This window comes from Oncorhynchus masou, chromosome 12 (assembly GCF_036934945.1).
Source record: "Oncorhynchus masou masou isolate Uvic2021 chromosome 12, UVic_Omas_1.1, whole genome shotgun sequence".
NCBI classification, from domain to species: Eukaryota; Metazoa; Chordata; class Actinopteri; order Salmoniformes; family Salmonidae; genus Oncorhynchus; species Oncorhynchus masou.
In genome coordinates, this window is record NC_088223.1 from 18,109,061 (window position 1) to 18,237,276 (window position 128,216).

At 43.1% G+C, this 128,216-nt stretch overlaps 8 protein-coding genes, 1 long non-coding RNA gene and 2 pseudogenes across 12 annotated transcripts; 4 read left to right on the forward strand and 7 right to left on the reverse strand.

The window, feature by feature from the left end:
- Positions 1–7,529: 7,529 nt before the first annotated feature.
- LOC135549634 (RNA-binding protein 24-like) lies at positions 7,530–17,132 on the reverse strand. Its single transcript, XM_064979784.1, has 4 exons — positions 16,657–17,132; positions 15,677–15,800; positions 15,165–15,219; positions 7,530–8,834 (listed from the first exon to the last, which is right to left on the reverse strand). The coding sequence occupies exons 1-4, from the start codon at positions 16,822–16,824 to the stop codon at positions 8,483–8,485; spliced, it is 699 nt and encodes a 232-aa protein (XP_064835856.1). The 5' UTR covers positions 16,825–17,132; the 3' UTR covers positions 7,530–8,482.
- A 4,597-nt stretch (positions 17,133–21,729) lies between these two features.
- On the reverse strand, positions 21,730–23,997 carry stmnd1 (stathmin domain containing 1). Its single transcript, XM_064979290.1, has 5 exons — positions 23,788–23,997; positions 23,317–23,455; positions 23,089–23,219; positions 22,593–22,724; positions 21,730–22,059 (listed from the first exon to the last, which is right to left on the reverse strand). The coding sequence occupies exons 1-5, from the start codon at positions 23,854–23,856 to the stop codon at positions 21,730–21,732; spliced, it is 801 nt and encodes a 266-aa protein (XP_064835362.1). The 5' UTR covers positions 23,857–23,997.
- Positions 23,998–32,845: 8,848 nt separating this feature from the next.
- Positions 32,846–55,608, reverse strand: LOC135549635 (nuclear pore complex protein Nup153-like). 4 transcript variants are annotated; one of them, XM_064979788.1, is made up of 21 exons: positions 55,485–55,608; positions 46,462–46,675; positions 45,985–46,257; positions 45,609–45,748; positions 43,252–43,380; positions 43,007–43,123; positions 42,667–42,711; positions 42,529–42,582; positions 41,539–41,667; positions 41,006–41,188; positions 40,648–40,803; positions 40,247–40,351; positions 39,982–40,066; positions 39,773–39,874; positions 39,031–39,609; positions 38,652–38,843; positions 37,618–38,478; positions 35,486–35,779; positions 35,021–35,275; positions 34,683–34,866; positions 32,846–34,444 (listed from the first exon to the last, which is right to left on the reverse strand). In XM_064979788.1, the coding sequence occupies exons 1-21, from the start codon at positions 55,560–55,562 to the stop codon at positions 34,354–34,356; spliced, it is 4,266 nt and encodes a 1,421-aa protein (XP_064835860.1). In that variant the 5' UTR covers positions 55,563–55,608; the 3' UTR covers positions 32,846–34,353. The 4 variants fall into 4 exon arrangements, with proteins under 4 accessions (XP_064835860.1, XP_064835858.1, XP_064835859.1 ...); XM_064979786.1 differs by having other exon boundaries at positions 45,576–45,748; XM_064979787.1 differs by having other exon boundaries at positions 46,462–46,678.
- A 459-nt stretch (positions 55,609–56,067) lies between these two features.
- LOC135549638 (phosphatidylserine synthase 1-like) lies at positions 56,068–70,713 on the reverse strand (annotated as a pseudogene).
- Positions 70,714–71,034: 321 nt separating this feature from the next.
- On the forward strand, positions 71,035–79,464 carry mterf3 (mitochondrial transcription termination factor 3). The gene is made up of 8 exons (XM_064979789.1): positions 71,035–71,123; positions 75,962–76,336; positions 76,438–76,590; positions 76,844–77,033; positions 77,836–77,983; positions 78,152–78,223; positions 78,326–78,487; positions 79,209–79,464. The coding sequence occupies exons 2-8, from the start codon at positions 75,970–75,972 to the stop codon at positions 79,401–79,403; spliced, it is 1,287 nt and encodes a 428-aa protein (XP_064835861.1). The 5' UTR covers positions 71,035–71,123; positions 75,962–75,969; the 3' UTR covers positions 79,404–79,464.
- Positions 79,465–79,700: 236 nt separating this feature from the next.
- LOC135549637 (cytochrome b-c1 complex subunit 7-like) lies at positions 79,701–83,393 on the forward strand. Its single transcript, XM_064979790.1, has 4 exons — positions 79,701–79,790; positions 80,497–80,565; positions 80,700–80,866; positions 83,194–83,393. The coding sequence occupies exons 1-4, from the start codon at positions 79,772–79,774 to the stop codon at positions 83,269–83,271; spliced, it is 333 nt and encodes a 110-aa protein (XP_064835862.1). The 5' UTR covers positions 79,701–79,771; the 3' UTR covers positions 83,272–83,393.
- A 377-nt stretch (positions 83,394–83,770) lies between these two features.
- LOC135549269 (leucine-rich repeat-containing protein 14B-like) lies at positions 83,771–85,540 on the reverse strand (annotated as a pseudogene).
- A 5,574-nt stretch (positions 85,541–91,114) lies between these two features.
- Positions 91,115–102,795, reverse strand: LOC135549639 (protein naked cuticle homolog 2-like). Its single transcript, XM_064979792.1, has 8 exons — positions 102,552–102,795; positions 102,412–102,438; positions 102,228–102,313; positions 94,881–94,941; positions 92,996–93,090; positions 92,638–92,733; positions 92,253–92,520; positions 91,115–92,105 (listed from the first exon to the last, which is right to left on the reverse strand). The coding sequence occupies exons 1-8, from the start codon at positions 102,574–102,576 to the stop codon at positions 91,636–91,638; spliced, it is 1,128 nt and encodes a 375-aa protein (XP_064835864.1). The 5' UTR covers positions 102,577–102,795; the 3' UTR covers positions 91,115–91,635.
- A 666-nt stretch (positions 102,796–103,461) lies between these two features.
- Positions 103,462–105,429, forward strand: LOC135549641 (uncharacterized). The gene is made up of 3 exons (XR_010456995.1): positions 103,462–103,661; positions 103,950–104,086; positions 104,206–105,429. It is a non-coding gene; the product is annotated as an uncharacterized LOC135549641 (long non-coding RNA).
- An 88-nt stretch (positions 105,430–105,517) lies between these two features.
- Positions 105,518–107,863, reverse strand: LOC135549640 (GATA zinc finger domain-containing protein 1-like). Its single transcript, XM_064979793.1, has 5 exons — positions 107,424–107,863; positions 107,137–107,259; positions 106,974–107,033; positions 106,693–106,876; positions 105,518–106,140 (listed from the first exon to the last, which is right to left on the reverse strand). Exons 1-5 carry the CDS (start codon positions 107,601–107,603, stop codon positions 105,950–105,952), a joined length of 738 nt encoding a protein of 245 aa, XP_064835865.1. The 5' UTR covers positions 107,604–107,863; the 3' UTR covers positions 105,518–105,949.
- Positions 107,864–119,734: 11,871 nt separating this feature from the next.
- Positions 119,735–124,676, forward strand: LOC135549642 (chromatin accessibility complex protein 1-like). Its single transcript, XM_064979794.1, has 3 exons — positions 119,735–119,972; positions 122,688–122,811; positions 123,138–124,676. The coding sequence occupies exons 1-3, from the start codon at positions 119,820–119,822 to the stop codon at positions 123,215–123,217; spliced, it is 357 nt and encodes a 118-aa protein (XP_064835866.1). The 5' UTR covers positions 119,735–119,819; the 3' UTR covers positions 123,218–124,676.
- Positions 124,677–128,216: the final 3,540 nt, after the last annotated feature.

Here is a 128,216-nt window from a genome sequence, read left to right on the forward strand (position 1 = left end):
GGGTGGGGATCATTATGTGCTGATATAATCACTGGTTATAGCTAGCTCACGTCAACTCAAATAAAACTGGGAGCAAGTTTTAACAGGGCCATTCACTGTGCCCCTGATTATGATATCGGCACCTACTACTTACTGTCTGTCACGTCCCAATTCACAACCTGCCTCTGAATTCCGTCATGACGGACATCAGATGCCATGGAAGCCTTAGTGATGTCATGTGAAGGGCCTCTATCTCTGCTGTGTCATGGCAGCTGCCTGAGTTACACTGTAGGCTGAAATAGACCAACTGTGTCCGAAATGGCACCCTGTTCTCTATGCAGTGCACTACTTTGACCAGAAAAGGGGACCATGCTGCCTCCGTGCCAGATTAGGGAGGAGAGAGTAGGGATCTTTTATTGATTAGAAAAGCCTCTGAATCATTGATAGGCTTCCCCAGAGGACTCCATTCCCAAACTCTCTGCTGCCAGACGTGTTTGTTTGAGTGTGAGGTGAATGCTTGTCCCACGTCATTGAATGTTCAGCTAAAATGGTGGAGGGGCCTTGGGTGACAGTGTTACAAAATGAAAAGCAGGAGCATGGTCACCAGCATACAGCCAGCAGACATTTTGTATGTAGTCCCATAAGGCTTCTGGCTGCTCTGTGGTAATTTACACGCAAGCACGTGTAAAGCACATCATGCTGTTTGCTTAGCTTGTACCACTTCCTCCCGATTCAGCCCATTGTCACAACCTGACCTTGGAGGGCCGTTTTATTTCTCTATTTGGTTAGGTCAGGGTGTGATGTGGGGTGGGCATTCTATGTTTTGTTTTCTATGTTTCTTTATTTCTATGTTTTGGCCGGGTATGGTTCTCAATCAGGAACAGCTGTCTATCGTTGTCTCTGATTGGGAATCATACTTCGGTAGCCCTTTTTCCTTCCTTTCAGTGTGGGTAGTTATCTTTTTTAGTGGCACTTTAGCCCTGTAAGCTTAACGGTTGTTGCGGTGTTGTTTTGTTGGTGATTTTTGCAATAATAAAAGAAAATGTACACTCACCACGCTGCACCTTCCAACAGCGGCCGTGACACCCATAGCTTACGCGAACTCGGGACCTCAGTCTTGCTAGTACACGTGACCTCCCTCCTGAAGTGTCTTACCAGTCCGCACCATGAAAAAAACTAGCTATTTGCTGGTTCAAGTGGGGACAGTTCAGGCTGAGGAGTCTCACACATCCCCATGTGCTACATACACCCCTCAAACTTCCCCAACAGCAACCCAAGTTTTGAGCTGAGCGCAACTGTAGATCTGGATCACGGCACCACTGTGAAGGACATCACATTGGTCGAGTACCACTTCCTCCCGATTCGACCTCTGCCTTGTCAGGAAGACAAAGGATCTGATCGTGGACTACAGGAAACGGAGGGTCGGGAACACCCCCATTCACATCGACGGGGCTGTAGTGGAGCGGGTTAAGAGCTTCATGATCCTCGGTGTCCACATCACTAAGGATCTACCATGGTTCTTAACACACCAACACAGTCATGAAGAGGGCACCATTTTTTAATTTTTTTTTATTTTACCTTTATTTAACTAGGCAAGTCAGTTAAGAACAAATTCTTATTTTCAATGACAGCCTAGGAACAGTGGGTTAACTGCCTGTTCAGGGGCAGAACGACAGATTTGTACCTTGTCAGCTCTGGGATTTGAACTTGCAACCTTCCGGTTACTAGTCCAACGCTCTAACCAATAGGCTTCCTGCCCCCGACAATGCCTCTTCCTCTCAGAAGGCTGAAAAGATTTGGCATGGGCCCTCAGATCCTCAAAACGTTCTACAGCTGCACCATCGTGAGCATCTTGACTGGCTGCAACACAGCTTGGAATAGCAACTGCTTGGCATCTGACCTCAAGGTGCTACAGAGGGTAGTGTGTACTGCCCAGTACATCACTGGGGCCGAGCTCCCTGCCCCCAAAAATGGTCAAAGACTCCATCCACCCAAGCCACAGACTGTTCTCTCTGCTACCGCACGGCAAGTGGTACCAATTTTATTTATTTATTTTTATTTCACCTTTATTTAACCAGGTAGGCTAGTTGAGAACAAGTTCTCATTTGCAACTGCGACCTGGCCAAGATAAAGCATAGCAGTGTGAACAGACAACACAGAGTTACACATTGAGTAAACAATAAACAAGTCAATAACACAGTAGAAAAAAAGGGTATATATACATTGTGTGCAAAAGGCATGAGGAGGTAGGCAAATAATTACAATTTTGCAGATTAACACTGGAGTGATAAATGATCAGATGGTCATGTACAGGTAGAGATACTGATGTGCAAAAGAGCAGAAAAGTAAATAAATAAAAACAGTATGGAGATGAGGTAGGTATAATTGGGTGGGCTATTTACCAATAAGACTATGTACAGCTGCAGCGATCGGTTAGCTGCTCAGATAGCAGATGTTTGAAGTTGGTGAGGGAGATAAAAGTCTCCAACTTCAGCGATTTCTGCAATTCGTTCCAGTCACAGGCAGCAGAAAACTGGAACGAAAGGCGGCCAAATGAGGTGTTGGCTTTAGGGATGATCAGTGAGATACACCTGCTGGAGCGCGTGCTACGGGTGGGTGTTGCCACCGTGACCAGTGAACTGAGATAAGGCGGAGCTTTACCTAGCATGGACTTGTAGATGACCTGGAACCAGTGGGTCTGGCGACGAATATGGAGCAAGGGCCAGCCGACTAGAGCATCAAGTCGCAGTGGTGGGTGGTATAAGGTGCTTTAGTGACAAAACGGATGGCACTGTGATAAATTGCATCCAGTTTGCTGAGTAGAGTGTCGGAAGCTATTTTGTAGATGACGTCGCCGAAGTCGAGGATCGGTAGGATAGTCAGTTTTACTAGGGTAAGTTTGGCGGCATGAGTGAAGGAGGTTTTGTTGCGGAATAGAAAGCCGATTCTGGATTTGATTTTCGATTGGAGATGTTTGATATGAGTCTGGAAGGAGAGTTTACAGTCAAGCCAGACACCTAGGTACTTATAGATGTCCACATATTCAAGGTCGGAACCATCCAGGGTGGTGATACTAGTCAGGCGTGCAGGTGCAGGCAGCGAACGGTTGAAAAGCATACATTTGGTTTTACTAGTGTTTAAGAGCAGTTGGAGGCCACGGAAGGAGTGTTGTATGGCATTGAAGCTTGTTTGGAGGTTAGATAGCACAGTGTCCAAGGACGGGCCGGAAGTATATAGAATGGTGTCGTCTGCGTAGAGGTGGATCAGGGAATCGCCTGCAGCAAGAGCAACATCATTGATATATACATTGAAAAGAGTCTGCCCGAGAATTGAACCATGTGGCACCCCCATAGAGACTGCCAGAGGACCGGACAGCATGCCCTCCGATTTGACACACTGCACTCTGTCTGCAAAGTAGTTGGTGAACCAGGCAAGGCAGTCATTAGAGAAACCAAGGCTACTGAGTGTGCTGATAAGAATACGGTGATTGACAGAGTCGAAAGCCTTGGCAAGGTCGATGAAGACGGCTGTTATCGATGGCCGTTATGATATCGTTTAGTACCTTGAGCGTGGCTGAGGTGCACCCGTGACCGGCTCGGAAACCCGATTGCACAGCGGAGAAGGTACGGTGTGATTCGAGATGGTCAGTGACCTGTTTGTTGACTTGGCTTTCGAAGACCTTAGATAGGCAGGGCAGGATGGATATAGGTCTGTAACAGTTTGGGTCCAGGGTGTCTCCCCCTTTGAAGAGGGGGATGACTGCGGCAGCTTTCCAATCCTTGGGGATCTCAGACGATATGAAAGAGAGGTTGAACAGGCTGGTAATAGGGGTTGCGACAATGGCGGCGGATAGTTTCAGAAATAGAGGGTCCAGATTGTCAAGCCCAGCTGATTTGTACGGGTCCAGGTTTTGCAGCTCTTTCAGAACATCTGCTATCTGGATTTGGGTAAAGGAGAACCTGGAGAGGCTTGGGCGAGGAGCTGCGGGGGTGGCGGATCTGTTGGCCGAGGTTGGAGTAGGCGGAAGGCATGGCCAGCCGTTGAGAAATGCTTGTTGAAGTTTTCGATAATCATGGATTTATCGGTGGTGACCATGTTACCTAGCCTCAGTGCAGTGGGCAGCTGAGAGGAGGTGCTCTTGTTCTCCATGTACTTCACAGTGTCCCAGAACTTTTTGGAGTTGGAGCTACAGGATGCAAATTTCTGCCTGAAGAAACTGGCCTTAGCTTTCCTGACTGACTGAGTGTATTGGTTCCTGACTTCCCTGAACAGTTGCATATCACGGGGACTATTCGATGCTATTGCAGTCCGCCACAGGATGTTTTTGTGCTGGTCGAGGGCAGTCAGGTCTGGAGTGAACCAAGGGCTGTATCTGTTCTTAGTTCTGCATTTTTTTGAACGGAGCATGCTTATCTAAAATGGTGAGGAAGTTACTTTTAAAGAATAACCAGGCATCCTCAACTGACGGGATGAGGTCAATGTCCTTCCAGGATACCCGGGCCAGGTCGATAAGAAAGGCCTGCTCACAGAAGTGTTTTAGGGAGCGTTTGACAGTGGCTCCGTAGCGGATACAGGCAATGAGGCAGTGATCGCTGAGATCCTGGTTGAAGACGGCGAAGGTGTATTTGGAGGGCCAGTTGGTCAGGATGACGTCTATGAGGGTGCCCTTGTTTAGAGATTTAGGGTTGTATCTGGTGGGTTCCTTGATGATTTGTGTGAGATTGATGGCATCTAGCTTAGATTGTAGGACTGCCGGGGTGTTAAACATATCCCAGTTTAGGTCACCTAACAGAACAAACTCTGAAGCTAGATGGGGGGCGATCAGTTCACAAATGGTGTCCAGGGCACAGCTGGGAGCTGAGGGAGGTCGGTAGCAGGCGGAAAACAGAATGTTTGGTGGCCTTCCTGAGCCAGGATTCAGACACGGCAAGGACATCAGGGTTAGCAGAGTGTGCTAAAGCAGTGAGTAAAACAAACTTATGCACCAAGTCTGGAACCAACATGACCCTGAACAGCTTCTACTCCCAAGCCACAAGACTCCTAAACAAGATAGCTACATAGCTCATCAAATATCTACCTGGACTACCTGCATTGACCCTTTTTATAATATGCACACACATGGATACTGACACCACACACATACTCACCACATACTCTGCTGCTAGTCACTTTACCCCTACCTGTATGTACAGTACATAGCTACCTTAATTACCTCCTAGCCCTGCACATCGACTTGGTACTAGTACTCCCTGTATATAGCCATGTTATTTTCTACTCCCTATACAATTAGTTTACAAAGTATTAGGAATACCATCCTAATATTGTGTTGCACCCCCCAATCCCCCTTTTTGCCCTCAGAATAGCCTCAATTCATCAGGGCATGGACACTACAAGGTGTTGAAAGCGTTCCACAGGGATGCTGCCCCATGTTGACTCCAATGCTTTGTGTCAAGTTTGTGGATGTCCTTTGGGTGGTCGACCATTCTTGATAAACACAGGAAAATGTTTAGCATGCAGTTCTTGATACACTGAAACAGGTCCGCCTGGCACCTACGACCATACGCCGTTCAAAGGCACTTAAATCTTTTGTCTTGCCCATTCACCCTCTGAATGGCACACATAAAAATCATTCTTTAACCGGTCTCCTCCCCTTCATCTAAATGGATTGAAATGGATTTAACAAGTGACATCAATAAGGGATCATAGCTTTCACCTAGTCAGTCTTTCATGGATAGTCATGTTATTTTCACAGTTTATTTAATCTTTAACTCTTTATTGTTGGAAAATGACCCGTAAGCAAGCGTTTCACTGTTAGGCTACAAAGCACACACACACACACACACACACACACAGAGGAAAGTAAGCAGCTACTTAACCCAACTAAACTAAGAACACTGTTTTTAAACACCAGGGGTTTGGGAATTGAGGACGTATGCAAATAGACAGTGAGTCTGTTTATAGGCGTTTAATACACTTAGATGGAACAGTCCTTACATAATACAACACAAGAACAAGAGTTCTGGAGCTAGAAATAAGTAGTGGCATCCCAAATGGCACTCACCCAATTCTCAATATAGTGCACTACTTTTGACCAGGAGTCCTGGTCAAAAGTAGTGCACTACAAAGGGAATAGGGTGCCATTTGAACTACAGATCTATGTGTGTTTGAGAGAGAAGCTTTTGCCTAGTGAAGAGGTGACTCAGCCATTCTCGTGTCGTAGGGTCAAAATCTGGGACGTGTATCCATAGAACCTGCTGAACATCAACAACTTCACCTTTCAGACCTAATTTGCTCTGGAGACTATTAATGGTCTCAGGCCTCCACAACAAGGCCCAAAGTCACCCATCCTGAAAACAACACAATTGATCATCTCAACATCATATATCCATTTTAAATAAAAATAAAAAACATTGTTTAAATATGGAACCTTTTATTTCAATTTAGAGTAAATAGTGTTGAAATTCTGAAATAAGGTTTTAACACTGTACATGCCTTAATCCAGTGACAATGAAAAGCTTCCTTAAAAAGTATTTTTTTTTGTCATTTATTTTTCATATTTTCCCTTGTAAGAAATAGTTCAAGTATAAAAATTCCCAAGTGTAAAATAGCCCATCTGATGTATATTAAAAGCAATAGAAGCACAGCTATCCAAACCATGACAATGACTGTACATTCTAATGTATAAAGCAAGCATTTTGCTAATTTGCCAGGATTCTTTTGACTTTTCCAACGGTTCTAAACACAGAGGCAGAATAACAGTCTGCACGCAAGTATGCCTGCATTTAAATAAAGTTTCATACAAAAGGCATTAATCTAGCCAATATTTAATGTCATGTTCTAAGATTTCAAAAAGGCAAAAAGTATAATTGTACAGTGCACATACAGAATTGTATCTTAAATAAATCAACATTTTTGGTAGAGTATGTTAATAATAATACAACTAAATCTACTCAATAACTTATATGCCTTGAGATGAATACATAACAATAGTAATTCAGTACCGCCACTAAGCGCATAGAACATAGTCAACTCTGAAAATAAATATCTTAAATAGATCTCATTTTTCTTACTCTCTTAAATAGCAACACAAATGTGAGGCACACAAAGAACCCCCAGATTCATGTCAAGTGCCTGCAGACCCGCCACCCCCTTTCTACATTCCCCACTGCCACCACTTTCCAGACCCACAGAAAGGAGCCCTGGAGTTGGGGTGTGTAGTCTGGGTGGAGGAGGAGTTGGTGAGGCTGTGAGGAGTGGGTACAGGACAAGGCCTAGGGGGGGTTGGTTAGGGTTAGGATAGGAGGGCAGTGTATGTACCTGACACCAGCCCAGCCAGCCAGCTCTAGGACAGAGGTGGAAATGCTGACAGGGCCAGGCAGACAGACAGGCAGGCAGGCCAGAGGGGCCAGTTCCCAAATGGGCCCAGGGATTAAAATGTGACAGCTCAACAAATAAGCACAAGTGATGCGTTCTTTCCAGAGTGATCCATCTGTGTGGCGCTGGGCTAACTGTCCCACCCCCTCCCCACCCGCAGCTGCTCCCCCCCCTCTTTCACTCTGACTAGATCCCATTGCACAGAGCCAGAGGGGAACACGACTGAGCCCTTTGTCCTTTACCACTATGTACACAACTGTGTGTGTGCGTAATGTATGTGTTTGAGAGTAACTGATTTGGTGCTTCTCATTGTCTGAAAACCTTCCTTTCGGAGTTGCCGTCATATTGTTTGTGATGCCCTTTGAAGAGTTGATGAGTAGATGGCATTTTTGGTTATTCCTGCAGCTTTTTTGTCTCCTGGTGAACTGTTTGCTTTGCATAGGTCAAGATACAGAGTCAAAAAAGGGACAATCAGCATCAGGAAGATATGTTCTTAACGCGTGACAAGACTTTCACCTTTTCTCCACAGTTATTTCAGCTCCTCCCTGACACACAGAGGTTGTCTTTACTAACACACTGGAAACTGGTCCATTTCCCTGATTATCACAACATTTACTTCAATGCACTTGAAAAAGACAGAACGACAAGAGTCCTCGAAATGTGATAATAAATATATGTTATAAGGGCTTCAGAACACAAAACACTTTGGGACATGCCTAAGTGTCCCGTAAAGAGAACGCTCTCTCTCTTCTATGTTAATGACAGCAATGGAACCTACGGTCATGTTTTACACCAAGCTTAGTCGTTGCATTTATCTTCTATAAATAAATACTCTACTACAATTATAATAGTAATAATTATATTAATAACAACAATAATAATCATAAGGATATATCCACCTTACTTTGTTCTGTGAATTGGTAACGTTTACTCATTTTTTTTGCGTGTGGGGGGTTAAGTACAGCAAGTTGGAAAGCTACTGTATGGAGCTCCCACCTCACCACCACCATCTTAACGACTCCGTCACTTAACAACACGGCCCCTCTCTCTTCCTCCTCCTCCTTTCCTCTGCACAGCCAATCAGCCGTGGGCCTCCCATCCTCCTCGTGTCCAATGGCTGCAGTGGCTGCTATTGCATGCGATCAGCTTGCAGTTGCTGAGGCTGGTACTGACCGAAAGCTGCGGCTGCAGCGACGGCTGATCCCGGTGCGGCCGTAGGCAGGGGCTGCTGAACGTAGCCGTAACCGGCCGCAGTTATGTATCCGGCCGCTACAGGGGAGGCAGCGTAGGGATACTGCTCGTAGGCGGCAGCAGCGCTAGCCGCCACGGCGGCGGAATACTGTGCGTAGGCGGCTCCAGTGTAGTCGATGTATGGTGAGGAACCGGTGGAGGCAGAGGCTGCACTGGGCTGCATGGCATGGGGAATGACCATGGTGCTTGGCTGCATGAAGGCCTGAGGGTACACATAGTGAGCAGGGATCCTACAGGACAGAGACAGACAGGGAGTTAGAAATAACAGACCTGGCCTTACAAAGCCACTGACAGACAGCAGCAAACCCAAAGTTTGACAGCAGAACCAAACGCAACCAACCCAACCACACTGCGGCCAAGCGCCCCCCAACACATCAACACACCAGTCAATAACACCACGGAGATGCCTGCAAGTAGCTATTAGAGATATAGGGTTGCTAAAATAGAGATCTCTCTGTGGGATAAAAAAAATGGGTTGGTGAGAGGTGTTCAAAGCTCAGAGGGGTTTTGTCCTCTGATAAGGGATAGGAAGACATTTTGGGTTTTCAGTGACCCATTGATGCCGTCATGGAGAGACAATCCAGAGATGGCGAGAAGAGAGAACTTGGTTTGTGTGTGCTTGGTCACATGTGGATTTGGCCATGGTGCCAGTCCTAGTTGGGATGGGATAGGGAACCGCAGAGGGGAGGGAGGCTCACAGGCAGCGCTGGGAGGAAGGGAGGGGGAGAGGACATGAGATGAGGGGGGCATTGTGAAAATGTCACTGCCACTTTGACAGCTGGACAGTTTTCAAAAAGGACACTGCTGGCTGTTTCCCCCTCTGTGCTTAGACAAAGAGCCCCGGGCCGGGCGCTAGGCTAGCTGCACTCAGAGGGACGTTTTCATTAAATAAGCAATCAGGAACAATGAGCACATTCAGCCCTTCGTGACATATCCCGGCCGTGAGGCTCGGCTCGCTAGGCTCTCTAGCGCTATCTGCGAGCATGATGATGGTCGTTTGGGAAAGTTACACTATTGTTTTGGTGGAGGAAACCTTGATGGGGAAATCACAAATGACATTCCTCAAAAATACTAAACTAGTGTTAATTGGAGTCAAGTTTATGATTCAGTAAGAGAAGACTGAGTAACCTAATCAGTGTTATGACAATGATTTGACAATCACTTTTATATTGACTTACCACCATTTGTCAGTGTTGGGTTTCAATGAGTTGTGGTCTGGTGTGGATTTGTAATGGTCTGGAATGATGCGCATGGTGTGATGTTATCAACAGGTCATTCAAATCTCTTCAGAAACAACCTAACAATTGATCGGACCAAATAAATACTGACATCAATCAAGCCAATAAGAAACGAGATGGAGAGCGGAATCTTTTGTAGAGTCAAACAGTTTGGAATCTGGATTGGAGAAACCAAAGACAAGATCTATCGTGGCAACCCTATTGTCAGCACTCCACTATCCAACCAATCACATCTCAAAACACTGGCCCCAATGAGGAAACAGGAAAAAAACAACAGCAATTCTACAAGAAAAAGACGTCAAAGACAAAAAATTCAAAACAGTCCACATGGATAACCAACACAGCACAAACACTCACTGAAAGAAACAAAAAGAAAAGAATAAATACATTAAAAGAAAGAAAAATAAAAGATCAAGTACAGCTCTATCATTCAGGGGTCAGGGGCGCTCCTATGACATCACGTTCTTGGCAGATGCCTCAGCCTGGCCTGCTGGCACGCTGCTGTCTCAGCACAGTGTTACAGTCACAATACAAGGTGGACACACACACACTGGACAATGCACAACAAAACAAAACGTAACACACACACACAGGATGTACACGGACATAACAAACGTGTACACACACATGGGCCACTACAAAGAAAAACTCTCTCAAACACTCAAACACACGCGCAAAGGATGGTTTCACAACAAAACGACAAAATGCAGTGTCCACCGAAAAGCACATGTCAAAGCTGACCATTGTTGTGCCTCCCCATTACTAGCTATAACAAGATATGGGATGCATCCCCACAGGGTCAAAAGCAGTGCACTATACAGGTAATAAGGTACCATTCAGGATGGAAGCATGATGTCAAAAGTTGGATCAAACAGGTATTTTGAAATGCTGTTCATCTCTTTTCAGAAAAATGATTATTTCTCACAGTATGGTGGGAAAACGATTATTTCTCACAGTATGGGGGGAAAACGCTTATTTCTCACAGTATGGTGGGAAAACGATTATTTCTCACAGTATGGTGGGAAAACGATTATTTCTTACAGTATGGGGGGAAAACGATTATTTCTTACAGTATGGGGGAAAACGATTATTTCTTACAGTATGGGGGAAAACGATTATTTCTTACAGTATGGGGGAAAACGATTATTTCTCACAGTATGGGGGAAAAACGATTATTTCTCACAGTATGGGGGAAAACGATTATTTCTCACAGTATGGGGGAAAAACGATTATTTCTCACAGTATGGGGGAAAACGATTATTTCTCACAGTATGGGGGAAAACGATTATTTCTCACAGTATGGGGGGAAAACAATTATTTCTTACAGTATGGGGGAAAACGATTATTTCTTACAGTATGGGGGGAAAACGATTATTTCTTACAGTATGGGGGAAAACGATTATTTCTTACAGTATGGGGGAAAACGATTATTTCTCACAGTATGGGGGAAAACGATTATTTCTTACAGTATGGGGGAAAACGATTATTTCTTACAGTATGGGGGAAAACGATTATTTCTTACAGTATGGGGGAAAACGATTATTTCTCACAGTATGGGGGAAAACGATTATTTCTCACAGTATGGGGGAAAACGATTATTTCTCACAGTATGGGGGAAAACGATTATTTCTTACAGTATGGGGGAAAACGATTATTTCTTACAGTATGGGGAAAAATGGCACAAAAAGAAGCTCTTTCATACCACATAAAATATGTTATGCAGTGTTACAACACACAAGAAAGGTGCTTCTGTTTAATAGCACTATATTTGCAATTGTAGAGAATGAAATGACAGCATTGAACTGGTATGTTTAAATGATGGTGAATTTTATTTTATTTAACTAGGCAAGTCAATTAAGAACAAATTCTTATTTACAATGACGGCCTATCCCGGCCAAACCCTAACCCGGACGACACTGGGCCAATTGTGCGTCACCTGTGGGACTCACAAATACGGCCGGTTGTGATAGATCCTGGAATCGAACCATGGTCTTCAGTGAAGCCTCGAGCACTGAGATGCAGTGCCTTAGACCGATGCACCAGTCAGGAGCCCAAGAAACATGATGTTGTTGGAAATAAAGGTTGCATTCTAAATGGCACGCTATTATTCCCTTTCCACCAGCCCATAGGGATCTGGTCAACAGTAGTGCACTATACAGGGGATTGGGTATCACTTGGGATGCATCCAAAGTATGAAGAAGACAGAGATGTTAAAATGGCCCATGATTGTTGGCCTGCATTAGACTGTTTGAAGCAATCACTGCCCAAGAGTTTCATCCCAATGTTATTTTTCCATAAATATATAGCAAAGTGCCAATAAGTTCTACACAAGTACGGTTTCCATAAGTAGTCATGACGACATTCCTGTAATGTGGATCTGGTCTCAGACATGCTCTTTGTTGCCTGGCCTCATGTATGATTGACAGGAGAGGCTGAAGGCTGGGCCCCAGCTATTTTCTGCTTGCCTGTCATCTTACTGTGGTATGTTCCCACCCCTAGAACTCATCTGGGCTCATATCCCACCCTACCTTTATTTGCTTCCTCTATCTTGTCCTTCTCCCTCTCCCTTTCGTAATCTCATTCAACATTAGACTACTACAACCTGTTTCTCAATCTCCAACAGCATAAACCTCTTATATGTTGGTAAATGCTGTGTCACCTAACAAACAAAACACACACACATCTGCCTGGATTCACTTCCGTAACGGTGTTGCTCATGGGAAGCACTGGCTACCCTCTGACTCCCATCTAAGTGCCCTCGTTTCCCTAGAGATACAAGCAAGGTTAAAAATACTAGGGTTTCTGTGTGTCTCAATGCTCTGTGTAAATATATTATCTTTCTGTCTGGAACGTTGCGGTCGGTAAAGTTCAAGGCTAAATAAAGGTCTGTTTCAATCACATGTCAGATGGGTGACATCTTCGACCAGAGGGGGAAGAGTGGAGGGGTGGCGGGGCGTTTAGCAGTACACACCTGTTGCTCTCCGACACATTAGAACCATTGGGATTCTGTTGCATCAGGAGCTGAGGAACAGCCAGTCATGCTACAGATACATGTGAGAAGCGTAGAGGGGCGACATGGTGCTATAATAATAACAATGGATCTGGTTGCTACAGCCTCAAACAGTAGCCTGATCCCAGACCTGTACGTACTGCCGTTTACCTAGTACCCATCAGAGGAGGCTGGTGGAAGGAGCTATAGGAGGATAGGCTCATTGTAATGGCTTGGTTTGAGACTTATACCTAGTGGTGTGATAGCCATGGAGCTGGTTGCTACCCTCCCACAGCTGTGCCCATCGATGTCTGCGTCCCAATGGCACCCTTTTCCCTATATAGATTGCCTTTTCATCAGGGCCCTAGTAGTGATCTATACAGGGAATAGTGTGCCATTTGGGACAAATCCTTTGTCTGCAGCCTTGGGCCTTCTACATGTGTTGGAAAGCACAGGTGGCACATAGGTGGCACTGTCTGGATGTGTCTGTGGCCCTTTAAACCCCCCTGGGGCCTCCAGCCTCCATGTGTCCGGGCCTGCTGTTTTTAAAGAGTGTCCCATCCCATCATGACGGAGCGAGCCCCAGACCCCCTGCCCAGCCCCCGCCCCGCTACCAGTGCAGGCTTCATGCGACTGCAGCGTCAGCACTCCAGCCTTTGTGAGGCACAATGGAGAAGCTTGTTTTCCTTAACGCCGCAGGCCCATGTGATGAAAGCTTGTTCAGAGGCTGTGGCATCCAGACATTTGTTTGTGTCACAGTAGAGACTCTGGTGCACTGCTCTACCACTGGACTGGACTACACACGAAAGGACACACACAAGAGAACATGTGTGCGCACACATACAATAGTTTCGTCAGACAAATACAAACAAACACACATTAATAGGTGTTCTGCTTCAACTAAACTACTAGCCTTGGATGACTTTCCCTCCTCTGTCACCAGTGTCCTGTAAGGGATAAGGTTAGTGACTACTGTCAATTTAGTCTAGTCATGGACCTCTCACTGTTCTCTTCTTTGTCTTCTCTGAATGAGAAACAGCAGCTCTCCTGAGAGTCGGCCCTGAAGTATACCATATACGGATAGATAGATGAGAGGGAGAGAAAATAAGAGAGAATGAGAGTAAGAAGAGACAAATACCATGTGGCACATGCCCTTGGTGGATTGAGAAAGAGGGAGAGAGAGAATAAGCAAATCCTGGGAAATACTCCATTCTGGGTGAGTTTGAGAGGTTAGGTGTTAATGCAAGAGAATGAATAACACCAAGGTCCTAGAAATGTCTTGCTGTGAGCTGTTGGTGGTTTTGGTAGGTTTGGGTTGGAGTAGGGGTGACAGGGGAATAATGAAAAAGCACACAGAAAACCATCCCTCACTCCAACACATAGAACATAATGTTACCAAAGAAAAACTAAACCACAAGCTACAACACGAAAGCATCAAATCAAATAAAGACATTTTAAAAAGACTTTGCTCCCCCTGGCAAAGTCAACACTCTTCCATAAAATCGGGAAAGAACATCCCAAATATCATCAAACTAACTTTTTTTGGTCATTAAATAGACAGCACGCGGTTTAGCTATGAACACCACTTCATAACAGTAAAAATAAAGTAAAAAGCACACAAAGCTCTAATTGCTATTCAAAATAAGTTAAAACTCAAAACCAAAATTAAAAACCAACATACATGCATCTATAATCACCATTTGAGCTTGTTTGTGTGCATTTGAAATGACAGGTAATTCCCTGGTCTGATCTGTGACATGCCCACAGAACTAATCCTGAAAACACCAGTTATCTTAACCTGTATCGAGCCTGTCGGACCAGAGAGAGATAGATAACATTGAGTCATTGAGGCTCTAACTTTCCATTAGTTGTACTCAACACACACACACACACACACACATGCATGCACATGCATGCACACACGCTCATACTATGAACACACTTTCTCTTTCACTCACACAAACCTTACATTGATATGGTGGTCAACTTTGTAGTCAGTGATAAAAAGAAAGAGGACTTGTGAAACTGTTTTTTTTCTCAACATAATTATCATGCACTGTAATCATGTAAGTATGGAGAAAAACAGGACGAAGCACAAAACAATTCCATAAACAGATTATATAAACATACATGTCATTGTATGAACATGTCTAACAATGCCAGACTTTCACCAAATGAGGGACATCACTGTTAATATATTATAAATAACAGATTCAGTGAGGTAACTCGAGTGAGGTTTCATATAGCTTTTCACTGATAAGGTAATTTGTTAATGTATACTCATCAACACCCAACCATCCCCTCAACACACACAAAGAAGCATCAGTACTTACCCATAAGGCCTTTGGATAAAGGCAGGATGGATTTGTGGAACACCAAAAGTGAAACCTGGATGGAGATGAGGTATGGTCAAATTAATTAATGATCTTATTCATGTCATTGTGAGTGCCAAATGGCACCCTATTGCCTTTTTAGTGCCCTACTTTTGACCAGGACCCATAGTAGTGCATTATATAGGGAATAGGGTGCCATTTGGGATGCAAGTCATTCAGTTCATTCTAGACACATCGGGACATCCTGAATCATGTATTGAACACATTAAATTTGACATATTTAAGATTAATAAGCCTTGGAATCATCATGGAAGATTTCTGCACCAGGCATGATTTACGAGGAAAAAATGTGTACGATATGGAAATAAAAATAAGATGAGACCTAGGGCATGTTCTATAGAACAAACAGCCTCAATGTGTTCAGAACATTACCATACAGAACCGGTACTGTTGCTTCCTACTGAGTTAAGTATACTTCCCCTATAGGTATCTCTCTATGTGACTGTGTTTACCTGGCTGCATCACCCGTGGCTTGGCCCCCAGGTACGCCAGGTTGACGTTGGCCTTCCTGCCGTCGATGATGGGGTTTGGATCTTTACAGGCCCTGTCCGCAGCCGAACGGTCCTCCATCGTCACCTGCAGGGACACACAGAGAGGGGTGAGAGAGCACAGGTAAGAAGTGGTGAAGAAGAAGTGTGAGGGGTTGGTAAACATGTACGATAAAGACTCACCAATGTTAATATTCATTAGCTAAAGGGAGGCAAATATTAGAGAAAATATGGATATCACACACAACCCGACTGTCAGTCAATATTTTGAAAATAAAGACTTATAGTAAGTTGAGATCTTTGGTCTTGGGTAGGCTCTAAGCGCCTGATGAGTTATTTCCTTGTTTTCCAGAGTAGAAGCCAGATATAACGCCATCTCTGACCATAGATACTCATCCATTCAAAGTAATTGGACAAGTTTACCTGTGACTATAAGTATGTTGAGAGTAATGACTATGTAAGAGTTTTTGGTGCTGTAATATGGTATTTTTCAAATAACCAGAGGAAAACCTCTCAACTCATCAAATACTACAGGCTAATATTTCACATAAATGTGCTTAAAACTAAATGGCTGCAAGGAGGGAGGTACCATGACAGTAAACCCGTTTTATAGTAGCCCATCTGTCTCGTATTAATGCTCATAGACATTGACATGAGGTTCTGCTCATCCTCTTCCCAAAACTCATCTTTTGAACATGTTAGCGCGGAACAGTGCGCGTGTGCGCCCATCGGTTGTTTTCAATGATAGAACGCTTCAAGCTGAAAACACAAGCCTACTTATGAAAAACTTAAAATATTATGAAATAGGCCAACAGTAGCCTAACCAACACCCACTTTAACGATCACGTGTGATTTATTGCCATTTGAAATAATGCAGGCCTTAGACAGACACTTGCACTTTGTGTAGGAAAGTTATGAAGAATAAATACTATATTGATACTTACGAATCCATACCCCCTGGACTTGCCGGTCTGTCGGTCGGTAATCACGACTGCTTCTTCAATTTCTCCAAACACTTCAAAATATTTCCTGAGACTGGAATCCGTGGTGTGGTATGGAAGACCCCCTACAAAAACCTTCGTGTATGTCGTGTCCTTCTGCGTGGTGTGCATCTTCACCAATATTTCAGTGCAAAATAGTGTAAACAGAAACAATCAAAAATATAGTGCAATGTTTCCTTATCAGCTCGTTACGTTATTTATTAGTATTGCTATAAAAACGAACAATAAGACATTTACCACTGGAGAGGCTTCAGGGAAATATCACAAACTCGACAAAAATCAAGATTCGAGGTAGATTATGTTTCGACACTTAAAAGAGATATGGAGCGGATTGTCCAAGCAATCGTCAGGTGTTTGCAACTCTTCTTCGTAACTGTCGTGACAAACTAAATATGTTTCGGACCCATTCCTAAAAGTGCTTCCCATAACTCCACCCAGTTCCAAGCCTGAGGGCGGTACTGTGCGTGCATTGCTGCCCGCCCACATGCTCCCCTACACGCTCCAGCAAACAGCTGGGAAGCGGGCACAATTAAAGATCCATGCCTGCTTAGTGGTGATGAAGAATAGACCATATTACCTACCACATGTTAAACCACCAGGAAAGTTATGGTCATTCGGTTTTTCATACCCCTAAAATTATATTTTCTTACAACAGTTGTATAGACTAGTGCTCACGGCAAGGTTTCGGCTACTTAATAACCCACAGTGTCACACACAAGACCCCATTATACTCCATGAAGATATAACTTAAAAAATGAAGGTCTTGGTTCTCTTCCTGTCCCAGGGGATACCTGGCAGCAGGTGGTCGGGTCAGAGAAGGCCCATTACGCATAGAGAGGAGACAGACAGTGGTCAGCCCAGGGACGCCTGTGTTTTAGTGGCAGCAGCAGTTCAGCATGACCAATGCAGACAGGTGTAATCTCTGGGCCTCAAATTTCCTTGTAGAATAATGCAGTAGAGTGTTAGATTATATTTTGGACTATGATACACGCGATGCTGCTAAAATGATTATGCACAATGGGTAGGGACATAAATGTTTAGTTTTCTGGGCCCCTAATGTCTCATAGGAGGCCACTGATGACTGGACTGTTTTAAAACGTGTTTAGGAGTGACTTCAGCCGGGTGATGATGGAATTTATAATAACTTTTTTAGGTGGACTTGAAGGGAAGAGCGGTATGTGCGTAAATACGCGGCCAGGGCAATTGGGCACGCGCCCCGTGCAGGATCTGTCTATGAAAGATCATATCTTCAGATTATTTTTCAAATAGGCTACTTATGCTTGTGATTATATACATCATACAAATATTAAGTTAAATTGTATATTTTAGTACAGCAGTGCCTTGAGGTCAGATGAATGTCAACTTGTGTGTCTTGTAGTGCCTGTGATAACTAAAATAGGCCTAATAACAACTATAATACTTTGTAAACTTTGTAAAACTGTTGACTTTTGTCTTTCATGATTGAATGTGGAAAATTGTGATTCTCCCTCCTGTTTTCCACGACAACTGTTCTGTAACGTTATACTGAGAAATCTGATACGGAACTATTGTCTAAATCCTTCATATGGTTCCACCTCTGTGGACTAAGACAGCCATGGAGACACGCAGCCTACATAGGCCCTAATACTGGTATGTGCCTGGTTGCTTGTAGCCTACAGTAATATTTTGAGTTGCAAATTTGATGTGGCTGGCTAGCTGTCATAATTGTCATCTCCTCCATCACCGGAATGCAGTAGCGTGAATTGCCACTGGACTCTTCTGTACCAAAAAAATGTCATCGCCCTCTGCTTGGTCACTATTCCCTGCCGCAACCTGATAGAGCGACATTTCTGTATCTCGGTGGATCAGATACTATTTTATTCATGCGTGCTCACGCGCCCTGAGCAGAGCCGCCGCATAGTGGTCCGTTTCAGGTTTCAGCGGCCACACAATGAAGATACCATCGAGTTGCGTCCCCTTGTTGTCTCCGTTCGCGTGCAACATGCCGACTAATCAGAATCCCCTTACATGTTGGCTAACAAAACGTAGCTACAGGGTCTCTGGTAAATCCTCATCAATGGTTATCCCTAAATCCCTTATGTGCATATCTTTGATGTGTATAGGCCTATAGCATACATTTATAGGCTATAACATTGGGAGTGTGCCAAATGAGCCCTGTTAAATTAAATACATAGCCTATATACTGTAGTATAGAGATATCCTTTAACGCAATGAATGCTATGTGAGTATGTAACTAACTAAATAAAAAATTGTGGAATTCCATTACAAATTCCATTCAGCATTCCACTTCAAGTTCACCATCCTTGACTATCAGGATGGGCTTCCAACTTCATTAAACAAGGGAGTGTTAGGAGGATGGTCATGTTTAGAAAATGTAAAAGTCATATGTAACCTGACATGTGATCAGACCTTGTAATTTTGGGAACTGAGATTAGATTTTTCACCAGTTGAAAAACACAGCAAACCTGTCAACCATATAACACCCAAAAGGCAATGATGGGTCATTTGGGAACAGTCCAACTAAGGTCGCAAGGGCTTAGTTTGCAGAAGATCTAGGTGCTGCTGTAGGCCCTCCTTGGTTGGGGACAGAAGCACCAGATCATCAGCAAACAGTAGACATTTGACTTCAGATTTTAGTAGGGTGAGGCCGGGGGCTGCAAACTGTTCTAGTGCCCTCGCCAATTCATTGACATATTTGTTGAAGAGGGTGGGGCTTAAACTGCATCCCTGCCTCACCCCCTCGGCCCTGTGGAAAGAAATGTGTTTTTTGCCCATTTTAACCACACACTTGTTTGTGTACATGGATTTTATAATGTTGTATGTTTTTCCCCCCAACACCACTTTCCATCAATTTGTAGAGCATACCCGTATGCGAAATTGAGTCAAAAGCTTTTTTGAAACCAACAAAGCATGAGAAACTTTGCCTTTGTTTTGGTTTATTTGTTTGTCAGTTAGTGTTCTGTATATTTTACAATACCATCAACCCCACAGGCCTTTTTGTGTTGGAGGGTTTGTATTTTGTCCTGTAGTTCATTCAATGTAATTTAAGAATCCAGTGGGTTCTGGTAGTCTTTAATAGTTGATTCCAAGATTTGTATTTGATCATGTATATTTGTTATAAAGCCAAAAAGATTGGATAAGTGGTTTATCCATACATCTCCATTTTGGATAGATAACTGTTTGTGTTGTTTGTTTAGAGTTTTCCAATTTTCCCAGAAGTTGTTTGATTCTATGGATTCTTAAAGTACATTGAGCTGATTTCTGATGTGCTGTTCCTTCTTTTTCTATGTTGTATATCTGTATTGTTTTAGTGATTCACCATAGTGAAGGCGTAGGCTCAGGTTTTCTGGGTCTCTGTTTTTGATTGGACAGGTTTCTCAATTTCTTTCTTTGGTTTATGCATTCTTAATCAAACCATTTGTCATTGTTGTTAATTTTCTTAGGTTATGTGCTTGAAATGTTTTAATTTGATAGGAAAGCTGAGAGGTCAAATATACTGTTTAGGTTTTCTACTGCCAAGTTTACACCTTCACTATTACAGTGAAACCTGTTGTCCAGGAAATTGTCTGGAAGGGATTGACTTTGTTGCCTAATTGTTTTTTGGTAGATTTCCACACTATTTTCCTTTCTTCCCCCAAAAAATGTTTACCCCTTTTTCTACCCAATTGGTAGTTACAGTCTTGTCTCATCGCTACAACTCCAGTACGGACTCGGTAGAGGCGAAGGTTGAGAGCCGTGCATCCTTCGAGACACAACCCAACAAAGCCGCACTGCTTCTTTGACACAATGTCCACTTAACCCTCAAGCCAGCCACACCAATGTGTCAGAGGAGACACCGTACACCATGTCAGCGTGCACTGCCAAATGAGTCTCCCGGTCGCGGTCGGCTGCAACAGAGCCTGGACTCGAACCCAAAATCTCTAGTGGCACAGCTAGTACTGTGATGTAGTGTCTTAGACCACTGCGCCACTCGGAAGGCCATCTATAGCATTTCTTAATATTATTCAGTTCCTTTGGCTTTGATGCCTAATGATTGAGCAGTTCAAGTAGTGTGATTTTGCTGTGATCTGATAGGGGTGTCAGAGGACAGACTGTGGGTTGAGGTCAGTGATAAAGTAGTCTACAGTACTACTGCCAAGAGTGAGCTATAGGTGTACCTACCTTAGGAGTCCCCTCAAAGCCTAACATTGACTATGTACATATCCAGCATCCGACAGAGCTGCAGGAGTCGTGATCCATTTTTGTTGGTTATGTTGTCATAGTTGTATCTAAGGGGGCATATGGGGTAGGGAATGCTGTCACCTCCAGGTAGGTGTTTGCCCCCCTGTGTGCTGAGGGTGTCGGGTTCTTGACTCTCTCATTTCAATTGCTTATTTACATTAGGGACAGATACAATGAATGTCCGACCATCCTATGCATTACACCACCACACAGAAGCTTACAATAATTCCCAGTGCTTGTCCCCAAATTAACATTAAAGTAATAAAACCTACTTTTTAGACAGTATAGTGAAAACACCAAGATACTCTAACATATGATAATGACACCAAAGACTTTCTGCAAGTGAACTATAATGAACAGTGCTGAAGAAGTAATTTAATTCCATGGAAACACCGCCATCTTGTGTCTAAAACAGCTTTCAACTCAACGTTCACCATTAGGGGGGGGCTTTTTTAAATTAATGGAAAATAAATATCTTCATGATTTCAATTTCAAATAATAATATTGCCCACCTTTATACAGTATGATTTTGCATCGTAAAATAAACCCTCAGAGATCTCTTCTCTTTATACCACATACTTCAAACAAGTCTTAGAAACAGACTGTATGCACATACACTTGGCTCTTTTGTATACAAAAACACAAATAGACATCACTGATCTCTCTCTCCCTCACCTCACCTGCCCACTCTTCCTCTAATTCCCCCTGCACCATCTCTCTATGCTCTCCCTCCCTCTCCCTCCTTCTCAGATACACTGGGCTCCAATAGACAGATAAGGTGCTCCCAGCCAAGTGCTAGAATTGCTCCTCAGCTTGTTCAGTCTGTTGAAATGTGGAGTCATTCTCCATCTCAAGAGAGGCTGAGAGAAGCTGCCCACTGAGCCCACTTATGACTCCCTCTCCCCCGTCCTCCCTGACCCCTCCACTCCCTCCTCCTTGAGTCTGAGTTGGATCTGGATCCAGTGGCTCCTGCTGGATCCCTCTTGGGCTGGGTGGGGTCTCAGGGGCATCAGGGGCGTGGAGGACCTCCACAGGGCTGACTACGTCCCCCTCTCCGGTTATTAATGCAGCTTCTGGGTCATGGACACCAGCTGATTTAGGCATCAGGTTCACGTTCAGCTCCTCCTTGTTGAGATGAGAGAGAGAAAAAAAAAATATTCAAGATACACACACACACACAGGTCATATTCAAGGTACACAGGTCATATTCAAGATACACACACAGGTCATATTCAAGATATACACACAGGTCGTATTCAAGATACACACACAGGTCATATTCAAGATATACACACAGGTCATATTCAAGGTACACAGGTCATATTCAAGATACACACACACACACACAGGTCATATTCAAGGTACACAGGTCATATTCAAGATACACACACAGGTCATATTCAAGGTACAGAGGTCATATTCAAGGTACACAGGTCAAATCCAAGATACACACACAGGTCATATTCAAGATAAACACTCAGGTCATATTCAAGATACACTCACAGGTCATATTCAAGATACTCACACAGGTCATATTCAAGATACACAAGTCATATTCAAGGCAGATATAGTTCAAGTTGGTCCCCATTTAACCTCCTAAACTCAGTTTTCCCTTATTCCCCTCACATTCATATTTTTCATAATTTCATAATTCTCACCTTCCGTTCCTCCTCCGTCTGTCTCATCCTCTCCTCCATGTCCACTTGGATGGTGACAGACTGGTCCCTCTTGCCCTTCAGAGACTCCAGGTGAGGGGTAGGCCGACGTTTGGGTGTCTCTCTGTCATCAATCTGACCGTACACACACAGCAATTAAACCATGAGTTACACACTCCAACAACACATATTAGGTAAACACTCATATACTGTAGTTAATTTGTAAATAACTCATAAAATATAATCTCTTCAATAGAGAGTGACTGTCATTGGTATATTGACATAGTCAATCAGTTCTGCACTCACTTCCATAAGATGACAGCAGTTTTATAAATAACCAGGAAACTAATCAAGAGACTATCCAACCAGGCCGCAGTCTTATGATGACAAGAGATTATGGAACTCCTCCTCTCACCTGATTCTGACGCCACCATAGAGGGTGAGACAACATGAAGCTACACATTGCTCTGCCCCACCATTAGACCTGACCGGTACCCACCATGATGTTGTATGCCTCGCCGCTGGCCCTCTCCCTGGGCTGGGCGATGATGCCTTGGCTCAGAAGCTGTTCCAGGATCTCACTGGACCTGGGTCTCTCACCACTCTCCTGGGCCAGGCCAGGAATGTGGGCTGAGTGGGAGACACACACAAATAGGTCTCTGACGAGTACAAGATACACAGACTCTCTCACACACACCACCACCACACACACACACCGACCTCTTACCTGCCAGTGGTGATAGTTTCCTGGGTACAGCCCCCAGTAAGGTGGGAACCTCACCAGTGTCCAGGACCACTCCACTGTCTGTGGTTAACTTTGACACTGCAGAGTCGCCCCTACAGCCTTGTTTACTCACTGTGTCATCCTGTTGGGAGAATTACATTTCAAACTCAAATGCATAGTGTCTTAGGTGTTTTGACAGGTGCAATAATACAAAGTGTATCATATTTATTTCTAGATCAAGTCACCAAATAGTTTGACTAAAAAGAAAGACTGCCACTAGGCTATCAGTAGGCCCCCCGCAAATCAAATAAGGGAATCAATTGAGAGGAAAAGTGCTCTGACGCGCATCAACGCCGGATGTGTGCCATTCCATTCCAAAAGTCTTCCACTTTGCCTTCTGTATTACACATGTTCATAACATTGTTATTACAGTTTTTAAATAGGAATCGAAATTAGGAACTGCAGGCAGCGTACCTCTCCTCCGTCCAACTCGCTTGATCTCATGGGCTCGACCACCGTGAACCTGGAGGTGCCGCATCCCATATTTACTTTCAAGAGAACAGTGTTCGGCTAGAAGTTTTCTTTTTGATATACCATTAATAGAGCATTTCGCGGGATATTAACGCAAAGGGAACCTCTCAATCAGTCGCATTCCTTCACACTTTCCAAGATAGCGCGACCCATGTCGCCATGGACTCTGCGTTACCATGGGCCGTTGCTACAATAAATCTGACCTGGTTAAAGAGGTGACACCCCCTGGACAGTCAGTAGGTGTCCGGGTACACTCAATCAATTGTCCACCAAGTAAGTCCAATTCCAAATGGTTTTTGGCTTGTAGTGGCCCCTGTGCAAGCAGGTTTTGGCACCAACCCAATCTATTGACTTGAAATTGAAAACATAAACACAAGAAAAAATACTTCACAAAATAAAAATGTGTAATATATGCTCTGTTATTGGTGTAATACACAACATAGATATAATATAGCTTGCATCAGCGACTTCACCCATGCCCAGAGAGACAGGTGGCAACATTCTAATTCCCAAAGGAGCTGAGAGGAGAGAGCAGGGCCAGGGGCTCCTGTGCTGAAGTGTTGGCAGTGAATATGCGGAGCTCTTAGCCTCCAGGCTGTCCCCCAGGGTGAACAGGTTCATATGCACGGTCTCCAGGGTCTTCCTGTATATTCGGTTACAGATAGACAATACCCAGTTATCAAGCATTTAAATATGTTATGTTGTTGATATAGTCAAGATAACTTTTTTCCAAGACAAAAAGGATCATGTCTTTCATACCCATAACAACAAGGAGGCAATATTGAGGTGTGTGTGGTGTTGCTGTCATAGAAAAGTTAGGTGTCATATGTTCACACTGTTAGATCCAGAGAAGGTATGTTTTCACAGATTCATTTGTCATCTTCACTACTGTGAGAGATAACTCACTGAGAGAGGAGGAGTTTCTTCTGCAGGCCAAAAGTGTTCTTCCTCAGGTTCTTGGTCTCCTGCAGAAGAGCAATGTGGGGATGGAGGGGAAGCACTGGGTTAGGGCAGTCACACATACATACTGACAACAAACAATTAACATTGTATTGTTAACATGAAACTGTTATAGGATGAGAGAAAGCAGGTGACAGACAGACGCATAGATAGACAGACAGACAGACAGACAGACAGACAGACAGACAGACCTGGTCCATGCAGAGCTCGTAGTTGGCCCTCTGGGCCAGGACGTCCAGCCGGGTGTGGGCCAGCTGCTGCTCAGAGCCAGAGCTCATGATCTGTCTCTCCACCTTCTGCATATCCTTGACCAGGACCACCACTGTCTCCTTCACCTGGGGACAGGTTAAAAGGTCAGTTACAGGTCAGTCAATTTATCTCATTAGTATCACTATTCACCAAGCACAATGGCAATTGTGAATTGTTTACATTGATAAACTATGACTATCATTTTCTACAGTGTGTTTTGCATAAATCTTATGTAGAACTCTTTAGGTCTCTGTAAGGCTTACACAACAGTGTGAATATTGTCAGAAATGCCAAGAGATCACTAGGCAGGTCGCACCTGGATGGCAGATGAGTGAGCAACATGGCTCGGACCAGGACAGCTGAACACTAACCTTCTGTTTCTCCCACTCTCGGGCATCCCTGGTGGCGCTCAGCTCATTCAGCCTCTTCCTCAGGCCGAAGACAATGGCACAGCGCTGGGTCTCCAGAACCTTCATCAGCTACACCAACAGTGATACACACAGCGAGTCATACAGCGAGACATACAGGAATGACACAGACATGTTTGCCAAACATAACATACATAGTCTGTACCAGTTTTTCTGTCAATCTCTTACCAAATAAGACACTGATATAGCGTTGAATGCAGTTCATGTACATACAGTCAACAAAAGGAGGAGCATACAAAACTATGTTCCAGCCTGTACTATACCTTGGAGATTCCCACGGAAGGAAGAGCAGTCCAGGACCAGTTTCTGTGCTGTCTGCTTCAGTCTTTTGCAGTAAGCAACCACTGATCATAGGTCAGAGTTCAGGGAAAGAGGATGGAGAGAGGGTTTATCATATAAATCGCTAAAGTAGTGAAACTCTCCGGCTTTTCGTTTCACCTCCAACTAGACTAAAACATTTTGGGTAGGACAATATGAACCGAGGAACAAATGTTCATGCTCATTGTTTGATTGATCTATTGATTGATTAACTCACCCCTTGACGATGTGGCACGGTTGGTACTTGAAGCCCAGGTTGGGCGACTGGAGGTCAAAGGTCAGACAGTGTTCGTTGAGCTTCACAGATTGTCCCTTGTCCATGTGGTGGGACAACATTTGGGTGAGCACGTCCTTCAGAGAGCTACAGGTAGAGTGAGGATATAATGCATTCAAATACAGTCAGATCAGGTGAACAATGTGTAAATGCAGCCAATAATTTGAACAACTATCACAGTTGGGCTGTCTGTGTAAGCACAGCAATAGATAGCAATCTAGATATGCCTATGGAACCGATTTGAAACAGTTGAGATAAAGACTTTACAATCTGCAAATAATTAATTAATGTCATTGGAATACTTGCAAAAAAAACGGGACAAGCATTGGTGCGTTTTACTATCCAAGACTCATCACAACAGCAGCCTATGGGCCCTGGTCAAAAGTAGTGTACTAAATAGGGAATAGGGGGCCAGTCTCTGACCAGAGGTTGTCCAGGACCAGGTGGATCTTCTGCTGAATCAGGTGGATGATCTCCTCAGCCAGCTCCACCTCCAGCTTCAGCTCAGCATCCACTTCATCATCTGTGGACCAGATTCCCTATTCTACATGATCACCAATCACCTGGTTCTACACAACACATTGAAATCTGAACACCGCACACTCCCTCAGCACCTGCCTGTACAGGACCTTCTCCTGCAGACAGCGCTCAGCGATCGCCTTCACCTGGAAACACCCAACAACCATGAAATCAGTTTAAATCGCACACATGACAAGAGAGGGTCATTTACAGTCATGAAGGGTGAGCAGCAACATTTAGAATGTCCCGAGTCATGGGAATGTAGTATCTGTGGACCAGATTCCCTATTCTACATGATCACCAATCACCTGGTTCTACACAACACTTCAAAATCTGAACATCATCAGATGTTGGTTGCATCTCTATGCCTGTGTTTAGACAGGCAGACCAATTCTGCTATTTTTTTCTCTAATTGGTCTTTTGACCAATCAGATCAGCTCTGAAAAAGATCTGATGTGAAATGATCTGATGTTATTGGTCAAAAGACCAATTAGTGGAAAAAAATATCAGAATTGGGCTGCCTGTGTAAACACAGACAGTGTCTCCTCATCTGTTCTAAAGGTATCAAGGGCAGTGAAGTGTGTCTCGTGTGTCCCAACTGTTCTCCCTCGCCCTGCATACACCCTGAATCCACTCTACCTTCACTAAGGCAGCCATCTCCTGGTCTACTCTTGCAATGCTACCAGCTGATTGTCTCTGCCAGGGCCCTAGCTCCTCTACGCGGTAGGTCAGGTGGTTCTTCGTGCTCCAGCGGATCTAAGCCAGGGGAAGGAGTGGACATTGCATTCCTGGATCTGATGTTTTGTCAGCACAACCCTCAGACCTGAGTTTTCACCCCCAGATTGTGAGGTGTGCAAGGATTTATTCCAATACACTGAAAAGAGAGCAGTAGGGTTCCTCTAAAATAGCTGGGGGTCACAACGTGCCACAATGTGTTACCTGAGTGGTAGCATCTCCACGTGCGCAGTGAAGATCCTGGTTGATCTGATAGGTTAAGGCCCTCTGCAGCTCAGACCTATTTGTGACCAGATTGCTGTTGAAGGACCAATCTGGTTGGGTGTACCTGGGTCAAGGCTTCAGAAAACTTGATTTCATGCCTGTAGATGCCTGTAGAAGAATTAATAGAGTATAAAATATCTTTCATTTTTCAAATTCTGACAAATAGATCATTATTGACTTGTAGAAGGTTTCAGTTTTAAGCAGTTTTCTGTATTTTTTGTGTGATTTGGACCTGGCTTCAAAATTTCCACTAAAGTGAAATAATACCTTATTTCCCATCTGAGATTTCACAGTCAGTGCCTAAAATGATAAGTAGCCTTTACGAACAAGTACTACATTATTAATTTAAAATTATGAAAATTATAGAGGTATAAAGCAAAGAGCTTGAAAGTTGAGTAGCTTGTTAGCGAAGACAAAAGTGAAATGTGTCAGACTTCGAAACTCTTCAGAAAGACTTGGAACCCTCAGTCGAAACACTTCCATTTCTGACATCACAGTATACATCTTGTAGAATGTTTAAAACAGAATTCAAAACAACATCAAGAAGACACCCATTGACCTTTAACGTTTAAACCCGTTAACCCTTTCAGGGCCCTATTGAGCACACCGCCATGTAGTTCACATATTTACGTATTTGCAGTTATAATCAGGAATTCTGTCAGCAATGTAGAGTAGAGGCATTTAGCACATAACGTTTATGTTAAAATCTCACAGACTATAACCATGCCCATTATACCTCTCTACCAAGCAAAAAGGCAGTAACTGCTCATAATGTGGAACTGAGAAAAATTGGTTAAACAGTAATCATGTTGCAGTTACTGCTAACATGACCCCCATTTTCTCCAAAACACAATAGAGGCATGATACTTATCCACATGATTAAGCATGTATTTAAATGTAATAAAAATTACATGAACTAATTTTCAACCAAATTAGCAATTACTGCCTTTTTGTTTGGTAGGGCAGTATAGTACTTTGTAAAAGCAACAATTGGGCTAAATATTGGATGAATAAAACTTGAAAACAATGCATTCATGAGACAAAAGGGACCCACTAAATCAGATTGCGTATTTTATATGTGTTAATACCTGTGTTAAAATCTATTTAAGATTTCTCTGTTTTTGGTACGATGTACCCAATGACTACTGAAAACTTGCTATGTCCTCATTGTGATTTTACAGATGTGTTTCATACGTCTTATTTATACACTTTTGTAATATTTATGAAATGCATATTGATATACACTGCTCAAAAAAATAAAGGGAACACTAAAATAACACATCCTAGATCTGAATTAATGAAATATTCTTATTAAATACTTTTTTCTTTACATAGTTGAATGTGCTGACAACAAAATCACACAAAAATTATCAATGGAAATCAAATTTATCAACCCATGGAGGTCTGGATTTGGAGTCACACTCAAAATTAAAGTGGAAAACCACACTACAGGCTGATCCAACTTTGATGTAATGTCCTTAAAACAAGTCAAAATGAGGCTCAGTAGTGAGTGTGGCCTCCACGTGCCTGTATGACCTCCCTACAATGCTTGGGCATGCTCCTGACGAGGTGGCGGATGGTCTCCTGAGGGATCTCCTCCCAGACCTGGACGAAAGCATCCGCCAACTCCTGGACAGTCTGTGGTGCAACATGGCGTTGGTGGATGGAGCGAGACATGATGTCCCAGATGTGCTCAATTGGATTCAGGTCTGGGGAACGGGCGGGCCAGTCCATAGCATCAATGCCTTCCTCTTGCAGGAACTGCTGACACACTCCAGCCACATGAGGTCCAGCATTGTCTTGCATTAGGAGGAACCCAGGGCCAACCGCACCAGCATATGGTCTCACAAGGGGTCTGAGGATCTCATCTCGGTACCTAATGGCAGTCAGGCTACCTCTGGCGAGCACATGGAGGGCTGTGCGGCCCCCCAAAGAAATGCCACCCCACACCATGACTGACCCACCGCCAAACCGGTCATGCTGGAGGATGTTGCAGGCAGCAGAACGTTCTCCACGGCGTCTCCAGACTATCACGTCTGTCACATGTGCTCAGTGTGAACCTGCTTTCATCTGTGAAGAGCACAGGGCGCCAGTAGCGAATTTGCCAATCTTGGTGTTCTCTGGCAAATGCCAAATGTCCTGCACGGTGTTGGGCTGTAAGCACAACCCCCACCTGTGGACGTCGGGCCCTCATACCACCCTCATGAAGTCTGTTTCTGACCGTTTGAGCAGACACATGCACACATGCATATGCACACCTCCATGCTCTGGACACTACGCTGACAGACACAGCAAACCTTCTTGCCACAGCTCGCATTGATGTGCCATCCTGGATGAGCTGCACTACCTGAGCCACTTGTCTCGGTTGTAGACTCCGTCTCATGCTACCACTAGAGTGAAAGCACCGCCAGCATTCAAAAGTGACCAAAACATCAGCCAGGAAGCATAGGAACTGAGAAGTGGTCTGTGGTCACCACCTGCAGAACCACTCCTTTATTGGGGGTGTCTTGCTAATTGTCTATTATTTCCACCTGTTGTCTATTCCATTTGCACAACAGCATATGAAATTTATTGTCAATCGGTGTTACTTCCTAAGTGGACAGTTTGATTTCACAGAAGTGTGATTGACTTGGAGTTACATTGTGTTGTTTAATTAAGTGTTCCCTTTATTTTTTTGAGCAGTGTATTTGGTAGCACTTATTTATTTTTCCCTTTAACCCCATTCGATGTGCAGAACGGATGTGGGAGGGGCTAGGTATACATAAGGGTGCAAATTTGTAAAAATTCACAAAAGCTCTGACGAAGACCGTGAGGCTGATACGTAAGCTTATTAAATATCAGTGATGCTACCAAGAGCAGTGTGCGGTTTCCTTCATCTTGTTCAATTGTTGCCATGCACCTGCAAATTAGATTGCTCAGATGTGCGAGTGCCTTTTGAATTTTTTATCATGTGTTAATACCTACCAAAAACAGAGATTTATACATGATCAAAACTTCACACCAAGGTAAGCCTACACAAAACACAGCCTTGATTTTTAAGTGTTTCTAAAAAACCCCTGTGGGAAACCAGTGGTGTAAAGTACTTAAGTAAAAATACTTTATTACTAAAGTCATGGGGGGGGGGGGGGGGGTGTATCTGTACGTTACTATTTATATAAATATTTAAATATTTGTACTTATCCCTTGATACTTTGGTATATTTAAAACCAAATATTTTTAGACTTTTCCTCAAGTAGTATTTTACTGGGTGACTTTCACTTGAGTGTCACGACTTCCACCGATGTCGGTTCTTCTCCTTATTCGGGCGGCGCTCGGCGGTCGACGTCGCCGGTCTTCTAGCCACCGCCGATCCACTTTTCATTTTCCATTGGTTTTGTCTTTGTTTCCCACACATCGCCCAATTTTTCCGTTTTTGATTTGTTAAAGTTTGAAATATCCAATAAATGTCGTTCCACTTCATGATTGTGTCCCACTTGTTGTTGATTCTTCACAAAAAAAATAGTTTTATATCTTTATGTTTGAAGCCTGAAATGTGGCAAAAGGTCGGAAAGTTCAAGGGGGCCGAATACTTTCGCAAGGCACTGTATAATTGAGCACACAGCCATGCAATCGCCATAGACAAACATTGGCATTAGAACGGCCCATACTGAAGAGCTCAGTGACTTTCAACGTGGCACTGTTACAGGATACCACCTTTCCAACAAGTTCATACAATTTCTGCCCAGCTAGAGCTGCCCCATTCAACTGTAAGTGCTGTTATTGTGATGTGGAAAGTCTAGGAGCAACAATGGCTCAGCCGCAAAGTGGTAGCCCACACTAGTTCACAGAACGGGACCGCAGAGTGCTGAAGCGGTTAAAAATCGTTTATCCTCGGTTGCAACACTGAGTTCCAAATTGGCTCTGGAAGTTTCCATGGTCGAGCAGTCGCACACAAGCCCAAGATCACCATGCGCAACGACCAGCGTCAGCTGGCGTGGTGTAAAAGCTTAGTGCCATTGGACTCTGGAAACGCATTCTCTGGAGTGATGAATCACGCTTCCCCATCTGGCAGTCTGACGGACGAATCTAGGTTTGGCGGATGCCAGGAGAACGCTACCGGCCCTAATGCAGTGCACATTGTAAAGTTTGGAGGAGGTATAATCTGGGGCTATTTTCATGGTTCAGGCTGGGCCCATTAGTTACAGCGAAAATACATCTTAACGCTACAGCAAACAATGATATTCTAGACGATTCTGTGCTTCCAACTTTGTGGCAATTTGGGGAAGGCCCTTTCCTGTTTCAGCATGCTCCCGTGCATAAAGCGAGGGCCATACAAAAATGGTTTGTCGGTCTGTGTTGAACTTCACTGGCCTGCAAAATCAATTGCATCTTACTGATCTTCTTTCAGTTAAAAGCAATTGATTTTGCATTGGCATAGACCTAGGTTGAGAATTTGTGTGCCCATGAGAACTGTTTTCACCACGCAAAATATACCCTTGCAGTACATTTGACAATCTCCAGGATTCCTACAGGGTTTAAGTTCAGTGTTCATATTCAATTGTTAAATGCTTAATGAGTAACACTCATTAATGTAAGGAAAGAGAATATTGTGCATATATACACACTCTTACTGTCATTAAACTTATAGCCTACTTGTTGGATGTGCATTGGTGTCTAGCTGAAGGCTAGTTGTATAGTGATATTGTCAACCATCAACTGATCCAGGAAAGACAAATATTGATCGGGAAAAAAAGCTAAAATGGTCTGGTACTTGGGGCCACGGACGGCACGGAGAACACCAATACCTGCCCTGACCCGGAAAAAGCAATGAGTGCTCTAAACAGCCGACTGACAAAAGCAAACAATGGTAAATCTAAAGCATTGGAACAGAGGCATTGGCTATTTTTTAATCAAGGACACATGGCAAACACAAAGGAAAATCTATGCATTTTAAGGGAGCTCAGCACTACTGAGTGGACAGGGAGACTTTGTGCAGCCATGTTGAAATAAAAATGGATTAAACCATTGGGGGGAAGCGTTCATTTTCATATAACATTGATAAATTAGCATTGAGAGAACCCCAAAGTTGTTGCATTCAGGGGAGATGTGGCTTCCCGAAATCATATAACATTGATAAACTAGCATTATTGAGAATTCACAAAATTGGCACCCTGATTTTGTTATTTTTCTCGATATACTAGTTCCTTATAAAAACAAACTGTCAAAATGAATCCTATTGTGTTATGTGGGGTAAAGGAATGATAACATGTTAAGATACATTTTAATGGTTTTATTGATGGCAATTACCCATGGTTGTTATTGTGTCACTCATCCAGTAAGAATCATGGCTTTAAAATTAAATTGACTTCCTTATTATCCAAAGTCACCCTAGTCCATTTAAACAAGCAATAAAAAAATATATACTAATGCTTTGTACAATACTGGTTTTGGTCCAAACAAAAGTGGATCAGAAAAGCCAATATACCTTTAGTCTTCAAAGGATCCCAATTTGCATTTAATTTTTTTTTAAATGGATTTCAGGCAACTTTGAATATAGGGATTTACATAATAAATTCTAAATGACAAAATGCTGAACGCAGAGTTGCTTTAATGCCATGTTCACGTGCTAGTTGGGAACGTGGACATTTGACTCGCTAACTGTGGTTGAACGCTGCAAGTAACTAACTACAACCAGCAAGTCGGAAATTTCCTAGTGCCGACAAGCACGTAAACGCGACATTACACATTCAACTTCACAGATAAAAAAACAAACACTATTTACAGGTTTTTATAATAATATTCAAAGGCCAATTAAGAGAGGCAGACAGAATATGAATCAGAATAAAGGGGAGAGAATATGAAAATTAAGGAGATGGAGACCGACAGAGGGAGGGGTAAAACCCCCCACAAAAGAATAAGAACAGATTTGGAACTACAGATTTACAAAGTCGGAGGAAACTTCAGGCATCAGCCTCCGGCCCCAACCTCCACAGCGCAGGAGTAACGGTCCTCTCCTTCCCCACCATTTAAAACACATTCATGTTTCTCACCTTTGACAGTCTGACGGCCGCGAATGACATGTACGTTCAGTTTATACACACATGCCACAGACACACACATCTCAGCGTGTACAAAGAAACCAAAACACAACTCAAATCTGTACACTGATAACAAGCACGCGTCATTCAGCACACAGAAACCTGTACATACAGCATACACGCCATTGACAACATGGCTGCGTCTCAAATGGTACCCTATCCCATACCCCATGTTGTGCACTGCTTCAAACTCAGGTTAAATGAAGTGCACTACATAGGGAATAGGGTGCCATTTGGGATTTGCCCTACAGCTCTCATTAACCTCTGCATGAACTTTTGCAGTTCATAACCTAATCAACGCAACAGTAATATTTTTACACTTTCAACTTCAGTTTTTGCCTTTATTTTAAATCACAAAAAGTCATGCCTAAATTCTAGCTGACGTTTGCAGATGTTGAAAATATATATCTTTGCTTTTGTTAAGCAGAAGTCTCACTTGATTGTGTGGTTGTTTTTGCTGTCATAGGTTATTTAAGTCTGACATGTCCTGAACAAGGGTCACTCTCTCTAGGTTCTTTGAAGTCTCCACCCCCCCACATCAGAGTATAACCCATACATCCCCAGATAGCATGTGAAGGATGCTCTGATGAACCCCCTAAGTACTTCAGTGTTTGTCCAGAGGAAGCAGTCCCGCCTTTGCTTGAAAGGGTCAAGATTTGATTTGAAGTCTAGTCCGATGGATGTTTTACTTCTTACGTCGAACGGCTGTTTTGATCTTGCGACCGGGGATTGAGTGCTGTCCGGTGGCAGCTGCAGTGAAGGTGGTGCTCTTTGATCTGTAATAGGGATATGACATTATCATCAACACCTGTTTCAAATGTAGCACACACACATTCAATAACTTGGAGGTTTTTTTTTTTCTCGTCATTATCGTCACAATTGGGACTAATAACTGAATGCATGCACTAAACCAGGGCATGCAGAAATTCAGAGAGAATATGAATGTATGTGCATATGGGCAGTTGAATTTGCACCAATCCAATGGTTCTCAGGAATCAGAGCTGTTGGACTCACCCAATATTAAAGGTAGGGGGCGCTGCGAAGTTGAAACCACTTCCAGGTGCACTGGGTTGGGGTGCAATGGAGGGCGTGGCAGAAGGGGCGGGGGACCCTCCTGGTGCCCCTCCGAAAGCAAACACCCCCGTGCTGTTACTAGAGGTGCCGAACACACTGGCTCCGCCGAACTGGAAACCTCCACCTGGTAAAACCATGACATCAGGCATAAAAAAGGGACTCTGACATTGATTAAAATGTAATCACACTGCAATCAGACTGAATGGCTCAAATGTATTTTTAGAAATCACACACATACACAAAAAACAGCCCCAAACAATGTGACAGTAGTAACCCACCTGGTGTGGTGGGGACAGATGAACCAAAAGCAGGAGTGGAGTTGGCTTGGTGGCCAAACACGGGGACAGAGTTGGGCTTGGCTCCGAAGGCAGGGGGCTGGGAGGCAGTGGCAGAGAAGGGGGACGGGGCAGGGGAACCAAACGCTGGGGCACTGGGATGGGGGGTGCCCTGACCAAAGTTAGGAGCTTGTCCTGACCCAAACCCAGTGGAGGAGGCAGGGCTGAATACAAACGGAGCAGGGGCTGCTGATGGAGCTGACCAGAGATAGAGGTGGGTAAGTGTTTGATCATTCACAGACTACATTTCAGCCAACTAAAACAAGAGTGCTAAAGTGGTAAAACATATTTGGTCAACGCCGTTAACAGCTATAGTTGTTATTCTATAAATTGCAGATGAGTAACATGATGCAGTGGCACGTCAGGGGTGGAAAACCCCCTTTAAAAGAAGTCCTAAAGGGAACCAACCTGCAGTGGAGGGTGCCGCTGCTCCAAAAGTGAAGGAGGGAGCAGCAGCATTAGGTCCAGACCCAAACAGGAAGGGCTGAGCCGGGCCAGGGTTCAGAGAGACTGCAGGGGCAGGCAGGCTGTCCTGGCTCTGCCCAAACAAGAAGGACTTGGCTGGGGTGGCCTCAGTAGAGGCACTCTGCCCGAACAGGAAGGTACTGGGGGCCGGGATGGGGGCTGGGGCAGGGGTAGAGCTGCTGGAAGAAGTGGTGGTGCTTGCCATGAACCCAAATGCTGGCTTTGGGGCTGCAGGATCTACAAGGAAAACAATGGAATTAAGTGAAGTACAGTGCCTTGCGAAAGTATTCGGCCCCCTTGAACTTTGCGACCTTTTGCCACATTTCAGGCTTCAAACATAAAGATATAAAACTGTATTTTTTTGTGAAGAATCAACAACAAGTGGGACACAATCATGAAGTGGAACGACATTTATTGGATATTTCAAACTCTTTTAACAAATCAAAAACTGAAAAATTGGGCGTGCAAAATTATTCAGCCCCCTTAAGTTAATACTTTGTAGCGCCACCTTTTGCTGCGATTACAGCTGTAAGTCGCTTGGGGTATGTCTCTATCAGTTTTGCACATCGAGAGACTGAAATTTTTTCCCATTCCTCCTTGCAAAACAGCTCGAGCTCAGTGAGGTTGGATGGAGGGCATTTGAACAGCAGTTTTGAGTTCTTTCTACAGATTCTCGATTGGATTCAGGTCTGGACTTTGACTTGGCCATTCTAACACCTGGATATGTTTATTTTTGAACCATTCCATTGTAGATTTTGCTCTATGTTTTGGATCATTGTCTTGTTGGAAGACAAATCTCCGTCCCAGTCTCAGGTCTTTTGCAGACTCCATCAGGTTTTCTTCCAGAATGGTTCTGTATTTGGCTCCATCCATCTTCCCATCAATTTTAACCATCTTCCCTGTCCCTGCTGAAGAAAAGCAGGCCCAAACCATGATGCTGCCACCACCATGTTTGACAGTGGGGATGATGTGGTAAGGGTGATGAGCTGTGTTGCTTTTACGCCAAACATAACATTTTGCATTGTTTCCAAAAAGTTCAATTTTGGTTTCATCTGACCAGAGCACCTTCTTCCACATGTTTGGTGTGTCTCCCAGGTGGCTTGTGGCAAACTTTAAACGACACTTTTTATGGATATCTTTAAGAAATGGCTTTCTTCTTGCCACTCTTCCATAAAGGCCAGATTTGTGCAATATACGACTGATTGTTGTCCTATGGACAGAGTCTCCCACCTCAGCTGTAGATCTCTGCAGTTCATCCAGAGTGATCATGGGCCTCTTGGCTGCATCTCTGATCAGTCTTCTCCTTGTATGAGCTGAAAGTTTAGAGGGACGGCCAGGTCTTGGTAGATTTGCAGTGGTCTGATACTCCTTCCATTTCAATATTATCACTTGCACAGTGCTCCTTGGGATGTTTAAAGCTTGGGAAATCTTTTTGTATCCAAATCCGGCTTTAAACTTCTTCACAACAGTATCTCGGACCTGCCTGGTGTGTTCCTTGTTCTTCATGATGCTCTCTTTGCATTTAACGGACCTCTGAGACTATCACAGTGCAGGTGCATTTATACGGAGACTTGATTACACACAGGTGGATTGTATTTATCATCATTAGTCATTTAGGTCAACATAGGATCCTTCAGAGATCCTCACTGAACTTCTGGAGAGAGTTTGCTGCAGTGAAAGTAAAGGGGCTGAATAATTTTGCACGCCCAATTTTTCAGTTTTTGATTTGTTAAAAAAGTTTGAAATATCCAATAAATGTCGTTCCACTTCATGATTGTGTCCCACTTGTTGTTGATTCTTCACAAAAAAATACAGTTTTATATCTTTATGTTTGAAGCCTGAAATGTGGCAAAAGGTCGCAAAGTTCAAGGGGGCCGAATACTTTCGCAAGGCACTGTATATCATGGTTTAAGTGTCGACAGTGTTTCACTATTTAACTGTTTGTAATTAATGTAAAGATAAAAATAGCACCAAAAAAAGAATAAATTCCATAGTAGAACATCCATTCATAAAATCGACAAATACAAAACAGGTTAATAACAATATTAACTACTGCAGCAGAGTATTCCTCTCACCTGTTGTGCTTTGCCCAAAGCTGAATGAGGGCTTAGGGGCTTCTGCTGCTGGGGTCTCAATCTGGTCTTCCGGCTTCTCAAAGGCCAAGGCAGGTGCATTGGGCTGGTCTTTAGGTAGGTGTGGCTTACTGAAGGAAAAGCCTGTAGATGGAGCTGATGACACCCCCTCTTTACTAGGAACACTGAACAGGAACCCAGAACCCATAGAAGCAACCTCCTTCTCATGCTTCCCAAAGGTGAAAGAAGGGGCCTGGTCTTTCTCTAGTGATTCCCTGAATATGCTGCCCCCTAGTGGTGTGGTCAGCGCAGTAGCCTTGGCTTCAGCCAGCTTCCCAAACATAGGCGCTGCTGCTGCTGTGGTGGTGGTAGTCGTGGTTTCTGTAGAAGCTCCACTGTCATTCTCTGTAGAAACAGGGAGGCTGAAAGTAGAGGAGGAGGAATCAGAGGTTGCCACCAGATGAAAGGAGAACCCACTGTAAGGGGGTTCGCTCTCCGTGCTAGCAGCTGCTGCAGTGCCGAACGAGAGCCCACCGCCGACACCGAATTTGAACCCGGCACCCATACTGGGGGCTTCAGCCTTCTTCCCTTCGTCCACTGCAGGGGTGGAAGCAGCTGAAGATGCAAATTTACATCCCTCAGATGAGCCTCCAAATTTGAAGCCTGCAGAGCTGCTGGTGTCTGTCGAGGTAGAGTCCGATGAGGCAGATGCACCAAATTTGAAGCCCCCTGAAGATGAGGAGTCCAAGAGGGTGCCGCCAAATTTGAAGCCCCCAGAACCAGAGTCCGATGACGCCCCCATGCCAAACTTGAATCCCCCCGAGTCAGAAGAGGACTGGATACCAAACGATGAGGAACCAAATGCTGAAAGAAACCAGGGATCACATTAATGAGTTCAGAATTCTGTACAAAAAAAAAAATACTTATGAATTTTTTTAGCACGTTCAGGCTTCACATCTATCCTCAAAATCAAAGATCTCGCTAAAATGACAAAGCCTCTAGAACACACAAAGATGGCAGTTGACAGCTGTACATACCTTTGGGCTCTACTTTAGCTCCAGGCTTAGGGGTCTGGCAGGCCACACACTCCTTGTCTGCTCCCTTGTTCTCAACACAGCACACGTCACACTCCCACGCTCCCTCTAGCTTCTTGAACTGGGCCCCAAAGCCTAGTAGAGGAGTGGCGCTGACAGGGGTGGGAGTTACAGATGGAGGCGCAGCCGTTGCTCCTGTTAGGTAGATGACGATATGAGCGATCAGCAAAAATATAAACACGTACATTTGCATCAGATTCACATCATTTAAACACTTCCTTGAAGATCTTCTGATGTAAACTGAACATTTGGCCAAGACAGCAGTATGGGGCAACTTAAAAAATAAAATAATAAGCACCAGGTTGTTCTCTCGTCTCACTACCTGGCTTAGCGATCCCACAGGAAACACACTTGGTGTCCTGCGCCTTGTTCTGCACCATGCACACGCCACACTCCCATGCTCCCTCTGGCTTCTTAAACTTGTCTCCGAAGCCCAGGAGTGGGGCAGCAGCGGGCAGAGTCTTAGCCTCCAAGAAGGCAGGCATAGTCAGTGTGGCCTTAACTCCAGTCCCAGGCTTGGTTGTCTCACAGGCCACACATTTGACAGCATCAGGCTTGTTCTGAACCAGACAAGTGTCACAGTCCCAGCTTCCTGCAGGCTTTGTGAACAGGGCCCCAAAAGTTGCAGCGGGAGTAGTGGTGGTGGTGGAACCCTCCAGCCCGGACAACAAGGGTATACTGTCGGTTTTTGCTAAAGAGGAGCCAGAGTTTAGTTGTGGGGTCACAGAGGTCACACACTTGGTGTCAGTGGGTTTGTTCTGCACCACACAGGTGTCACAATCCCAGGAACCTGTTGTCGCGTTGAACAAGTCCCCAAGGGAGGGGGTGTTGGTGGACAGTGCTGGGGTCTCCTGGTGGGCTTTGGGGACAGGGGAGGTCTGAGTAACAGGAACGGCAAATCCTATGGGGAAGAAGACAAGGGGTTAAAAACCACTAAAACAAAATAGAAAACTAATGGCACTATTTGAACCCTCCCATTAAAATGGCAACATAACAGTTGCCATTACAGCTGATGGAGTACCAGTTTATGGCAACGGACTTGTGTCATCACAGATAATTCTCACCAGGTCCATTCAGGAGGTCCAGAACACTGCCCTGTTTCAACACCTTGGCTGGTTTATATGGCCCTTCAAACTCATCCATGCTCTCACTGGCAGCGTGCTTCACTACAGAGACACCAATGGAAACAACTATTAGCTATTAAATTAATTTCCCTTTACATCAAGGTTTGGATCTTGCTCTTGTTCTTATCCTGGAGTTGATCCAAGCTTACCTGCTGCCAATACTGGGGTGGCCATCTTCCCGTTGGACAGTGACAGACCCGTTTTCACTACAGGTGCACTGAAGGTAAATCCAGACTGAAAGACAAAAAAAATTACCAACATCCGACAGTGCAAGGTTTGGTTTCAATACCTGGTACAGGAGTAAGAATATGAACTCACTGTTGAGTGTCAAAAACAAAAACAACAATATTCTATAGGGGTAATACTGTCATCACAGCAGGCATACTCAAGCTGCAGTAAAGCTGTGGGACTTACAGACGGGGAGAAGGACGGTGGGCTAGCAGCAGTTGCCATGACGATGGGGGAGGAGAAGGTGAAAGGTGTGGAGGGAGGGGTAGAGGGGGCTGTAGTCGGTGGCACCTGGAATAAAGACGACAACTGATCCAGGTCAGTTTCAGCAGATGTCACACTATTTATTCACTAGGCCTTCATGGTTATTAGGATGAACACTGAACACATTGAAATAAAGCTATTGGAAGTCACAATGTCAAAACCTGCATCCCAAATGGCATCCTACAGGGCCTGGTCACAAGTAGTGCACCATATAGGGAATAGGGTCAGACGTAGTACACTATATAGGGAATAGGGTCAAAATTAGTGCACCATATAGGGAATGGAGTGCCATTTGGGATGTAATCAAATGGAGCTGGACGGACCTTATTAGGGATGGGCTCCTCCAGGACAGGTGAGGTAGTGAGAGCGGCAGTGGGCGTGACTGTGGCGGTGGGAGGCTGGAAGAAGCTGAAGCTGGGCAGACTGAAGGACGAGCTGTGGGGGAGTGAGATGGCTGGCAGGTCCGATAGCTCAGCGATCTGAAGAGAGAGTCAAACAGAGTATTTAAAACAGCATGCAGCACCAGATCATTTCTACACAGAAGGGGTATTTTTAAATCTCACTTTCAACCTTTTCTGAAGAGATTTACAACTAAAATCTTTTGTTTATCATTTGCCGGGAGACCAAACTTTTCTCCCCAGAAAGGAGAGGGGTCACAGAGAGTGAGAACGGAGAATCCACCTGGTCTTCAGGACGTTTGGAAGAGGGTCTTGTGCTGGTCCTCTCCCTCTTCATCTTCCCACCTCCTGACCCTGTGCTGCTGAATGCAGGAGTGCTGGACAGAGGGTAGGTGGGTAGGATGCTGCTTGTGCTTTGAGAAGGACCTGCCACTGCTTCAGGAATCAGAGGGGATTGTCTTGTGGGCTGGAGGCAAAGCAGAGGTGGAACATGAAACAAGCAACAGTCTGGCTGTAATTTGGAAAGCAACTCTGGAATAAAACAGACTTAGTTTGTAAAGGCTTCTACACATCTATCCAACCATCTATGGACAGGTCTTAAATTAATCAGCACGGTGTGTGGTCTCAGTTGATTGCCGCTGGACACAGTAGCTGGACATCGTAGTTGGTCCCGATTCAACATGTAGAAACAGTCATTGACGGTCTGAGTTCGGGGAAAACTTCCCAACACATTATCTATAGTTAATATCCGGTAGTTGGATGGATGCGTAGAAGCCATTAGCTGACTAATGTGGAGGTGGTGCTAGGGGTCCTCACCGTGTCTCTAGGGGTCCGAGCCAGGCCCCCAGGGGTCAGAGAGGGCCTGAAGGACATGGAACGGTTCCCCGACACTGACGCTGCTGCCGGGATCACCAGCTTCTGGACTGGGGGGAGGGGAGAGTCCAGCTGGAGGGCGAACACACAAAAACACCCGATAAATACTCAAAACAAGGTGTCCCAGGCCCGCGAGCACACACAAACGTACAACATTAAAATGTTTGTCTCAGCTCTCCAATCCATACATGGCCATTATCCACAGCTGGATTAATCTGGCCAAATAAAAGTTCTAATAAAAACTGGCACGTACCACTGCCAAACTTTCATTGTAACAAAATGTTTGCATGGTCCTTGAGAAATCTCAAAAAAGGTAGCACTTAGTCAATATGGCCACAACATTGAGAGGAACCAGCCTCGAGCCTTCTGCCCCAAAAAGCCATCTATGGATCTGGACAGTCTTGTCAGACCCCCTTACTTCTCAACGGCCCATTGTCAGGGCTTAGTGACCAGCTGTCACAGCTGGACCATTTAACAGTTACGGACAGCCATCCAACTTTGGCATAGCTAACCCTACTAGATAGCAACACAAAGAGACACACATGCTCACAAATGCTTACAAACACACTCTTCACTCAGTCACACACACACCCGCTTACTTAAAACACACGCCTGCTCACAGACTCAGCGCATAAACACAGCAGAGCAGTGGTGAACAGCTGCCCCAGCCTGACACCCATTAACTTCAGCAGACAGGAATAAAAGGGGCAGGAGGAACTAACAATGACACCACTGTTCACACCAACTAACCGCAGTGTTTGGCTCAAGACCTTTCAGCTGCAGCTGTGCATGTTAGTTGTTGGGGTTCATAATATTGTGGACAAACAGCTGGGAGAAAACTGGTTAACAAACACATGTAGAGGAGACCAGCCATAATGTCAATTGTCAGTGTCAAGAGATTTTGTAAAGGGTGTTTCGAAGATAAACACTTACCAGTTTCTTTTTGGCCTGAAAATGTGAAAGGTGTAGAGTGCTGCCATCCAGTGACTGAAGGACATAGGAGAAATAACTGTGAGATCATGACAATGACAACAATGGAGGACCTAAAACGTTTAAATACTCATCACTTACTGTTGATAAGGGAGAGGAAACTGTAGAGGGGATTCTCTTGGCATCCTGTTAAGACAAACACACAACTGTGATGCACTTGTTAACATAAACAACCAATATTTACAATTACTTGGTAGCCAAGTTGAGATGTTAACTTCACTTCCTTGTGAGGATTCACCACTTCTCAAATCACTTTTCCAGAAATAGAATATAAATAGAAAATGTAAGGTATAAAGCTGACTGAGGTTGAAAGGTCTACACAATAAAATAGAACGGTTCTGTAACCATTGTGCCAGGCTGAGTAAGCCCCTGTTCCTGCTAATCTGAGGATTCCATATTCAATTAAAACATGTGTACTCACAGCGAGGGGGCTGGACATGCGCTCCAGGGACTGTAGGATGCGTCGGGCGGTAGCGCTGGTCACCCCACAGGGCTGAGCCCCAGCAGGCTTGGCCTTGATCTGTCTCCGCAATGGAGCCTAAAGGGGAAAATATAGCAGTCAAATTAAATATAGCAGCACTTTTCACAAACCCATTTCCCACAGAATATTGTTTCTTGCCTAGGAGAAAATCAATAGGGAAACATTGTTGAGTTGTAGAGAACTACCTGGTAAGGTATGGCTGTGCGTGAACGGGCTGTTCTAACAGCAGCCGCTCCCCCGTAGGTAGTCTTCCCTGGGTAGAAGGGGGAATCCCCCAACTGACTGGAGTTCAGCACTGAACTGGTCATCGTAGACTAGTGGAGAAGAACACAAATGCCCAATGTTAAAAAACACAATCATAAATAATGCTGCCAAAGCCAGAGTTTCCAAGATCCTATAGAAAGTCAACACCCCCCTTGGATTTTGTCACATTTGATTTTGTTACAAAGTGGGATTCAAATGGATTTAATAGTCAGTATTTTGTGAAGATCCTTGACAAAACATATGTAATTTTGTAATGTTTTTTTTAATTGAACCTTTATTTAACTAGGCAAGTCCGTTAAGAACAAATTCTTAATGCCAAAGTGGAAGAAAAATAATATTTTAAAAGATGAATTAAATACAAAACACTTATAAATGGGGTGGTTTGAGCACTGAATGCTGATTGGCTGACAGCTGTGGTATATCAGACCGACAAAACATTTATTTTTACTGCTATAATTAAATTGGTAACCAGTTCATGATAGCAATAAGGCACCTCTGGGGTTTGTGGTATATGGCCAATATACCACAGCTAAGGGCTGTGTCCAGGCACTCTGCGTTGCACACCTCCTCGGGCCTCATTGCTTAAATATACCTTGATTAGGTAAGAGTTTATACATGTTTGTTTGTTTGTATATATATATATATAGTTGTTTTTTATCTCGGTCAAGGTGTTGGGGATTTTTTATTTTACCAGGCAAGTCAGTTAAGAACAAATTCTTATTTTCAATGACGGCCTGGGAACAGTGGGTTAACTGCCTGTTCAGGGGCAGAACGACAGATTTGTACCTTGTCAGCTCGGGGGTTTGAACTTGCAACCTTCCGGTTACTAGTCCAACGGTTTAACCACTAGGCTACCCTGCCGCCCCGGGATCATGGCTAGACAGCAATGTTCAAGTCTTGCCATAGGTTTTCAAGCAGATTTAAGATGAAACTGTAACTTGGCTACTCAGGAACATTCACTGTCTTCTTGATAACTAACTCCAGTGTAGATTTGGCTTTGTGTTGTTGATTACCGTCCTGCTGAAAGATGATTCCTCTCCCAGTGGCTGGTGTAAATCAGACTGGGGCAGGTTTTGCCTGTTTCCATGACATAGTGAAAGTATTGTCCAATAAAGAAACAGAAACTTCAGTTTAGGCTATTTGCGCAGGCAAACATGAATGCCATAACATGCCCACCACCACTAAGCCCAATACACAACACTCCATCACGTTGTTTTATCCAGTTTTTAAAAAATCCATCGACAAAGACTGCCAAGTCTTGATGTCAAGAACACCCATACCATGATGCAACCACCACCATGCTTGAAAATAAGAAGGCAGTTACTCAGTGATGTGTTGCGTTTTCCCCAAAACATGAGGCTTTGCATAAAGTGGATTCCTTTGACGTATTACTTTAGTGCCTTGCTGCATACATATGCATGTTTTGGAATATTTTTTATTCTGGATATTTATATTCTTCTTTTCAATCTGTCATTTCAGTCATTATTGTGGAGTCACTACAATGTTGATCTGTCCTCAGCTATCCTATCACAGCCATTGAACTTCGTAGCCATTTTAAAATCACCAAATGGCCTCATACCTAAGCAGTTTCATTCCGGTCCTGCAGCTCAGTTCAGAAGGACAACTTCATCTTTGATGTGTCTGTGTGGTTTAATACATCACCCACAGCATAACTGTTAACTTTATCATGCTTAAAGAGATATTCAGGGTCTGATTTGTTATTGTTACCCATCTACCAATAACTGCCCTTTATGAGGCTTTCAAAAAGCTCCCTGGTCTTTAGTTTAATATGTGCTTAAAGGACCTTACAGATGTTGTATGCATGAGGGACAGAAGGGGTAGTCAAAAATAATTTAAACTCCATTATTTTACACAGAGTGAGTCCATATAACTTACTATGCGATTTGCTAAGCCAACTTAACTTCTGAACGAATTTAGGCTTGCCAAAACAAAGGGGGTGAATACTTATACAGTGACTATATCTTAGTTCTAAAAAATGAATTAATTTGTATCATTTTCTTTTCACTTTGACATTATGGGAGTGTTGTGTAGATCAAATGAAAAAAAAATAATAATAATGAAATCCCACTTATTAACATAAAATGTGGAAAAAAGGGTGTAAGCTTTCTATTAGGCACTATATGCATGTTGGTTTTTCTGTTAAAATGATCAACTAGTCAAAGTAAATCAACTGAACATCAGTAGCTAAGCGAGTAGAGTTTGTGGACTCTCGACTGGCACTCACAGTGGAGGACTGACTTGACTGACTGACACTCACAGTGGAGGACGTCCCAAAGACAGACAGGTTGAACGCAGGCTTCTTGAGACTGGACTGGGACTGCTGAGGCCCAGAGTGGGTCCGGTCCATCTCCGGGGACCAGAGCTGGGGTAGCGATGCGGTCTTCGAATTAGGTACATCTGGGGACAGATAAGATTCAAATTTGAGTATTCATACAAATGTGTCATGCAACAAAGGACTGAATTTTAGCAGTACCGACTAGATCCTAAAATCCTATATTCAAGATTTGGGATATAATTTCTCAAAGCCACATCCTACCATACAAACCTCTGCCGACTCAAGACCTCAACGGGATTGCTAGTGGCCAAAATGGGATTCCGTACTTTTGACACACACAATCCCCAACACACATTACCTTTGTCTGATGCACGTGAAGAGAAGCCGCTGGTGGTAGAGATGTTGTCGTCCTCGTGCTGTGAGCTGTTGTCCTTGATCTCTTTGACAAGGGAGAAGCTGGGCGAGGCCCCAACGAAGGGGGCAGAGGAGGTGGAGGGCTGGGAGAAGAGAGAGCTGGGGCCCCTGCGGGCCAGGGAGGTGTCCAAGGAGGGGAAATGGAGGTGAGAGCGATTGAGGGGGGGCCTTGACAGAACATCCTGGAAGTTCAGGGATGCCCTGCTTGTCGAAGGTTCTGGGGGTGTTGAGGAGAAATGACTAGGGTTAAGATGGGTTGATACATATTTTGAGGTTCAAAATTGCACATAAGTCCCAAGGCAAGTCCAACTACTGGAATTAGGCTTTACAAACCTAACACAAAATATGAAACATTAACAAATATTATAAACTGGGTGGTTGGAGCCCTGAATGCTGATTGGCTGACACCATATCTACTAACCTGTATTGCTGGTACCGGGCTCCGGAGTGCCCCGTCCATCAGGAAGGGGTGCTACCTCTTCGCTGCCATTTGGGGGAGGGGCCTGGCTGTTCTGCTCCGCCCCCACTACGGCCCCTCCCCCCTCTGCAGCCTCCCCATTCCTGAAGTATTTCTGCAGCCAAGAAGGAACGATGCTCTTGACTGTGTCTGTCACTCGACTAATCAGGCCAGGCTGCTGCTGTTGGAGAGAAAGTTGAGAGCGGGATGGAGAGAATAAAGGGAGACATTTAACACAATAGTGAAACTTTCCAAAACAAAATAAAACCGTGAAGAACGTCTAGTGTTACACATTATAGCAAAATACAAATTCATTTAGGGCAACAAATTTGAAAAAAGACAAACCCCACCAATGATGAAAGTGTCACTAGGTAACAATAGAGAGAGAGAGCGAGCGAGCAGTGGGCGCACAGGAAAGTAATTCCTCTCAAGCGAAGCCCTACTTACTCAAGCTCTCAGTGAAAAGTGGGTCAGAGGAGTCTGACGCAGCACTGAGCAGCACAGGTCTAATGCTGTAACACACACACACACACACACATCCTTCTACAGGAGATCTAGGCTTATATACAAGCCAGAGGAAGATGCTTCCTGTCTTTAAATCAATATCACAAAAACGGTCCTGAAGTGCTCTACAGCTTCATTAACTACACTAAATGTCATTTTAGAACGAGTCTGCAGGAGCCTCAGGCCCAAGTTAAATTTTGCCGCAGCAATAAAGAGCAACTGTAAAAAGAAGGTAGCTCGCACACCGCCCAGTCTCCTGGTAGCTTTTGACTCCTGATAACGACCATATGCTCCACTTCACTTCTGCTCATCTGTAAAAAAAACACCAGTCGAGTACAGAGCAGAAATCCACACAGTTTTTACCAAGCAAAGACCAGTGTAAGCAATCAATTTTACATGACTTATCACAAGGCAAATTGTTTATTATTATAATAAGACTTTAATTAGTTACATTGATTGCTAAAAGTGACCAGCAAGATATAGCGGTAAAAGAAAAAAAAAGGTGCCACTGCGAATGGTAGCTCTCAAGAGCTTGACTGTGATGGTCCGGGAATGGAAAAGGTTATGAACTGCTGCTCTAGCTAAGTCTCATTAACCTATGTACCAGCCCCAGCCTCTCAGACCCCTCTCTGGGTCAGTTAGTGCTCGCAGGCCTTTGTGATTCTAGGGATTTAAAGACGCTGCATTACTCCTGTGAATGGGGCCATGAGACCACAGGACTGTGCCAGAAATCTGCTCTCATTGTTCTCCCAGGAAGCACTTGTGTGTGTGTGTGTGTGGTTGAAACAGTGAGATGGTATGGAGGCGTACAATAAGCCTTATGCACATTCCATGATCGAACGTTCTAAACACACTTCCTATCGGTTTGGCCATTTCCGGTCAGTCTAGTTGTTACCGACGATATAACGTTACTACCACTATATCGCAGTTTTTTTACTAGGTGTCTTCAGGACTTGCCTCAAATTAACATTGTACATTGAATTGTTACATCAGCCTCCGAGACTCCAGCTAGCAAGAATGAAAAAGGTTAGTTCTATGACACATCCTGTATACAGACCACACAGGTTTAACCTCTAAAAGACTAAGCCTCGGGTGGGGGGGGGGGGGGGGGTTGTGAGAGTGTCACCTTTCCATATTAGTTAGTTGGCCACACCATTCGGACGCTACAGATGTTGTTTTCGTGAGATAGCCGGTTTTCGTGATGTCCCCTGGTCTGACAAACAGCGCTTTGGCTCTGCTATACATTCCACCGCAGATGCAGAAGGCCAACATAGGCAGCTTGAGACACAGCCAATGTTAAAAAAATAAAAAATTGCAAAAAAATTCTCTAGCTTAAACATTTGATAGGTATTTTTTTAATGTTAATTCGGCTGATGCACGGGTACATCAATAGAGTTAAGTTAAAGACAACTAGCCCGCTAGGCCTAACTATACTGAACAAAAATATAAACAACATGTAGTGTTGGTCCCATGTTTCATGAGGTAAAATAAAAGATCCCAGAATTTTTCCATACACAAGAAACTTATTTCTCTTAAAATGTTGTGAGCAAACTTGTTTACATCCGTGTTAGTGAACATTTCTCCTTTGCCACTCTAAAATATGCAGTTTTGTCACACAAAACAATGCCACAGATGTCTCAAGTTGTGAAGGAGCGTGCAATTTGCATGCTGACTGACGGAATGTCCACCAAAGCAGTTGCCAGAGAATTTAATGTTAATTTCACTACCATAAGTCACCTCCAATGTCATTTTAGAGAATTTTGCAGTACGTCCAACCAGCCTCATAACCGCAGACCACGTTTAACCACTAACCAGCCCAGGACCTCCACATCCAGCTTCTTCACCTGTCCACCAGGACAGCTGATAAAACTGAGTATTTCTGTCTGTAATAAAGCCCTTTTGTGGGGAAAACAAATTTTGATTGGCTGGGCCTAGCTCCCCAGTGGGTGGGCCTATGCCCTCACAGGCCCACCCATGTCTGCACTCCTGTGAAATCAATAAATTAGGGCCTAATTTATGTATTTCAATTGAGTGATCTCCTTATATGAACTGTATCTCAGTAAAATCATAGAAATTGTTGCGTTTATATTTTTGTTCAGTATATAGCAAAGTGTCAATGGTATGTGGAAAAAAATCTATTACCGATGCATTTTTAAAAAGTGAGGTCCAATCTGTGAGGACGCTTCGTGTTAAATTCAACAAGGTGGGATGAAAGCAAAGTGATTTCATTCGTGATTTTCCCTCCCTCCAAGGACAATAACCTGAAACCAGTTGCTGTGATGACACTAGAGGTCGACCGATTCTGATTTTTCAACGCCGATACCGATACAATTATTGGAGGACCAAAAAAAGCCAATGCCGATTAAATTGGCCGATTTTTTTGTTTGTAAGAATGACAATTACAACCATACTGAATGAACACTTATTTTAAACATAATATAATACATCAATAAAATCAATTTAGCCTAAAAAAAATAATGAAGCATGTTCAATTTGGTTTAACTAATGCAAAAACAAAGTGTTGGAGAAGTAAAAGTGCAATATGTGCCATGGAACTCAAAGCTAACGTTTGAGTTCCATGCTCAGAACATGAGAACACATGAAAGCTGGTGGTTCCTTTTAACATGAGTCTTCAATATTCCCAGGTAAAAAGTTTTAGTTTGCAGTTATTATAGGACTATTTCTCTCTATACCATTTGTAATTCATATACCTTTGACTAGCGTTGGACTATGTTCTTATAGGCACTTTAGTATTTGTAACAGTATAGCTTCCGTCCCTCTCCTCGCCCCTAGCTGGGCTCGAACCAGGAACACATCGACAACAGCCACCCTCGATGCAGCGTTACCCATGCAGAACAAGGGGAACAACTACTCCAAGTCTCAGAGCGAGTGACGTTTGAAATACTATTAGCGCGCACCCCGCTAACTAGCTAGCCATTTCACATCGGTTACACCAGCCTAATCTCGGGAGTTGATAGGCTTGAAGTCATAAAAAGCTCAATGCTTGAAGCATTGCAAAGAGCTGCTGGAAAACCGCACAAAAGTGCTGTTTGAATGAATGCTTAAGAGCCTGCTGGTGCCTACCATCGCTCAGTCAGACTGCTCTATCAAATCATAGACCTAATTATAACACACAGAAATACGAGCCTTTATTAATATGGTCGAATCCGGAAACTATCACCTCGAAAACAAAATGTTTATTCTTTCAGTGAAATACGGAACCGTTCCATATTTTATCTAACGGGTGGCATCCATAAGGCAAAATATTCCTGTCACATTGCACAACCTTCAATGTTATGTCATAATTACATAAAATTCTGGCAAATTAGTTTGCAACGAGCCAGGCGGCCGAAACGGTTGCATATACCCCGACTCTGCGTGCAATGAACGCAAGAGAAGTGACACAATTTCACCTGGTTAATAATTGCCTGCTAACCTGGATTTCTTTTAGCTAAATATGCAGGTTTAAAAATATATACTTGTGTGTATTGGTTTTAAGAAAGGCATTGATGTTTAGGTACACGTTGGAGCAACGGCAGTCCTTCATTGAGAATGCGCACCGCATCGATTATATGCAACGCAGGACATGCTAGATAAACTAGTAATATCATCAACCATGTGTAGTTAACTAGTGATTATGATTGATTGATTGTTTTTTATAAGATAAGTTTAATGCTAGCTAGCAACTTACCTTGGCTTCTTACTGCATTCGCGTAACAGGCAGGCTCCTCGTGGAGTGCAATGAGAGGCAGGTGGTTAGAGCGTTGGACTTGTCAACATTAAGGTTGCAAGATTGAATCCCCGAGCTGACAAGGTAAAAATCTGTCGTTCTGCCCCTGAACAAGGCAGTTAACCCACCGTTCCAAGGCTGTCATTGAAAATAAGAATGTGTTCTTAACTGACTTGCCTAGTTAAAAAAATAAAAAAATAATTGTTTTGTTTTTAAGTGTCTAAAAATACAGATTTCCGATTGTTATGAAAACTTGAAATCGGCCATTCCGATTAATCAGTCGGCCTCTAGATGACACAGTTCATAACTTTTACATGTCCATTTAAAAGTGAGTAGGCCTACTGCTTCCCTCACCAAAACTTCCCAGCTGACGGAAGAAAAGCACAATTAATGCGCGTGGGGTCCAACCAAATAAGTGGAATGTGCAGCTGACATGTCGGCCTACACAACCCTAACTGGAAGTTCACTGGTCTGAAGTGAACTCCAGTCGAATGTTCTGCTAGTTTGGCCTACACGTCCTCTTTGTTCTTATTGCTGGCGGGCTTCTGGCCTTCACTTTCCAATAGCCAATCTAAAAGTCCCAGTCTTTGCCCACAGGCTATTGATAAAATGACTATAATAAACTCCTAAATGGTGCATTGTTCCTGTCAACTGAAAAAATGTACAGACATGTTTTGACTTATGAAAACATACTGTGGCATTTAATGTCAAGGTGTTTTATGTTCCTGGAAATCTGGACACTGATAGGACATAGAACAGGGATGGGCAACTAACTTTTCTAGGCCAGCGGATCAATTCCCCACCCCCGATTGAAAAGACTGAGCCACGAGTTGAGGACCAATGTTATCAGATTCCATCCCTCTTGCAAAGATTGCATTATCATCCCCATCATTTGAGGAAGACTGATTAAATATTTTATTAATCAAATGTGTCGTCAAAAATAGTGATGTTAAAATTAGGTCTGACACACCTTGACCAGTTGACTGGTTGATTGTTGGCAGGGCATAAAATTCCATGACAGGTAGATAAATAATAATCTACTAGCCATAATGTTTTTTCCCCCGCTAAAATTACACCAACAAAACAGATGAGCATGCTTTGTAATGTTTCTAAAACAATAAATGTATTACTAGCTAATTTGTCCTGGGACATAAACACGGGGTTGTTATTTTACCTGAAACGCACAAGGTCCTCTACTCTGACAATCCACAGATAAAATGGTCAACAGAGTAGGTTTCTAGTACTCTCTCCTCCCTTCAGGCTTCTTCTGCTTTGGACTTTATATGGTGGTTGGCAACCAATTTTAAGGTGCCTTAACATAACCCGACTGAACTGGAGTGTGAACCTCAGTTCATCTTTCAATCACCCACGTGGGTATATGTGACTCAAAACCAATGAGGAGAAGGAAGAGGCAGGACTTGCAGCACGTCAAGTGTCACAAATTTCTATTTTAGTGCCTGGCTACGTTGACGCGTGCGAGCAGTGTGGGTGCAATGATAGAATAACATGTGTACATTAACTATGCAACGCTTGCGCACATGATGCAAACAGCCTGGTCAGCATGTAAGTGTGTGTGCTGTTTTGTCTTCATACTTAGGCAGATATTTCAATAAATGTGCTCAATCAACCCTGGAATAGAACCACGGTCTGTAGTGACGCCTCTAGCACAGATGCAGTGCCTTAGACCGCTGCACCACTCGGGAGCCCCATGTCATCACACAAGCATATGAGTCATTCATGCTTTGAAATGCAATCGAGTATTTACGTTTTAAAATTAATAAACAAAGGAAGCTTTGAATAATTATCCAAAACAAGATAAACCGCAGTTCACGCATGCATGCAATATTTTTTTAGTATTTGCTGTAATTAAGGCTTTATACAGTAATATATATTATTTACCTTCATTAGAACAGACTCTAGTATACATCATTTATTTTGTGTTTACACTGTTCCAAATGGTCCGAAAATAGAATATCGTAATCTAACAGCACCTGTTTGGCACACATAATACACACACAGCGCTCGCTCATATACCCTCTTTTCTTGATCTCCAGTAGTTCCAACAACTACGTCAAATGTCTTCCACAGATCTGACTTCCCCTTTCCCTCTCGAGAAACCAGTAAACATTTGCCTGTTTCAAGTTTCTTTTTCATGTCCCCCCGCAACCATTTTGTCCTCCCACTTCACCTAGAGTGGGTGAAACGGTGCTTTGGTGATGCCATTTCACTTCCTTGTGTTCGAAAATAAATTTGACCAAGACAAATATCATTCTTCATGTTCTAAATCGTTCACTGGGGTCTTTCTAACATATGAACATTATATCCAAAAAGTCACTTAGTAAAATAATAAAAAGCACTCGACAGAGTGGTGCCACTTTCACGCAGCAACTTTTGGGGATTTTACATATGATGATCGTCTGCAAAGTTGTTTCCGCATTTTAACAACAACAAAAAAATATTAAAAGGGTAGACTCAGCGGTATGACGTAGATGCAGAAAGTAAACAGCAAAGTGGGTCAATTTCTGCGGCAGTATAGCCTAGTGGTTAGAGAGTTGGACGAGTAACCGGAAGGTTGAGAGTTCAAACCCCCGAGTTGACAAATCGTTCTGCCCCTGAACAGGCAGTTAACCCACTCTTCCCAGGCCGTCATTGAAAATAAGAATTTGTTCTTAACTGACTTGCCTGGTTAAATAAAGGTAAAAAAACAACAACAAAAAACAACTAAGAGCATTGAAACACGAGGCTCAAATTCTGTTTTGGTGCCCTGGCTAGCACGCTGTGAACTGCATGAAGCGAACCTGTGCACATACTCTGTGTGACAGAGTGAAGTCTTGCATCTCACTCATCTCAATATCTGTGGTGCTGCTCATGGCAAAATTGTTTTGTTAAGTCTACCTTTAACATGAGAGAATCTGAATGATATGTTAAAGCCTTGGTGTAAAGTACTTAAGTAAAAATACTGTAAGTAGTTTTTGGGGGTATTTTTTACAACGTTTACTTCACTACATTCCTAATGAAAATATACTGCATGTATCCTGCATGTTCCCTTACACTCGTTACATTTTGAATGTGGTCCAATTCACACACTTATCAAGAGAACACCCCTGGTCATCGCTACTGCCTTTGATCTGGCAGAATAACTCAACACAAATGCTTTGTTTGTAAATTTTGTCTGATCGTTGGAGTGTTCCCCTGGCTATCTGTAAAAAAACAAAAACAAGGGATGTGCTGTGGTTTGCTTAATTATAAGGAATTTGAAATAATTTTACACTTACTTTTGATACTTAAGCACATTTCAAACCAAATACTTTAACTCTAGTATTTTACTGGGTGACTTTGTACTTGAGTAATTTACTATTAAGGTATCTTTACTTTTCCCACCACAGTGTAAAAGGTTTTGAGAATCTAAAGCGTGTGATACAGTCAGTGCTCCGTTGACATTTCACAGAAAGAATATCTCTCACAAAAACAAGCCTAAAAATAAGATTTTTGCATTAATATGAGAAGAATTTGGTAGAATATTAAGATGCTACATGTTATGTCTCAAAATCGATCTTACCTCCAAGAAGAGGACTAGTTCAACTAATTATCGCACAGCATCCAGCCTAGCTGACAATGCTATTGATTTAGTCACTCTACAATGTTTAAAACCACAATAACTTTAACAGGTGATAGAGACATGAGGTTTGAACCGTATTGTGTTTGGTCTGATTGTTATCGGGCCCGGTTCGCCCTTTTAAAACATTGTATTATCCGGTTCGATTACGATTGTCATCGGGTCCAACTTTTGGGACCCTGGAAGACCTCTAGTCCACTGTCCTCAAATGAGCTTAATGCCCCAGGCTAGGCTACGACTGGTTAGCTACGTTTCCACACCGCCTCACATTTATGCCCCTTTTGAGATGAACATGATATTGTCTTGTTTTTAAGAAATATGGAAACTGACTACTACCACGGCCCAATGTTGATATTTTATTTATGTTGCCTTAGTAGATTGTAACTAAGTAATGATAATGTTAAAACCCGATCGAGCCTCCAACGTTTAGGTAGTATTGAACCAGTCAACCATGTGGTCACTTGAAACGGGTCTGAAATTAGCTAGTTAGCAATGCTAACTAGCATTGCGCACTAGCTACACATTATGACCAAACCGGCTATGATGACAAGGACCAACGCCAAATGTCTTAAAAATAGAAAACATATACATGATTGAATTGGGAGATACTATCAACTTATCACAACTGATATGATATTCCATAGTTTACGTTGCATATCAATGTAGGCAAAGAGACAACGCAAAACTAGCTAGGTAGTTAGCTAGCTAATTTCGAATGCTTGCTAATTCTAACGTTAGCTACTTGTCGACTGCTTGCTAGTTTGAATAGCTACGCATGTAGCCAACGCAAACTTGACAAGAAGCCAGTAACGTTACTACATATAAACTAGTGCATTTCAATATTTCTACAAGACAGTGTGTTAAATAACTATGGCTGTCGTTAGTCGTTACCGTTTTAAAAGATAGACACCGGTTACCTGGCTAGTAACATGTTAGTTCCCTGAACCGGCAAAATGTTTCTCACTTCGCTAGCTTGCTCGTTTCCTTGACACAGCGTGGAGGCCATGAGCGCTAAGACTAGGCCACACAAAATGTCTCCAAGAAAACAATAACACAAGAGCGAAAAGACAACTGTCAAGAAACTACATGCTATCCTTCAATGTGGAACATTCATACGAACACAGTTATTTAATTTACCTGTTTGCTTTTGGCGTAAGGTTTCGAAGCGCTATGACATCTTCTGCTTCTAATTTTCCCTCCACCCGTGGCCGCCATGGCTAGATTGAATATCGACTCGGCACCGGATAGCTGTTTCAACTGTCCTGTCATAGCATTAACCATAGAGTTCAGCGACTCAGTCCTCTTGGAAGGAAGCTTCAAGTTAAAAGAGAACCATGGGAAATGCAGTTTAGGCATTCACACTTGTGAGCCTCTTCGGGGTTTATTTACGTAGTGCCCCTAAAACCTATAAATATCAGATATTTGAGTGACAAAGGAAATTAAACAGACTTAAAAATGTGATGTACATTTCCCAATGAAAAATAAACCAATTAAAACAGTTGCACTAGACTCAGATCCTCATAATGTGTACACGCATGCATTCTTTTATCAGTGTCATTTATTCAATACATAATGCATGGGAGATTAATGGAAATATTTTATTTTTTAATCACTCCAGTCCAGTAGTAAGACTGATCAAAATGATCCTCTGCTACCTGACTCTCTGCTACCACCAGCTGGTACAAATTGGTCATAAAACAAAGGACCACAAAAGACTGTCAGGTTTTAAATAATGACTGTGTCATGTTTTAATTATTTATTTGAAAGCTATAGTCATATACATTATCTTGCAACAGTGTGCGGTTCACATCATTCATATAAAAACACATGCACTCTTAATGCTTGTATAAAATCAAAGGTTAATCACATTAGCTTTCACACATTCACCTGAACAAAATAGGTCACCATGACATTCTAAACATTTAAGGCCTGAAATTATTTCTACAAATCCTCATAGAAAAAATGTGAATTCTGACTTTCAATATACATGTATAACATTAACTTATTGAGTGAAAAAAATAATTGACTCAAATTCTGAATCAAACTGAATACTGAAGTTGTAAACGGGACATCTCAACATTTCAGGCTTTACCTTCAGATTATTACATTTTTCATTCTTAGTTAAATAAAATCCATCCTGTAATACTTAGTCATCATTTGAACAACACAAAAAGAGAGGGGATGATTAAAAAAAAAAATGCATTCGGTACCCCTTGGTGTACAGTAAATTATGTTAAAAGTTAAACTCAAAAGTTGGTGCTTCCTCATCAAAAGGTAAATGCAACTTTTGTTGAACAGTTCTTGATCTTACACACACGGTAAAGTGGGAGTTGTCACCAAAGTGTAGTAAGTCGCTCTGGATAAGAGTGACTGCTAAATGTTTAAAAGGTAAATGTAGTAAAGCTCTCTGCTCAGCCTTTTCCATTCAGTTTATGGTTCATTTACTTTCTCTTTGTTCAACCACCTATTCAACCAATGTAATATCCCCACCTCTTGAACCTCCTCTCCCAAATTCTCCTCCTTCCATCTCCCCACAGAGTTGTTGGGTGCAGTGGGGATGTAGTCCCTTCATTGGCTCTCTTTGCTTTTTATCAGTGTGTCCATTGACAGCTTTGGTTCTCCCAGAGCCTCTCCTTCGTTTAGATGAGCTGGCTGAGTTATTCCAAGAGTCTCTCTCACCTACAAGAGGACAAACAGGGAATAGGCTCCTTGATGAACATCAGCAAATATGATTATGCTTTATATACACTGCTCAAAAAAATAAAGGGAACACTAAAATAACACATCCTAGATCTGAATGAATGAAATATTCTTCTTAAATACTGTGTTCTTTACATAGTTGTATGTGCTGACAACAAAATCACACAAAAATTATCAATGGATATCAAATTTATCAACCCATGGAGGTCTGGATTTGGAGTCACACTCAAAATTAAAGTGGAAAACCACACTACAGGCTGATCCAACTTTGATGTATTGTCCTTAAAACAAGTCAAAATTAGGCTCAGTAGTGTGTGTGGCCTCCACGTGCCTGTATGACCTACCTACAATGCCTGGGCATGCTCCCGATGAGGTGGCGGATAGTCTCCTGAGGGATCTCATCCCAGACCTGGACTAAAGCATCCGCCAACTCCTGGACAGTCTGTGGTGCAACGTGGCGTTGGTGGATGGAGCGAGACATGATGTCCCAGATGTGCTCAATTGGATTCAGGTCTGGGGAATGGGTGGGCCAGTCCATAGCATCAATGCCTTCCTCTTTCAGGAACTGCTGACACACTCCAGCCACATGAGGTCTAGCATTGTCTTGCATTAGGAGGAACCCAGGGCCAACCGCACCAGCTTATGGTCTCACAAGGGTTCTGAGGATCTCATCTCGGTACGTAATGGCAGTCAGACTATCTCTGGCGAGCACATGGAGAGCTGTGCGGCCCCCCAAAGAAATGCCACCCCACACCATGACTGACCCAAAGCCAAACCGGTCATGCTGGAGGATGTTGCAGGCAGCAGAACGTTCTCCACGGCATCTCCAGACTGTCACATGTGCTCAGTGTGAACCTGCTTTCATCTGTGAAGAGCACAGGGCGCCAGTGGCGAATTTGCCAATCTTGGTGTTCTCTGGCAAATGAAAATCATCCTGCACGGTGTTGGGCTGTAAGCACAACCTCCACCTGTGGACATCGGGTCCTCATACCACCCTCATGGAGTCTGTTTCTGACCGTTTGAGCAGACCTGTGCACATTTGTGGCTTGCTGGAGGTCATTTTGCAGTGCTCCTCCTTGCACAAAGGCGGAGGTAGCGGTCCTGCTGCTGGGTTGTTGCCCTCCTACGGCCTCCTCCACGTCTCCTGATGTACTGGCCTGTCTCCAGGTAGCGCCTCCATACTCTGGACACTACGCTGACAGACACAGCAAACCTTCTTGCCACAGCTCGCATTGATGTGCCATCCTGGATGAGCTGCCCTACCTGAGCCACCTGTGTGGGTTGTAGACTCCGTCTCATGCTACCACTAGAGTGAAAGCACCGGCAGCATTCAAAAGTGACCAAAACATCAGCCAGGAAGCATAGGAACTGAGAAGTGGTCTGTGGTCCCCACCTGCAGAACCACTCCTTTATTGGGGGTGTCTTGCTAATTGTCTATTATTTCCACCTGTTGTCGATTCCCTTTGCACAACAGCATGTGAAATTTATTGTCAATCAGTGTTGCTTCCTAAGTGGACAGTTTGATTTCACAGAAGTGTGATTGACTTGGAGTTACATTGTGTTGTTTAAGTGTTCCCTTTATTTTTTTGAGCAGTGTATATAAAAATACATTCCACTTGACTCTGATGCTTACCTGTGATGTCATCAGGGACGTAACCACACAAGTCTTTTAGGTTACCATCCTCACGCTCAGAGACGCTCTAAAGGAGAGGGTTCTTGATAGTCAGTCAGAAGCAAAAATAACAATTAAAAATACTAAACCGGACAACGACTTATGGCCAACATAGTCTTTCTGTGCAACAGTTGACTGTGGGGCTTACCATTAACTCAGGCTCATACCGCACCATCCCATACAGACAGAGAAGTGTGATGAAGGCCTACAGAGAGAGCGGTAGAGAGCACTGACACCACAATGAGAGCACTCATCTCCCATATAGCAGTCACATGTCAGAGCATACCAATGGTATTACACAGCCTAAATATCACATCATTGTTATGGACACTTGTGATATAAGAATTGGAGAAGGGATCATTTTTAAGGTAAACACATGTTCGTGCACACACACACACAGAGCGAGAGAAACACGGCTCTTACCACACACAGAAGCCACTGGAACACAGACCGGCCTTGTGTTTTGGAGAACACATCCTGACCAAACTTGATGCACGCCAGGGCCTCCAGGAAGGCTATGGCCCTGTGGGTTAGATAGAGACCGTTGTTAATGGACACACACCACCAAACATTCACCTTTAACAATAATTGCATTTTACATCAAGCATTATCTATAGCAAAATATATTTTTTGTTAATGGCACTATGTTAAAATGCACAGTCACAGAAAACATTTCCTCATTAATTCTAGTCTCGACTGCAGAGGGTACATAGACTTTTGCTGTGCATATAATATTGAAGGGGTGAAGCCAGGGGCATATAAGGCCCTCATCGTTTTCTATTTAAAATTGAGAGAGCAATCTGGTCACACGTGGTTACCAGCGTCTAGTCAGGGCAATCACGAGCTTAGGACTGAGATGACGTCAGCATCTTTACAATATTTTTGAATAAAACTGTACGTGACCTAATTTCCCATTCACAGCACTTCTGAGACGTTTGTCAATGACGTGGTCGCAACATTAGAAATGGCCACTAGAGGATCCAGATGAGACTTACCCAAACATCCAACATTGTGTTCCCACTCTTTTGCACTGTGTGTCTGTCAGATACGCATAATACTGTCTGAAAGAACAGGAAGACAAACATTAGATACAGTTTATCTACAGCCATGACAAAAATGACTGTCAAATCATTACGATAAACAGAACGGTTTACAGAAATAGTTCAAAACTTATTTAAACTCAAATCCATCTATATGAGAAGAGACTGCACGTGTCTGTCAAAACCCCCTTGTGCCTCTATAATGTAGAGCACGTGTGGAGTGGCATGTTGGAGGGGTCCCTACCGTACAGTAGGGGCTGTGATGATTCCAAGGAGGAGGATCCGGCACCAGCTGAGTGTGTGAAAAGCCTGGAACACGAAGATGTGCATCAGGAAGAAAGTGTTAACTCAGTCAGCTGTTGAGAGGAAAGGAGGACAGACAGGAAGTAAAGTAGTCCAGCAACATGTATATTAAAATCATCACTGAACTCACAGCTTAGATACCATAACATCTAGCCCATAATCATAATAATAAGACAAGATCATAGAAAACATAAACTGTTGTAAATTATTATAATTTTTTAAATACAAATACAAATATTGTTCAACTCCATTTGTTTCACAGCAGTGTTCAATCGCAAATTACTTATCAGTGAATATACACAGAGTAATGACATAAATGGATTCTGAATTCTAACCCTGACACTACATACTATGTATCATTTCCAGGTCAGAGGTCACCTGCCAGAGGATCATAAAGAGGTAGACCCCAGCCAACCTCTGGAAGGAGGACTTGGGGTCTAACCAGTGTATGTAGGTCCAGCTGGCTGGGGTGAACTGGAGCAGAACTAGTTTCAGCTTCCCCGTGGTCGTATGGATGTCTCTGAAGACACATCATAGACACAGATATACAACCAGAGGTACACCTACACACTGGGAAGTACCACTGATGAGTGTTCAGACACAGACACATAAGGTTAAACACACAGATACAGGCAAAAAGAGAATTACATACGCTGAGTGTACAAAGCATGCCGTTCCATTATATAGACTGACCAGGTGAATCCAGGTGAAAGCTATGATCCCTTATTGATGTCACTTGTTTAATCCACTTCAAATCAGTGTAGACAAAGGGAAGGAAACAGGTTAAAGGATTTTTAAGGCTTGAGACATTTGAGATATGGATTGTGTATGTGTGCCATTCAGAGGGTGAATGGGCAAGACAAAATATTTAAGTGCCTTTGAATGGGGTATGGTACTAGGTACCAGGCACACTGATTTGAGTGTGTCAAGAACTGCAATGCTGCTGGATTTTTCACACTCAACAGTATGGTGGTAATTACAAGATTATGTTATAATACTTTTATTCCATCAAATGGTTGTTTTATTCAACAGCATAGAGGGTTCTTATAACTATTGTGTCTGTGTGAACTGAAAGTGGGCCTCGGAGATAACACTGACAGGAGATTTACAATGTCTTTCGGATACCGCATTCCAGAGCATGAGTTAATGTTTCTGTTCTATAGGGTACCAGGGAGAGATGACCCCAGGGCCAGACCTAGGTCTCTACACAAAGATAACTGTTTTTATCCTCAGATACTGTCTGCTGTGAATTATAAGTATCTTTCATACAAATCTTAACCTTGTGACCCATTCCATACATCTGTTGTTCATCATGTAGACTGAAGGGGGTTTATTTTAGCTATAAAATACCTTTGCACTTTTGTCTCGGGGCTCTGAATGAATCATCTGAAGGGGATTCATCGACCAGCCATCATAGAGCACTCAATCAATTCACTTTATATGTGTGTGTTGTATTGACCTGCTTCCTTATTAATAAGTGAATACAGATTTAGTTGAAGTATAACTCTGACTTGTGTGATAAGTTTGTCTCTCCTCATTTGATAGTATAGAAATTAACCACCACAACAGTTTCCTGTGTGTATCATGAATGGTCCACCACCCAAACAACATCCAGCCAACTTGACACCTGTGGGAAGCATCGGAGTCCACATTGGCTAGCATCCCTTTGGAACGCTTCAACACCTAGTAGAGTCCATGCCCTGACTAATTGAGGCTGTTCTGCGGGTTAAAAGGGTTAGGGCAACTCAATATTAAGGTGTTCCTAATGTTTTGTACACTCAGTGTAAATGAGAAAGCACACATGCAATTAATCAAAGCAGGCAGAAATTCAATAGAATAATGTAGTTTAACTGTATTGTGCCATCTGTCATGAGACTACAGGAAAAGGGAGGAATCCAATAGAAGGATAACTCACTTGATGCTGGCCAATTGGTAGGTGTGCATCTCTAGGAATTGACACACAGTCATGCCCAGCCAGATGCCCCCTCCATTACAAAGCAGGAAGTCCAGGATCACCTGGTCCCACCAGCACTCAGAAAAGTTAGGGAGCATGTGCATGAAGAACAGCTGAGAGAGCGAGACAGAAAGAGAGCGAGGTGAATGAGGAGCTGACATTTGACTTAAATGAGCACATCCAATAGAATAAATCAGAAGCAACATATGGACTGAAACCGAAATGTGATCTGTTGTTAGAAATTGAGCAGGACTTCACAAAGACATGTGTGTCCTAAAAGGCACCATATTCCCTTTATAGTGCACCACTTTTGAGGGTTCATATGGCTCTGGTCAAAATGTGTGCACTGTATAGGGAATAGGGTGCCATTTGGGATGCACTTTTATTTACCTCAGTGAGCTCCCTGGTGATGCTGATGGTCCAGCAGACGCCGTAGCTGCGGATGAGCAGGGCCTTCATGGCCCAGCCCGCAAAATTCCCAAACACAAAGATGTCAAAGTGGCTCAGGATCCGCTCCCAGGTTATCACGTGGCAGTTCACTGCATATTCCTGCAGGAGGAGAAAGGCCAGGTAAGACATGAACACAGAAAAGGAAGGGAAGACATAATACAGTGGTGGGAAAGGAAAGGGGTATACCTAGTCAGTTGTACAACGGAATACATTGAACTGAAATGTGTCTTCTGCATTTAACCCCTCTGAATCAGAGGTGCAGAAAGCTGCCATAACTTGGATGTTGATTTTTCGACGCCCAGAGAACAGTGGGTTATAACAGCCTTGCTCATGGGCAGAACGACTGATGAGTAGGTGTCCAAACTTTTGACTTGAACTCTATAAAATTAAAAATTAAAAAAGAAAATTAAAAGTCTCTCGCTGTCAACTGCAAGAAAGGGCAAATCTGGTGCAGTCCATGAGGAGGAGATGCACTGCAGTACTTAATGCAGCTGGTGGCCACACCAGATACTGACTCTTACTTTTGACCCCTCCTTTGTTGAGGGCCACATTATTCAATTTCTGTTAGTCACGTCTGTGGAACTTGTTCAGTTTATGTCTCAGTTGTTGAATCTTGTTATGTTCATACCAATATTTACACATGTTAAGTTTGCTGAAAATAAACGCAGTTGACAGCGACAGGACATTTTTTTTTCTTTATAGAGTACAAGTCAAAAGTTTGGACACCTACTCATTCAAGGGTTTTTCTTTATTTTTACTATATTCTACATTGTAGAATAATAATAATGAAGACAACAAAACTATGAAAACACACATGGAATCATGTAGTAATCCAAAAAAAAAGTGTTAAACAAATACATTTTAGATTCTTCAAAGTAGCAATCCTTTGCCTTGACAGCTTTGCACACTCTTGGCATTCTCTCAACCAGTTTCACCTGGAATACTTTTCCCACAGTCTATAAATAGTTCCCACTTATATGCCGAGCATTTGTTGGCTGCTTTTTCTTCACTCTGCAGTCCAACTCATGCCAAACCATCTCAATTGGGTTGAGGTCGGGTGATTGTAGAGGCCAGGTCATCTGACGCAGCACCATCACTCTCCTTCTTGGTCAAATAGCCCTTACACAGCCTGGAGGTGTGTTTGGGTCATTGTCCCGTTGAAAAACATGTTAGTCCCACTAAGCGCAAACCAGATGGAATGGTGCATCATTAAGTGTGCACCATTAAGTGTGCCTTGAATTCTAAATAAATCACTGACAATGTCACCAGCAAAGAACCCCCATACAATGACACCACCTCCTCCATGCTTCACGGTGGAAACAACACATGCAGAGATCATCCATTCATCTGCTCTGCGTATCACAAAGACACGGCGGTTGGAACCAAAAATCGTACATTTAGACTCATCAGACCAAAGGACAGATTTCCGCCGGTCCAATGTCCATTGCTTGTGTTTCTTGGCCCAATCAAGTCTCTTCTTCTTATTGGTGTCTTTTAGTAGGGGCTTCTTTGTAGCAATTCGCCATGAAGGACTGATTCAGTTGATGTTCAGATGTGTCTTACTCTGAAGCATTTATTTGGGCTGCAATTTCTGAGGCTGGTAACTCTAATGAACTTATCCTCTGCAGCAAATGTAACTCCTGGTTTACCTTTCCTGTGGCAGTCCTCATGAGGGCCAGTTTCATCATGACACTTGATGCTTTTTTTACTGCACTTGAAGAAACGTTCAACTTTCTTGAAATGTTCCACATTGACTGACCTTCATGTCTTAAAGTAACAGACTGTAGTTTCTCTGCTTATTTGAGCGGTTCTTGCAATAATATGGACTTGGTCTTTTACCACATAGGGCTATCTTCTGTATACCACCCCTACCGTGTTACAACACAACTGATTGGCTCAAACGCATTAAAAAGGAAAGAACATCTTTTTTTTCACCTTTATTTAACCAGGTAGGCTAGTTGAGAACAAGTTCTCATTTGCAACTGCGACCTGGCCAAGATAAAGCATAGCAGTGTGAACAGACAACAACACAGAGTTACACATGGAGTAAACAATTAACAAGTCAATAACACAGTAGAAAAAAAGGGGAGTCTATATACATTGTGTGCAAAAGGCATGAGGAGGTAGGCGAATAATTACAATTTTGCAGATTAACACTGGAGTGATAAATGATCAGATGGTCATGTACAGGTAGAGATATTGGTGTGCAAAAGAGCAGAAAAGTAAATAAATAAAAACAGTGTGGGGATGAGGTAGGTGAAAATGGGTGGGCTATTTACCAGTAGACTATGTACAGCTGCAGCGATCGGTTAGCTGCTCAGATAGCACATGTTTGAAGTTGGTGAGGGAGATAAAAGTCTCCAACTTCAGGGATTTTTGCAATTCGTTCCAGTCACAGGCAGCATAGTACTGGAACGAAAGGCGGCCGAATGAGGTGTTGGCTTTAGGGATGATCAGTGAGATACACCTGCTGGAGCGCGTGTTACGGATGGGTGTTGCCATCGTGACCAGTGAACTGAGATAAGGCGGAGCTTTACCTAGCATGGACTTGTAGATGACCTGGAGCCAGTGGGTCTGGCGACGAATATGTAGCGAGGGCCAGCCGACTAGAGCATACAAGTCGCAGTGGTGGGTGGTGTAAGGTGCTTTAGTGACAAAACGGATGGCACTGTGATAAACTGCATCCAGTTTGCTGAGTAGAGTGTTGGAAGCAATTTTGTAGATGACATCGCCGAAGTCGAGGATCGGTAGGATAGTCAGTTTTACTAGGGTAAGTTTGGCGGCGTGAGTGAAGGAGGCTTTGTTGCGGAATAAAGCCGACTCTTGATTTGATTTTCGATTGGAGATGTTTGATATGAGTCTGGAAGGAGAGTTTACAGTCTAGCCAGACACCTAGGTACTTATAGATGTCCACGTATTCAAGGTCGGAACCATCCAGGGTGGTGATACTCGTCAGGCGTGCGGGTGCAGGCAGCGAACGGTTGAAAAGCATGCATTTGGTTTTACTAGCGTTTAAGAGCAGTTGGAGGCCACGGAAGGAGTGTTGTATGGCATTGAAGCTCGTTTGGAGGTTAGATAGCACAGTGTCCAAGGACGGGCCGGAAGTATATAGAATGGTGTCGTCTGCGTAGAGGTGGATCAGGGAATCGCCCGCAGCAAGAGCAACATCATTGATATATACAGAGAAAAGAGTCGGCCCGAGAATTGAACCCTGTGGCACCCCCATAGAGACTGACAGAGGACCGACAGCATGCCCTCCGATTTGACACACTGAACTCTGTCTGCAAAGTAATTGGTGAACCAGGCAAGGCAGTCATCCGAAAAACCGAGGCTACTGAGTCTGCCAATAAGGATATGGTGATTGACAGAGTCGAAAGCCTTGGCAACGTCGATGAAGACGGCTGCACAGTACTGTCTTTTATCGATTGCCGTTATGATATCGTTTAGTACCTTGAGTGTGGCTGAGGTGCACCCGTGACCGGCTCGGAAACCAGATTGCACAGCGGAGAAGGTACGGTGGGATTCGAGATGGTCAGTGACCTGTTTGTTGACTTGGCTTTCGAAGACCTTAGATAGGCAGGGCAGGATGGATATAGGTCTGTAACAGTTTGGGTCCAGGGTGTCTCCCCCTTTGAAGAGGGGGATGACTGCGGCAGCTTTCCAATCCTTGGGGATCTCAGACGATATGAAAGAGAGGTTGAACAGGCTGGTAATAGGGGTTGCGACAATGGCGGCGGATAGTTTCAGAAATAGAGGGTCCAGATTGTCAAGCCCAGCTGATTTGTACAGGTCCAGGTTTTGCAGCTCTTTCAGAACATCTGCTATCTGGATTTGGGTAAAGGAGAACCTGGAAGGGCTTGGGCGAGGATCTGCGGGGGGGGGGGGGCGGAGCTGTTGGCCGAGGTTGGAGTAGCCAGGCGGAAGGCATGGCCAGCCGTTGAGAAATGCTTGTTGAAGTTTTCGATAATCATGGATTTATCGGTGGTGACCGTGTTACCTAGCCTCAGTGCAGTGGGCAGCTGGGAGGAGGTGCTCTTGTTCTCCATGGACTTCACAGTATCCCAGAACTTTTTGGAGTTGGAGCTACAGGATGCAAACTTCTGCCTGAAGATGCTGGCCTTAGCTTTCCTGACTGACTGCGTGTATTGGTTCCTGACTTCCCTGAACAGTTGCATATCGCGGGGTCTATTCGATGCTATTGCAGTCCGCTACAGGATGTTTTTGTGCTGGTCGAGGGCAGTCAGGTCTTGAGTGAACCAAGGGCTGTATCTGTTCTTAGTTCTGCATTTTTTGAACGGAGCATGCTTATCTAAAATGGTGAGGAAGTTACTTTTAAAGAATGACCAGGCATCCTCAACTGACGGGATGAGGTCAATGTCCTTCCAGGATACCCGGGCCAGGTCGATTAGAAAGGCCTGCTCACAGAAGTGTTTTAGGGAGCGTTTGACAGTGATGAGGGGTGGTCGTTTGAATGCGGCTCCGTAGCGGATACAGGCAATGAGGCAGTGATCGCTGAGATCCTGGTTGAAGACAGCGGAGGTGTATTTGGAGGGCCAGTTGGTCAGGATGACGTCTATGAGGGTGCCCTTGTTTACAGAGTTAGGGTTGTACCTGGTGGTTTCCTTGATGATTTGTGTGAGATTGAGGGCATCTAGCTTAGATTGTAGGACTGCCGGGGTGTTAAGCATATCCCAGTTTAGGTCACCTAAAAGAACAAGCTAGATGGGGGGCGATCAATTCACAAATGGTGAAATTAACTTAAGGCACACATGTTAATTGAAATCCATGTCAGGTGACTACCCCATGAAGCTGGTGGAGAGAATGCCAAGAGTGTGCAAAGCTGTCCTCAAGGCAAAAGGTGGCTCCTTTCAAGAATCTCAAATGTATTTTTTTATTTAATGAAAGGTACCACACACACACACACACACACTATATATATATATTATGTAAACAAGGACATTTCTAAGTGACATACACACACACACTATCGTTCAAAAGTTTGGGGTCACTTAGAAATGTCCTTGTTTTCCATGAAACATGAAATGAGTTGCAAAATGAATAGGAAATATAGTCAAGATGTTGACAAGGTTATAAATAATGATTTTTAATTGAAATAACAATTGTGTCCTTCAAACTTTGCTTTCGTCAAAGAATCCTCCATTTGCAGCAATTACAGACTTGCAGACCTTTGGCATTCTCGTTGTCAATTTGTAGAGGTAATCTGAAGAGATTTCACCCCATGGTTCCTGAAACATCTCACACAAGTTGGATTGGCTTTATGGTCACTTCTTAAGTACCATACAGTCAAGCTGCTCCCACAACAGCTCAATAGGCATGACAACCGGTGACTGTGCTGGCCACTCCCAGTTCTTGCATAGTTTGGAGCAGTGCTTTGGGTCATTGTCCTGTTGTAGGAGGAAATTGGCCCCAATTAGGAGCCGTCCACAGGGTATGCATGGCGTTGCAAAACGGAGTGATAGCCTTGCTTCAAGATCCCTTTTACCCTGTGCAAATCTCCCACTTTACCACCACCAAGCACCCCCAGACCATCACATTGCCTCCACCATGCTTGACAGATGGCATCATCACTCCTCCAGTATCTTTTTATTTTTTCTGCATCTCACGAATGTTCTTCTTTGTGATCCAAACATCTAAAACCTATGATTCGTCTGTCCATAACACGTTTTTTCCAGTCTTCATCTGTCCATTGTCTGTTCTTTTGCCCATCTTTATCTTTTATTTTTATTGGCACGTTTGAGATATGGCTTTTTCTTTGCAACTCTGGATAGAAGCCCAGCATCCCAGAGTCGCCTCTTCACTGTTGACGTTGAGACTGGTGTTTTGCAGGTATTATTTAATGAAGCTGCCACTTGAGGACTTGTGAGGCGTCTGTTTTCTCAAACGCGAAGCAAATGTGCTTGTCCTCGTACTCAGTTGTGCACCGGGGCCTCCCACTCCTTTCTATTTTGGTTAGGGCCAGTTTGCGCTGTTCTGTGAAGGGAGTAGTACACAGCGTTGTACGAGATCTTCAGTTTCTTGGCAATTTCTTGCATGAAATAGCCTTCATTTCTCAGAACAAGAATAGACTGATGAGTTGCATTAGAAAGTTCTTTGTTTCTGGACATTTGGAGCCTGTAATTGAACCTACAAATGGTTTTTTTCTTCAGATACTCAACTAGTCTAAAGAAGGCCAGTTTGATTGCTTCTTTAAATCAGAACAACAGTTTTCAGCTGTGCTAACATAATTGCAAAAGTGTTTTCTAATGATCAATTAGCCTTTTAAAATTATAAACTTGGATTAACTAACACAATGTGCCATTGGAACACAGGAGAGATGGTTGCTGATAATGGGCCTCTGTACGCCTATATAGATATTCCATAACAAATCAGCCGTTTCCAGCTACAAGTCATATACAACATTAACAATGTCTACACTGTATTTCTGATCAATTTGATATTATTTTAATGGATAAAAATGTTGCTTTTCTTTCAAAAACAAGGACATTTCAAATGACCCCAAACTTTTGAACAATAGTGTGTGTGTGTACACACATGCATACATATGTGTGTGTGTCCCACTTCTAAAACCAAAGTTGCGCCTCGGTCTCCTGCAAATGTCATTGGATTACATTACCCTCCAGATTGGAGAGCTTTCCAAACCTAAACCAGGTTCACTTCATCAGAATTTAGCCTACCTTTTCATTGTGAAAACATGGCATGGATTTAAACTAAAGGATGGATGTAATAGGATAAATGCTAGAGGTAATAGGATAAATGCTAGAGGTAATGGAGGGGGTCATTGATCATCTTGAATACAAGCTCCAGCGTTAAGTTTCCCCAAAGTACAGATCTAGGAACAGCTGCCCCTCCCCCGATCATAACCTGACACATTAGTTGGAAAAATGCTGAACTGACCCAAGATAAGCGTCTAGGGGCAACTACACCCACCGAATATGGTGTCCGGCATGCGGTGAATGAATACAGTAACATATTGAGATAAAAATCACTCACCATGATATCTGCCTCACGGTTAGCATAGCGTAGGTTGGGGTCCACCCAGTACATGAGTCTATTCACCTGACCCCAGTTCAGGAAGTGGAGGATGACCAGGAACAGGAAGTACAGAACACTCATGCCTGACAACAACAGGAAGGAACCAATCAGAGCTGACTTCCATGAACATGGTTCCATAAAGGAGTTCCCCTGATGATGACATATACTGTGCAGTAGGCCTACTCACCAAATACCATGCGCCAAATTGCAGGATGTGGTCGGGTGAATGGACCTGAAGTGGTTTTAAATTAAATACTGCCTTTACACACTCATACATGTATCTACCATTATAAGAGTGGCTCTACCAAAACCCTCATACACTGCACTTCCAAAGTTAACGTAGCATATACTGCAAACAGTGGGTATCCCATTCACTCGTACAATCAAAACTATGTTAAGCTGCAAAAGGCCATGCTGAAGACTAGTTTAGAATCTTGGAAGAACTCAAGACCTGAACAACTATTATGTGACCAATGATCTACACTAGAACAACATTCCTCCCACTCACCCCATGCAAGCACACGTTTTCTACCAGGTGCTGGGCTGAGCTATTGTCAAGTACATGGCAATGACTGAGTGAGTACCATTGGGGAAGGCCAGGACACTGATGATGAGGAAGAAGGAGACAACCAACAGGAGACCCACTCTAAGGTTGTTGTCAGCATCTGTATCCTCCCTGGCAGAGAGAGCAGGGTTTAACATTTAAAAAAGCATTGGCTGAGATTTGCAATATGTACATTATTCTCAGAGGATAAAGTGAGGTTTACGATGACACAGTAAACGGAAAATGTGACAAAAAAAAAAGTTTACTTGATTTTTGTATTTATAACAATAAGGAACATTAAAATGTCTAAATGTACGTAGTTCAGTTATACAATTGAGTTTACACTTGGGTTAGATTAATAGGCCATGTTATCACAACCACTAGGTCTACTTGCTGGTCCAATGAGCCGTCTACTCTCAACTGTCATTGGGTTACCTGGAAAATACGAAGTAAATCAAACTAGCCACAGTGAACGTCAAGAGAGTGAGCCTTGTAGAAAACGTCGATGCTGATGTCCTCCACCTGTTGCTCGTTAATCATCTGAAAGTGTAACATGTAATTCACATCATCCTTGCTTAATGTCCGGGACCCCAAAACAGGTGCCATGGCGAGGGCTAAGGAGTTTTTTATATTTTTAGTATATGTCAGCACTTCCAGACAGGTTCGTCTGCCTATAAGTACATGGATGAGTACTGGGAATGACAAGGGGCAGAGAGAGTACTGAGCAAACCAGACAACGGCGCAACCAACTCAGCAAAAAATATAGGGGTGTAGTGGGAATGCACATTCCAATACCAGCACTCCCAATTTATTCAATGCGATTTTTCTTCGGAAAGAGTTTTATATTTTATTATTTGTAACATTAGAAATTCCCGATGAAAGACGGAGTTTTTATCGGTCCCTCGTAGGTTGTTTGAGCTGCCTCGTTGCATTCCTATTTGGCTGTGACACTTCCGTAATCCTTCGGTTAGAGTGCACACGTGAGTAGATTGACATTGGCGCTATCTTGATGTTTTTACGCCTGTTCAGGGGACATATTCATGTTTTAACCCATATTTGTGTAAGTGATTGCATGATGTCATCTATTTTGTACTAGCAAAAACCACTTTCTATACGCTGGCTGGCTACCCCGTATGATTGTTCTACGCAATCTAGCTAGCCATTGCTGCTTCAATGAGACATGCCCTCTTTTAGCCAGCAGATCCGAACGGCTTGCTTACGGCTGCACTAGGGTCTGACAACATTGATCTGTATATTAAGACTGCGGAACCAGCGCGAGATATGGCTCAGAAAACATACCTCAATCCAGGGATGAGAAATGCGTTATATTCCGGATTATCCCAACTGTTACACTGAGAAGATTGAACAACTGCTAGTTTTGAAAGAAAACGGTCATTTTCATCCTCGTGCTAGGTAGCACAAACCACAGCAGCCATTTTGGAATGGCAGTGTCAGTCAATCAGCTCCTTTGTTGTTAAACACCACATACCATCCCATAATGGATGCTGTTGCTACTGATAGCTAGAATGAAGACTAAAATGGCTGTTTACTTAAAGTGGAACTGACAGCGTTTTAACTACAGAAATGAAACAATCATATCAATAATAAAATATGAAATTCCCAGTTTATGCTTCAAAACCAACTCTTTACAAGGTTTTTTTTAAACAAGTTATATTTGCCTAAAAATTCCATATTGTACAGTAAGGCATTGTTGGCAGAATAGATGGATCAAACACAATTTTATTTGCTGAATACAACAGTTGTGTACCTTTCTGTGAAATGCTTACTTACGAGCCCTTAACCAACAATGCAGTTCAATAAATAAAGTTAAGAAAATATTTACTAAATAAACTGAAAAAAGTAACACAATAACAAGGCTATATACTATAAATGGGGGGTACCGAGTCAATGTGTGGGGGTACAGGTTAGTCGAGGTAATTTGTAGATGCAGGGAGGGGTAAAGTGACTGCATAGATAATAAACAGTGAGTAGCAGCAGATTAATTGTTCAGCAGTCTTATGGCTTGCGGGTAGAAGCAGTTAAGGAGCCTTTAAACCTAGACGTGGCGCTACGGTACCACTTGCCGTGTGGTAGCAGAGAGAACAGTCTATGATTTGGGTAACTGGAGTCTGATGTTTTTTTGGGCCTTCCTCTGACATCACCTAGTATATAGGTCCTGGATGGTAGGAAGCTTGGCCCCAGTGATGTATTGAGCTGTACGCACTACCCTCTGTCGTAGAGGTCGACCGATTAATCGGAATGGCCGATTTAATTAGGGCAGATTTCAAGTTTTCATAACAATCGGATATCGGTCATTTTGGATGTTGATTTGGCAGATTTTTTTTTTTAAATTTTATTATTATTTTCAAATTATATATTTTTTTACACCTTTTATTTAACTAGGCACGTTAGTTAAGAACACTTTCTTATTTTCAATGACGGCCTAGGACGGTGGGTTAACTGCCTTGTTCAGGGGCAGAACGACAGATTTTTACCTTGTCAGCTCGGGGATTCAATCTTGCAACCTTACAGTTAACTAGTCCAACACTCTAACCACCTGCCTCTCATTGCACTCCACGAGGAGCCTGCCTGTTACGCGAATGCCGTAAGAAGCCAAGGTAAGTTGCTAGCTAGCATTAAACTTATCTTATAAAAAACAATCATAATCACTAGTTAACTACTCATGGTTGATGATATTACTAGTTTATCTAGCGTGTCCTGCGTTGCATATAATCGATACGGTGTGCATTCGCGGAAAAAGGACTGCCGTTGCTCCAACGTGTACCTAACCATAAACATCAAAGCCTTTCTTAAAATCAATACACAGAAGTGTATATATATTTTAAACCTGCATATTTAGCAGAAATTCAGGTTAGCAGGCAATATTAACCAGGTGAAATTCTGTCACTTCTCTTGCGTTCATTGCACACAGAGTCAGGGTATATGCGATAATAATAAATGTTTTGTTTTCGAGATGATAGTTTCCGGATTCGACCATATTAATGACCTAAGGCTTGTATTTCTGTGTGTTATTATGTTATAATTAAGTCTATGATTTGATATTTGATAGAGCAGTCTGACTGAGCGATGGTAGGCAGCATTCATTCAAACAGCACTTTTGCTGTGCGTTTTGCCAGCAGCTCTTCGTTGTGCTTCAAACATTGCGCTGTTTATGACTTCAAGCCTATCAACTCCCGAGATTAGGCTGGTGTAACCGATGTGAAATGGCTAGCTAGTTAGTGGGGTGCGCGCTAATAGCGTTTCAAACGGTATTCGCTCTGAGACTTGGAGTGGTTGTTCCCCTTGCTCTGCATGGGTAATGCTGCTTCAAGGGTGGCTGTTGTCGATGTGTTCCTCTTTCAAGCCCAGGTAGGAGCGACGAGAGGGACGGAAGCTATACTGTTACACTGGCAATACTAAAGTGCCTATATGAACATCCAATAGTCAAAAATATATGGAATACAAATGGTATAGAGAGAAATAGTCCTATAAATACTATATTAACTATAACCTAAAACCTCTTACCTTGGAATATTGAAGTCTCTTGTTAAAAGGAACCACCAGCTTTCACATGTTCTGAGCAAGGAACTTAAACGTTAGCTTTTTACATGGCACACACACTTACTTTCTTCTCCAACACTTTGTTTTTGCATTATTTAAACCAAATTGAACATGTTTCATTATTTATTTGAGGCTAAATCGATTTTTATTGATGTATTATATTAAGTTAAAATAAGTGTTCATTCAGTATTGTTGTAATTGTCATTATTACAAATAAAAATCGGTCGATTTAATCGGTATCGGCATCTGTCGACCTCTGCTCTGTAGCGCCTTACGGTCGGATGTCGAGCAGTTGCCATACCAGGCAGTGATGCAACCGGGCAGGATAGTCTCAATTGTGCAGAACTTTTTAAGGACCTGGGGATCAATGCCAAATCTTTTCAGTCTCCTGAGGGGTAAAGGGTATTGTCGTGCCCTCATCACAATGGTCTTGGTGTGTTTGGACCATAATAATTTGTTGGTGATATGACACCAAGGAACTTGAAACTCTCAAACTGTTCCACTATAACACCGTCGACGTGAATGGGGGCATGTTCGGCCATCCTTTTCATGTAGTCGACAATCAGCTCCTTTGTCTCACTCACGTTGAGGGAGAGGTTGTTGTCCTGGAACCGCACTGCCAGGTCTCTGACCTCTCTATAGGCCATCTCATCGTTGTTGGTAATCAGACCTACCACTGTTGTGTCGCCAGCAAATGTAATTATGATGTTGGAGTCATGCTTGGCCATGCAGTCGTGGGTGAACAAGGAGACCCCTTCAAATGATTGGATTCGGCTATTTCAGCCATACCCATTGCTGATGGGTGTATAAAATCGAGCACACCGCCATGCAATCTCCATAGCCAAACATTGGCCGTAGAATGGTCAAATGAAGGACTTTCAACATGGCACCGACATAGTCAATTGGTCAAATGTCTGCCCTGCTAGAGCTACCCCGGTCAACTGTAAGTGCTGTTATTGTGAAGTGGAAACGTCTAGGAGCGACACCAGCTCGGCCGCAGCGTGCTAGGCCACACAAGCTCACAAAACTGGGCCGCCAAGTGGTGAAGCGTGTAGCAACACTTACTATCGAGTTCCAAACGCATCTGGAAGCAACGTCAGCACAAAAACTGTTAGTCGGGAGCTTCATGAACTGGGTGTCCGTGGCCGAGCATCTGCACATAAGCCTAAGATCTCTGGAGTGATGAATCACACTTCACCATCTGGCAGTCCAACAAACAAATCTGGGTTTGGCGGATGCCAGGAGAACTCTACCTCCCCGACTGCATAGTGCCAGCTGTAAAGTTTGGTGGAGTAAGAATAATGTTGTGGGTCTGCTTTTATGGTTCGGGCTAGGCACCTTAGTTCCAGTGATGGGAAATCTTAACGCTACATTATACAATGACATTCTAGACTATTCTGTGCTTCCAACTTTGTGTCAACAGTTTGGGGAAGGCCCTTTCCTGTTTCAGCTTGACAATGCCCCCGTGCATAAAGCAAGGTCCATACAAAAGTGAATGATGGCAGTGTGGAAAATGGCTTATTTGCATATAGGCCTACTATAGCTCTGATTGGCTATGGCACACCAGTCTGCGTAGATTCTGGTTCTGGACAAGACAGATGTTTATTTACTGCAGTCTATTAATTGTCCAAACGCACAGCCGCTTTCCCATTCTATATTGCAATCGAATTTTCACAAATGCCTTATAGGTCATTCTCAAATTCAATGAATTTATGAAAATGACCATATCTAAATGACCATATCTAAGTGCTCGCTTTTTCAGAAAATGTTTAATAAAGGTGTCATATTCTTCATGGGGGTTTATATGAACAGATTTTAACAAGATTCCATGTTGCTAAAACGCTGTCAGTTCCCCTTTAGTTGTCGTTCCATATTCTCAGTGTAACAATAATTCGGATTAGAACTCATTTCTAACTGCTATGCTTTATCTTGGCCAGGTCGCAGTTACAAATGAGAACTTGTTCTCAACTAGCCTACCTGGTTAAATAAAGGTGAAATAAATGTTAAAAGTTTTTAAAAATCCCTGGATTGAGTTATGTTTACTGAGCCATGTCTAGCGCTGGCTCTGCGGTGTCTTAATATACACAGGGTAGGCTGTCCGTCCGTAGTGCAGTTGAAAGCAAGTGGGTCAGATCTTCTGGCTAGCCCCTTATTCATTGTTTATAATCTATTGGTTGCTTCTTTACTCAACAACACCAATCCCCACCAATCCCTATCATTCAAGCTCAATTAAAAATTCATAGCATTGGCTAACGTACTTGCTTGATGGTGTGTTCCAGTTACGTTCAACGTACAGACCCCCTTCTCATGTCACAATGTCCTGTGTTTTTATCACAGATATCTACATGGCTTTAACCTGTATCCAGCATTGTCAGAGATGCACCAGTTTACTGAGGTCAAGGAGTGTTGGTATCACCAGCCTTCAGTATTCCACAGATGCCCAGCATTGGCCTGCAGCCCTCTGGAATTCTTTCATTGTTCCAGTCTTGCCCTCTGTGCTCCAGAGAAGTCCGAATCCATCTCAGACGCGACAGAGGTGGAATCTAGGAGTGCGGAGTTACTGTGAATCTCATGCTAAGGTCCAACCATCTCAAACGAAACACAGGAATACTGATGAGTTACCTGGGACTGCTATGGTGTCATATCAGAATCCTGTCTCCCATCAACCCATAGATGGAGGGATGCTTCTGAAGGAGTGGCAGACAGCTTTTGGTACTAATGCCACCCCTGTGTGTACATACACACACACACAGTTAAATAAAGGTAAAATAAAAACAGTGGTCATTTCTACCTAATATTTTTGTCCTCTCCAGATTTGGATGATGCCCCAGGCCACTCTGCATTAGAGGAGATCAGTCATGAGGAAGCAGTTCATATGGACATCCCAGCTGCCCTGCCTCCTGTCTCCATCTCCCTGAAAGACTATGTCAACGAGTCAGAGACGCTTGGAAAGCTTGTACAGCTAGGTACGTTGGGTCCATTTAGGGTTTGTATCTGATTAGCCATTACTCCCTCACTGTCTAATGTACAAGAGCAATAGATGTCATGTATATCTATGTCTCTGGATCGTACTCACTAGGCACCAAACTGAAGTAAATGGGGAGGGATTACCAGAGCCCAAAAATAAACACTTGCTTTTTATTTCCGCTGCAGAGCATTTTGATACGCTGTGCACTAATGAATGTGACCCTGGTGTTAACCCTTCGGTTCCTTCTTCAGGTGTTCAGCTATGGAAACTGGAGCGGAGGCCTAACGTGGGTTCCATGTTGCTGAGGCTAGACTTCCAGACAGACGTGACCCCACGACTGGTCTTCCTGAAGCAGCTGGGAGTGGAGGATTCTCGCCTGGGTTATCTGATCAGCCACAACCCCTTCATCCTCACAGAGAGCCTGGAGAACCTGCAGGCCAGGTACCAGAGTTGAGGGGATGGTTGTTGTATTGGCAGGTTGCATTTTCTACAGTCAGCAACACACAGGGTTGACTATTGTAATGGACGTTTTAAATTGTGTGTCCATGTAACTAACCTCGTGAAAATGTCCTATTATAATCTACTGTTCTTCTGAGTATAATTATGTGTTGCAAACCAGCTTGCTCCTGTGTCCTTGTAGAGATGAAAGGATAACTGAAAGTCCTTCCCAAGAGCAGGAAACTATAAAGATATGTGCTTATCACCCAATGCTTCGGAATTCAGACTGTCTACACTGAGCTGTATAACTCTGTTCCCTCTGAGCTCAGAAATAAAGAATCTTAGTTTGACTTGGACTCAAGAAAATCCTTATTTGATAATATTCACCACACTATCTTAATGACAAAGACTGCAATATTGTAATTATTCGCCTACCTCCTCATGCCTTTTGCACACATTGTATATAGACTCGCCTTTTTTTTCTACTGTGTTATTGACTTGTTAATTGTTTACTCCATGTGTAACTCTGTTGTTGTCTGTTCACACTGCTATGCTTTATCTTGGCCAGGTCGCAGTTGTAAATGAGAACTTGTTCTCAACTAGCCTACCTGGTTAAATAAAGGTGAAATAAAAAAATAAAAAGGACAAAGACGAAACTTGGTGTTTCCAACTGATATACCTGTTTTAATCTTGTCTGTCAGCTTCAGTTCTTATAGGACTATGACAGGTGATACATTTCATTTCTTAAATTATTTACAAATAATCTGTAGTATAAAATGAGGTAATAATCTCTCTTTCATATTAGGGTGGCATATCTTAGGTCCAAGAAGTTCAGCGCTGAGTCTGTGGCTTCCATGGTGTCCAGAGCTCCGTACCTGCTGAACTTCAGTGTGAAGAGGATGGACAACCGCCTTGGATTCTACCAACAGCAGTTAGGCCTTAGTGCTCAAAAGGTCAGGTCTGAATTGAGTAAACAATTACATTTAAAAGTTGTAAGGATTGACCCAAGACAACAGCAATTGGTCACATTATGTCCCACTAAATTTGTCATAGAACATTATTCACACCCCAAATTACAGACTATAAGATAATGCAGAAGATAATACATTCGTATCTTTCAGACACGGGATGTTGTGGCTCGCCTTCCCAGACTTTTGTGTGGGAGCTTGGAGACGGTTAAGGAGAATCTTAAGGTATGACAACAAACAAACGCTATTAACCGTTAACTGTGATATGTCTTAATTCTTGGAGAGAAAAATAGGATTAATTCTTAGAATCTGTCTTTTTCATCCTAGATATGCAAACTCGAGATGGGGTTTCGTGAAAATGAGCTCCAGCACATTGTCACTGTAATCCCCAAGGTTCTTACTGCTAACAAGAGGAAACTGACCCAGATATTTGACTACATCCACAACACCATGAACATACCCCATGACCTGATTGTAAAGTTCCCACAGGTAAGCTGTAAACTACTAGTCCTGAATCATCCATCTTTGGAAAGTGGATACTCGCAGAGAATACATTATCTGGATATGTTAGTGTTTACCTAGCCCAATAATTTACTCCTTATAGTTCATGTTCTGTTTAAAGGCGTTTAGGCTCTGGAAGAGGAAACAGCCAAATACTCCATCTAAACATGAATCGATTCTTGATTGCTGTACAGTTCTACAAACATAAAGCACTGTACTTTCATATCACATCAAAATAATTTCACAAATACTAAATATACTTACTGTACACTGTTTTAACACAATTGCATCCAACAGTATTTTTCAGTGACGACATGTTTTTGGCGTCCGTCTTCCATTTACACACTGGTGTTTGGAGACGCAGATAGCCAATTAGCACAGCAAGACCATACCGCAAGCGATGCGTGTTCACGTCTAAAGAAACGTCCGGGCTCATAACAAAACTCGTCAATAGGCGTTTAAAGTAGTTTGCGTCTGTGACTTGGGTGGGGTAGTATTTACCAAGTGATGGATCAGGAACCACTTATGGGTCACGGTGGGTAACCCCTGCTGGGTCATGGCCAAGGACTGAGTTGTGGCTAAAAACATTTTTATTTTGTTGAGCTGATGGGACATAGTACAATACCAGTGAATTGTCTTTATACATGTCACAGATTCAGTTGGACTTGCTATCACCTATTGTCTGAAAAGTTATCTGTCCTTTCTACAGGTCCTGAATGCAAAGTACCTTCGTATCAAAGAAAGACACCTGTTCCTGCAATACCTAGATAAGGCTCAGTATGACCCTGCCAAGCCTAACTACATCTGTCTGGACAAGCTTGTCTCCCTGCCAGATGAGGCCTTCTGCACTGAAGTGGCATCAGCCGCACTAAAGGACTTTGAACTGTTTCAGAAGACAATGTAATTGATGAAACACTACAGTTTCTGTATATGTGTGTTATGTGAATAAATATGTTGAAGATATTCTACAATTGAATATTGCTGTTTACTATTGAACTGGTTGAATGAGCCGATGAGCATGTTTGTACCAGAAGAGGGCCACATTTCAACACATTGTTGAGATTTTGGACCTTTTATAAATGTAGCTAGCCTTCTTCATAAGGACTAACGTGTAAATATATAAATGGAAAAATAGCGAGGATAATTTCAATTCGTGTGATAATTCAATTCTTACAGAGTTCTTGCACAGAGTTGCGCAACCGCGGATGACCTCATTCTCAGAACGTCATTTTACCCACAATTCCACTCAAGTTTTTTTTTAGACAGAACAACATGGCGTCGAGGGCACCAGGTAATCACAATCACATATCTTTTTAAGAATTTCTTTACCCGTAAATCGAGATGATACGTTGCAGATATTGTTGAGTATAGGGGCTATTGATTTATGGGGGGAAAACAAGACGATGCGGAGTGTTTTGGTGCGTTCAAATCCATGTTTTTAAGGACTTTCTGTCGTCCTCTGTGTCCCCGGGAAAGGCAAGAAGTATGTTAGCTAGCTATGGCAAATTTAAGGAAATCTGGTTTGTGCCAGTGACATATTGCGCATTTAAATTAAATGTATGCCAGTTGGCGAATGGTTAGGTAAAACAGTACTATAACAGTTATAATAATATTCTATGGTCTGATCAACCTTCAAACGCCACGCCAGTGCAGCTTGATTATCTAACATCTTAACGTGAGCAGTTTCCACCTAACTAGTAATATGTAGGTCATGTGATCTACTAGCAATCTATTCACTTATCCAACACACATGTAATATTTGCATTTTGAGTGCACTTCTAGGTTCGCCCAAATAATACTACTGTCAAATCCTCCCTCCAGTCCCTACTTCTACAATTCACTCATTTCTAGTTGATCCACTCCAGTGTCTTTTTAGATTCATGGATAATATTGGGTGTCTCTTTGCTTTTGTACTGCAGTGATTGCAACTGGATTTTAAGCTGTTTTTGGGAACAATCTTGATGACAAGCAAATTACTCTTCTGGTATCCCCCACAGCAACTACAGGCAGACTCCTGGTCAGCTTTCGCAAATGGTACTACAATGCTGCTGGATTCAACAAAATTGGTAACTCTTGGGAGTCTTAATGTTTTTTATTCTATTTGGGGCCATCTCTGAGTCTTAAGACTAATTAATTCACTCAGTCTTAAGCATCTAGAATCTTCACTTAGATCTCGCCTTGTGGATATTTTTGGTTCCAGGTCTGATGCGTGATGACACAATCCACGAGGATGGCGACGTGAAAGAGGCCCTGCGGCGTCTCCCAGAGAAAGTATACAACGACAGGATGTTCAGGCTCAAGAGAGCCCTGGACCTCTCCATGAAGCAGGCGGTTCTCCCCAAGGAACAGCGGACTCAATATGAGGAGGTACAGCAGACCTGGGCTCAAATGACATATTCAGGACTGATTCAGACCTGGGCTCAAATAATTTCAAGTACTTTGTGTTTGATAAACCTTGCCTGGTTTAATGGACATAATAAAATGGTCCTAAATCTGCAAACTCCACTCATCTGGCACTCCAGGCATGCAAACGCTGAAGTATTTGAAATAATAAAAATAATATTTGAACCCGGGTCAGAGGTACAGTGCATATAGTCTCACGTTAGTTTGTACAGAAATGGCTTTGCGCTGCCACAGTGGAAATGGAAGATATGCCTAAAGTTTCACAGCAGTTGATGCTATAGTGAAGAGGTATTTGACTCCTGGAGTTTTCTGTTCTACCTGATAATTAATTGCACCCACCTGGTGTCCCAGGTCTGAATCAGTCCCTGATTAGAGGGGAACAATTTAACGCAACTGAACTGGCTTCACGGTTCAGAGTTGAGGGTTACAGTGTGACTTTGGAATGAAGGGCAAAGTCTAGCCTCTGAGGCTAAGGTGGAGATATTGTTACTACACTGCTCAAAAAAATAAAGGGAACACTAAAATAACACATCCTAGATCTGAATGAATGAAATATTTTTATTAAATACTTTTTTCTTTACATAGTTGAATGTGTTGACAACAAAATCACACAAATTATCAATGGAAATCAAATTTATCAACCCATGGCGGTCTGGATTTGGGGTCACACTCAAAACTAAAGTGGAAAACCACACTACAGGCTGATCCAACTTTGATGTAATGTCCTTAAAACAAGTCAAAATGAGACTCAGTAGTGTGTGTGTGGCCTCCCTACAACGCCTGGGCATGCTCCCGATGAGGTGGCGGATGGTCTCCTGAGGGATCTCCTCCCAGACCTGGACTAAAGCATCGGCCAATTCCTGGACAGTCTGTGGTGCAACGTGGCGTTGGTGGATGGAGCGAGACATGATGTCCCAGATGTGCTCAATTGGATTCAGGTCTGGGGAACGGGCGGGCCAGTCCATAGCATCAATGCCTTCCTCTTGCAGGAACTGCTGACACACTCCAGCCACATGAGGTCTAGCATTGTCTTGCATTAGGAGGAACCCAGGGCCAACTGCACCAGCATATGGTCTCACAAGGGGTCTGAGAATCTCATCTCGGTACCTAATGGCAGTCAGGCTCCCTCTGGCGAGCATATGGAGGGCTGTGCGGCCCCCCCAAAGAAATGCCACCCCACACCATGACTGACCCACCGCCAAACCAGTCATGCTGGAGGATGTTGCAGGCAGCATAACATTCTCCAAGGCATCTCCAGACTCTGTCACGTCTGTCACGTGCTCAGTGTGAACCTGCTTTCATCTGTGAAGAGCACAGGGCGCCAGTAGCGAATTTGCCAAACTTGGTGTTCTCTGGCAAATGCCAAACGTCCTGCACGGTGTTGGGCTGTAAGCACAACCCCCACCTGTGGACGTCGGGCCCTCATACCACCCTCACGGAGTCTGTTTCTGACCGTTTGAGCAGACACATGCACATTTGTGGCCTGCTGGAGGGCATTTTGCAGGGCTCTGGCAGTGCTCCTCCTGCTCCTCCTTGCACAAAGGCGGAGGTAGCGGTCCTGCTGCTGGGTTGTTGCCCTCCTACAGCCTCCTCCACGTCTCCTGATGTACTGGCCTGTCTCCTGGGAGCGCCTCCATGCTCTGGACACTACGCTGACAGACACAGCAAACCTTCTTGCCACAGCTCGCATTGATGTGCCATCCTGGATGAGCTGCACTACCTGAGCCACTTGTGTGGGTTGTAGACTTTGTCTCATGCTACCACTAGAGTGAAAGCACCGCCAGCATTCAAAAGTGGCCAAAACATCAGCCAGGAAGCATAGGAACTGAGAAGTGGTCTGTGGTCACCCGCTGCAGAACCACTCCTTTATTGGGGGTGTCTTGCTAATTGCCTATAATTTCCACCTGTTGTCTATTCCATTTGCACAACAACATGTGAAATGTATTGTCAATCAGTGTTGCTTCCTAAGTGGACAGTTTGATTTCACAGAAGTGTGATTGACTTGGATTTACATTGTGGTGTTTGTGTTCCCTTTATTTTTTTGAGCAGTGAATATTGATAGTGCTAAACTAATTGAAGAATCAATGAAGCAGGCAGGAGAATTATGATTATGAAGCAAGTAGGATTAGAGACAAAAGGTTGGATTGGAATTGGGCAATAGTTGAGTTGGGAGATGCCTATAAAGCTGTTTAATGTTGAAAAATGACATACTAAAAACCACATCAAGTACAGTTGGTGGAAGAAAGTTGACAGAACTAATGTTTTGTTTCTGTTTGACCTTTTTTCTGTAGGACGTACATTACCTGGAGCCTTACCTGAAAGAGGTCATCCGTGAGAGGAAAGAGGTTGAGGAGTGGTCAAAGAAATGAGATGGATGTGGAGGGCTGATGTTCCTTCTGTTTGTTCTGGTGAATGGTTGTCCTCTGTAATATTTCAAATAAAGTGTACCCTGTGGGAAGACTGCTTAATAAAAAATTAAATTTTTGGAAAAGCTGTACAAGTGTGGAGAGTTTAAGAAGTATTGCAAGATTGGTAAAATGGCTTTTGGGTTAAGATGTGAACCAGGATGCTGATCACCACAGTAATGTTTATTTGTAGTGAATCCACTTAAATCCCAAATTTTAAGACTGAAATAACAATTGACTAAACTATAATCGAACGGCAGTTGCATGTTTATAAAAATTAAAAAAAAATGATAATGGAGCAATACATTTGTCAATCTGTTTCAAGTACTCAGTAATCAGTACATATGGATATATAAAACAACGTTTTTCAAGGCCTTAAGCATCCCAATAGGCTAAAGTTGTCAACTTTTTATTTGCACAAATTTCTTTGTTGTCTTTGGGAAAGTGGATAAGTGTTCGTCCTCTAGGGTGAGGCTGTGGCGGGGAAGAGACCGCACACATCGTGACCATTATGTCCAGACTGACCAGGTTCTCCCTTTGCAGGCTGTTGGCCAGATAGGCCATGTCCACACAGTTCAGGTTACAGTTGGCCAGCTTCAGGAATTTCAGTGGGGTGGTCAGGGGGCTCTGGACAAGGCCAGAGAATCACAAATGTATTACATTTTCAATTTTAAGTGCACTACTTTCTACCAGGGTCAAAAAGTTTTCTGGTCAAAAGTAGTACACTATATAGGAAATAGGGTGCAATTTGGGAAGCAGACAATATCAACCATTAAGTGTTCCCTGGTTTCTGGCCAATCTGCAGATTTAGCAGCAGTTAGCTGTTTACATTTTCCCCCACAGCCAAGCAACAAAAACAAAATGCCACTGAGTGCAAACTGAGTACTGGAAACTGCAGCCCCCATGTTATGCTATTACACAGTGGAAATGCATCAGCTTGAATAGACATCCCCAAAGCTATATATACAGTAGACATCAATACCTTCTACCTATACACATGCGCACACACACACACTCTCGCCCCACACAGAGGTGAGCCTCTCACCTTAGCAGTCTTGCAGGTGTCTGGTGAAGGTGCAGAAGCCCATGTAGAGCTCAAGTCAGCCGGCTCAGCAGATCCCTAATGGTCACCAGCAGGTCATCTTCATCCGAGCCCAACCGTCGCATGTCCATCACCTCCTCGGGCAGCATCAGGAACTGCAGCTAGGGGAATTCTATCCGGGACAACAGCAACTCCAGGTGCGGGGCCTCCAGGTGAACATTATGGACCATCTGTAGTCTTCTCATGGCCTCCGGTTGGGCAGCACGTAGAACAGCTGTTTGAGGGCCAGGGAGTTGGCTCAGGACCTGACGAAGCTCAGCTTCAAGGGGCAGTGACGGAGTAGCAGGAAGGCCTGGGCCACCACCTTGTAGTCCCGCCCGGTGACAAAGCTGCTCAGGCGCACGTCCACCTCGGTCTCGAGGGCTGAGGGTGCAGCGCCAGCCGCCTGGATGGCCACCATGACCTTGTAGCACATGCAGGTGAGGACCCACCGACCCAAGGTGGATCCACCGGAACAGGTATGGTACTCTGTGTCCTTCAGCCCAGTCAGGTCCACCATACGGAGGGTCTCGGCGTAAGTCTCTGTTGGCCGCAGCACGTACGACTGGAGATGGAACAGATAGAGATAGAACATAACTGTTTATTGCCATCAAATGGGAATTTTATATGATGTAAGGTGATATTGTGACCTTGTATTGCCCCAGTGGCAACTCAAGTAACTACAAACACATTGAGACTTTAAGCAAAACCAAAAATGTGTCACACTGGCCAAGATCCAGTGCCTCAGTTCACACGCCGCATTTTTGACCAGTGACAGATTGCACCTCTAAACACAACACCAGAACACACAGTTAGCCTACTTTCAGCCCAGTCAACAGAGCCATCTAGGCACTGCCGGCAGATGAGGGAGATCCTCCTGGCAGTCTACCGTCCTTCCCAGGAGCCTTTGCAGGTTAAGCTCATGCAGAGGCAGATTTGGACCAGGTCGTGGAGGAGGAAGGCCTTCTCGTGCAGGTAGCAGGCATTGAAGAGGAGTGGGTAGAAATTGAACAACAAACAGCTAAGGTTCTCCATGGTGCTCGGGCCATTCTGAGCGAAGCCCTCGGCAGCAAGAAACCTCAGGCTCTTCATGGCTCTCTCTTCTCTGGTCTGTCCTCGAGGTCTGTGTCTTGAAGTGTTAGGATCAACCAATCAGCCCATGTGATTGGATGTGTTTGTGTTGTTGCTCTCTCCCCAACTGTCTCTCTGTCTGTTAATTCTTTGTCTCTGCTAGTACTCTATATCTGTCTGGACCTCGAGAGGCTTGTCGCGTGAGGTAGGTGAGTAGGAGGGCTATTTTTTGGAAACAGCCGTCTCATTCCATTCGCCTCTCGAATGGGTTATCTATTTGCATCTTTCACCAAGGGGCAGAGCAGAAACAACCTTATCCTACTGCTTACAAAATTAGGTCCAACCTCCCTCCAAACCACCAACATTGAAATGACCTGTTTATGCAAGCAAGCTATAAAAAGATGCCAGTAACAACAATAACAGTAAAGCAATGTAGACAAACATAGCATGGATGTTGTACAGGGTAACATTGGCATCATGCCCACACTGAAATGCTAGATTTACTGAAGGCTTAGATGTTAATCAAGACCAAAGCAGTGGTAGATCAGATATCATAATGTACTAGCCTAACATGACTGGTCATGAAAACATTATGCATTTGATGAGAGTACGCTGGAACACCCAGAGTGTTGTAAATATACTGAACAAAAATATAAAAGTGTTGGTCCCATGTTTCATGAGTTGAAATAAAAGAACCCAGAAATGTACCAAATGCACAAAAAGCTTCTTCCTCTAAAATGTTGTGTACAAATTTGTTTAAATTCCTGTTAGTGAACATTTCTCCTCTGTCAAGGTAATTCATAATTCACCTGACAGGTGTGGTATATCAAGAAGCTGATTAAACAGCATGATCATTACACAGGTGCATCTTGTGCTGGGGACAAGCAAAGGCCACTCTAAAAGGCACTGCATCTCAGTGCTAGAGCCGTCACCACAGACCCTGGTTCGATTCCAGGCTGTAACACAACCGGTTGTGATTCCCATAGTCCCAAAGGGTGGCGCACAATTGGCTCAGGGATGTCCGGGTTAGAGTTTGTCTAGGGTAGGCTGTCATTGTAAATAAGAATTTGTTCTTTTAACTGACTTGCCTAATTAAATAAAGATTCAATAAAAAAATGTGCAGTTTTGTCACACAACACAATGCCAGTTAACCACCTAACTGAGGAACTCAATTTAACCTTGCGCAATACCCTAGATGCAGTTGCACCCCTAAAAACTAAAAACATTTCTCATAAGAAATTAGCTCCCTGGTATAGAAAATACCCAAGCTCTGAAGCAAGCTTCCAGAAAATTGGAAATGGCGCCACACCAAACTGGAAGTCTTCCGACTCGCTTGGAAAGACAGTACCGTGCAGTATCAAAGAGCCCTTACTGCTGCTCAATCATCCTATTTTTACAACTGAACTGAGAAAAATAAGAACAATCCGAAATGTATTTTTGATACTGTCGCAAAGCTAACTAAAAAGCAGCATTCCCCAAGTGAGGATGGCTTTCACTTCAGCAGTAATAAATTCATGAACTTCTTTGAGGAAAAGATCATGATCATTAGAAAGCAAATTACGGACTCCTCTTTAAATCTGCGTATTCCTTCAAAGCTCAGTTGTCCTGAGTCTGCACAACTCTGCCAGGACCTAGGATCAAGAGAGACACTCAATTGTTTTAGCACTATATCTCTTGACACAATGCTGAAAATAATCATGGCCTCTAAACCTTCAAGCTGCATACTGGACCCTATTCCAACTAAACTACTGAAAGAGCTGCTTCCTGTGCTTGGCCCTCCTATGTTGAATATAATAAACGGCTCTCTATCCACCGGTTGTGTACCAAACTCACTAAAACTAGCAGTAATAAAGCCACTCTTGAAAAAGCCAAACCTTGACCCAGAAAATATAAAAAAACTATCGGCCTATATTGAATCTTCCATTCGTCTCAAATTTTTTAGAAAAGGCTGTTGCGCTGAAACTCACTGCCTTCCTGAAGACAAACAAAGTATACAAAATGCTTCCGTCTGGTTTTAGACCCCATCATAGCACTGAGACTGCACTTGTAAAGGTGGTAAATTACCTTTTAATGACATCAGACCGAGGCTCTGCATCTGTCCTCGTGCTCCTAGACCTTAGTGCTGCTTTTGATACCATCGATCACCACATTCTTTTGGAGAGATTGGAAACCCAAATTGGTCTACACAGACAAGTTCTGGCCTGGTTTAGATCTTATCTGTTGGAATGATATCAGTTTGTCTCTGTGAATAGTTTGTCCTCTTAATTGTCCCTAGAATTTCTAAGCAAACAGCTGGAGGCAGGGCTTTCTCCTATAGAGCTCCATTTTTATGGAATGGTCTGCCTACCCATGTGAGAGACGCAAATTCGGTCTCAACCTTTAAGTCTTTACTGAAGACTCATCTCTTCAGTAGGTCATATGATTGAGTGTAGTCTGGCCCAGGAGTGTGAAGGTGAACGGAAAGGCTCTGGAACAACAAACCGACCTTGTTGTCTCTGCCTGGCCGGTTCCCCTCTTTCAACTGGGATTCTCTGCCTTTAACCCTATTACAGGGTCTGAGTCACTGGCTTACTGGTGCTCTTTCCTGCCGTCCCTAGGAGGGGTGCGTCACTTGAGTGGGTTGAGTCACTGATGTGATCTTCCTGTCTGGGTTGGCGCCCCCCCTTGGGTTGTGCCGTGGCGGAGATCTTTGTGGGCTATACTCGGCCTTGTCTCAGGATGGTAAGTTGGTGGTTGAAGATATCCCTCTAGTGGTGTGGGGGCTGTGCTTTGGCAAAGTGGGTGGGGTTATATCCTTCCTGTTTGGCCCTGTCAGGGGGTATTATCGGATGGGGCCACAGTGTCTCCCAGCCACGCCCTCAGAGCATGCGCAGACCAGCTGGCTGGTGTGTTTACGGACATATTCAATCAATCCCTATACCAGTCTGCTGTTCCCACATGCTTCAAGAGGGCCACCATTGTTCCTGTTCCCAAGAAAGCTAAGGTAACTGAGCTAAACGACTACCGCCCCGTAGCACTCACTTCCGTCATCATGAAGTGCTTTGAGAGACTAGTCAAGGACCATATCACCTCCACCCGACCTGACACCCTAGACCCACTCCAATTTGCTTACCTCCCAAATAGGTCCACAGACGACGCAATCTCAACCACACTGCACACTGCCCTAACCCATCTGGACAAGAGGAATACCTATGTGAGAATGCTGTTCATCGACTACAGCTCAGCATTTAACACCATAGTACCCTCCAAGCTCGTCATCAAGCTTGAGACCCTGGGTCTCGACCCCGCCCTGTGCAACTGGGTACTGGACTTCCTGACGGGCCGCCCCCAGGTGGTGAGGGTAGGCAACAACATCTCCACCCCGCTGATCCTCAACACTGGGGCCCCACAAGGGTGCGTTCTGAGCCCTCTCCTGTACTCCCTGTTCACCCACGACTGTGCGGCCATGCACGCCTCCAACTCAATCATCAAGTTTGCAGACGACACAACAGTGGTAGGCTTGATTACCAACAACGACGAGACGGCCTACAGGGAGGAGGTGAGGGCCCTCGGAGTGTGGTGTCAGGACAATAACCTCACACTCAACGTCAACAAAACTAAGGAGATGATTGTGGACTTCAGGAAATAGCAGAGGGAACACCCCCCTATCCACATCGATGGAACAGTAGTGGAGAGGGTAGTAAGTTTTAAGTTCCTCAGCATACACATCACAGACAAACTGAATTGGTCCACTCACACAGACAGCATTGTGAAGAAGGCGCAGCAGCGCCTCTTCAACCTCAGGAGGCTGAAGAAATTCGGCTTGTCACCAAAAGCACTCACAAACTTCTACAGATGCACAATCGAGAGCATCCTGGCGGGCTGTATCACCGCCTGGTACGGCAACTGCTCCGCCCACAACCGTAAGGCTCTCCAGAGGGTAGTGAGGTCTGCACAACGCATCACCGGAGGCAAACTACCTGCCCTCCAGGACACCTACACCACCCGATGTTACAGGAAGGCCATAAAGATCATCAAGGACAACACCCACCCGAGCCACTGCCTGTTCACCCCGCTATCATCCAGAAGGTGAGGTCAGTACAGGTGCATCAAAGCTGGGACCGAGAGACTGAAAAACAGCTTCTATCTCAAGGCCATCAGACTGTTAAACAGCAACCACCATCACTAGCCACTTTAAACAATGCTACCTAATATAATGTTTACATACCCTACATTATTCATCTCATATGTATACGTATATACTGTACTCTATATCATCTACTGCATCCTTATGTAATACATGTATCACTAGCCACTTTAACTATGCCACTTTGTTTACATACTCATCTCATATGTATATACTGTACTCGATACCATCTACTGTATCTTGCTTATGCTGCTCTTCACCATCACTCATTCATATCTTTATGTACATATTCTTTATCCCCTTACACTGTGTATAAGAAATTAGTTTTGGAATTGTTAGTTAGATTACTTGTTGGTTATTACTGCATTGTCAGAACTAGAAGCACAAGCATTTCGCTGCACTCGCATTAACATCTGCTAACCATGTGTATGTGACAAATAAAATTTAATTTGATTTGATTTGTCTCCTGACCCCTCCTGTCTCAGCCTCCAGTATTTATGCTGCTGTAGTTTATGTGTCGGGGGCTAGGGTCAGTTTGTCATATCTGGAGTACTTCTCCTGTCTTATCCGGTGTCCTGTGTGAATTTAAGTATGCTCTCTCTTATTCTCTCTTTCTTTCTCTCTCTCGGAGGACCTGAGCCCTTGGACCATGCCTCAGGACTACCTGGCATGATGACTCCTTGCTGTTCCTAGTCCACCTGGCCGTGCTGTTGCTCCAGTTTCAACTGTTCTGCCTGCGGCTATGGAATCCTGACCTGTTCACGGGACGTGCTACCTGTCCCAGACCTATTGTTTGACAATGCTGGTCATTTATGAACATTTGAACATCTTGGCCATGTTCTGTTATAATCTCCACCCGGCACAGCCAGAAGAGGACTGGCCACCCCTCATAGCCTGGTTCCTCTCTAGGTTTCTTCCTAGGTTTTGGCCTTCAAGTTTATCCTAGCCAACGTGCTTGAACACCTGCATTGCTTGCTTTTTGGGGTTTTAGGCCGGGTTTCTGTACAGCACTTTGAGATATCAGCTGATGTACGAAGGGCTATATAAATACATTTGATTTGATTGCCACAGATGTCTCAAGTTTTGAGAGAGGTCCAACTGGTAATTTTACTGCAGGAATGTCTACCAGAGCTGTTGCCAGAAAATTTAACGTTAATTTCTCTACCATAACCTGCCTCCAACGTCATTTTTGAGAATTTGTCAGTACTTCCAACTGGTCTTACAACCGCAGAACACGTGTGGTCACACCAGATACTGACTGGTTTTCTGATTCAACCACCTACCTTTTACATTTAAGGTATCTGTGACCAACAGATGCATATCTATATTCCCAGTCATTTGAAATCCATAGATTATGGCCTAATCAATGGATTTAAATTGCCTGTAACTCAGTAAAATTGTTGCATGTTGCGTTTACATTTTTGTTCAGTGTATTTTCCTAAATATTCATAGAGCCTTAGCACGGAATGTTTTGCCATAGGAGAACACATTTTACATTTGACAGCTTCCACATGACGTAAACAAAGTGTATCACTTTATTATTTCTTACAAATTGTTTTACATTTTTCTTCTTCCCAAATCTGAAAGCATCAGCCTTCATTAGATTGTGACTTTTTTCAATTGACACACTACAATGATCACAAGCAAAGTGTATCATGCTTTCATACATCAAAATACAGACAATACAAAACATACTGCATTTACTCTCAAACATAGATTGTGACTGTTTAAATCATTATATTAAATGAAAGTGGTCATCTATAGAAACCTGAGAAGAAACTTCAGTCTAGAGGGCTTCGAAAGGTGAGTAGAATATTCAACATGACACATTCAACATGAAACTCAGTCACCAATACAAGGCACATAAGCTCATTTTTGTACAGAGTTACTATTATTCCTTAGTATGGAGAGTGATTGTGTCCCACAGCCCTATACTATATTTAGGCCCACCTGATCTGACCAGAAACCACCCAGGGCCCTAGCTATAGGCTAAACCACAGGGAGGTGTGTCTCTCAGTCTCTGTATCCCTGAGTGGAGTGCAGACTGCAGTCATGCTGGGGGATGGTAGTGGTGGTGGTGGTGATGGTGCTCATGGTGGTGGTGGTGTTCATGCCTCTGAACCAAGGGGATCAAGCCCCCAGAGGAGGCAGGCAGGCTGGACAGCACCACACTCTCTCGCTGCACATTGAGAAGGGTTCTGGAGGGGGACCCAGCCTCTCTGGCCCTGGAGCGAAGCCTCTTGCTCTGGCTGTGCTGTAAGGGGAGTTGGGGCTGGGAGTATGGCTGAGAGGGGTGGCACCATTTGGAGGGGTGGTGGCCATGGAGCTTGCTTGATTTATCCCTACCTCCTCCTCCCCTTCCTCTGTCTCCCCCCACTACCTTGGCTTGGCCCCTGAGAGACCTGAGGAAGGAAAGGCCCCTGCCTCTGGACTCTGTAGGGCTGCAGTTCTTCCCCACCACCACTGAGTGGCGCTGCTGGTCTGAGCGGGCGTCCGGTCTGGGCACCTGAGAGGGGGCGTCTGCAGAGGATGGAGAACATCATGTTATACTGTAATTTCTCTTTGTTGAATGTCATTAATCTTTGGTGTATTTTCAGTAAAAACAATGTTGACTTTAATGATCTGTGCCTCAAAAGTGCTGAAAATAAATGGTCATTGTGTACCGACCTGCATCGTCAAACTTGGAGGAATAGTTCTCTATCCCAGCTAAGTCTAAGTAGTGGTTCCTGCGTTCTGTGTTTTCATCCACACAGTGAAAAGTCCTCTCTGGGCTCCCTGCCTCCTCCTGCTGGACTTCCTCTATTCTGCCCCCTGTTCTGGAGCTGCTGGAGGGGGCCACCACCAGTTTGACCTTCAGGGCTGTGCTGTTACATGAAGGCTGTATGGCCGACGCTTCAACCACCTCATAGATGGACTGCATGAGACTGGACATATCCTGTAACACACAGGCACACACAGACATCATTAGTAAGACTGCAGAATTGACTTAATCTTAAGGGAAAACTCATGATGCGCAAAAGTTGCTTGTTGTAGCTGTGTGAAGCTACCGTACCTCCTTGGTGACTTTACCACTGTTGTCAAAGTGATACAGTGTGAAGATCCACTCCTGTCGAGTGTCATCCTCCAACACCACATTGCATTCTGTGTCCTGTAACCATGAATAATTGTCACTATTACGCAGACTCTTTTATGCGTACTTACATTTTACGTACAAGTGATCCCAGGAATTGAACCCACTAGCCTAGCATAGACGTTCCATGCTCTACCTACTGAGCTACAGAGGACCAAACACAACAGGTACCATATTATGGTCATCAAACAAATCCCTGCCAGACTCTGTAGAGATTCTATAGATCAAATCCTTTTGTAGTTGTAGTGTACAGGATAGTAAAAGACCAAAAGCCACTCACATCAACGTGGCTGTTCCTCTTCCTGGGCTGTCTGAATGGAATGTGGATGTAGCTCTCTCTCTCCTTCTCCCCTCCCTTCTCTGATGGCAGTACCACTGTAAAACAAACAAAGTACAGTGAGGGGGGGGGGTATTTGATCCCCTGCTGATTTTGTACGTTTTCCCACAGACAAAGAAATGATCAGTCTATAATTTTAATGGTAGGTTTATTTGAACAGTGAGAGACAGAATAACAACAAAAATCCAGAAAAACGCATGTCAAAAAGGTTATAAATTGATTTGCATTTTAATGAGAGAAATAACTATTTGACCCCTCTGCAAAACATAACTTAGTACTTTGTGGCAAAACATTTCTTGTAGTTGGCCATCAGGTTTGCATAGTCTCAGGAGGGATTTTGTCTCACTCCTCTTTGCAGATCTTCTCATTAAGTCATTAAGGTTGAGGCTGACGTTTGGCAACTCGAACCTTCAGCTTCCTCCACAGATTTTCTATGTGATTAAGGTCTGGAGACTGGCTAGGCCACTCCAGGACCTTCATGTGCTTCTTCTTGAGCCACTCCTTTGTTGCCTTGGCCGTGTGTTTTGGGTCATTGTCATGCTGGAAAACCCATCAACGACCCATTTTCAATGCCCTGGCTGAGGGAAGGAAGTTCTCACCCAAGATTTGACGGTACATGGCCCCGTCCATCGTCCCTTTGATGCGGTGACGTTGTCCTGTCCCCTTAGCAGAAAAACACCCCCAAAGCATAATGTTTCCACCTCCATGTTTGACGGTGGGGATGGTGTTCTTGGGGTCATAGGCAGCATTCCTCCTCCTCCAAACACAGCGAATTGAGTTGATGCCAAAGAGCTCCATTTTGGTCTCATCTGACCACAACACTTTCACCCAGTTGTCCTCTGAATCATTCAGATGTTCATTGGCAAACTTCAGACAGGAATGTTTATGTGATTTCTTGAGCTGGGGGACCTTGCGGGCGCTGCAGGATTTCAGTCCTTCACGGCGTAGTGTGTTACCAATTGTTTTCTTGGTGACTATGATCCCAGCTGCCTTGAGATCATTGACAAGATCCTCCCGTGTAGTTCTGGGCTGATTCCTCACCGTTCTCATGATCATTGCAACTCCAAGAGGTGAGATCTTCCATGGAGCCCCAGGCCGAGGGAGATTGACAGTTCTTTTGTGTTTCTTCCATTTGCGAATAATCGCATCAACTGTTGTCACCTTCTCACCAAGCTGCTTGGCGATGGTCTTGTAGCCCTTTCCAGCCTTGTGTAGGTCTACAATCTTGTCCCTGACGTCCTTGGAGAGCTCTTTGGTCTTGGCCAAGGTGGAGAGTTTGGAATTCGATTGCTGATTGATCAAAGCTGAGATTAGGAGCACTCCCTTTAAGAGTGTGCTCCTAATCTCAGCTCGTTACCTGTATAAAAGACACATGGGGGCCAGAAATCTTTCTGATTGAGAGGGGGTCAAATACTTATTTCCCTCATTAAAATGCAAATCAATTTATAACATTTTTGACATGCGTTTTTCTGGATTTTGTTGCTGTTATTCTGTCTCTCACTGTTCAAATAAACCTACAATTAAAATTATAGACGGATCATTTCTTTGTCAGTGGGCAAACGTACAAAATCAGCAGGGGATCAACTACTTTTTTCCCCTCACTGTATATTCTCTCTAGCCTTTGTGTTTGCTGTTTACAGACGATAATACACACACAGTATCCCAGGTTTCCCCAACAAGCAAGGGGAATTCTTAGTTAAGATATGAACCAAACCGAATCAAACAGGTCAATCATTGAGTAAGTCTAAGATGTTAAGTTAATGATGCATGCTAGACTAGAATCAGTGCAACAGTAATGTGATCATTGAGCTGTCCTTTCTCTACTCACCCTGTAGGGGGCTCTTATTGTTCAGGGACTGCTCATCCTTCACTTCCCTTCTGCACAATTCCTGGAAAAAGAGGGAGAGGAGCGATGGACCAAGTGAGAATTAGGAGAGAAAAAGTCACAGAAGAGTGTGTGTGTGGGGGGGGGGGGTAGAGATAGGGAGAAGGAGAAAGACAAGAAAGTTTAAATGATATGAGAGCAAGTAATCTTTGATCATCTGGGGGCCTATTGTTTGTCATCGGCTGGGTAAATAACACTGTGAGAACCAGCTCCCAGCTGGTGTTTTCAAGTTCACCTCAACTTCCTATAAATTCAATAAAGCCATATGTGTTCTATAACTAATCAGATGTTATGCAGACACAGCTCTAAATCAACGCACACACATAATAGAATGCTAATTCGAGAGAGATTTACATGGTTATCAAAACATCACGTCAGGGTAAACCTACAGGAAACACAGCCCTTATTTTAAAGATTTTCTAAAATTCTGGATGGGAAAAACGACTGGTGGAAAAACTATTAGAACCATTTCCTTGTTTGACCGCTAGGTTTTATGGGTATTAATACATCTCCATTGCCAGGGCAGTGGTTGGGGATATTGCCCTGTGAGTGTGCTGTCTTTTGGACGGGATGTTAAACGTGTGTCCTGACTCTCTGTGGTCACTAAATATCCCATGGTGCTTATCGTAAGAGTAGGGGTGTTAACACTGGTGTCCTGGCTAAATTCCCAATCTGGCCCTCATACCATCATGGCCACCTAATCATCCCCAGCTTCCAATAGATTCATTCCTCTCCCCTGTAACTATTCCCCAGGTCTTTACTGTAATGAGAATGTGTTCTCAGTCAATTTACCTGTTATAATCTGTTCTATTTTATTTTGTTCTCAGAGAGGGAATAAAGCACTGGAGAAGAATAGAACCTATAAGGGTAAATTTACTGTAAGAGAAGGCAGGCAGACAGTCATGCTCATGCCATGACCATGCCAGCTGTGACATCACTATATCCAGTAAAAGTAAATGCATTAAGTCACTCTTGGTATTAAAGTAATATCACCTACAGAGTTCCCATATATGTGTAAAACTGAGTGTCCCATATGGAAACAATAACACACAGTCTATAAATTGACTATGTTCAAAAACCCGCTGAGACTACAACCTATTTATAATCCCTATTGGCTCAAAGCGGATGTTAACTTCAACTAAATCCACTGGGTAGTTGTTGCTTGGTGAGTACCCACACTTTGAAACTAGGTGTTCCCTTGAACGGTGTTGAGCATATTGCATGTGCTATCAAGACCAATCAAGATCTGAGCATATGATATCCAACCCTCTGTTGCAACAAGTCAGAAACCATCCCTTCAAAAAAGGACAGTGAAAGCACCAAAACATTAGATCTGTGCGTCTAACTGTCTCCACCACAGACATTCCCAGCAGCCAGCCGCCCACAGCTCTGACAGATGCAGATGAGTAACAAAGAGCCTGTGGAGTCTGAGAGGACCATGCTGACAGATAACCCTGACTGCTGATGGCTTCAACCAGCATACCAGCCAAACCCCTGCCATCGACCGCCACGCTTTGGCTGCTATGGGCCCTTTCATCTGGGGTCGGGTTACCGACCGAGAGGGGAGAGGAGCGGGGGCCTTTTCCTGCACTCAACTGGGTGTCACCAAGCTTTGCATCCTGTCCTGTCGCCCCCCCTCGCTCCCACCCGCCTTTAGTTAGAGTCAAACGCAGAGCCCTGAGAAGAGAAAAGAAAAGTACAGAGCTTTGTTTAAAACTTCTTGGCGCACCCATCCCATTAGCGGGATCATTTTTGTCAACATCCGCTGAATTGCAGAGCGCCAAATTCAAATGAAATTACTAAAAATATTTAATTTTCATGAAACCACAAGTGCAATATAGCAAAACACAGCTTAGCTTGTTGTTAATCCACCTGACGTGTCAGATTTCAAAAAAGCTTTTCGGCGAAAGCCATCCAAGCGTTTATGTTAGGACATCTCTCTCAGCAGACAAAACATTACAAACAGCTAACAGCAGAGTAGATTGGTCACGAAAGTCAGAAAAGCAATAAAATTAAATCAAATCAAATGTATTTGTCACATACACATGGTTAGCAGATGTTTGTGCTTCTAGTTCCGACAATGCAGTAATAACCAACAAGTAATCTAACTAACAATTCCTAAACTACTGTCTTATACACAGTGTAAGGGGATAAAGAATATGTACATAAGGATATATGAATGAGTGATGGTACAGAGCAGCATAGGCAAGATACAGTAGATCGTATCGAGTACAGTATATACATATGAGATGAGTATGTAAACAAAGTGGCATAGTTAAAGTGGCTAGTGATACATGTATTACATAAGGATGCAGTCGATGATATAGAGTACAGTATATACGTATGCATATGAGATGAATAATGTAGGGTAAGTAACATTATATAAGGTAGCATTGTTTATAGTGGCTAGTGATATATTTACATAATTTCCCATCAATTCCCATTATTAAAGTGGCTGGAGTTGAGTCAGTGTCAGTGTGTTGGCAGCAGCCACTCAATGTTAGTGGTGGCTGTTTAACAGTCTGATGGCCTTGAGATAGAAGCTGTTTTTCAGTCTCTCGGTCCCAGCTTTGATGCACCTGTACTGACCTCGCCTTCTGGATGATAGCGGGGTGAACAGGCAGTGGGCTCGGGTGGTTGATGTCCTTGATGATCTTTATGGCCTTCCTGTAACATCGGGTGGTGTAGGTGTCCTGGAGGGCAGGTAGTTTGGGCAGGTAGTTTGCCCCCGGTGATGCGTTGTGCGTTGTGCAGACCTCACTACCCTCTGGAGAGCCTTACGGTTGAGGGCGGAGCAGTTGCCGTACCAGGCGGTGATACAGCCCGCCAGGATGCTCTCGCTTACCTTTGATGATCTTCGGATATTTGCACTCACGAGACTCCCAGTTACACAATAAATGTTCCTTTTGTTCCATAAAGATTATTTTTAAATCCAAAAACCTCCATTTGGTTGGCGTGTTATGTTTAGAAATCCACAAGCTCGAGCCGTCACGAAGGGGCAGACGAAAATTCCAAATAGTATCCGTAAAGTTTGTAGAAACATGTCAAACATTTTTTTATAATCAATCCTCAGGTTGTTTTTACAATAAATAATCGATAATATTTCAACCGGAGTGAAAGAGATAGGAGTGAGAGAGAAAATGTCTTCTCCAAGCTGCTCACGTATGCAAAACTCTGCTGGCACCCAGCCATCCAATGACACGATGTGATCTTTCTCGCACATTTTTCAGTATAAAAGCCTGAAACTATGTCTAAAGACTGTTTACACCATGTGGAAGCCATAGGAAAGGGAATCTGGTTGATATCCCTTTAAATGGAGGGAAGGCATGCAATGGAACAGAGAGGTTTCAGGAAAAACAGCACTTCTTGGTTGGATTTTCCTCTGGTTTTCGCCTGCAATATCAGTTCTGTTATACTCCCAGAAAATATTTTGACAGTTATGGAAACTTTAGAGTGTTTTCTATCCTAATCTGACAATTATATGCATATTCTAGATTCTGGGCCTGAGAAATAGGCAGTTTCATTTGGGTACGTTTTTCATCCAAACATCTAAATACTGCCCCCTACACTCTGAGGTTTTAACAATCTCTCTTCCTGCCAAACAATACCGAGATAGGTGGTTGATCATCTCTCTTCCTGTTAACCAATACCTGGATAGGTGGTTGATCATCTCTCTTCCTGTCAACCAATACTTGGATAGGTGGTTGATCGTATGGGGGTGGGGCTGTATGGGGAAGGATGGTTGCTTCATCACAGGAGTTTATGTGAAGCAGCTTCTGTTATTTACCTTTATTTATTTGTTATATACATAATAGGAAGATAAGTCTCTTGAAGTTGGTATACAAGTTGATATTCAAAGAATGTAAAGGGGGTTGGGGTTGTTTTCAGGCTCAGGCAATAGTTAATGTTAAGTCAGAGAATAACCATTAAGAAGTTCTCATTTTCAGAGGTCTGGTCTTGCTCACAGAAACCAGATGTGAGTGATTTCTGGAGGAGGGGAACTGAGGGAGGAATTTGGATGTTGAGCTGTAGTTGGGTGAGGAAATGCTGGAGCCAGAGTCTATACAAGTACCTAGCTATAGAACTGGGCCTCTCTCCAACTGCCCAATCAGTTCTGCTGGCCTGAGGGTGGAAAGCAGTGGGAAATTTTCAGATCATTGTGGGTAGAGATGTCCAAGGGTTCTTACCACCTAATGATATGACCCTGTTCTCTTTCTCTCTCTCTCTCGCTCATCCTCTGTCTGAGCTACAGCCCAACAAACAAGGTGGGTAACCAAACATGAAAGGGTGAGCCAGCCACCTGAACAATCCAATCTGTGTTTGGGAAAATCGGTTTCCCTGGCTTAGAGCTGGAATGTTCTGGGAGGCGATTTCAGCCCAAAAATAATCACAGTCCAGAGTCTGAACAGTAGAATAATAAACAGAAACCTCTGGTACAACAAACAGGACAGAAACACCTTGGTGGAAACAATAAGAGGAGGACTAGAAGGAAGATTCCTTCTCCAAACCCAAGAGAATGACTGGCCCAGTTTAACCAACACTGTCGTTCCAAATAGAAATCCACACAGAGACAGTGATGCAAATGGCAATCCGATTCTGATATGATTGGTTGCATTTCATCAGACAACTTTTTTTATACTTAGTATTTGTACATTTTACAAACTCTGGCTCACTTGACAGAGCTGTACCTGATCCAAACCTGCCTTGAATAAGCAGGTTTATTAATGAAAAGTGCCTTTGTTATTGCCTCAGGTGATATTGTCAACACTCCACCCTGAGTCATTGTAATTAAACAGAAACAGTATGCCAATATTGAGGTTAATTGTTCCACAAGTCTGAAATTGTTTAACATCCTGATGGAAATGCGGTTGTCTTACAGATATCGAAATGGGATCTTTTTAAACACGCACACGGAGTAGAATCACCACAGAATTATCTTTACGGAAATGAAAGCACACATTAATTCAGAATTTTGCTCCACTCTTTGAAGTTGAGCAACCAGAAGATGAGAAGCTGGAAGAAAGAGGGATCCTTCCAGGACTAACAGTGAACAGGGTGGGTGACGGAGAGCTTTGGTGTCTCACTGCAGGACTAACAGTGAACAGGGTGGGTGACGGAGAGCTTTGGTGTCTCGCTGCAGGACTAACAGTGAACAGGGTGGGTGACGGAGAGCTTTGGTGTCTCGCTGCAGGACTAACAGTGAACAGGGTGGGTGACGGAGAGCTTTGGTGTCTCGCTGCAGGACTAACAGTGAACAGGGTGGGTGATGGAGAGCTTTGGTGTCTCACTGGGTCTATGACTCACTGGGTCTATGACCTGAGGCTGCAGGATGTTGACACAAGTGATCTAGGACATGTGACCGCTACAGCCTGGACACCCCAATGAAGGCATCAAAGTTGACACTATAATCAAACTTCATTACTGAAAAGAGCACAAACAATTAACATAATCTTAGACAGCCAGACACACACATGAAGTGCCAAGGCAAATAACATAGAGTATAACCGGAACACTACAAACTGTAGCTAGCCAGGCCCCCTGCTGACAGTTACATTTAAGTCATTTGGCAGACGCTCAGTTACATATGCGGTTGTGCCATGGAGCCGCTAATGGTGGAGCTGGAATACTGAATCACAGGAACAATTGAACTGCCATTAAAAAGGTGTGGAGGACCTAGGTCTCATTATAGAAACCTGGCAGGCTCAGCCTTTCTTTCCTAATAACAGGCTCCAGAAAGACAGCAGCATGGACCAACACTTCATTAACACCTCCTACCCACCATGAGTTCAAAATGACACTACAGCAGGCATTCAAAATGGCTCCAACAGGTCTTTCCAAGTGTTGAAAGATGATTACGAGAGAGAAAAGAAGACATTCAAAATATGTGAGTGAGGCAGTGAGTGGTCACACAGTTAAGAGTCAAAGAAGAGTTATGAGCATCAAGATGTTGTACTCTCACTATGCTACATCTTCCCAAATGTGACCATCTCATTAACAGTACTAAGCCTACATGTGAAGGTGTTCCACCCACAACCAGACACTCCGCCTACCAGACCTTGTCTCCCCCTGCCAGCACCAGATGTGGGGTTTCAGTGTGGCGGTAATGAAAGACCCTGCTGTTCTGGACAGCGGCCATATGCATTTCACACAGACATGACAGCCTCCTCTCACAGAGAGCAGGGGGGGAAAGCCCCTCTCCAAACACCTTTCATGTCCCTGGCTTGGCTGTGTGCTTATACTGTTCTATCATCCTGTGGTTGCTTTGCCTTGGCTGGGACTGGGAGGGAGGGAGGAGCAGACCTGGCTGAGACATCATGCACATATGATTCAGAGTCAGTGAACCCTAGTGCGAACACCAGTGTGGACTCAATGTGAGCATGAAGTGGTGACTGACAGTGTTAATCCTCTATGGATGGATTAATCAGGATGTAAACAAGACTGAGAAGGCAGCAATTCAAAATGTTATTTGTTGTTTACCCAGATGGTACAGTTGTTTACCCAGATGGCTGTGATTTATGTATAAAGATTGATGAATAAAACACCATGTATTCAATAGAGAATTGTCAATTTGCTTACCTTTGTCTTAGATAAGAAGCGATGTGTGATACACTGCCTTCATCTTTTCATTAGGATTCTAAGCTCTTCCACTCTGGGTGGCTGTGGTCCATTCAGCTACCCTTTCACAGGAATCCACCATTCTGGTTCTTGTTAGCGTCATTATCCAAGTTCAAGCCTCTCAACTCTAATGACACACATGTGTCTGTGTTGCTTTCCATTAACAGGCCTTTCTGGGCCAGAAAGGGCCAGAAGCAGATGCATCATGAACATGGTCCAGAGAAGGATGCTAACCCCCCCCCCCCCCCCCAGGATGCAAAATACAAACTAGAGTTTGGTAAACAACTGACTGTTAGCATTGACAAACTAAAGAACTGTCCTAGTGAAGTAGGCCTATGGGGATTTAGGTGTGAGAAGGATTTGGCAGCAGGGTATTTTTATTTTTTATTTAACTAGGCAAGTCAGTTAAGAACTAATTCATATTTACAATGACGGCCTAGGAACAGTGGATTAACTGCCTTGTTCAGTGGCAGAACGACAGATTTTTACTTTGTCAGCTCAGGGATTCGATTTGGCAATATTTCAGTTACTGGCCCAACACTAATCTCTAGGCTGCCTGCCGCCCCAAATATGGCTAGTGACTGTCTGATGACTCTCTCTCTCTCACTGAAAATATGCAAACAGATGAAATGTTAATTCTATTTCAATATCTCTGGAAAATGCGTTGTACAGTACCTGCTTGAATCTGATTTGGTGGGTGTGGAGGTCTGTACATTCCAGCTCTCTCTGACAGGTGAGCACATTGGCAGCAAAACTACCCCCTGGAAGAAACAAACAAATAAAAAAATAAAGTCTATATCCTGCATAACACTATGTTTGAGAGACATACATTTGAGACCTTCCTAAAGGTGATTCTTACCTTCAGGATTTTCTCTGCGTTTACAGGCTATCCAAATTATGCATGGCATGGAAACATAAAAGAGAGAAAGAAAAGATTGTGACATTTAGGTTATTAAGAGATATACAGTCGCCCCTGAATCTAAATACTAAAAGTCTCACCATGTTTTGATTGGAGTTTGCCCATATTTTTGTATATTTCCTGTCGTGCCTTGAACCTTCATCTATTTGCGCATTGATCAAGACGTCTTCATCATCTCCCATTGATAACAACAAATATAGTTGTATCCTGTATGCAACGATATGTCGTTTTTGCCATTAAGTTATTATAGGGTTGAGATAGACAAGAGCACCGAAGCTTCGTGAAAGTGCACACAAGTATGTTGGACAGAGAGAACTTGCGGAGTTTATTATGGAAAAGAAACGAATAATCAATATACAGAGGGTACAGCACATCCTGCTGGCCATTAGGGGAAAGTATTTTCTCAATTTTTATTGAGCGCATACAACAAATGAGCTCACAATGACATAATTTAACGCGTGCATGATGTGTCTTTCGTGTAAACATAAAATAAGAGCCCTTCATTATGCAAACGTTTTATTTGTTCAGTATCTAGATCGCTTTTTCCCTAAATAGGCTACTGTATATTGGGGCTGACAAGGTAAAAAATATGTCGTTCTGCTCCTGGACAAGGCAGTTAACCCACTGTTCCTAGACCATCATTGTAAATAAGGATTTGTTCTTTACTGACTTGCCGAGTTAAATAAAGGATACATTTAAAAATATATATTGCCACCCAGTGGTGTCTGCGTAATTTGCGCATATAATGGACCAGGGACTGAATGACCTTAGAACGCCACTTCAGTTCCTATCACCTTGTGATGTCTATCTTCTGTAACAATCCCTTTCTGGTCAAAGATTCCTCAACATTCTTCATATTTCTAACCGGGTTGGTGAGACAAACGCGGTAAACGCCTCCCACTCCCTAAATGTTCACTCCCCAACCACTCCCACTCCACAATTTTTCACTTCCCAACCCTTCACTCCCCAACCCCTCCCACTTACCAAACCCTCCCACTCCCCAACCCCTTCCACACTTCACCTCTCAACCCTTCACTCCCATTATTCTTATGATGGGAGGGTCTGATGTACGGACCGTCTCTACTTCTTCATTTTCACCAATCTCTTCGTCGCCGTGGTCACCACAAACTTGGAGGAAAAGATGGCCGACTATGACGACAAGAACTCTTAAGAGTGTTCGCTGGCTAGCGGTAAGTCTGTCACTCTTTACGTTTTCCCTATAGTTTCAATGTCACGTTAGTGCTATTCATACCAAGGCTCTGTTGTTGATGACAGAGGGGGGTGGGGGTTGTGTGATGAATTGCGTGTTTTTCCACATTGCTGTATACTGATTATTACTACAAGCTGCCTTTCAAAATCATCAATATGACCACTCCTCTTTTGTTGTTTTCAATCCCATATTACCATCCTGTGTATTAAGTCCACTCTCCTGACACACGACACCAAACTCACTCCTCAACCCCTTAATTCTCCCACAGATTATACCGGAAGATACGGGAGTCCTGATGGACCAGAGCAGAGGTGGTGACCAAGACCAACATGACCCGGCACCAGAAGACCTGGAAGAACCTGACCATTGACACCTTGGAGAAGCAGACCCTTGCCAGCACAAGAGGTGATGATGAGGAACCATATGACTGCAACTCTTCAGGACAAACTATGCAGAAGAACATGGCTGCCTACAGGGAGATATGGCAGGTATATTTCAGACCACGTGTATGTGTTTATCCACAGTATAGTGGAGGGGGTGCACAGCCTGTCGTTCAACGTACAGCAAGAGGTGATGATGAGGAACCATATGACTGCAACCCTCCAGGACAAACTATTAAATAATGATATTGCCACCGTCCATACTGGAGACATCCTGTCCACCCTCATCACCCTGGAGAAGGTAAGAAGGCAGTGGACATGGCACCATTCCCCATATAGTGCACTAATTTTGATCAGAGCCTTATGGGTGCTCAATAGATTCAATGACTCTTCCTGGAGTTGTCTATAACCTTATATTTACTGTTCTGTTACTAATGTCAGTTGTGTGTCAAGCTCATCAAATCCAATGTATTTATAAAGCCCTTTTTACATCAGCAGATGGCACAAAGTGCTTATACAAAAACCCATCCTAAAACCCCAAACAGCAAGAAATGCAGATGTAGAAGCACAGTGGCTAGGAAAAACTTCCTAGTAAGGCAGGAGCCTAGGAAGAAACCTAGAGAGGAACCAGGCTCTGAGGGGTGGCCAGTCCTCTTCTGGCTGTGCTGGGTGGAGATTTTCAGAGTACATGGCAATTAAGGCCAGATTGTTCTTCAAGAAGTTCAAGCATTCATAGAGCGTCTGCTAAATGACTTAAATGTAAATGTAAATGACCAGTACGGTCAAATAATAATCACACTTGTTGTAGAGGGTGCAACAGGCCAGTACCTCAGGAGAAAATGTCAGCTGGCTTTTCATAACAGAGCATTTAGAGGTCGAGACAGAAGGTGCGGTAGTCAGTAGAAAACAGCACGTCCAGGAGAAGGTAGCACATCCTGTGAACATGTCAGGGTTCCATATGCATGGGCAGAACAGTTAAAACTTGAGCAGCATCAAGACCAGGTGGACTGTGGGTAGCCAGGAATCATCAGGCCTGGTAGTCCAGAGGCACGGTCCTAGGGCTCATGTCCTCAACTCGAACAGAGCATCCTCACCTGTTCCAGCAGGGGGATATGCGTCATGCAGCCATGAGGCTGTCCTACCTGTCTACTTCTACACATGTGGATGTGGGACACAGTAACACTCCCAGCACACACCACAACACAGGCTGAACACACCTTTAACAGCCATTTGGCTTTACTGATTAGCTGAAATGATCTCAAAGATAATGTGCTAGGTTTCATGGTTAAGTCAGACTGTATGCTTGCTGCACACATTTGCACATGCAGATCAATGTTGACCATGTACTGTGAAATCAAGGGGGATTTTGTTTTTTTAATAAAAAAGATTGGAGATTTGTGGGGGGAGTAAATGATCATAAAGGTTTCACAGTGTCTCAAAAATATACTCAAAGGGATAACTTGGAAGCTATTAACAGCTTATTTCTAAATAAATGTTCTTTATTTAAAAATTTTAGTTGGTCTCGATCTAATATTCATTAAACACTTCACATGAATGACACAGATGTCTAAAGAAAATTAAGTTGATTGTTTTAAAAGCATTCTAGTAAACAAAGCTTTTGAAAACTTATTTTCCACATTACTGAATATAAAAGTCAATCCCATGTTTGATGATGTCACCTCTGGATGATCATTTCATGGGTAGTTATCGTACTGTTCACAATGTTACATTTAGATTGTGGATGTTTACAAACCAGTTTCCATATTCAAAGACTAATAATGTGTCTTATACAGCCTAAACTTGTCTCCATTATATTACAAAAATGTACATACGTCCGTTAGCAAGCTAATAGACAAAGTTAATATCTTCATGGTAAATGCCCCAGCAGCTAATTGCTGTTGCCAAAAGATTCTTTGATAGCGATGGCTGGCGTGGGTCCAATATGGGTCCAGATGTAGCCTTTCTCTGGACGGATAGGAATGGTGGGGAAAGGACAGCTCCTGGACTTGAAGTACTCCGAGGGGGCGTGGCACACAAACTCCAGGTACTCCATCTTCCTGGGAAAATCCTCCTCTGGACCTATAGAAGTCAGATAATCAATAACAAAGACATTATTGGCTAGTTGTGGTCTTTGAGTCTACTGTGACATTACTCACATTTCCACAATGTTCAAAGATAGACGTAACTTATTTCTGTATTCTCAAATGTAACTTTAGTCTAATGTGACATAAATTCAGCCATCTGGGTGGCGCAGTGGTCTAAGGCACTGCATTGCAGTGTGCCAGCAGATATTCTTGGTTCGAGCCCAGGCTCTGCCGCAGCCGGGAGGTCCATGGGGCGACGCACAATGGCCCAGCGTCATCCGGGTTTGGCCCTGCAGGGATATCCTTCTCATTGTGTACTAGCGACTCCTGTGTCGGGACGGGTGTTTCTTCCGACACATTGGTGCGGCTGGCTTCCGTGTTGGATGTGCGTTGTGTCAGGAAGCAGTACGGCTCGGTTGGGTTTTGGAGGACGCATGGCTCTCGACTCCGTACGGGAGGTCCAGCGGTATCCATTTGGATACCACGAAATTGGGGAGAAAAACGCCTTTTTTATTTTTTAAGTGACATAAATTCAATCATCACTCACCAACAATGTAAGTGGCAGGATCAAACAGGTCCTTAGGACTGGCCTGGGTTGGTATCAACCAAGTCAAGGCTGCACTTTTCTCACAGTATTGGTCCTGGACAAAACCTCTGATCTGTGCATAGTATGGCCTCCCATCATCCTCATCTGTAACTTTGATGACATCTCCTATCTGATAATACACACCCTGCACAATGACAAAAGATGTGGCATACAGATACATTTGTTATGTTTGCTAACATACAGTACTGAATGATTAAAATAAATAAATAAACGTACTGTACCTTATAAAAGACTGATTCTGATGTGATGATAGTGGAAACAGATTCTGGTGCTTTGATTGGCTGTGGAAGAAATCACATTTTGAGGAGCTTCATTTAGAACAATTGTCTGACAATCCAACACAAGGATGTCTGAGTTCCTGTGTATTGAACCAATGGTACTGACATTTTTTAGTTTGAAGATGTGTCTTCTTCCTTTTCCTTTGGTAGAGACCTTTTTTTCGGTAGCAGGATTTTTGTACTTGGTGCTCCTCAACCGTGCTGATCTCCTGTGGATCTCTTGTTTAGACTGTGGGCAAGATGTGTCAAATACCAATATGACAATGTGGATCACACATGCCTATATGATTGATCTCTGCTTTGACTTGGAAGTATAACAGTATGGAGGTACCGCCACTAAGGGAAGCACACTCCAGTGCAGTGCAGGCCTATGTATATTTTATATGTGCAAACCTGCTTGCCCCCGACATTATTCTGCTGTGTGTTGGAGGACGCAGAGGGTCCAGATGCTCCACTGCTGGTGCTCTTCCCCGTACAGTTATTGCACAGGATCTCTCCTTGGTTTCCCTTTTTCCACATAGACGATGAGTTTGTTTTGCAGACAGCGCAACATGGTTTCAAACCCAGCGGCATCTTGATAGGAAAATGTAGGCCAGCGAAATGAACGCAGAGGCTAGCTAGCTATTTAGCCAGCTAACTGTATTCTGGCTAACAACATCAGCAACAACAACGCCGCTCTTGACGGACGGATTTAGACAAAAAAACTACAGCATGCAAATCAAATATAACCAGCAATAAGCTAGATCTAAAGGAACAACACAAATGGCTACATCGATTTAGCCCAGACAGCTAGCTAACCAGTCTGTAAAAATGTCTTCTTCTTTCAAGTTCAGCAAGCTAGCGTGGGCCGCACAAAGCGAAGTGTACTGCTCCACCTACTGTGATGGCGTGTATCGACAGCCTTATATCGAGGTATTATATTTATCTAACAGGCAGGCTTATAAACTATCAGCTACTTCTTAGCAAAAAGGAAGTAAAAAAACAACAATCATATTGTCTTAAACAGGAGTACATACTGTTGAGGGTTCGTCAACTATGTTTGGCCTCGCCCAATTTTTTTCTGAGCTAATAGTCAAATCGAATCTTATTTGTCACATACACATGGTTAGCAGATGTTTTTATTTTTTACCTTTATTTAACCAGGTAGGCTAGTTGAGAACAAGTTCTCATTTGCAACTGCGACCTGGCCAAGATAAAGCATAGCAGTGTGAACAGACAACACAGAGTTACACATGGAGTAAACAATTAACAAGTCAATAACACAGTAGAAAAAAAGGGGAGTCTATATACATTGTGTGCAAAAGGCATGAGGAGGTAGGCGAATAATTACAATTTTGCAGATTAACACTGGAGTGATAAATGATCAGATGGTCATGTACAGGTAGAGATATTGGTGTGCAAAAGAGCAGAAAAGTAAATAAATAAAAACAGTATGGGGATGGGGTAGGTGAAAATGGGTGGGCTATTTACCAATAGGCTATGTACAGCTGCAGCGATCGGTTAGCTGCGCAGATAGGACATGTTTGAAGTTGGTGAGGGAGATAAAAGTCTCCAACTTCAGGGATTTTTGCAATTCGTTCCAGTCACAGGCAGCAGAGTACTGGAACGAAAGGCGGCCAAATGAGGTGTTGGCTTTAGGGATGATCAGTGAGATACACCTGCTGGAGCGCGTGCTACGGATGGGTGTTGCCATCGTGACCAGTGAACTGAGATAAGGCAGAGCTTTACCTAGCATGGACTTGTAGATGACCTGGAGCCAGTGGGTCTGGCGACGAATATGTAGCGAGGGCCAGCCGACTAGAGCATACAAGTCGCAGTGGTGGGTGGTATAAGGTGCTTTAGTGACAAAACGGATGGCACTGTGATAAACTGCATCCAGTTTGCTGAGTAGAGTGTTGGAAGCAATTTTGTAGATGACATCGCCGAAGTCGAGGATCGGTAGGATAGTCAGTTTTACTAGGGTAAGTTTGGCGGCGTGAGTGAAGGAGGCATTGTTGCGGAATAGAAAGCCGACTCTTGATTTGATTTTCGATTGAAGATGTTTGATATGAGTCTGGAAGGAGAGTTTACAGTCTAGCCAGACACCTAGGTACTTATAGATGTCCACATATTCAAGGTCGGAACCATCCAGGGTGGTGATGCTAGTCGGGCATGCGGGTGCAGGCAGCGATCGGTTGAAAAGCATGCATTTGGTTTTACCAGCGTTTAAGAGCAGTTGGAGGCCACGGAAGGAGTGTTGTATGGCATTGAAGCTCAATTGGAGGTTAGATAGCACAGTGTCCAAGGACGGGCCGGAAGTATATAGAATGGTGTCGTCTGCGTAGAGGTGGATCAGGGAATCGCCCGCAGCAAGAGCAACATCATTGATATATACAGAGAAAAGAGTCGGCCCGAGAATTGAACCCTGTGGCACCCCCATAGAGACTGCCAGAGGACCGGACAGCATGCCCTCCGATTTGACACACTGAACTCTGTCTGCAAAGTAATTGGTGAACCAGGCAAGGCAGTCATCCGAAAAAACCGAGGCTACTGAGTCTGCCGATAAGAATATGGTGATTGACAGAGTCGAAAGCCTTGGCAAGGTCGATGAATACGGCTGCACAGTACTGTCTTTTATCGATGGCGGTTATGATATCGTTTAGTACCTTGAGTGTGGCTGAGGTGCACCCGTGACCGGCTCGGAAACCAGATTGCACAGCGGAGAAGGTACGGTGGGATTCAAGATGGTCAGTGACCTGTTTGTTGACTTGGCTTTCGAAGACCTTAGATAGGCAGGGCAGGATGGATATAGGTCTGTAACAGTTTGGGTCCAGGGTGTCTCCCCCTTTGAAGAGGGGGATGACTGCGGCAGCTTTCCAATCCTTGGGGATCTCAGACGATATGAAAGAGAGGTTGAACAGGCTGGTAATAGGGGTTGCGACAATGGCGGCGGATAGTTTCAGAAATAGAGGGTCCAGATTGTCAATCCCAGCTGATTTGTACAGGTCCAGGTTTTGCAGCTCTTTCAGAACATCTGCTATCTGGATTTGGGTAAAGGAGAACCTGGAGAGGCTTGGGCGAGGAGCTGCGGGGGGGCGGGGCTGTTGGCCGAGGTTGGAGTAGCCAGGCGGAAGGCATGGCCAGCCGTTGAGAAATTCTTGTTGAAGTTTTCGATAATCATGGATTTATCGGTGGTGACCGTGTTACCTAGCCTCAGTGCAGTGGGCAGCTGGGAGGAGGTGCTCTTGTTCTCCATGGACTTCACAGTATCCCAGAACGTTTTGGAGTTGGAGCTACAGGATGCAAACTTCTGCCTGAAGAAGCTGGCCTTAGCTTTCCTGACTGACTGCGTGTATTGGTTCCTGACTTCCCTGAACAGTTGCATATCGCGGGGACTATTCGATGCTATTTCAGTCCGCCACAGGATGTTTTTGTGCTGGTCGAGGGCAGTCAGATCTGGAGTGAACCAAGGGCTGTATCTGTTCTTAGTTCTGCATTTTTTGAACGGAGCATGCTTATCTAAAATGGTGAGGAAGTTACTTTTAAAGAATGACCAGGCATCCTCAACTGACGGGATGAGGTCAATGTCCTTCCAGGATACCCGGGCCAGGTCGATTAGAAAGGCCTGCTCACAGAAGTGTTTTAGGGAGCGTTTGACAGTGATGAGGGGTGGTCGTTTGACTGCGGCTCCGTAGCGGATACAGGCAATGAGGCAGTGATCGCTGAGATCCTGGTTGAAGACAGCGGAGATGTATTTGGAGGGCCAGTTGGTCAGGATGACGTCTATGAGGGTGCCCTTGTTTACAGAGATAGGGTTGTACCTGGTGGGTTCCTTGATGATTTGTGTGAGATTGAGGGCATCTAGCTTAGATTGTAGGACTAACGGGGTGTTAAGCATATCCCAGTTTAGGTCACCTAACAGAACAAACTCTGAAGCTAGATGGGGGGCGATCAATTCACAAATGGTGTCCAGGGCACAGCTGGGAGCTGAGGGGGGTCGGTAGCAGGCGGCAACAGTGAGAGACTTATTTCTGGAGAGAGTAATTTTCAAAATTAGTAGTTCGAACTGTTTGGGTATGGACCTGGAAAGTATGACATTACTTTGCAGGCTAACTCCTCCCCCTTTGGCAGTTCTATCTTGACGGAATATGTTATAGTTGGGTATGGAAATCTCTGAATTTTTGGTGGCCTTCCTGAGCCAGGATTCAGACACGGCAAGGACATCAGGGTTAGCAGAGTGTGCTAAAGCAGTGAGTAAAACAAACTTAGGGAGGAGGCTTCTGATGTTGACATGCATGAAACCAAGGCTTTGTCGATCACAGAAGTCAACAAATGAGGGTGCCTGGGGACATGCAGGGCCTGGGTTTACCTCCACATCACCCGCGGCACAGAGAAGGAGTAGTATGAGGGTGCGGCTAAAGGCTATCAAAACTGGTCGCCTAGAGCATTGGGGACAGAGAATAAGAGGAGCAGGTTTCTGGGCATGGTAGAATATATTCAGGGCATAATGCGCAGACAGGGGTATGGTGGGGTGCGGGTACAGCGGAGGTAAGCCCAGGCACTGGGTGTTGATGAGAGAGGTTGTATCTCTGGACATGCTGGTTGTAATGGGTGAGGTCACCGCATGTGTGGGAGGTGGGACAAAGGAGGTATCAGGGGTATGAAGAGTGGAACTAGGGGCTCCATTGTGAACTAAAACAATGATAACTAACCTGAACAACAGTTTACAAGGCATATTGACATTTGAGAGAGACATACAGCGAGGCATACAGTAATCACAGGTGTTGAATTGGGAAAGCTAGCTAAAACAGTAGGTGAGACAACAACAGCTAATCAGCTAGCACAACAGCAGCAGGTAAAATGGCGTTGACTAGGCAACGGGCCGACAGATAAAACATAAACAAGCAGAATGGAGTACCGTGATTAATGGACAGTCCAGCGTGCATCAGCTATGTAGCCAAGTGATCCGTGTCCAGGGGGCAGCGGTGGATGGGGCAGGGAAGCTGGACTGGCGAGTGTTATCCAGGTAAAATATATATATATATAAAAATGTGAGTGTAGCGAAATGCTTGTGCTTCTAGTTCCGACAATGCAGTAATAACCAACAAGTAATCTAACTAACAATTCCAAAACTAATTTCTTATACACAGTGTAAGGGGATAAAGAATATATACATAAAGATATATGAATGAGTGATGGTACAGAGCAGCATAGGCAAGATACAGTAGATGGTATCGAGTACAGTATATACATATGAGATGAGTATGTAAACAAAGTGGCATAGTTAAAGTGACTAGTGATACATGTATTACATGAGGATGCAGTAGATGATATAGAGTACAGTATATACGTATACATATGAGATGAATAATGTAGGGTATGTAAACATTATATTAGGTAGCATTGTTTAAAGTGGCTAGTGATATATTTTACATAATTTCCCATCAATTCCCATTATTAAAGTGGCTGGAGTTGAGTCAGTGTGTTGGCAGCAGCCACTCAATGTTAGTGGTTGCTGTTTAACAGTCTGATGGCCTTGAGATAGAAGCTGTTTTTCAGTCTCTCGGTCCCAGCTTTGATGCACCTGTACTGACCTCGCCTTCTGGATGATAGAGGGGTGAACAGGCAGTGGCTCGGGTGGGTGTTGTCCTTGATGATCTTTATGGCCTTCCTGTAACATCGGGTGGTGTAGATGTCCTGGAGGGCAGGTAGTTTGCCCCCGGTGATGCGTTGTGCAGACCTCACTACCCTCTGGAGAGCCTTACGGTTGTGGGCGGAGCAGTTGCCGTACCAGGCGGTGATACAGCCCGCCAGGATGCTCTCGATTGTGCATCTGTAGAAGTTTGTGAGTGCTTTTGGTGACAAGCCGAATTTCTTCAGCCTCCTGAGGTTGAAGAGGCGCTGCTGCGCCTTCTTCACGATGCTGTCTGTGTGAGTGGACCAATTCAGTTTGTCTGTGATGTGTATGCCGAGGAATTTAAAACTTACTACCCTCTCCACTACTGTTCCATCGATGTGGATAGGGGGGTGTTCCCTCTGCTGTTTCCTGAAGTCCACAATCATCTCCTTAGTTTTGTTGACGTTGAGTGTGAGGTTATTTTCCTGACACCACACTCCGAGGACCCTCACCTCCTCCCTGTAGGCCGTCTCGTCGTTGATGGTAATCAAGCCTACCACTGTTGTGTCGTCCGCAAACTTGATGATTGAGTTGGAGGCGTGCATGGCCGCGCAGTCGTGGGTGAACAGGGAGTACAGGAGAGGGCTCAGAACGCACCCTTGTGGGGCCCCAGTGTTGAGGATCAGCGGGGTGGAGATGTTGTTGCCTACCCTAACCACCTGGGGGCGGCCCATCAGGAAGTCCAGTACCCAGTTGCACAGGGCGGGGTCGAGACCCAGGGTCTCGAGCTTGATGACGAGCTTGGAGGGTACTGTGGTGTTAGTAGGTGGGTACACTACAAATTGAACATGTTTAACAAATCCGATTAGTACATAATAAATTCAGTGACAATAACATATTTTTTCGATCTGATTTTGCTCATAAAATCACCATGTCTCTATTCAATTATTATTTGGTCTATTTCTCTGTACGTTGATTGGTGGGGGAAAACAGGTCTACGTAGTCAACTGTACCCGACACTATTGTTCAGAACAATCATATTGATTGCAACAGAAAATGTCGCTCTCAAAACATATCAAAATAAAGGTGGATAATGAAAATCGAAGTTTCAGGGAAAAATGTACAGAGAAATGCGTTCATTTTACCATATTTTCCCAATGCCATGCCAGTGTGTCTTATTTGCAATGAAAATATCGCTGTTTACAAATAATTCAATCTCAGACGTCATTATAAATCTAACCATGGCATGTTCTAATTTAAACGGGTTAAATCTGCAGTTACAAGGAAGAGGGAAAACAGTCGTGGACATGGTGGAAAAACTTGAGGCCTTTTACTAGGAAGCTTGAGCTGTTCGATTTGGATTTGTCATCTGGAAGGCTACTGCACTTCAGCACACTGAAGAAACGAGAGGCAGAGGGACAAGGTCGCAGCATTGTCGGAGGTGATGAAAGAGTTCAATTTACAAATTATAACTTCTCCACCAGATTTGAAGACTACAGCATGCCAAATGATATTATTGCATTTGTACGTGATCCTCTCACAGTCCGCCCAAGTGGAGAATTATCCTCACTTGCTTAGAAAACGATACCCTCGCTGGATGAGACCGCAATTCAAACTCAGCTGATTGAATTCCAGACATCCAGCCAAATCAAGGATGCTCTCCGAATCCTTGTGCGTTTTGGGTGGCATGCTCAGAGGAATACAGCACCTCATGCTCAGAGGAATACAGCACAATAAAGAATCTTGCATTTTATGTACTCACATCAAGTCCTCATTTTCCTCTACGAACGCAATAGAGACTCATGACAGGAACCAGCTTTCAATCGAGGACAGCCTGTGGACACAAGATCGTGTCCGAGGGGAAATGCAACTTTTCCTATTGAGTAAGTCACTTAGTGGCCTATATGAAAGTATTTAGTCAATACTAACATTATTGTGCTTTTTCAGGGATATTTAGGTCTCAAGCTGACAGTCATTTCTGTTTGTTCTCTCATTAAAGGAGCAGGCCATCTTTAAATTATTGTTTTATGTAGGATGCTACATTTTTGGCCAGTTGCAATTGTAAGTACGCATAATTTAAAAAATCCCACTTCTATTAGGCCCTTCATTTTTTTGTGTAAAATATGCTGTTAAGCCTCATAAATGGCTGAGCTTGGCTAAGGTATTTTATATAGGCCTAGACTCGGACGAAATAGACTCCAATTAAAGGACTCTTGTTGTTATTTTTTATTTAATGTTTTATTTAGGGGTAGATCAGCTTTAATACTGCAGGTAGATTGTAGCTACCATCAATGTAATTGTCGGGATCACTTCCAATCCCCCATATTTTATTTGCAAATATATATATATGCATATTGTGGCGTACAGCAGGTCAGCCACCAGGGGGAGACTCTCGAGGCCTGGGAACAGATGGAGTATACATCGAGGCGATGGCTCCATCTGCTGGACGTGCCAGGTCTCGACGGGCTCTCCAGCCAGGACTAATTGGGGCTGATTGGGAGCTGGTGAATAATCAAGGGCGGATTGCTCACCAGCTGTGCAAGGCCCATAAAGCTGTCAGAAGGGCCGCACACAGGAGGACTAGGGGAAGAGAGGTGACTTCCATGTGGTTGGATACGATTACCCGAGCTAAGATGAGGGAGTTGAGTTTGTGTGCACTACAGGAAGACCCGGAGCCCAGGAGAAGGTATCGCGGAGAGGGTCTCATGGGGGAGACCTGTTCTTTTTCTTTTTGATTTATTATTTAATTAACACCCTTGAAACCGAGCTAATCATACTCTGTCTGTATCTGATCTATATAAACATCTTGACCAAACCCCCTGGTCTGCCACTATATATATATATATATATATATATATATGTGTGTGTGTGTGTGTGTGTGTGAAAAGTTTTAGAACACCTACTCATTGAAGGTTTATTTTTTATTTTTACTATTTTCTACATTGTAGAATAATAGTGAAGACATCAAAACTATGAAATAACACATGGAATCATGTAGTAACCAAAAAAGTGTTAAACAAATGCTTTGCGCACTTTTAGCATTCTCTCAACCAGCTTCATGTGGTAGTCACCTGGAATGCATTTCAATTAACAGGTGTGCCTTCTTAAAAGTAAATCTGTTGAAAGTACCACATTGACAGTACCTAAACAAATTATCTAATGATTCTGCCTCTTCACAGCAAAATCTGCAGAGCTGGGAAGGTTGTATCCTTCATATAAATAACATTATTTTAGTTATTGAGGACTTTGTATAATTTAAGTTGAGAAATTCTATATTTTGAATCTGGCGTCGTTTTGCGTATCAGTTCATAAACCATATACCATGGGATTAGTATGTCAAAGATCTCTTCCCAACTATTTTGCAATCTTTATGGTACAGCTGTCATTTTTTTTAACATAAATTAAACTGATATATTTTCTCATCACAATATTCTTTAACCAATGATGATCTTTATTGCAGGGCCAACAGACCAGTTCCTTACTTATTCCACTTTCCTTTTCCATTTTTTGCGGTAATGCTGCAATTAGTTGTAATTTTGGGTAGAGCAAATATTTCCATATGTTTTTGACAGCTGCAACTCTTATTGTTTGTAAAGTCAAATTAATGAAGATTATTGTTGAAATGAATTACTCGACTAGGTTTTCTCCATCTGTTGCTGTGCAACACTTGCATAACAAGTTAGCTATATTTTCAGCACCAGGCACTGTTCACCTCCTATTGATTGCACTGTGGCTGCAGCTTTACCTTTCAGAACCACAAAATGGTCCGCTGCCTGCTTTATTATATGACTGTCTCCTGTATTCTCTCTCTCGTCATGAAATAAGTTAAAATGCAACTTTTGCCTTATTTAGGGAGAGTAACTTCCTTCTTGAGACATTGCATTTGGGAGTGTTTGCATCTCGAGCCCTTGACTTTTTTTAAAATAATTGTTTATTTATTTAATGGGAAAAAAATATATATTTGGGGGGCAAATAATATTTCTGGTGGGTCAGATTTGACCCGCGTGCCGCAAGTTGGGGAACCCTGCTCTACTGGTAGAGATACTTGTTAAGGATTTCGGGGGAAATTATGGATAATATAAATTAAAAGTAGGAGCCTTTATTAGATCGAGGAAAAAATGGATTGAGGAGGGAGAACAGAATTCATCCTATTTCTTTAGACTTGAGAAATTTCACTAAAAATAACACTATCCATAAGTTAAACATTAACGGTGTTATTACAGATGACTAAAAATGAATCGCTAAATACTGTAGCAATTTTTACAGAAAATTGTATAGCTCTACGTACTGTCAGGAATCCACAGATGTGTTTTTGACTCACTGAATAATGTTCACTCTATAAGTGATATAAATTTAAACAGTGTGATGAACCCATCAAAGTTGAATAAATTATAGTCTATCAAACATCTAAAGACCAATAAATCACCAGGTGTTGAAGGAATTACATCAGAATTTTACAAATTATTTTCTGAACAAGTAGCTCCCTTCCTATTTGAAGTATTTTTAGAGTATTAAAAACAATGTTCTCCCTCTTACAATGAGTCAGGGGTTAATAACACTGATACCTAAGCCTAAAAAAGAAGTGCTGCTCATTGATAACTGGCGTCCAATTTGCCTTCTTAATAATGACTATAAGATATCAGCCTTACTTAAAAGATTTAAAGAAGTCCTGGATGCAATCATTGATGAAACAGTCTGGCTTCATGAGGAACAGACATATTTCTAACAATGTCAGACTAGTATTAGACATACTTGACTACTCAGACCTAATAACTGAGGATAGCTTCATATTATTTTTTAGATTTTTATAAAGCATTTGACACAGTAGAGCATCAGTTTCTCTTCCACTCCCTTGAGAGACTTGGATTTGGGGATTATTTTCTGTAAGGCTATTAAGACTCTCCAAGCAAATGGTAACAGCTCTATCAAATTGAAATATGGCACCTCACCTAGATTTGAGTTAAAGACAGGAAATAGGCAAGGTTGTCCTATCTCTCCATACCTGTTTTTATTAATCACCCAACTTCTTACAAATTCTTTAAATAATAGTCCTGTACAAGGTATTTCCATAGCTGGTAAATAAATTATTATAAGCCAGCTGGCTGAGGATACTACACTTTCTCTGAAAGACGCTAACCAAATTCCCATATCGATCAATGTGATACAATCCTTTCCAAAGCGTCTGGTCTATAACTCAACATTAATAAATGTGAACTCCTAGTTGTCAAAGATTGTGTGACACCTTCATATTATGGTATTCCAGTAAAAGAATAACTTGCATATTTAGGCATAACCATTACAAAGGATCAGAAGTCTAGAGGCTTACTAAATTTTAACCCTCTTATTTTTTTTAAACAGAAGAAACTAAATCAATGGCTACAGAGGGACTTATCTTTAAAAGGTAAAGTCCTAATAACCAAGGCTGAAGGTATCTCTAGACTAACATATAGTGCTCTATCTTTATATCTTGACAGTAAAATAAGCAAGGAGAGAGACCAGATGCTTTTCAACTTTCTTTTGAGAAACAGTACCCATTACATTAGGACAACTGTTGTAATGAACACTTATGAGAATGGTGGACTGAATTTTCTGGACTTTACTAGTTTAAATAATACTTTTAAGATCAATTGGATAAAACAATTCCTAAGAAGACCCACTTCTATCTGGAATTGTATTACTCATCATGTCTTCTCTACTTTGGTGGCCTTAACTTCATGTTGTTTCGCAATTATAATAGACAAAGTTTCAGTGAAACTTTCTGCTTTTCATCGGCAGGTTTTCTTGTCATGATCCTTAATTTATAAACACAATTTTTCTCCACACATATATTATATATGGAATAATCGGGATATATTGTATAAAGATACTTCTTTGTTTTTAGAATATTGGGTTCTGAAATAATATCCTATTGGTGAGCCAACTGGTAAATGCAGAGGGTCTTTTACTCAGTTATAAGGAATTCTTATCACTTTACAAGGTCCCTGTAAAACCTAAAGATTTTGCAATTGTTTTTAGATGCAATTCCCTCAGGTGTTGCTATGTTATTCAGGAACATGTCAAGACCTGTTCCTCAGAGCTTACTGACCCTGTTGACTCATTTATTTATTTTACCTTTATTTAACTAGGCAAGTCAATTCTTATTTTCAATGACAGCCTAGGAACAGTGGGTTAACGGCCTGTTCAAGGGCAGAACAACAGATTTGTACCTTGTCAGCTCAGGGATTTGAACTTGCAACCTTCCAGTTACTAGTTCAACGCTCTAAGCACTAGGCTACCCTACCGCCCCAGCAGGAAAGATTTGTTTCTCTTTTGGTCTATTCAACAACAGAGCGATACGAACCTTGTTTCAACAGGATGTTGTATGTCATGCCTGGAATGGATTTATTGATAATATCTGTTGGGAAAAAGTTTGGATGTTGCCACACACATACCTATTAGTTAACAAAATTAAGGAAGTTTCCTTTAAAATTATTCATAAATATTATCCTGCCAACCACTATATGAAGAAGTTTAAGGAAAACATCAACTCAAATTGCTCCTTTTGTAATGGCCACCCAGAAACAGTGTTGTGTCTTTTTTGGCATTGTATGTATGTAAGAAAACTGTGGCAAGACATCAGTAGATTTATAATTGAACACATTTATGAAGATTTTACACTATTGTGGGGAGATGTACTGTTTGGATTCTTTACATACAATAGAAATAAGCTGAAACATGTTTATGTAATTTAATTATTTTCTTTTGGCCAAATTTCATATACACAAATGTAAATTTACAAACAGAAAACCACATTTTCGTACCCTACAAAAAGAAATTGAACTGTATTTTAAGACTGTTAAATGCTCTACAAACAAAAAATCTGTTAGAATTGTAAGTATATGTATGTTCCTTAAGGTCCTTGTGTAATTGTAATGTGATATTGTACCCCCTCGCTCGATTGTCCATTGTTTGTAATCCATGTATGCTTGTGTTCCCTCATGCTTTATGTATTGATTTATTGTTAAATAAACAATGTTTTAAAGTAGAGTGTGGGGGAAAAATGTCATAAATAAAAAAAGGATTTGGGGGGGAAATGGAAGAAGAAAAAAACTAACCACGCCCACGTCATTGCTCTGAAAGTAGCGTGGTACTTCCGCTCTTCGCAAGTGTTTATCAACTGTGTGCCCTTACTACTGAGAAATATACTTATCAAGATGTCGAGCAACAACGTGGAAGAGAAAGTGAATCATGCATCTAACAGCAAAGGCATATCTCTTCCAATGACTCGTGTGAAACTGATCATGAAAAGTTCTCCCGACGTCTCAAGCATCAACCAAGAGGCTCTTCTCCTCACCACCAAAGCAACAGTAAGTTTAGTTCAATCGGCAGTTTGTTTATTGGTTTAGCTATGCTAGCTCGCTAACGGTACGTATTAGCTAGACCTACAAGGTCATTTTGCAATAAGGTCTGAAATGAAAGTATACATAGCTAGTACTGTCTGTATATCTACTTTCATAAATTGGGACTTTAATCTCGAAGTTTACTGTACTTGTCAAGGTAGGTAACTAACCCTGAATGGCTGTAACAGCTCGCTAACTAACGTTCACCCTGAAGTGACACTACGGTTGCACATAAAGTGGAAATATATTTGGCTGTAATTTAAACCAGAATATGATGTACAGTTATCCCGTAATGAATGCAGGGCCTAAAATGAACACCCGCCAAATACGGGTAGATTTAGGCATTGGCTAATTCACTAGCCATGTTGGCGGGGTGGCCACACGGGGCTCTTCAGTGTGACCGTTTAATAAAATTAGTCAAGTATGTGTACGTTTTGATTTATATCAAAATAAATGCTGCAGTTGTTGTGTTAAGTATTTCTCCCGTTTTTGTTTCGTATCTGGTCATGCACAAAGATCTGAATCCTAACGTCAAATCTATCCCACTTCCCGCAGCAGCACTGCCCGTATCTACCGGTCACAGTGGCTGTTATTCACAAACGTTTTAGTCTGGACTCCCAAGTGGCGCAGCGGTCTAAGGCACTGCATCTCAGTGCAATAATTTTATTTGTATTTTTATTTCACCTTTATTTAACCAGGTAGGCAAGTTGAGAACAAGTTCTCATTTGAAACTGCGACCTGGCCAAGATAAAGCATAGCAGTGTCAACAGACAACACATTTACACATGGAGTAGACAATTAACAAGTCAATAACACAGTAGAGAAAAAAGAGAGTCTATATACATTGTGTGCAAAAGGCATGAGGAGGTAGGCGGATAATTGCAATTTTGCAGATTAACACCGGAGTGATAAATAAATAAAGAAGCGTCACTACAGTCCCTGGTTCGAATCCAGGCTATCCGGACGCGATTGGGAGTCCCATAGGGCGGCGCACAATTGGCCCAGCGTCGTCTGGGGTAGGCGTCATTGTAAATACTGACTTGCCTAGTTAAATACAATTGTAAGTATTTTCTAACATGTAGGATGTGTAGACAGTAGAAGCTGTTTTTCAGTCCTCTCTCTCTTCTTTGATGAAGCTTAACCAAGGGTTGCATACAAAATATGTTCAGCTCTGCCCACAAATTTTCTATAGGATTACGGTCAGGGCTTTGTCATGGCCACTCCAATACCTTGACTTTGTTGTCCTTAAGCCATTTTGCCACAACTTTTGAAGTACACTTGGGGTCATTGTCCATTTGGAAGACCCATATGCGGCCAAGCTTTTACTTCCTGACTGACGTCTTGAGATGTTGCTTCAATATATCCAAATTTCCCTTCCTCATGTTGCCATCTATTGTGTGAAGTGCACCAGTCCCCCCTGCAGCAAAGCACCCCCACAACATGATGCCCCCCCCCCCCCTCCGTGCTTCACAGTTGGGATGGTGTTCTTCAGCGTGCAGGCCTCTTTTTTTCTCCAAACATAACAATGGCCATTATGGCCAAACAGTTCTATTTTTGTTTCATCAGACCAGAGGCCATTTCTCCAAAAAGTACGATCTTCGTCCCCATGTGCAGTTGCAAACCGTAGTCTGGATTTTTTTTATGCCGGTTTTGGAGCAGTGTCTTCTTCCTTTCTGAGTGGCCTTTCAGATAATGTCGATATAGGACTCGATTTACTGTGGATATAGATACTTTTGTACCTGTTTCCTCCAGCATCTTCACAAGGTCCTTTGCTGTTGTTCTGGGATTGATTTGCACTTTTCACACCAAAGTACGTTCATCTCTAGGAGACAGAACGGGTCTCCTTCCTGAGCGGTATGACGGCTGTGTGGTCCCATGGTGTTTATACCTGTGTACAGATGAACGTGGTACCTTCAGGCATTTGGAAATTGCTCCCAAGGATGAACCAGACTTGTGGAGGTCTACAATCTTTTTTTCTGAGGTCTTGACTGATTTCTTTTGATTTTTCCCATGATGTCAAGCAAAGATGCACTGAGTTTGAAGGTAGGCCTTGAAATACATCCACAGGTACACCTCCAATTGACTCAAATGATGTCAATTAGCCAATCAGAAGCTTCTAAAGCCATGGCATCATTTTCTGGAATTTTCCAAGCTGTTTAAAGGCACAGTCAACTTCTGACCCACTGGAATTGTGATTCATTGAAATAATCTGTCTGTAAACAATTGTTGGAAAAATTACTTGTCATGCACACTGTAGATGTCCTAAACGACTTGCTAAAAATATAGGTGACAAGAAATTTGTGGAGTGGTTGAAAAATGAGTTTTAGTGACGCCAACCCCAGTGTATGTAAACCGTCGACTTCTTCAACTGTATTTATATTCCAGACTCTGACTTTGCTCTTTCTAATATTTTTTTAATTACATTTTGGGGACTTGTGTTTTTTGGGGAGTGTATTACTGCACTGTTAGGGATCGGGAGCGTTTCGCTAGACTTGCGATAACTTCTGTGGAATATGTGTTGGTGACCAATAAAATGTGATTTGCCCCTCAACTTACTTCACGCGGCTGTAGTGTAACCTCCATCAGAGCCTTGTAAAGAGAAGACTGCCCTTCATCCTAATGGTGTCATTGGTAATGATATGGAACTGTCCCATGTAATAACTTGATTAATCTCTCTTATAGGAACTGTTTGTTCAGCACCTAGCTCTGTCCTCATTCAATAATGGATCAGGGAAAGACCAGACCCTCTTGTACAGTGATCTGGCCAATACTGTTGAGGAGAAAGAGACTTTTCAGTTTCTCACAGGTAAGAACTCTCACAGATAACCTTCTTTACTATTATGTATTGATTTTTTACAAAAGAAATTCACTCTTTATGCGATGCGCAATGCAGAGAACACCGGAATAATTATCATTTCATTACCATAGTGAATTATTGTAATGTTTGTAAATTAATCCCATATGGGAAGGGTTGCCAACTGGTGATTTGACACACTTTTTATTAATGAAATGTGATTTAATACATTCGTCACCACCACCAGTTGACTGTCCTTCTCTTCTCTCTGAATGAACATGGGCTATCATGACACTGCGAAAGCAAATATTTTTATCTGTTCCGTTTACCGTTTGCAGATATCCTACCAAAGAAGATCTTGGTTCGGGATTACCTGAAGCTTCTAGAAGAAAATCCAATTGAGGAAGCAGACAATTGAAGCAAACCTCCTTGAAGCAACAGTGGTTGTATTGCTAGCATGGAGTCTGAATATTTTTCTCCAGCTCATTCCTGAAGTAGACCACATTCATACCACTTCAATTCAATGGCATTGTGTAGGCCTACATCTTGATCTGAGATTTACTAGAGCATATCATGTTTACTATAATTAAGTTGCCTAGTCATCTGCATGCTGAGCGTCCAGTTTTGGGCCAGAATTAGTATGTGAAATGACTACAGATAAAGCGTTAAAATCATAATTATATGTTACCCCCCCCTCCCCGCCACAGCAATAACTTGCTGCCTAAGAGGGAAATCTCTGTACTCCCCCGTGTTTTGATGCCAGCTGATGCAAATAGTGCACAGAGATGAGGGATTTCATTTGTTTTGGGCATTATGTTTTACAGGAGACCTTGAAGCAAAGGGTGAACAGATCAGTTTCTTTTTCTTTTTTCAACAATGTCTTCCATACAAGCGACGCAGTTCTCAGGTCAAAATAAATTTCTCGTTGGTTGTATCCTTTTATAAAGAGGAACACCTATGCAGTCTTTGCTAATGGACTTTTATTCCTTTTATTCATATACCCAATGAAATCTGCAGAAATATAGACATGCAAACTGATTTCTTACAGCGTTTGAATGGGTTCTGTGACTAAGGAATATACAGACTTTAGATTTTAGCTGTGTTTAGTGTGATCTTTTTTCTTTACTACTCATAGCTACTTCCAGTCCTGGGTGGCTGCAGGTAGCACTTATTTAAATCTTCTCTTATTATTATTTTTTGTAACAGCTCTCCGATTGCAATGTAAGTTATGCTACAGTAGGCATTGCCATACTTTTAGGTTTTTCATGTGAAATAATCAGACTTAATACATTTATTGAATCAAATTCTAAATATTCTGCTGTGTGTCTGTGTGCCATGAAACTACAAAGCAAGGTCCTGTGATGTCTCAAGAATGCACTGAACTAAGTAGCATAACTGTCCCATTAAATCATAACTTAATCATATTCTGTTAACTCATACCCAAATAGATGTTGTTGACTCATCCTATACTCCTCTATTTGTGGCCAAAGCATACATTGAAGGGGGAAAAAACAAAAGAAACCCACCTCAAACTCAATTGCATACTCCTGACATCTCTTCTCGACAGCGCATCTCTTCTCGACAGCGCATCTCTTCGGGACGATGACGTCATCTCTTCGGGAGAATGAGCTGGCCAATCTACTCGCACTATTATGTTAGGGTACTTTGTTTTCCTTCCTTCAAAAAAAAGAAATCGCTCATATTGTAATTATAGTTCATATTTAATAGAAATCAGGAAACACTGGACAGTTTAACAGCTATGAATATTTTTTTTCTACAATAGTGAAAAACAGCAATTTCGATCCCATCCAACTAATGAGACTTGTCTTTTGTACCATAGTTTAGTTTTATTAATAAATTAAATCCTCTTCATGCTACACGGACTATTCATCATTCCCTATTTCTGTTGAATTACTGTAGATACAAGTTTTTGCCTCGTTGCAACAATGTTATGCCATACACAGCTGTACTTCATTCAAAAAAACATCTCTTTATGGTACAGGTCTGCAGCCTGGGAGTATAAACAGATTTTATTGCCATCAGAATACCCCTGATGCTGTAGGCTTTGCATACAGTTTGGATTTTAGGTACATGTGATTAAAATACACCTAATAGGAATGTGACGCTATTGAGGAATAAAAGGCAAAGAATACAGTACAGTGTTTCCTACCCTGAATCTGCATGCATTGCTAGTGGAATATAGTACATGGTACAGTTCATTCAATGTAAAAAGCCTAAAGAACATATTCACTGTGCCATTTGTTTTTCAAGTCAGAGTTGCATGATGTAAACACCTCTCTAGAAGGGATGCCACGTGGTCTTTCCTGTTGATGGAGTCCTTTGTTGGCAATGTGCTCCTTTATACTAGAAACACAGTCACAAAAGGTTCTTATAAATCTAACGGGTTCCTAGTTACCCGTGGGATTGGTTCAAGCTGTATCGTACTAGAAAGATGTGGGGAGGACTGAAGATGTAGAACATTTGCAATTATTCAATTATCAAATCAATTTTTATTTTTCACATACACACGGTTAGCAGATGTTAATGCGAGTGTAGCGAAGTGCTTGTGCTTCTAGTTCCAACAATGCAGTAATAACCAACAAGTAATCTAACAATTCCAAAACTAATTTCTTATACACAGTGTAAGGGGATAAAGAATATGTACATAAAGATATGAATGAGTGATGGTGCAGAGCAGCATAGGCAAGATACAGTAGATGGTATTGAGTATAGTATATACATATGAGATGAGTATGTAAACAAAGTGGCATAGTTAAAGTGGCTAGTGATACATGTATTACATAAGGATGCAGTAGATGATATAGAGTACAGTATATACGTATACATATGAGATGAATAATGTAGGGTATGTAAACATATTAGGTAGCATTGTTTAAAGTGGCTAGTGATAAATTTTACATAATTTCCCATCAATTCCCATTATTAAAGTGGCTGGAGTTGAGTCAGTGTGTTGGCAGCAGCCACTCAATGTTAGTGGTTGCTGTTTAACAGTCTGATGGCCTTGAGATAGAAGCTGTTTTTCAGTCTCTCGGTCCCAGCTTTGATGCACCTGTACTGACCTCCGTCTGGATAAATGTTCCCGCTGTGTTTGGACCCCTCCGTGTGATAGGTCCTGAACATATACTGTTCTCTCTGCTTCTGCATGGCAAGCGGTACCGGTTCATCAAGTGTGCCACTAGCAGACTCCTGAACAGATTCTATACTATATTGATTGCTTCACTGTTGGGTTTAGAGCTTGCAAGAATGGCATTCCATTGTACTTGTGCACGTGGCATTAAAACAAGACTAGTGGCTGATCATGCATGACTTCATACACTAGGAATTCAACCATTCTGGTTTGGAGCAGAAAGCTCAATATTAACTTTCCTCTTTGTTCTCGTTCTCCCCTATTCTGCTTGCACAAACCCCAAGAGGAAGTTCGCTCAATCACCTTTGATTAACTAACTTCTACAACCATTTCATTTCTCAATAGTATTACCTTGCCTATAATAACAAATAATCACTGTGGAAAAGTACCCAATTGTCATACTTGAGTAAAGATACTTCAATAGAAAATGGCTCACGTAAAAGTGAATGTCACCCAGTAAAAGTAAATGTTTAATTTAAAATGCAAGCCAAACAGCACAATATTTGTTTTAATTTATAGATAGCCAGACATAATTTAGTGAGTCTGCCAGATCAGTGACAGTAGTGATGACAACGGGTTCTCTTGATAAGTCCATGAATTGGACCATTTTGCTGTCCTGCTAAACATTTGAAATGTAAGAGTACTTTTAGGTGTCAGAGGAAATGTATGGGAGTAAAAAGCACATTTTAGTTAGGAATGTAGTGGAGTAAAAATAAGTGAGAAACGAAAGTACAGATACCCTAAAAAAAAATACTTTAGTAGTACTTTAAAGTACTTTTACTTTGTTTATTTACACCACTGGTAAAAGGGCATTAATATGACTGCTTGAATATTCCCTCTAGGAGCAAAGCCTAGCACAAGCCTACTGCTGTGCAAGCCAACTATCATCCTGGTCCCGCCCGCACCAGGCACTCAGGAGGAAACAGGACAGGCAGAACTCAGCTCGTTGTTCTATCCTGGAGCAACTGCACCACGATGGAACTGGACCAGTCTTGTTCCCCAGCCGTGTTTGTATTAGCATGGTAAGTGAGGCTGCTGGGCTGAGGAGTAATGTAAAGGGCATCGTTATCTAGATAGGCCTAATAAGTGCAGCTAGAAACAAAACAAGGCCTGCACTGAATCATTCATCCAGGATAACATGAGCCCACAGGACTCTTTGTTTTGGACATTGCGTTAAGTTCACAGCAACTTTTATCCGTTCTTCAAAAACTCACCTACATTTTCCTGTGTATTCTTTGTGTGCTAGTAGAGTGGTCTAATTAAACAATAAGGCCTGAGGTGGTGTAATATATGGCCAATATACCACGGCTTAGAGCTGTTGTTAGGCACGACACAACAGAGTGCCTGGACACAGCCCTTAGCCGTGGTGTATTGGCCATATTCCACAAACCCCAGAGGTGCCTTATTGCTATTATCAACTTGTTACCAACATAATTAGAATGTTATTGTATTTGTTTGTTATACCCATGGTATACGGTCTGATATAGCACAGCTTTCAGCCAATCAGCATTCAGGGCTCTAACCACCCTGTTTATAATAGCAATGTTTGGCATGGTCCCACTGGGCAAAAACTGGTTGAATCAACGTTGTTTCCATGTCATTTCAACATATCAAAATATTTTATATTTGAGATTCTTCAAAGTTGCCACCCTTTGCCTTGACAGCTTAGCACACCCTTGGCATTCTCTCAACCAGCTTCACCTGGAATGCTTTTTCAGTCTTGAAGGAGTTCCCACATATGCTGAGAACTTGTTGGCTGCTTTTCCTTCACTCTGCGGTCCAACTCATTCCAAACCATCTCAATTGGGTTGAGGTTGGGTGATTGTGGAGACCAGAAAATCTCATGCACTCCTCCTTGGTCAAATAGCATTTACACAGCCTGGAGGTGTTGAGTAATTGTCCTGTTGAAAAACAAATGATAGTGGGACTAAGCGCAAACCAGATGAAATTGGCATATCACTGCAGAATGCTGTCGTAGCCATGCTGGTTAAGTGTGCCTTGAAAAAAAAATCTAAACCAATTTTTGGGTTAGTTTTTTTTCCCTATTTCATCAATTTTAGAGTAAGGCTGTAACGTAAGAAAATGTGATAAGTCAGGGGGTCTGATTACTTTTCAAATGCACCAAATATATATATATATTTTTTGTGTGTTTATGCCTCCAGTCACGCCATCAGTTTAGTGAGTTTGTCAGTAAATTTTAAACAAGGGATTCTTTGAAGAAGTCTACCACTGATGTAAGTAAATAAGAATGGGAGAAAGACTTAAACAA

What these genes read in the sequence shown, in the direction of transcription:
- LOC135549639 (XM_064979792.1), bottom strand. Translation starts at nt 102,576, where the DNA reads ATGGGCAAACTCCAATCAAAACATG. An exon ending in ACGCAGAGAAAATCCTGAAG is followed by an intron (nt 102,314 to 102,411) that starts GTAAGAATCACC and finishes TGTTTCTTCCAG; the next exon opens with GGGGTAGTTTTGCTGCCAAT. An exon ending in AGAGGAACAGCCACGTTGAT is followed by an intron (nt 92,734 to 92,995) that starts GTGAGTGGCTTT and finishes TCATGGTTACAG; the next exon opens with GACACAGAATGCAATGTGGT.
- LOC135549635 (XM_064979785.1), bottom strand. Translation starts at nt 55,562, where the DNA reads ATGGCGGCCACGGGTGGAGGGAAAATTAGAAGCAGAAGATGTCATAGC. An exon ending in TTCAGGCCAAAAAGAAACTG is followed by an intron (nt 41,668 to 42,528) that starts GTAAGTGTTTAT and finishes TTCGCCCTCCAG; the next exon opens with CTGGACTCTCCCCTCCCCCC. An exon ending in GGACCTCCTGAATGGACCTG is followed by an intron (nt 39,610 to 39,772) that starts GTGAGAATTATC and finishes TCTTCCCCATAG; the next exon opens with GATTTGCCGTTCCTGTTACT.
- LOC135549634 (XM_064979784.1), bottom strand. Translation starts at nt 16,824, where the DNA reads ATGCACACCACGCAGAAGGACACGACATACACGAAGGTTTTTGTAGGG. An exon ending in GCCACGGGTGATGCAGCCAG is followed by an intron (nt 15,220 to 15,676) that starts GTAAACACAGTC and finishes ATCTCCATCCAG; the next exon opens with GTTTCACTTTTGGTGTTCCA. An exon ending in TTTATCCAAAGGCCTTATGG is followed by an intron (nt 8,835 to 15,164) that starts GTAAGTACTGAT and finishes TCTGTCCTGTAG; the next exon opens with GATCCCTGCTCACTATGTGT.
- stmnd1 (XM_064979290.1), bottom strand. Translation starts at nt 23,856, where the DNA reads ATGGGATGCGGCACCTCCAGGTTCACGGTGGTCGAGCCCATGAGATCA. An exon ending in GCGAGGCATACAACATCATG is followed by an intron (nt 22,725 to 23,088) that starts GTGGGTACCGGT and finishes GTGTACGGTCAG; the next exon opens with ATTGATGACAGAGAGACACC. An exon ending in AGACGGAGGAGGAACGGAAG is followed by an intron (nt 22,060 to 22,592) that starts GTGAGAATTATG and finishes CATCTCAACAAG; the next exon opens with GAGGAGCTGAACGTGAACCT.
- LOC135549640 (XM_064979793.1), bottom strand. Translation starts at nt 107,603, where the DNA reads ATGCCGCTGGGTTTGAAACCATGTTGCGCTGTCTGCAAAACAAACTCA. An exon ending in ATAATGTCGGGGGCAAGCAG is followed by an intron (nt 107,260 to 107,423) that starts GTTTGCACATAT and finishes TCTTGCCCACAG; the next exon opens with TCTAAACAAGAGATCCACAG. An exon ending in TCCTGCCACTTACATTGTTG is followed by an intron (nt 106,141 to 106,692) that starts GTGAGTGATGAT and finishes TGACTTCTATAG; the next exon opens with GTCCAGAGGAGGATTTTCCC.
- LOC135549642 (XM_064979794.1), top strand. Translation starts at nt 119,820, where the DNA reads ATGTCGAGCAACAACGTGGAAGAGAAAGTGAATCATGCATCTAACAGC. An exon ending in TCCTCACCACCAAAGCAACA is followed by an intron (nt 119,973 to 122,687) that starts GTAAGTTTAGTT and finishes TCTCTCTTATAG; the next exon opens with GAACTGTTTGTTCAGCACCT. An exon ending in GACTTTTCAGTTTCTCACAG is followed by an intron (nt 122,812 to 123,137) that starts GTAAGAACTCTC and finishes TACCGTTTGCAG; the next exon opens with ATATCCTACCAAAGAAGATC.
- mterf3 (XM_064979789.1), top strand. Translation starts at nt 75,970, where the DNA reads ATGGCTTTAACCTGTATCCAGCATTGTCAGAGATGCACCAGTTTACTG. An exon ending in CTGGAGAACCTGCAGGCCAG is followed by an intron (nt 77,034 to 77,835) that starts GTACCAGAGTTG and finishes CTTTCATATTAG; the next exon opens with GGTGGCATATCTTAGGTCCA. An exon ending in TAGGCCTTAGTGCTCAAAAG is followed by an intron (nt 77,984 to 78,151) that starts GTCAGGTCTGAA and finishes CGTATCTTTCAG; the next exon opens with ACACGGGATGTTGTGGCTCG.
- LOC135549637 (XM_064979790.1), top strand. An exon ending in TGCTGGATTCAACAAAATTG is followed by an intron (nt 80,566 to 80,699) that starts GTAACTCTTGGG and finishes TTTTGGTTCCAG; the next exon opens with GTCTGATGCGTGATGACACA. An exon ending in AGCGGACTCAATATGAGGAG is followed by an intron (nt 80,867 to 83,193) that starts GTACAGCAGACC and finishes TTTTTTCTGTAG; the next exon opens with GACGTACATTACCTGGAGCC.